This window comes from Cavia porcellus, unplaced genomic scaffold, assembly GCF_034190915.1.
Source record: "Cavia porcellus strain 051 isolate PalLab524CR breed Dunkin Hartley unplaced genomic scaffold, mCavPor4.1 scaffold_8, whole genome shotgun sequence".
NCBI lineage: Eukaryota > Metazoa > Chordata > Mammalia > Rodentia > Caviidae > Cavia > Cavia porcellus.
Genome location: NW_026947491.1, coordinates 56436612 through 56580790, shown reverse-complemented (window position 1 = coordinate 56580790; position 144179 = coordinate 56436612). Strand labels below are relative to the sequence as shown.

Here is a 144179-nt window from a genome sequence, read left to right as displayed (position 1 = left end):
AGTCACTGGGAGAATACACTGGAAGGGTGTATCTCCTTATCTGATTCTTCTCTTTATTCTTTGCTTCCTGACCTTTAGTGAAGCTTTCCTTCACTGTGGGCCCTTCTACCATGTCATTTCTGTGTTTAAGCCTGCCGACTATAGACTGAGGCAGAATAACCCTCTCCTTTTTCAAAAGTTGTAGGTGTCCAGTCTTATGTCCCAGTGACAAAAAAATGACAAAAGACAGATATTGGTATCAAAGAAATAAGGTCATTGCTGTGATACTTACTACCTCACTGTGTAGCTCAGAATCCCTTGGAACTAGTTCATAGGAGGAGTTTGGAAAGATTAGGAGACGTCAGGTAGAAAATCCCTAGAATGCTGTATGTAAAGGCTGCTGGAAGATTCTGGTTAGTGCTTAGAAAACTAGAATGCTAATTCTTATGATTTGTGTCTAGATGTTCCCCCCAAAAGCCTCATGTGGTCATGGGGGAGATTTTTAGAGACGGCTAAAGCTAAAGTTTGTATTGATTCTTGGTCCAGTGCTGGGGCTGTGGGTGTGAGTCCTATAACTGCCCTAGGGCAGATAACCTGCATATAATATAAGGGACAGAAATAGAGAATCTTCTCTCCTCTTTTGCTCATGTTGCTTTTGCTGTCTTCTGCCAAGGAAAGCTTGGCTGCTGAAAAAATTTAATATTAGAAAGAAGCCAAGTACTTTGAATCAGGACACTAAGAAAGATAACTTGGGGGTATCTTAGGAATCAACAAGATCTCACTCTTTTCAGACTCAAAGTGCAAAGTGAAAATCTTTGCTTTGAGAAGAGGGTTCCAGGGCAGCCCGGCCACGTAAGGCATTGAGTCTCTGGGACTGGTTTCACAGTGCGCACCATCCAGCTGCTCAGAAACTTACACAGCTCCAATCCAAAAGGAGTTGGTTACTGCTTGATTTGGCAGCTGATCTTGGCATCAGCATCATTCATGTGGTCCTGGCTTTTGACACATGCAGAATGCAAAGGTTGTGAGGTTGGTAGGGTTCCATTGAGATGTCAGAAGAATTTCTGAAAAGCCAAGCAGGGTGTTTTTGATAGGGAAGTGCATGAAACTTTGTAATAAAGAGAGATATTCATCCTTTTGGAGAATTATGAGCATTAAATGGTTATTTTTTCTTTTTGGCCAATAAGAGACTAATTGCTTATATTCTTGGAGAAATTTTTTCTTTGCTCCACTTTGCTTGACTGAGCACTGTATTCTAGTAATGGCACTGGGGTAGTCATCTCAAGTTTGTCACTGCATAAGTTTTGAAAAGAGAAAGGCCCCTGCCCAACATCCTTTTATATGTTGTTGGTGTTTCCATGACTGCCAAAAAAATAGGATTGTCATTCAGCTTTTGGTAACAGAGAACTGACTACAGTGATTTAAACGCATAAAGATTTGTTTTTCATGTACAGCATTTCAGAAGTAGACACTACAGTGCTAGGGAAGCAATTTTGTGAAGTTCTCAAGGGAGCAGGGGACTTCTTCTTTAAAGTAAATCTGTGAACCAGATGGCTGTAGCTCTCTGGCCATCATATCCATGCCATCTAGGTAACAGGAAGGAAGAGTGGAGCTGTCCCTTGTCCCCTGTCCAAACCTTCCCAGTAACTTCTGCTTACCTATTTGGTCAAATTTCTTTATACAATTAAACATACCTATTAAAGAGCCTGGTAAATGTAGTCTTTAATCTTTTACTGCTTGTCTTGGTTACTTTTCTCTGGTTGTTGTAACAAAATACCTGACACCTAAAGTTAAAGGAGTAAAGGTTTATTTAGCTCACACTTTGTGATTTCAGTCCATAATCAGCTGGTTCCAAGGCAGGATGGCACAGTGAGGGGCAACAGTTCAAGGTGGCAGGAGACAGCAGAAGCAATAATAGGTGAGAGAGAGGAAGCCTGTTTTCCTTCTTTATATCCTAATCAGGCTACCAGGCTACCACTCCTAGGGCAAGCGTAGCACTCAGACTACCTCCGTGCCCTCCTCTTGCCCAGAATGAGGATGTTTACAAAGCGAGGACCCTGGCTGTCTATCGAGTCACTTAGTTAACCTTCTAAACTTCTCAAGTTGATAAAATTTATCAGCCATTACAGTATTTCTGAATAAAACCAGGAAAAAACAAAGAGCAAGATATTGATTAGGTAATTAACATTCTCTGCCACAGAAAGATCCCAAAGTTCAGTAGTTTTTTTAAAATTTTATTTTAAAGAGGATAAAACAGAACAAAATCAATCAAAACAAACCACTGTAGGGATATAGAACTTTAAAACATTATAAAATCAATGATAGTTACCATAATGCCTTTTGATGTCTTTAAAATAGCTGTAGATAACTTTGGACATAGTAAAAATCAAACAATAGAATAGAAACAATAAAAACAAAACAATGAATGCAATAAAAGACTTCAAAACAAGCCAATAGCAAATCCAAAATTGCTACCATAATATATCTTACTATCTTTGAAATAGCTGCTCCTGCCACTGGATTTGACATAATCAAACAAAACAAAAGGGAATAAAACCCAACCCAATAAAACAATGAAAACAATATAAGGCTTCAAAACAAGACAATAGAGAATCAACAATGGCTACAACCCTTAGAAGGGAATCTCCTTTAGAGGCCACACTGTACTGCTGTCCTCTGAACCTATGATCAGACCACTGGCCTGCAAGGTTAATGAAACACCAAAGTACCACAGGGATCCAACTACATTTAACCTTGATAGCTATCATCACAGCATGTGTTTCTCTGGATCAGCCTGTTGCTTATGGAAAGGAAGACAGATTGGTACTTGTTTGTACTGTATGCTAGAAGGGACTGGGGTCTGGCTGTTCCAGTCTGACGATGGCCATGCGTGGTGCTGGTCCCCAGACTGGGCTTGCTTGCCTTTGTGGCCTTGTTGTCTCTACCCCCAGTCTGCAAATGGCTAAGATCAGTAGTCTATAAGGTTAGACATTGATGAATCAGTTACTGAGAGAAACACAGATAATAAAATTTGTAACCTTTTAACAAAATACAGTAATATTTTTTTACATGTGATAATTCCTTTTGTCTGAAAATTTTGTTGTTAACCCAGGATAACAATTCAGGCTCTTTTGATTCATATGCATGGGTGGACCTAGTGAACTTTTTTGAAGTACTTGCAAATGTTTTGGTAATTTTTATGTTTATGAAAATATGTACCCTTTTTAGGGAGCAGATCCATAATGATTCTCAGGCTCTCAAAAGAATCTGTGATCTCTAATATGGTAAGAACTACTGGACATAAACCTAAAATTAAAGCAAGTGCAGAAGCCTCTCTTTTTAAGATTATTTTGTACTAACTTACTTTTTTGTACAATATAATTCAGTCACAAAGAAAATAAGATGTGTCATGATTGTGGCATATAATTATAGTCTTCTGTTCTTCAATGTAAAATTCTTTCCATCAATACTCCATTTAATTAATGCCTATTTATACTCTAAGAAACAGTCAAACTATCATCTCCTTCAAGAAAATCTGCCACAATTCTTTATACAGAATTGTGTCTTTTAAGGGAATTGTGAGCAGCACTGTTACCTAAAATAACAACGTCAGAGATAAGACTGCAACCAGAAAAAGGCAAACGGAGGAGACACAGGGTTACATATAGAGTAGATGAAAATGATATAAAGTTATTGACTTTTCTCATTGCTGAGGCAACATACCCAGCACTCACAATTAATAAAGGAAAGATTTATTTTAGATCACAGTTTGTAGAAGTGTCAGTCTATAATTGCCTAGATCCAAAGCAGGGCAGCATGGAGGCATCATAAAGGAGAAAAGTTTAGGGCATGGCAGGAAGAAGGCAGCAAGCAGCATGTAGGAAGCAGCAGCAGCAACAACAATCCTCCATAGATTCCATCCAGGCTATAAGACTATTGATTGGTGTCACCTATACCCAGGTTGGGTTCCAATATCCACACCCAGAACAATACTAATTCCAATTAATGGATTAATTCAGCACTACATACTCCTAATCCCAGGATCACATGCCCTAGATCCAGCCAGATCTGAAAATCCTCACCTAGGAGTGCCTGAGGCTTTGAGGGGAGCATCTAGATGCAAGCCATAACAATTGGGAAGCTGAGTAAATTTTATCTGTGGGAGTATGGGATTCTGACTTTCCGGTAGCACGAGATTGCATGTAACTTATTGACTGGAATACTAATGGTGAATGTTAGAAATGAGCCCCTAGACTCAAATTGTAGGTGCTAGAAAGAATGCATTCAGACAATAAGCGAGAGAATTTGACAAGGCAAAGTTTAAAGTTTTCTTTTGCAGAAGGGCTCAAAGATGTGTTAGTGGTGGGGAAGCAAGGAGTTTTAAACCCTCATGCATGGACAACAGTTATGCTTTAAATTCATCGACTAGATTCAAAAGCTTACAATCTATTGCAGTTGGTTAGTTTAAATGGATAGAGGAGAGGTTGTTGTGGGGGGTAGGAAGACAGGGAAGCAGACTCCTTAGCTATTGATAAACTATCTAGGTCTGTAGCTTTGTTTAAACCAAGCAGCAAGTGTTTCCCCTAATTTCTGTGTTTGGGAGGGTTGTCTAGCGCGGACTAGAATCTAAAATGGAGGCACTCCTATCGACATCCTTTGATAGAAAACATAGGGCTGCAGTTTCTCACAGGAACGCACGATCCATTCTACCCAATAATAATATTTTATGAATAAGCATTGTTAAATTTTATTAAGTAAAACTATGTTCAAGATTCTCTTTTGCACACCACAGAGAGACAAAGATAATGAAGCATAATATATTATTAAGGAGTGAAATTCAGGAGTGAGATAGGAAATTAGGGTATGGCAAAGTTGACTGGGACGAAGGAATGATCTGTTCATTACAAGGTTCTGGACACATGCACAGAACAGTTTCCAAAGCCCTGCACATAGATGTCTCATGAGAACTCCAGCAGGCTTTTATTTTATTTTATTTATTTTTTTGTCTTTTTGAGATAGAGTTTCACTATACAGTTCAGGCTGATATGGAACTTATTATGTATTCCAGGCTGGCCTTGAACTCACATCAATCCTCCTGTCTCAGCCTCCTGAGTGCTAGGATTACTGGTGTGCATCACCTCACCCAGTTTTTGAGCAGGCTTTTAATAGGATGGCCTAGACCTGATATCAGTCTGAGATGTGAGATCTTACTCCTGCATCTCCGGACCCTATGTAGTTCTCACAGGTTTCTTCAAGATTTAGACAGCATAAAAGGACAGATAGTATCCTGAAATGAAAATCATGAACATTATCATGGAGGAAGTGATAGATAGGCTTTCAAATTATAGGGCTACTGTGCTATTAGGTTTATTTGAATTATCTCCCATAAGTGAAAACAGTAGAATAAAGACTGGGAAAGTTAATCATGTTGTATTTTGGAGCCTGAAAAGTAAGAATAAGGAGTCTATTTGGGAACTCATATATACATATGATTTATAAATAATTTGATGTGTAGTTCAACCTGGCCTTGAACTCACTATGTCCCCCTTATTTCTTAGACAAAGCGTCGCATGGGAATTTTATTATCAGTTGATTCTAACTTAAAACGTTTGTCATGGTTTATGTTTGTGTCCCCCAGGCCTCATGAGTTTGCATTGTTCATTTGTGATGGTTCATTGTATAGTGCTTGGATTGATGGTGTCAGTGCTCCACCCACATGGGGGGGGGAGCCAGGATGTGATGTAATGGCAGGAAGAAGTTGTGTTTCTCTCTTTGCTGGTTCGAGTTTGCTGTTGGCAGCCGCCATGAACTGCAGCCCAGCCATGCCTGCCTGTCTTGGAGCCAATTGAGTGTGGACTGAAACTTCCAAAAACTGTAAGAAATAAATCTTTCCTTTCCCAACTTTGGGCTTCAGGTATTTTGTCTCAGCAATGAGCATAAAGTAACTAAGACAGAAATTTGGTACCGAGGAGTGGGGTCGTTTGCTGTGACTATACCTGGCCATGTTTTTCAAGAGGCTTTGGAAATGGCTTATGGGCGGAGTTTGGAAAGGTTTGGACATATCGCCTGGATGCCTAGAGCTGGAGCAGCTTAGGCTGTTCTGTAGAGGAGATTCTGGTCAGAGCTCAGGAGACCAGAAGGCTTATGATAGAAAGCCTCTTGGTAAAGACAAGGCTTGGGAGGTTTCTGCTGGAAAGGACTGCATTGGTTGTTGGACTCCACATGATGTGTGTTATGGCTTGGCAGAAAGTTTGTCTGCATTTTGCTCCTACCCACAGACTTTGCCTGAGACTGACACAAAGGGCAATGGACTGATTAATCTTGAAAAAGAAATTAAAAAGCAATCGAACATTGAGGCTGTGGCATGGCTATTGTTGGGGGCTTTCAGCCAGCTTTATGTTTCAAATCAGGAGCAAACAGCCCAGCAGGATAATTTCCAATACTGTGAGTTTGGCCTGAAGGAAGATTCCAGGAAGGGTGTGGATTGTAAAGACAGAGTTGAGATTTTGATTCCTGAGGAGAAACAGAGAGATAAGAAAGACGGCCCTGAGGCATCCCAGGAAGCAGGTCACTACCCTGTGCAGCCTCATAGCAAAGATGAAGAGAGCCATGCTCCAGAATGGCGACAGAGGCCACATGAGGTTCCAGAATGGTGACAACACAGAGAAGCTTTTCATCACAATCAGGTAAACAGAGCCCCGCGATCCAGGCAACTGACCCCTACAGCCAAAAGAGAGAAAAACCTGGTCACTGCTTCAGCTAGCAGCAAACCTTGGCAGCATCCACAAGGTGCTGATTTTAGGTGCAAGGAAAATGCACGAATTCTGAGGGTAAGATGGCTTCCATCTCGATTGCAAAGGGCCCAGCTGGCCATGCAGTGTGCCCCTGAGAGGGCAATTTGTGAAGATGTAAGGGTGAAGCCAAAGGTGCAGTGGAGACCCCAGAAGTTTGGAAAAGCCAGGAATGTGGATGATCAAGGAAAGCTGCAAAAAGCGAGTGGAGAAGATTTAAGAGAAAAGCTGCGGGAATTGAAATCGCTGGAAGTGCTCTGGGGGTGGAATCACCCAAGGCTTTTGGAACTTGCAACCAGATTGCTTCAGATGCTGAGCTTGGAACTCTAGGACTTAATGTTCGTCCTGCTGGATGTTGGACTTGCTTTGATTCCAATGCTTTATATTCCCCTGTTTGTAACTTTTGGAATGGTAATGTTTATCTTGTGCCTTTGCATTTCAGAAATGTTTAATTTTGTTTCTTTTGTACAGGGGCTTACAGTTAAGAGTTTGCCATAGATCTTGGAAGAGACTTGGGACTTGGACTTTTCAGCAATGTTGAAGCTGTTAGGACTTTGGCAACTCTTGGAGGTGGACTAAACGTCTTTTGTATAAAGGATGTACATGAGTCCTGGGGGCCAGGGGTGGAATGTCATGGTTTATGTTTGTGTTCCCCAGGCCTCATGAGTTTGCATTGTTCATTTGTGATGGTTCATTGTATAGTGCTTGGATTGATGGTGTCAGTGCTCCACCCACATAGGGGTGGAGCCAGGATGTGATGTAATGGCAGGAAGAAATTGTGTTTCTCTCTTTGCTGGTTCGAGTTTGCTGTTGGCGGCTGCCATGAACTGCAGCCCAGCCATGCCTGCCTGTTTTGGAGCCAACTGAGTGTGGACTGAAACCTCCAAAAACTGTAAGAAATAAATCTTTCCTTTCCCAACTTTGGGCTTCAGGTATTTTGTCTCAGCGACGAGTAAAAAGTAACTAAGACAACGTTTCAAGTCCAAATGCACATTTCTCATTTGCCCAACAACAATTCTCACAAAATATGGAAAAATTGTTATCATGGCGATAAATGCTAGAGCTCCAATCACACAGATCTTTGTAACATATAGTATAATTATGATGGCACAAACGCCATGAGGGTCCATATACACTTTTGCTTGGGTACTTTTGTCTACATTCTGGAATATGTTCAGGGGGATTACCTTTTCCCACTCTAGTTTCACTGCTATTGCAAAATACATACATCATATCTACTCCCCAGTTCCATTCGTAAAGTTTCCATCCCAATCAGAGTATCTTTCTATTAATGTACAATTCTTATTTGTTTTAGAAAAACATAGGGGTAATGGAGCAGACATTCCAGTGTAATTATATATAATAGAGATAGGTTGTATATGAGTGGAAGAAGGAAAACTTAAGACTCGAGTATTATTTACATAAACAGTAACATCATTGTTGTCGCCCCACGGCATAGGGTACAACAAAGGAGGATTAGGTACAAATGCCCAATAATTATCCGCCCACACAGGCATATGAAATGTATGCAAAACCCAAATAATGCTTAGCAATTGAGCCAAAAACAGAAGAGTTTCATCTCTTGTCGCAGGAGGCCTTCTGGTCGTTGTTCTCGTCCTCGAGGTCATGGTTAGTCGAAGCATCGTCCTGCACAATTTTTTTATCTTGCTCTTGGGCATGTCGTACACAACGTTCTGGGATCCACCTGGGTGTATGAGCGTCTGTGGGAAAAACACAAACATATCCTCTTCCCCATATCAATACTGGATCAGGACCATGTAATAGATTAGTTAATGGGTCTTTCCAATAAACTGTTGGCTTGGAGGGCAAATCAGGAGACCAATGTCTCTCAGCTGCAGATCTATTGGAAGCATCAAAAGTTAAAAAATTAAGAATGTAAAGAGCATGATTAAGAAGGGTTTTGGGAGAATACTTATACCATCTCCCCCTTTTTAATTTCTTTAATGTGTTTTTTAGTAAGAGATTAGCACGTTCAACAATTCCTTGTCCTTGAGGATTATAAGGCAATCCAGTAACATGTTTAATATGGAAAGTCTGACAGAATTTGGCAAAGGGTTTACTGACATATGCTGGGCCATTATCAGTTTTAATGGATCGAGGAATGCCCAGGATAGAGAAACAATATAGTAGGTGTTGTATTACATGGGCGGCAGTTTCTCCAGTCATAGGTGAAACAAGCATATAATGAGAAAAGGTGTCTATGGTAACGTGTAGGTATTTTAATGACCCAAAAAAAGGATAACGAGTGACATCCATCTGCCAGATGTCATTTGGACAGAGTCCTCGAGGGTTGACTCCAAAATGCGGTACTGGAAGGAGAGGCTCACATGAGGGACAGTTTTTAACAATTTCTCCTGCCTGCTGCCGTGTTATACCATATTGATAACATAAAACCTGTGCAGCTTGGTGATGAAGAGCATGTAACTGTTGCGCTTGCGAAACAGCAGACAGTCCAATATGCGTGCTCGATCTGCAATTGCATTTCCATGAGTCAAGCGCCTGGAAGTGACTGTGAATATGTCCTACAAAACAAGGTGCAGATCAAGAATGTAAAGATGATTGAATAAGACCAAATAACTGTGCAACAAGGATATTAGCAGTGCTGATAACAGGTACGCATTCTAAAACAGACAAGGCTTGTACTACATATTGGCTGTCTGAAAACAAATTAAAGGGAACATCAAAGAAAAGAATAAAAGCCTGATGAACAGCATAAAGTTCAGTCTCCTGAGCTGAAGTACTCCTCAATTGCCATACATAAGTTTGATTTGGGGATACTAAAGTAGCTTTTCCATTGGAGCTTCCATCTGAAAATAAAGTAATAGCATTAACAAGGGGTTTCAAGCGTATGATTTGAGGAAATGAAAAGGTAACTTTAGAGGCAAATTGAAGAATTTTATCCTTGGAATAATGATGTTGGATTTGACCAGTATAGGACGCTAGAGATAGAGGAAAATAATCAGTCATATTAAGCAACCATTCGAGCTGTTCAGATGTATAAGGGATTATAATAGAGTGAGGGTCTCTTCCCAAATGCATTATAGACAATTTCCTTCCTTGCATAATCCTTTCTGTAACCAAAGAGGCGTAAGGGGGGAGAGCCCTTTTCAGGGAATGCAAACCATGAATCCGTGAGAGAACTCCCTGCTGATATAACACACCGGTAGGAGAAAAGGACATGGGTATGATGATAAGAGACCAGGGAGTGGAATAATCACAACAATGAAGCTGCACACTTTGAAGAGCCTTATTAACCAGTTCAAGAGCTTTGCGAGCTTCTGCCATCATTTGGTGGGGTGAACTTGGGTCAGAATCTCCAGCTAATAAGGAAAACAACAGGTGGAGGTCTTGAGTAGTTAACTTTAGAGACGGCCGGATCCAATTAATTTTGCCTAAGAGTTTTTGAAAATCATGTAAAATCATCAGGCCTATTGTTTATTTTGTTAATTGTGGGGAGGTCGGGCTGCTTGTAACAGGGTGGCTCAGAGAGCGGTGGCAGAGCAGAGGGCAGGGGGGAGATATAAGGAGGATGCCACATTTTCTGAGGATTTGGTTTTTCTTATAAAACTTTCTCGAGTTCTTTTTTCCCATTTACTAGACTCAGAGTCCCCTTTTAAACAGTCCTTAATTAGAGTCCAAATCGGAAACACATCCACAGGAACCTTCTCAGGACCCCAAGCACAATAATAATGTTTAATCTTTTCTCCTACTGTTTTCCAAGTCTCAACATTAACCGTTCCCTGTTCAGGAAACCAGGGGCAAACCTGATGCACAAAATCAACAAACCAATGAATTTGGAGCTTAGCTACAGGAATGCCCCTACTCTTTAACAAGGAGGAAATAACTTGTTCAAAAAGTTCCCATTCTGATGACAGGGAGTTACCCATTCTCAATCCCTGAGTATATGCCACTCCCTGCTACTTTCACTTACCCGGGTCCTTAGTAGCAGCGATCTTCTTGGAACTCCCGATTCTCCTTCCACTGGAAAAATGCTCCGAATGCTTATATTCCAAGCCCCACATTGGGTGCCGGGTGCCTCAGCCAGCGTGGGGAAGGCCTCAGGTGAGAGACTGAAGACACAGGGAGACCAGTTGCTCAGGAGGCAAAAGGCAATTTATTAAAGGACTCCAGAGTTTTTATAGTGTTTCAAAACAAAGAGCAGTACAAGTCACTTCAGGACACTTTCTTGTGCATACAGCAAAGGTAAACATGTTCTTGGGCCCATGAGAAACTTCTATGTTGTGCAGCCCAGGAGGTAAACATGTTCCTGGGCCCATGAGAAACTTCTTTGTTTATGTTATGAAGCTATTCCCAGGTTAATATCAGTGTGATGCTTTGTCTAGAAGGCTGAGGTTACTGCAGGAAAAGGACCTGGTGGAGGTCCAGCTTCAGTGTGTGGTTTTCCACACCCATTCACTGCCGGACCCCTGGTTCCTGCTCCCAACAACTATGCAGCCCAGAATGGCCTTGAACTAGCAGTAGTTCTCCTGTGTGCAGTCATGCACCACCATGCTCAGCTTGGGAAATAATTTTTTTTAAAACACATTGTACTGGGAATCTGTTTGTCATTTTGCCTGCCTTGCATGTAATCCCTTCTCTCTTTGGGGAATGATTCTCCTTCTGAAGCTTTGTGAAGGGCAAAGCTCTGCAGCTAAATATTTGCTTTCCTCCTCCTTCATAGTAAAGGCTCACTTCTGTGGCTGAGGCTGTATCTTATGACATAAGATCTAGACTTGGAAGCTGGAGTCACAGAAGGGTAGAGTCAAAGTTCTCTCTTTCACCTGGCAGGAGCAGTAACAAGGGCTGCAAAGCTAAACTCTCAATACAAACATGGAAGTGAGTGAAGCACAAACTTGCTCCTGGTGCAGAAGCTGGCCCTGGTGTGTAGAGTGACATCCAGGACTCTGGTGGCAGTTATGTTTTCCTTTGTTCGTTCTGTAGAAGGTGGGCATTATTACCAGAAGCTTCACTTCAAATCCCTTGAAGGTTCAATCAACTCACTTATATCTTTTAAAATCGTTTTTATAGGAAATTTTGAATTCACAAAAGTGGATCAGATTGGACTTTGAGTTTTGCTAAGAATTCTTCATAGTCAGTACTTTTGTGATTATAACCAACCAGGAGGCATATGATGGTCAGCTGTTCCTCTCTTTGTGTTTCTTGATTGACCAAGTGGATTTTGATATAATCAAAGTTCCAATCAGATTTTCTTCTGGTAGTGAAATGAAGTTATTCAAAGACAGAAGATTTATGGGAATGACAGCCTGCCTGTGAGCCAGCTCCCTCCACATCTGGATTTATAACTGGTAGATTTTCCTTAGATATCAATGATTTCTCTTGCCAAGATCAGGTGAAACAGCCATTTTAAAAGTTCATAATAGACAAACAACAAGCTACTGAGTATGTCTATATTTGTCAGTGTCAGGCATTTGAAATAGATCTTTTGAATTACATTTCTCTAGGACAAGTTGGGGAATATTGTGGAAATAGAAAAAGGACATAATTGTGTTAGCTGTTCTGAGATCACAAAAACTATGAAAAGAATTGAAAATCTTTCCTCTTTGGGTTGTGTCCTACATTCAAGCCCCCTTGAAGATTCAGTCAACTCATTCATAACTTATTGTTATTTGGAGGACCTGGATTTTCTTTGGAAGAGTCACATTAAAAATAAAAATATTTGGGGCTGGATGTGTGCCTGTAGTCTCAGCACTCAAGATCCTTAGGTAGGAGTATTGTTGCAAGTTCAAGGCCAGCCTGGACTTCATAGTGTTCCAAGTTCAGCCTGAACCACATGATGAGACTTTGTCACAAAACAAAACAAAAGCATAATAAAAGAATGTTTTCCTCATAAGTATATGATATATGCTTATTATATAAATATATTTGAATATAATTTGAAGATTCTGAGGAGCCAAAAGATAAAGTAAAAGTATTAGTAATTTTGGTAAAGGACAAATACCTATAGCTCACATAAATGCTATACTTTTGCTTTCCTAGTTTGACATCCTGAATGCTTCCTAAACTTTTGCTTTCCTAGTTTCCCTTGCAGTGAGGGCTCAGCTCTGTGTTTAGGCTCTGCTCAGAAACCTATATGATTATATCATTCAGAGAAAATTACTTTCTAATTAATATTTTCATTGAATTTCTAGTCTCATTTTTCTACGTATGTTCTCATAGTTAAGACTCTTCCATGTGTAAAGCACTTGAAAAAATATTTAACATGGGGTAGGGATTAAAAGGTGGTAGTTAGACTTCCGGGAGAACATGGTGGAGATAGCAGTGGAGATAGATAGCAGCAGCTTCGGAGGCTCTCTGAGAAACCACACTTAAAATCCAGGAATGGTGCCGGGCGAGAAATCCTAAGCAAGGGGAGATATACTTTGCCAACCCAGGAACAAACTAAACTAAGAGAAACCAACTGGAAACACAATCCTGGTGATATAACAGGAACAAATAAGGTCTCAGCACGGAAGCTGGACCCCGTGCCACTGGAAGCTGCGATTTGAATTTCCTGCAGCCACTGCTGCGTCCCAATCAATGTGGCAAGGAGAGAGGTGCGAAAGCTCTGAGAGTGGGAAGTGGTAAATGGAGTTGAGAGCAGGACTGGCCAGGAGCCCTGCATCGACCTGTGGTGAGTGAGCAGATTGGGGACCCTTCCATAGAGTGGGAGGCTTCAGCAAAGAACATACTGGGACTGGGCAGACTAGCCGGAACAGGTTGTTGCAGTGATTTCAGTCACATATTCCCCTCTTAAGTGGGATTGGTGGGGAGTGCCTGGCCTGCATGATGCTGCTGACTAAGACCCAGTAGGCTAGCCTAAACTAGCCCAAACCAGCACCTGGAGGTGCACCCTAGCAGTGAAGTCTTCGGTAGGTTGACCTGGAGGGGCGGGCCCAGCATAGGCTGCCCAAGTCTCTGTCTCCCTAGTACACTGCAGTGGGCAGGAACACCTAGCCAGTGCAATTCAAACAAACTGTAAATGACAAAGAATGAAACTGGGCCTCCTATATTCGCTTGTATAAAAGGAACAAAAAATATGGGAAGAGGGAGCAACAAGAAAGGGTCCTCGGCCCCCAATCCTGAGAAACATGCAATATCAGACACGGCACCAATAGACATAAAGTGCTATCTCCAGAGCCTCATAGATGAGTTCAGGAATGAAGTTATTAATGACCTGAAGCAAGATATAAGTAGAATAGTTAGAGAAATGCTAAGCACTGCCCAAGAAAAAACAGATGGTGGAATGGAAGAACAGAAAAAAAGGGGAGAATAGTTTGATGGAGAAAATAGAGAAAACATAGAATATGTGAAGGAGGTTCAAAGAGACTACCAGAAAACTAAAAACTCTATCAAAAACTGGCATAACAGCTTGAAAGAAACTGGGATAGATTATCTGAACTGGAGGGCAGATTTGTAATATGGGAGCATGAAATGAAAAATTTCTTAAAAATAACAAAAAACCAAACAGCAACAATACAAAGGCTAGAAGATGATAAAAGGATCTATAACTTAAGAATTAAGAACATAAACGAACAAGTAGGGACACAAACAAATGGATTACAAAAGCTATTCACAGAAAAATCCAAGAGAATTTCTCTAATTTAGCAAAAGGTAAAGATACTCAGATGTATGAGGCATACAGGACCCCAGCCATCTACAACCCAAACAGAGCTACACCCAGGCATATAATAATCAAAATTCCAGAAATCGAATATAAGAACAGAATATTAAAAGCTGTCAGAGACAAGAAACAGGTCGCTTACAAGGGAACACCCATCAGAATTACAGCAGACTTCTTGGCACAAACCATCAAATCATGAAGAGCGTGGGGTGAAATAATTCAAGCTTTTAAAGATAATAACCTCCAGCCAAGATTGATATATCCTGTACAACTATCCCTAGAAATTGATGGAAAACAAGGTGCTTCCAGGATAAAGAGGAACTAGGGGAATTTGCAACCACCAATTCAACTTTACAGAGAGTACTGCAGGATATTCTAAAAAAGGAAAATACCAAGATTCCAGAAATAGTGGCAGAGAGGCCACAATGAATGGAGCAGAAAGCAAAATGAAGAAGACAAACTGACAACAAACGACAGAAAAAGAGCTCAACAGAAATGAGGCAGAGAAGATCAGAAGGTAGGAATAGCTATTTTGGAGAAAACAAGACAACATTATAGCTAGTGTGGATTTAGTATCATTTTGTTTTGAAGTCCCATCAAACTTGTATTCTTCTGTTTCCATCAGTCTTAAAAGGTTGTATCTTATTGGATTTTATTATATATGATAATATAAGTAAAAACTTTTAAAGACAAGGAGATTATACAGAAACCATTGTTCATTTTCTGTTAATTGGTCCTACATACTCTAATAATGTCATTCTCTTGAATGGTTTTATAGTGTCTCGATATGTTTGGTGCTACAGTACACAAAGTTATACTCAAAGATTTCAAGGAAAGAGACACTATAATAACTATTTTTATGTCAGGATATCTTGTGGTGAAACACTATTTTGCTTAAATGGTTATGTTTTGACCTGTGCTGTTCTGTTGTTATGCCCTCTTTTATCTGAATCCCCCCTTTTTAAAATTATTTACTTTTTTCTTTTTATCTTTTTAATTAAGGGAAAAATAAATAAAAATAGCAGGATACATTATAGTAACCTACTTTGATTTCCTATTAACTTGATTTGAAATCCTGTATTGCCCTCACCATCTTGTTTTGACTGATTTTCCCCTATTCTGCTTTGCTTGATAGTACCAAGTTCAAAAGTATAGGCAAAACTGTGAAGACAATAAGATTCATTATGACACCCATTCTCATTGGCTATTATCTTCTTTTAAAGTCCTGTAATGTCTCCAATGCTTTGGTTTTATTCTTTACTGTTTTGTTCAATTATATTATAACTGGCAATTCTTCTTAAAATAGCAAGAGGCAGTATGGTAACCATTGTTGATCACCTTGTATTTTGTTTTTACATTAGCTATTATGTCCATCCTTTTGATTTGACTGACTCTGTTCTGATATGTTGCATTTGGTTTTACTCTCTTCAAAAAAAGTAATAAGAACTGTGGGAATAATAAAACCTAAAATGTGTAATTGTCATTGTACAAACGAAAAGAAAAGAAAGTGCTCTAAAGGTTATAACTGCATATATGTTTAGGTGTAGAAGATAGATAACCATATTACTGAGTTTTTTTGGATCATTGAACAAAACTGTTTACACTCTCACTGCTTGAAAGTCCACTTTATATGCTTCAATTTTGTAACTTGTAGTATTTCTAAGATGAGAATATGTAATCTATTAACTAGTGATTTCTTACTATTTATTTTTTAAATTTTGTATTACTTGTACCCTTTTTCTGCTTTTTTTCTTTTTCTCCTTAAATAAAAAAAAAGGTGGTAGTTACCTATTATTGTCACATTCTATTTAAAATCATTTCCTTAACTCTTTTGGATACTATTTCCTCGTTTATAACTAATGCTAAATAGTTTTATTTAGCTAGCTATCCCTTATCTGGATGTGTTTTATTTAACCTTTATTTTTGCACATTTAAGAAAATCACATTTTCTTCTTTGTAAATCACATCATAACAGCATATTGCTATAATTCAGCTTCCTAACAGAATTCTTTTTCTGGGTAGAGGCGTCTTGCTATGTTGTTCAGGCTGGCCTGGAACTCTTGGTGATCCTCTGCATCAGCCTCTCACTTTGAATTGCAAGCATGTGCTACTACACCTGGCCTTTCCAACCAACAATTCCTATAGTACTGAGCAACCAGGTTCCTATTCTATGCATAAGGTAATGCTTTAGTGAAAAATTCGTTTGGTCGTTCTGCAGTGCATACTAGTGGTAGAAACTAGCCAATACAATTTTTTAACTAATAAAAGTGCATTTACTTAGAAGCACTCAGAATGTCAAAAAACAAAACAGATGCAATCTTTTTTTGTAATTACATAGTGGTATTCAGTTAACAGAACAACAGTTATTTTGTAGAAGTTGCATCAGAGACAACTGAAGATGAGAAACCACCGTCCTCATATATAACTGATTTATGCCATGCACCAACAAGAACTTGCTTTAAATTTCTCTACACAACTCACTCCTTTTGAAGAAAAAAACTGAAGTGTACGGCTGTGTAAGAATTTTTATTTTCTGATCCGGGGGATTGAACTCATAACCTCACACATGCCAGGCAAGAGCCCATGCTGCTGAGCTAAATCCCTGTCCCATGATTTGTTTTTAAATTGTACAGTGTCTTTTTTTTTTAAATAGTTAACACACTACTGAATGTGTCTTTAGAAAGCCCTGTCCTGGTGGTATTTTCAGTAGCCACTAACTTTTCCTGGTTCAGTATGGGGATTGTAAATGGTATGGAAATTTAAAGCAGGTTCTTGTTGGTGCACAACCAGTGCAATTTTTTGAGCTATGCAGGAGGACGGCCTTCAATCCAAATGCCAAAACTATTATATTTAATTGATAAAGCCTGTTTACTTTACATTTATGTGCAGCTCAACGATATTTTTAATCTGGGTTTTATTTTTTTTTTTTTTTGAGACAGGATCTCACTATGTGGATCAGGCTGGCCTTGAAAATTAAAGATGATTTCCTAACTTTAGTAAATAAAAAGTGAGAAATTAGAAAGTAGTTTGAGGAAAGCTACCAGACCCATGCTTTGAAGCTAGAACTTGAGTAGGGCTTGCTGGGAGCAGGTGAGGTCTGTAATCCCCAAGGAGAGAATCATAGTACCCTAATGAGTTTTCAGGAAGGCGCTCTCTGTGCTTTGTTTTCCCCAGGTTTTTCCTTATTTTTTTTCTGACTCCTTTTTAAAAAGCAGTTTGTTTGTTAAGTTACTCTAAATTTAATGGCATCTTTTCATGAACAAATTACTTTTGTAAACAGAACGATTTATTCCCTGGTCACTGAGCCATTAACTAAACCCAATTGATTAATATGGATATTTGGTTTTATTCAGTGTTATTTCAAAAATTAAATTTACAATCTGTTTGTTTTACTATTCTCAGAATTTTTCATAGCAAATAATCTACTACGTTAAGTTCCCTGGTATACGAAAAAGCCAATTAGCATTGTTCATATTTCTTCTCTCATCATATTGGCATTTAATAAATCAATTGTTTCCCTTATCATTTTCAGCTATGAAAAAACAGAGATCTTCTTATTGCCTTTAAAGAAAAACATCTAAATTTGCTTTCTATAGTGTGAGAGTCACTCAAAGGTGAGGTCCTTAACCCATGAACCAAGGAAACTTGTTAAAACAAATCAAGCTTTCTCAGAATACTAAGTAGAACATGACACCAAGACTAGTAAACCCCATACTCATGGTGCCTCAGATGTGTATTATTACCTTGTATAAGTAAGTCTAAGTAGCTCTAAACTGTGATCTTTTCATTTTCTTTTTAAAAAAATTTTATTTAAAGAAAACAAAACAAAACAAAACTAAAAGGATACAAGTAATACAGAATTTCAAAAAAAATAAACAATAAGAAATCACTAGTTAATAGACTACACATTGTCTTTTTAGAAATAGTTGTTCAAGTTACAGGATTAAAGTGTACAATGTGCACATTCAAACGGTGAGACTGCAAATAGTTGTGTTCAGTGATCCAACAAAAACAGTAATATGGTCATCTATCTGACACACCTAAGCATACTTGCAGTTGTGTCCTTTAGAGTGCTTTCTTTTCCTCTCTTTTTTACAATAACATTTACACATTTTGGGTTTTATTACTCCCACAGTTCTTATTACTTTTTTTTTTGGAAGAGAATAAAACCAAATGTGACAAAACAAAGCAGTCAGTCACAACAAAGGATGGACCTAGTACATGATGTAAAAACAGAATACAAGGTAATCAACAGTGGTTACCATAATGGCTCTTGCTTGCTACCTTAAAAAGAATTGCCTATATCATCAGTTATAATAAAATTGAACAAAACAGTAAAGAACAAAACCAGTAAAACCTAAACATTGGAGACATTACTGAACTTCAAAAGAAGATAATAGTCAAACCAGAATGGGCATCATAGTGAATCTTATTGCCTTCAAAGTAGTTGCCTATACCCTCAAACTTGATACTGTCAAACAGAACAGAATAGAGTAAAATTAGTCAAAACAAGATGGTGAGAACTCAAATCGAGTTAATAGGAAATCAAAAAAGTTACTATAAGATACCCTGCTAATTTTTTAAATTTTTTCCCTTAATTAAAAAAATAATAATAAAAAATAAAAAATTTTTTAAAAAAGGGTGAGATTGAGATAAAAGAGGACATAACGACATAACAATACAGGTCAGAACAGAATGATTTAAGCAACTATTATTTCACCACAAGATAACTCAACTTAATAGTAGTTGCCATAGTGTCTCTTTCCTTGAAATATTTGAGTGTAACTTCGTATGCTATAGCATCAAACATATTAAGACAGTGTGAAACCATTCAAGAGGATGAAAGTATTACAAGGTATTTAGAACCAGCTAACAGAAAACGAACAATGGTTTCTATATTATCTCTTTGCCTATAAAAATTTTTGTTTATAATATCACATATAATAAAATCCAATAAAATACAACATGATAAAAGCAATGGAGACAGAAGAACAACAGTTTGATGGGACTTCAAAACAAGATGATACTAAATCAGCGCTAGCTATTATGATGTCTTATTTTCTTCAAAATAGCTGCTCATTTCATCACAGACAATAATATCAAACAACCCAGAATAAAACCATTCTAATTAATGAGTGAAAACTATAAAGCCTTATAAAAGGCTTCAAAGCCATATAATGGGGAATCATGATTACCATACACTTTTATGTATTTGTATCATTTCTTATACTATGGAAACTATTTGGTATTCGTACATGTAAGTTTGATTTATTTCACTTATGAGTATGGTCTCAAGCTGCACCTATTTATTTGTAAATATCTCAAAATGGCAAATAAATACATGAAAAAATGTTCATCATTATTACTCATTAGAGAAATGCAAATTAAAACCACACTGAGATTCCATCTCACTCCTGAAAGAATGGCCAGGATCAAGAAAACCACCAACAACAAATGCTAGAGAGGCTGTGGGGGAAAAGGAACTCTCCTGCACTGTTGGTGAGAATGTAAACTGGTGCAACCATTGTGGAGGTAAGTCTGGAGATTTCTCAAAAAGCTGGGATTAGAAGTCCCATTTGACCCAGCTATTCCACTTCTAGTCATATTCCCAGAAGAACTGAAAGCATCATACCACAGTGATGTATGTGCACCCATGTTTGTAGCAGCACAATTTGTAATAGCCAGATCTTGGAAACAACCTAAATGTCCATCAACTGAGGAATGGATAAAAAGTTGTGGTATTTTTATACAATGGATTCTTTTATTTTAATTCTGTATTGTAGTTTTGAAAACATAATTGTTTAAGTTAATCTGAGATCAAATAATGTACAGTTTGATGCTAAAAATTATTTATTGATGACCAGAACCAACTATTTTAGGTACCCAGGAATGATTTTAATGGAATTTCAAATATGATCAATTCTTTACATCTATGGATTTCACATCAAGATTTTACATCTGTAATCACATCTAGATTATAAATATGGGTCAAAAGTATTTGAGCCAATGTGGTGGCACATGTCTGTTAACCCAGCATTCAAGAGGCTGAGGTAAGGGAAGTAAACTCCATGCTGTCCAACATGACATTCATAAACTATAAAAGCATTTGATTAAGGGTATGTATTGCTAGAACCTCTCTCAGGGTCTTGAAACTGGTTGGTCAAAGTGAGGGGCTCTGAACCTTAATTCCGTTAGCTTCATGGTAAATCTACCTTTACTACCTTGGACAAGAAGTGAATATTCCAATATAGTTAACATAGGACATGAACAGGGGCACACCTGTTCATATGTAGTCCTTTTTATGCTATGTAATAGTTAATTCTTTGTTGCAACAGGTAAGTACCAGCATTCCATGAACACCCACCAAATACATGTGGCTGAACTTCTGCATTATTTTTTTTGCTCACTGCCCAGTTTTCTAACCAAGCCTGGAACCTTCTGTGGAGTTCCAATTTAGTTGGCTAGATTAATATTTGCTACTAACAAATTGTCAAAAAATATTTACTCATGATACTTATTACAGAATGTTAATGCAGATTATACCATTTTGATAGTTGTAGGGAGCACTTCAATGCAATCTTGCAGTGGGAGGATGAGAGAGAAGTCAGTCCCAATTACACCATGAAATGTGAGAATTTATAGCCAGGGGAAAAGGTGGGGATCAATGGATAGAAAATTAATAAAAAGAAACATCAAGAGTAGGGGGATTCTGGCTAAACTGACAGAAGAGCATTCTTGCGGAAGGCAGGCCAAGGTGGTCATGCAGGGGGCTGTGGAAGGGGAACCTGAGCAGATATGGAGGCTGATCAGATACCAAGGAAAGACATAGGAGGCCTAGGTCTGGTCTGCTCTAACAGGGAATCAGAAGAGCCTGACCCAGATTTGGTCAAGGAGAGAATCTATCATAACTGCCCCAAAACTTAGTGGTTTGAAAATAACAGTTTGTAACATTCATTTTTATTTTTTATAAAAGTTGGTTATTTTTTCTCTCCCCTCAGTGACACACAGCTGGAAGAAACAATTCAAAACAAAACTCATAGAAATCATCCCAAACAACATGGAAATGAAAAAGAACAAGACAAAAAAACTGGGCAGGCAGAAATATGGGCTGATAGAGTTCATGAAGAGATTACAGACAATAAGGCAATTAGAAGGCTTATAAGCAGAAACCATGTATTTAGCTTTGTAGAACTAGATTTAAAAATATTACTGCTATAAATGCCACATACTTGAACTTTCACTTCAGAAAACTGGCCCCACTTGTAGAGGTCTTGGTGCACCAGTCTGCACTTTCTGAAAAATGAGGTGTGTGATACACAGAGGAACACTAAATTTGTTTCTCAGTATTGCATTAAAATTTGTGTAAGATTTTTAAAATAAATACACCCCATGTCAACTTCTTCTCTCTAAGAGAATCAAACTATTCCAGTTGAAGACAGACTCTGAGCTCTCTTTTGTCATTCCAGGGATAGTAAAAATTAAGTTAATCATCTATTATCTGCCTTAAATTTATACAGAAGTTGGTTTGTCCTTCAGTTAATGTTTCTGCTTGTTAAAAATTCATCAGTTATGCATGATAAAGAAGTTAAATGAGATTGTAATTGTAGTATAAAACTTCAGATTAGGCCACTGCGAACCAATCTACTTAGACCAATAACTAGCCATGTCCTATCACCTAAGTAGCAAGACTTGTAAAATCATAAGAGCTCAACAGGTAAAGCAGTACTAAAATTGTGAAGCTAACATTCTGGTCTGAAAGACAAACATAGGCTCAGATCACTTTAATCTACCTAGCTATATACATGAATTATGTTATATTACCACCAGCCATCTGTGAATTTGAGTCTTTTTCATGATCATAAAAAATGAGACAATATTAGTATTTGAAAAATTTTTTGACAGAAATTGGTCAGTTAAATTTTAGTTTAATTAAAAGTTATATAAGAACTGTGAAACAATCAGACCAAAAGTTCTTTCTGAGACTGATTTTTCCTCGTCTATTCTAGCAACAGAACTCATTTAAATCTTAGTACACTTGAAAATAGCATATTAAAAAAATATATGTACAGCACCTCCCAATAATCAGCCATATTGGGCCTGGGAGGAGCTAACCAAGAAGCCAAATCACCAGCCTTTCTGGTAAGCCTAGGAAGAAGCCATGCCCGGCCCAGGAAGTCAGAAATCAGATAGCACCCTCTGTGAACTCTCCTGGAGCCCAGGCTGAGAATCAAGAACTCCCTCCACCTCCCCCTGTAAGCTACTAGTTGATTGGAAGGACAGGCTGAGTTGATAGCAACTGAGGTATAAAAGGCAACTGAATGCTCATATTGTTTGGGTGACTTTGCAGGCCTGGGGCTGGCAGTCTGACCATCTGTTGGGAGGATGACCATATGCAGTCAGCAAATATCAGGGATTTTCTTATTTTTGAGGTTCAATATTATTTTCACTGTTTTGTTCCAATTAATTATCTTACTTTATTCAATGTTATATTTTGATTAGTTTAATTCTGTTTTGTTTTGGATTAATTCTGCTGTATCTGATGGGATGGAAAACTATTGTGAAGATAATAAGATATACTATGGTGATCATTGTTGCTTTGCTATTATTCTGCTTTGAAGTTCTGTACCAATTTCACTTTGTTTTGATTGGCTTTATTCTGTTTTGTTGGGTTTTATTATCTTCAAAACAAAAAAAAATGTAAAACTATGAAATATTAAGAATGAAGATCCAAGTTAGAGCTTCTCTGTGTTAGAAAGGTCACAGTTAAATTAAGTCCTAGTGATACTGCTCCATATTGTTACCCATATTTAAAATAAGTAGTTATATCAAACTAGTTGGATGTCTGTACTCAATTATATCCTAGCTGCTCTTAGAGGAGTTCATAGTTGTCTTGTCTCATTGAGTATCTCAGTGACTACCACAAAGTTCTAGAATGATACAATTACTTTGTTGTCAGGGAAAAAAGGTTGATACTGTAATTGTACTTTGTACTTTCTTATCAGCATAAGATATCTTATATCTTATGCTGAAATGAAAAGATCACAAAGGTGAGAATACCTTCCTACACTGTAATCTTTAAAAGCACCCATTTCTGTGTACAAACCCTCTCAGCTTTCTTAAATATTGATGGTACTTCTTTAAATACATGTTCTGGCTGAGCATGGTGGTACCTGCCTGTAATTCCAGTACCTGGGAAGTTGATATAGGAGGATTTCCAGGAGTTCAAGCCAGTCTGGGTTACACAGTGAGTTCAAGGCCAACCTGATACTGTAAGTTCAAGGACAGCAAGATTCTGTCTCTAAAAACCAAAAATTAAAAAAAAATCAAATGCTTGAGACCCTAGTGTTACCCTAAGGCCTGCTACTCATCTATTTTTTACTGAAGACAGTGAGGATAGTGTCTACAACGGCACATCAAAATTATGACCAAGGTCCCACAGCCCATCTAGGATTCTCACACACTTTCAGTTACTGGTAGATCAGCATTGTCATCATACTGGTAAAGGAAAGTTTTCCTGCTGGTTTTGAAGACATTTTTTTTCAATAGTCAATTGAAGTAGCTCAAATAAATAAAAGGGTTTTTTTCCCCCCTGGGAAAGACAAGTTTAAGGCGTGAATTTATGGACTGATACCGTGGCAAGTCCTTCTTACGAGTTCATTCCTTGAGTTCAGTATCATAGGTTAGTTTCACAGGTTCCAGGTCTGTAGATCTTGTATACTAGCCCTGGATTCTAGGGATAGTCATGCAGTCTTTTTGAGACTCCCAGAAGAGGAAAAGATCTCCTTGTAATATGTAGGTCTCCTCATTGTACTCCACAGCATTATGGAATTCCATTGCAACTAGCATTGTGCAAACAACTTTTCATCAATTCTCACTGCTGCTGTAGAACTTCACAGGATTTAGGGAGTTTGTTCTATCAGCGTCAGAAACATGATCTCCAGTTGCATCCATTTTACTACAACTAAATTCAGGTTTGTAACCAAAGGAAGGATGGTTTGGACAGCCATCTGTTGGCTCAAAGACTCATACATTCAAAAACTATTTTTGGGTTTCTGGTCTATGGATACCTCACTGCTGGTGAGCCACTTCCCCCTGTAGTATAAATGTCATTATTCTGGTGATACAAGAATTTCAACTTGGATCACTTAGTGGTTTGCACAGTTTAAACACCCTTCCTGTGACTTTATCTAGACAAAACACTGTATGCTTCCTTCCTATTTGTGGGCAGCAACAAAACATACGATCATTAGGATGCAGTCATATTAAGCTCCTGTGTAGAACCATTGGTAGACTGTCCCTTTTCTACACAGCTTTTGACTGCAGTCTGTGTAAACTCTATAAATACATCTTCCATTAGAGAAAAACAGACACATTTAGCAAAAATTTCTGGAAAGTGTACTTCTCTCTCTTTCTGTTCATGTTCAAACTGTTTACAATGCTTTCATAAGCACACTCTTTTCAGTGTATGCTTATCAGTTAGTCTTTCATCAGTGGGAGAAACTCTTGTTCTCTGATGACACACAGACGCTTTAATAAGTACATTCTTTTGATCCATCTCCAAGTTGCTGATGCCTATAATGGTTATCAAAGATAAGGACCTCAGTAGAATTTGTGGGTCAAAATGTCTGATCATCTACTTAACACAATGATTTTAGATGAGATGAGTCTACAAGATGCTACCTGCAGTGAACAAGTCTTGAACACTGGTCGCTGTCAAAATAACTCTGGAGTTGCAGGCATAATTCAACACCAAATCCATCAATTAGCTTCAAAACTAACTATTCAAACTTCCTCTTTAGTATTTTCTTCAAGGCTGCTAGAACATAGATATTTGTAAACCAAACCAGTAGATCACGTGACATAGTTCAGGTGAGGTCTCAAATTGGCATGTTCTGGAAAGTTTAAGGATACCTAGAGGAAGGGCTGATTGTAGCAAGAATGTTTCTATGACAGGAAAATGTATTGCGATGATCCATTTCCACTAAAACATTTGTCATAGTTCTTTTATTATATAATTGTTTTAAGTTGCTTAAAAATACTCCCAACATGGAAGGGGTCCATGGCTTTGTGGCCTATGTCTGAGACGGCATCCCATTTGGGGAAGATCAAACCTGTTGATGTACTGTTCCTGGATAGCCCCTTGTTTCTGATTATTTAAAGTGAATATGTCATTTCTAAAAAAATTTCACTGCTCACAATTTTGTGGGTTTTAAAATTAGGTCATAGTTCATGGTGTGTGCTCATCTCTCTGATGTTAGGTAGGTGACCTTTATCTGTTGGTTTCCCTGTTTCGACAGTCTTTTTTGTTCTGTCTGGTTTCTCAATTCTTGCCAAAGAAATAATTTCTTGTCTACTTGTCCTTGCTTTACCTCCTACCTCCATTTTATCTCTGAAGCCCATTTATTGACATTCTCTTTCAAGAAGATGCTTAAATTACAGCATGACTCATCTTAGTAGTGTGTTTAATTTGGCCAAAATCATTAAAAGGACATTGTTTACTTAGCAAGAAATAATTAAAGTGACAGATCCTTTTGGTTGTATTAGACACATTTGAGTGGACATTAAATTAAAATTTCACTTTGTTTTCCAGTGTATTGTGCACTTTAAATATGACTACGGTGTAATTACAGTGCACTGTCTTATCTGTTTCTATTGGTTGGATGCATGAGACAGCTTCTTGGTACTTATGCTCCTTTGTAATCCTCTTCTTTGAGTACATGTTGACTAGTGACTTGCTCCTAGTAGGATAAGGAAACAGTGATGGGCTCTCACTTCTGAGATTGGAGCACAAAAACAATCTGGCTTCCATGCTGCTTCCCATGTCTGACCCTCTCACTTGTTTGCTCTGATTCAAGCAAGATATGTTCAAGTCGCCTTAAGGAGAGGCCCATGTAGTTACAACAGAGGGAAGCCTTCAGCAACAGCCACGAGGGACTGAATCCTGCCAGCAGCCATGTGAGTGTAGATTCTTCCTTTTTTAGATTATGTCAGCCACAGCTGACACCCTGATTATAGCCCAGTTGACACCTTGAGCTTAAGACCCAAGCTAGACAATATCAAAATTCTTAAGCCAACGAAACTATTAGTTACTAAATGTTTGTTGGTTTAAACTGCTATATTTTGGAATGATTTATTACAAATCAACAAATAACCAATATGTTGGCTAAATAGTACTTGGAGAGTTGAAGATTATAAGACTAATAAAGTCACAGATAAGTAATTTAATGCTGAAATATTAAAAGTAAGTGAAAAGCATGTTTCTTGAAATTGTTTTTATTGATTAATGCTATAAAAATTGATGTGGTGAGCATCAAGAGTATGATTGTACAATGTGTAACTTGATAGCTTTCAAGTCATGAAGAAGTTGAGACTAGGAAATCTGTGGTGACTTCCTGGATGTGAGCCAAAAGATCTCAAGTTAATAATTTGCTTTCAGTTGACAGATGAGTTTTCCCAATAGGAATTTTTGGTTTTGGGCCACTTACTAGAAATTAGGCCTTATACGGTATTTCAGTTCGAGGGATGAGAAAGTAAGTAGCATATTTTTGGCAGCATGTAAGTTTTGTGACATTGCTGAGCTCATGTCTCACATACACATTAGAGTAAAATATAGCATTTTCTAAGGAGACAAACCAACTTTTTGCCCTTCGTACACTGTATCTGGAAATTGAGATGTTTCACCCCTAATGAACTTGTTAAAAAGCCTATGGCTCATATAACTGACAAACTATGGGAATTCTCTTTCTTCTAGAGACAGTCAGTGAAAGTCTCGGTGAGATGGTCATTAAGTGTATCAATCAGTGTTTTACTAGTGAAACATATATAACACAAGACATACAAATGTATAAGAAATTACAGGATTGGCTTACAATGATCATTGACAGCTTTGGATGCTGAAGAGTAGAGAGGATGTCTGCACACTGAAGGATTCAGTTCAAGGCCTGGGGCTCACTGCAATGTCTTGTGCAAGTCCATATGAGGGTCTGTGATGGAAGGCTGAATCATGTACTATGGAAGCCAAAGACAAAGATTGAAGCTCCTCCAAAAAACTAAAGCAGGTCCATCCTTCCTCATTTGGCCTTTATGCCATCCAGGTGGTGAATTGCTGAGATAATTTCCTTTAGCTTCTCTTAACTAAACTTCTTGATACAATCAATCAACCATTATAGAAAGATTCTGCTACATATCTACAAAGTGAAATTGTTTGGTGTTTTATTTTTAAAATCTTATGCTTCCTAAAAGTCTAGTAAAAGAAGGAGCACTCTATGAAAATGAGTCAGATGAATGTAGTTCAAATACGAGATTTGTTATTTACTAGGTACTTGACCTTCAGCAAGTCACAAAATGTGTTTAGGTTTTATTTTTCTAAATTGTAAAAGGGAAATAATTATATATACCACGTAGGATTGTTGCAAGGTTAACATTCTCTGTCTAGAACAGTACATGATGTATACTAAGCATGCAAAGAATGTTAGCTGATATACAGAGTGACTCACCTCATGTACCGCTGATGGGTAAAATCCACAGCAATAATTGTTGACTAATGTTTTTGGAGTGCCTTCCAGAGTACAGCTTGCTTTCATTTCCATTGTCTCATTCAGATGGTAGAAGAGAAAGGTTAGAGTAATTGAGAAATGTGGCAGAATTAAAATAAAATTAGTAAGTTCCATATATTACCACAACAAAGCACTGCCTTACCAATTGCCTTCTATAGTAATTTCTTTTATGGACCTATGTTCTTTTTCTCCATTGAGTTAGGCATGGGCAGTATGTTTTATGACTCTTTATAGCTTCCACAGTATCCTAGCTTAGTGCCTGCTCTGAGAAAACACTCAATATATTTGCATTAATATATCAGTGGGGATTCTTCGGTTGTAAATAATAAATAAATGATTCTGGCTGGTATAAGCAGGAAGGAACTTATTGAAAGGCTGAGGAGCTGAAGCCTTTCTTAAAATAAAACAAAAGCAAAAACAAATGCAAACAAACCAGCAAAGACCACTGGCATCCACTGGATGTTTAGTCATACACCCTGTTAAGCATTTAAAATGCATTTTTGCTTTTGATGCTCATGACAATTGCATTGGTTTGGAATTTTTAAAACTAACATTTAGCTAAGGTTCCCTTTTTAAAAAATCACCTGAAAAGACAATTCTGTCCAAAGAACACTGAGAAGCATTCAGAACAAAGGGATAAAATCTTGGTTTCCATCAAAGGCACTTTAATGTATTATTCTATATATTTGGTATACTTTTACAACTTAAAAGAGACTAGATAAAAGGAGGAAGAAGTTTATCAAACCCGTTACCAGATATTGGATGTTGTAATGATGCCAAAGGAGAAAAAAACAAACAAAAAAAGACCTAGAACGTGAAAGTTTGTGTTCATGTAGCTACTCTAACCTGAACTCACCTTGAATGTTTTAAACACTCTCATATACCTGCTTAGTATCGTATGTACTGCTTTTTTCCCCATACTCTCACTCCCAATCTATAAAAACATTTTTTGACTATTGCTCTTCTCTGCCATACCTTTAAGTGATTTAGAGAAGTGAATATGGATATTTAGCTTCCCCAAAGGAAAAAAAGCATATGTTCCAATTATGATGATTAATTTGATGTGAGGTCACATAAGTGTCCAGGTACAGTCATGTGCCATTTAACTAAGGAAATAAATTCTGAGCAATGCAGTATTAGGTGATCCTGTCATTCTGCAAACATCACAGATTGCATTTACACCAATGTACTGTGTGTAAGTCAGTCCTTTGATTTTGAAGCAATCAAAAGGTTCAGTAAAGATGAGATGTATAAAGTTGATACCATCATAACACAGCATACTGCTTTATAGTAAACTTTGTAAGTTGTATACTCTAACAGTGATAAAAATCATTCAAAATACATAACCTAGTAGCACAATTATTTAGTGTCATTATCAAACATTATGTACTGTACATAATCATGTTATTTTTTCTATACTCTTATGTATATGAATGGCAGTCCAATAGATTTATGCACACTAACATCACCACAAACACGCAGGACTAATGTATTGCTCTGTGGTTTTATGACAACTACAAAGTCACCAGGTGCTATGAAATTTTTAAACTTAATTTTACGGGACTACTGTTATACATGTGGCCTGTGACTGGTGGAAATGTTAAGAGGTACATAACTGTATTTGGTCAAGTGCTATTCTAGATGTTCATGAGGGAGTTTTGGAAGATATTAACATATGAACTGGTGGACTCTGTATAGCAGACTGTCCTAAGTGTGAGCGGCCCTCATCCAATCAGTTAGATTCCCCAATAGAGCAGAGTAGGATCTTCTTTTTTTATTTTTAAAATTTGTTTATCTTTTATTTTAAAGAGAGTAAAACAAAACAGAGCAAAGCAGATCAAAAGAAAATAATGCAAGTGACACAGGATTTCAAAGCAAGACAATGGGGGATCAACAGTGGCTACCATAATGTCTCTTGTTTTCTTCAAAATAGTTGTACATATCTTGACACACAATGAATTTAAACAAAACAAAATAGTATAAAACTAGTCAAAACAGAAGAATGAAAGCATTACAGATCTTCAAAATCAGACAATAGAAAAACCGACAATGGCTACCATAACGTCTCTTGTTGTCTTCAAAATAGTTGTCCATACCTTTATATATAGTGAAATTAAATAATATAAAATGAACTAAAACCAATCTAAACAAAGAACAAAAGCAGTACTGGACTTCACAACATAGTGATAGGAAATCAGCAATGGCTACTATAATGTCTCTTTCTTCAAAGTAGCTGTTCATATCAACATGCATAATACAATCAATCTTCAAAAACATTTTAGGGTAAGTTGTAGGCATGTATCAGCCTCTACATGTACATCTATCCTTTCTGTATGAAAGGGAAAAACAAAACAAAACAGATTACTAGAAAAAATAAGAAACAAAAAAGACAAATAACAAAGCTCCAAACAGTGAAAATATAGGCTTTCAAAACAAGGTGGTACAAACATAACTAAGGTTGTTATTTTGCATAGTAATCTTCAGAAGAGTTCCTTAGATCACAAAATATAAACATACAGAATTGATCCAATCCTGGGAATGTTAACTGTTTTGTTTCAACAACTAATCTAATTAGTAGCACAATCATCTTAGCAATCTTAAGTGTGTATATACAAATTTATATCTTTTTTCTTTCTCTTCGTTTTTTCTCCTTTTCCCTGAGTTATTTTTCCCCTTTGAGCAGATTTTCACTTTCACAATATTTACTGAAGATTTTGTATTTTATTTACTCTTACAGTTTCTTATACTAGGAAGACAATACAGTATTTATACATGTAAGATTGGTTTATTTCATTCATGAGTATGGTCTTAAGTTGCTTCTATAGACCTATATAAGCTTCAATATGATCCTTCTTTATAGATGAGTAATATACCATTGTATAAAAATACCACATCTTTTTATTCATTCCTCAGTTGATGAGTTTCCAAGATTTAGCTATTACAAATTGTACTGCTATAAATGTGGGTGCACATATATCACTGTGGTATGGTATTTTCAGGTCTTCTGGGAATATCCCCAGAAGTGGAATAGCTGTGTCAAATGGGACCTCCAACCCCAGCTTTTTGAGGAAACTCCACACTGATTTCCATAGTGGTTGCACCAATCTACTCTCCCACTAACAGTGCAGAAGAGTGCCTTTATCCTCACAGTCTTTCTAGCATTTATTATTGGTGTTTTTCTTGATCCTGGCCATTCTTTCTGTAGTAAGATGGAACCTCAGTGTGGTTTTAATTTGCATTTCCTCTAATGACCAATGATGTTGAACATTTTTTCATATATTTATTTGCCATTTGTATTTCTTCATCTGAGAAGTGTGCATTCATCTCAGATGCCCATTTTTGGACTGGGTCTTTGAATTTTGGGGGTCTGATTTTTTAAAATTCTTTGTATGTTCTAGACAGAAGTCCTTTGTCTGAGGGACAGTTGACTAAGATTTTTTTCCCCATTTGTGGGCTTTTAAAATTTTTTTTGTCTTTTTTTTTTTATCGGTACTGGGGATCGAACTCACGACCGCCTGCTTGCAAGGCAGGTGCTTATGCTGCTGAGCTAAATTCCCAGCCCCTGTGGGTTTCTTTTCACTCCGTTGGAGATTTCTTTTGATATACAAAAACTTTTTAGTAGGATGAGACTCCAGTTATTGATTCTGGGAAGTATTTCCTGTGCAGTTTGATTTTTGTTCATAAATTCTCTGCCTATCCCTATGTCTTCAAGATTTCTACCTACTTTGTCTTCCAGAAGATTTATTGTTTCTGTTTTAATATTTAGATCTTTTTAAAAAAATTTATTTAAAGAAAGACTAAGCAAAACAGAAAATAGGTAGACATAATACATACGTTCATAGAAAAAAACCAATAAGATATCACAAGTTGATGTTGGTTTACAAATAGTTGTTCAAGGTACAAGAGTGGACTATGTAAAGTGGGAATTCAAACAGCGAGACTGCAAACATTTTTGTTCAACTGTCCAACAAAAACTTAGTAACACGGTTGTCAATCCTATGCACTTAAACATACATGCAGTTATCCATATCTTCATTTATGTTTAGATTAAACAAACTAAAGCAGGTTAAAATCGTCCTGAACAAAGAATAATAGTATTGCTGGATTTCACATCATGACACCCTGTGATCAGCACTGGGTACTGTAGTGCCTTTTTAAAAAAATTTAATTTAAAGAAAGACTAAACAAAACAGAAAATGGGTAGAAATAATACAGAACTTCAAAGAAAAAATAAACAGTAAGAAATCACTAGTTGATGATTACAGATTGTCTTCTTACAAATAGTTATTCAAGATACTAAAGTGGAGTACATAAAGTGGGGATTCAAATAGTGAGATTGCAACCAGTTCTGTTCAACTATCCAACAAAAACTTAGAAATATGGTTATCAATCCTATACACTTAAATATACATGCAGTTATCCATATCTTCAATTATGTTGACACTGAATAAACCCAAGCAGGTTAATATCACTCTGAACAAAGAATAACACTATTGCTGGGTTTCACATTATGACACTCCAGGATCAGCACTGGGTATTTTAGTGTCTCTTTTTCTTCAAAGTATCTGTTCATTTCATCATGGGTCATAAGATCTGTTCTCATAAACTGTTTATAGATTCTACACATGCATGAGTCTTAACATGTATTTCTATCCTTTCTATATTAGAGGGAGAAACAAAACAAAGCATGGCAAAACAAAACATATTCCTATACACATATGAAACAAAATAAACATATAAGACCATTGTACAAAGAGTCCTACCATGGTTCCTGTGTTGTCTCTTGTTATCTCCAATAGAATTGGCTATATCATCAGACATAGTATAATTGAATATATCAGTACATAACAGTATTAATAAAAACACAACTTTGTATACAGTATAAAACTTCAAAAACCAGCAGTTATCAAACCAGAATGTGTATTGTAGAGCCTTGTCATCTTCAGTGTAGTTGCCTATACTCTCAGACTTGGTATATAAATCATATCGGTTTTGAATAAAATTTTCTCTGCCTCATTTCTATTATGCTCTTGTTTGCCATCAGTTGTTTGCTTATCTTTTTCATTCTGTTTCCTGCTCCATTCATTGAGGCCTCTCTGCCACTATTCCTAGAATCCTAGTACGGTTCTCTCTCTAGAATGCCTTGCAGTATTCTCTGTAGATGTGGATTGGTGGTTGTAAATTTCCCAAGTTCCTCTTTGTCTTTGAAGCATCTTGTTTATCCATTAATTTCTAGAGACAGTTTATCAGGGTATATCAATCTGGGCTGGAGGTTATTTTCTTTCAGGGCTTGGAAAATTTTGCTCCAGGCTCTTCTTGACTTAATGGTTTGTGTTGAGAAGTCTGCCATTATTCTGATGGGAATTCCTCTAAAGGTTATCTGTTTCTTGTCTCTAACAGCTTTTAATATTTTGTTCTTATATTGAATTTCTGGGATCCTGATTATTATATGCCTGGACGTAGCTCTGTTTTGGTTGTAGGTGACTGGAGTTCTGTATGTCTCATATATCAGAATATCATTTTCTTTTCCTGTGTTTGGGAAGTTTTCCTTAATTATTTCTGCAAATAACCTTTGTAGTTCCTTTGTTTGTATCCCAGCTTCTTCACTCACATTCATTATTCTCAAGTTATTGATCCTTTTTTCATCCTCTAGCCTTTGTATTATTACTGCTTATTTCCTTGTTATTTTTAAAAAGTTTTCCCTTTCATACTCTTGCATTGCAATATTGTCCTTCAGTTTGGATAATCTATGCTTACTTTCTTTCAAGCAGATTTGCCATCTTTCCATACAGTTTTTAATTTCCTGGTGATCTCTTTGAATCTGCTTCATGTATTTTATATATATTTTTAATATTCTTCATCAAATGATTCTCTCCTTTGTTTGAGTTCCTCCCTTCTTCCATCTGTGTCTGCTTGAGGGGTGCTTAGTATCTCTTTTTAATTTTCTTATCTTTTGCTTTATTTGGCTAAATACTTCACTTTTGAACTTGTCTATGAGGTCCCAAATACATCTCTTTATGTCCACTGGCACTGTGTCTGATATTGCTGTTTGCTGTTCTCATTCTCCTTTGTATTTACCTGTCCTGGGTCAATGTTCTCAGGGTTGGGACCTGAGAATTTTTGTTGTTGCTTCCTCTTCCCATGTTTTTTTGCTTCTTCTAGGAGGCCCCAGTTTCTTTCTTTGTTGGTTACAATTCCTCTGAAGTGCACTGGCTAGATGACCCTTCCCACTGCAGTGTGCTAGTGAGTTGCAGACAGGGACAGCATATGCTGGCCCCTCTCCTCCGGATCAGTCAAGCCCTGTGGCCTGCACTGTATTACTTTGCATTACCTCCCCTCCAGGTCGTGGTGGCTGGAGCATAGCGGCAGCAGCAGTGGTGGCGGTAGCAGTGGTGGTGGTGGTGGCAGTGGCATTGAACTTTGCACCACCTACCCACTGGGACAGTGGCCATGGTGGGGTCAGGGGCAGGAGTGGGCCCAGTCACTCCCGGATCCATGGCTACAGGTCTTGCTGGTGGCCCAGGGGCACCACCTGGAGTGGGGCAGCTCGGGGATCAATCAAGTTGTTGTGATGTGCACTGCATTTCTTTGCACTGCCTCCCCTCTGGGTCAGTCAAGCTGCTGTGGCCTGCACTTTCAGTCAAACTTCTGAGATTTCACTGGGTTAGTGTGGTTAGTGTGCTCCACCACTGTTGAGACTTGATTTTTGATAACCTATTGGGTCTTGGCCAGGTCACGTGACCCAGGCCTAGCTCACTCCACCAATCCCATTTGGGAAAGGAGCAATTGACTGAAGTCACTGCTGCCCCTTGTACTTGCCAGAGTGTCATCCACTGGAGCCCCCCTATTTATGTAGTGGCTCCACTCCCGTCACTCACCACAGGTCAATGTAGGCACCCTGCCAACCTAGCTCTCCCTTTGGCTCACTGGCCCCTGAATTCAGTGTTGAGGCAGTGGGACCTTGGGCAGCTTGGCAAGTCACAGAGGGACCACAGCAAACCATGGCGGGACCTCATCAAGTCATGGGGGGACCTCGGCAAGCTGTGGCGGGACCTCGGCAAGTGGCAGCGGGACTGCGTTGGGACCTTCGATGGTTGGCAAGTCACCTTAATTTCTTCTTGGGATGAGAGAATTCATCTCCCTCTGTTTCGGGCTCCCCACTCTGTATTATGTTGAATTCTAAGTTGACTATCTCAGAGAGCCTCTGTAGCCAATTGTTATCTATCTGCCATCTTGCTCCTCCCCCACAATATTAAGATCTTTGATCTATTTTTACTTTAGTGTAGTGCATGGCGATTGATATGGACCCAGTTTTAGTTTTCTGCATATGGAAAGCCTGTTTTTCCAGCACTATTTATTAAAAAGGCTATCTTTCTTCTAGTGAATGTGTTTGGCCCCTTTGCCAAAGATAAGATGGCTGAGTGTGCTTACAGTGATAGCTGTATCTTCTATTCTATTGATCTTCAGGTCTGTTTTTATTCCAGTACCATGCTGATTTTATCACAGTAGCTTTGTAGTATAACTTCAAGTCAGACATTGTGATGCCTCCTGCCTTGCCTTTGTTGCCCATAATTGCCTTTGCTATTCTAGATCTCTTCTGGTTCCAGATGAATTTTAGGAATGATTTCTCTAGATCTGAGAGGTATGCTAATGGTATTTTGATTGGAATTGCATTAAATCTGTATAACAATTTTGAGAAAATGGCCATTTTCACAATGTTTGTTCTTCCTATCCATGAATGAGGACTGTCTTTCCATTTTCTGAGATTTTTTTCTATTTCTTTCTTTAGAGTACTGTAATTTTCACTGAATGCATCTTTTACTTCCTTTGTTAGATTGATTCCTAAATATTTCATTTTTTGTATGCTATAATGAAGGATATGATTTCCCTTATTTCTCTTTCAGTGAGTTTGTTGTGTACAGGAATGTTATTGATTTTTGTATGTCAACTTTGAATACATCTACATTCCTGAATTTAGTTATCATACCTAGAAGTCCTTCAATGGAGTTTCAGGGTCTTCTATGCAGTATATCATGTCATATTGAAATAATGATAATTTAACTTCTTTTTTTCCTATCCTTATTCTTTTTATTTCTCTCTTTTGTCTAATTGCTCTGGTTAATATTTCCAGCGTTATATTGAATAGGAGTGGTGATAGTGAACAGGGTTGTCTTGTTCCTGATTTTAGAGTAAAAATTTTCAGTTTTTGACCATTTAATAAGATGCTGTCTATTAGTTTTTTTTTAATTTTATTTAAGGAGGAAAAGAAAAAAAAAGCAGAAAAAGGGTACAAGTTATACAGAATTTCAGAAAAAAAATAAACAGTAGGAAATCACTAGTTAATGGATTACATATTGTCATCTTAGAAATGTTTGTTCAAGTTACAAAATTAAAGCTTATATAGTGGACATTCAGTGAGACCAAACAGTTCCGTTCAATGATCCAACAAAACTCAGTAATATCATTGTCTATCTTATACACTTAAAAATACGTGCAGTTTTATCATTTAGAGCACTTTCTTTTCCTCTCTTTTGTAAAATGACTATTACAAATTTTGGGTTTTATTGCTCCCACAGTTCTTATTACTTTTTTTGGAAGAGAGTAAAACCAAATGTGACATAACAGAACAGAGTCAGTCAAATAAAAAGGGTAGACATAATAGATAATGTAAAAACATAATACAAGGTGATCAACCATGGTTACCATAATGCCTCCCGCTATCTCTAATAGAATTGCCTATATCATCAGTTATAATAAAATTGAACAAAACAGTAAAGAACAAAACCAACAAAACTAAAACATTGGAGACATTACAGGACTTCAAGAGTAGATAATAGTCAACCAGAATGGGCGTCATAATGAATCCCACTATCTTCACAGCTGTTGCCTATACTTTCGAACCTGGTACTATCAAGCAAAACAGAATAGAGGGACATCAGTCAAAACAAGATGGTGAGAGCAATACAGAGCTTCAAATCAAGTTAATAGTAAATCAAAGTGGGTTACTATAATATATCCTACTATTTTTTATTTATTTTTCCCTTAATTAAAAGGATAAAAATAAAAAAGTAAATAATAAAATGGAGATTGAGATAAAAGAGGGCATAACAACAAAAGAGCGCAGATCAAAGCATAACCATTTAAGCAAAATAGTGTTTCACCACAAGATAATACCAACATAAAAGTAGTAACCATATTGTCCATTTCCTTGAAATCTTTGAGTATAACTTCATATACTTTAGCAATATATCAAATATATCAAAACACTCTAAAACCATTCAAGAGAATGACAGTATTACAGGGTATTTAGAATCAACTAACAGAAAATGAACAATGGTTTCTGTATAATCTCCTTGTCTATAAAAGTTTTTGTTTAAACTATCACATATAATAAAATCCAATAAGATACAACATGCTAAGACCAATGGAGACAGAAGAGCAAAAGCTTGATGAGACTTCAAAACAAGATGATTCTAAATCAACATTACCTATTATGATGTCGTTTTCTCCAAAATAGCTGTTCCTATCATCCAATCTTCTCTGCCTGATTTCTGTTGAGCTCTTTTTCTGTCATTAGTTGTCAGTTTTTCTTCTTCATTTTGTTTTCTGCTCCATTCATTGTGGCCTATCTGCCACTATTTCTGGATTCTTTGTATTTTTCTTTTTTAGAATATCCTGCAGTATTCTCTGTAGAGTTGAATTGGTGGTTGCATATTCCCCTAGTTCCTCTTTATCCTGGAAGCACCTTGTTTTTCCATCAATTTCCAGGGATAGTTGTGCAGGATATAACAATCTTGGCTGGAGGTTATTATCTTTCAAAGCTTGAATTATTTCCCCCCACGCTCTTCGTGATTTGATGGTTTGTGCCGAGAAGTCTGCTGTAATTCTGATGGGTGTTCCCTTGTAAATGATCTGTTTCTTGTCTCTGATGGCTTTTAATATTCTGTTCTTATGCTGGATTTCTGGTATTTTGATTATTATATGCCTGGGTGTTGTTCTGTTTGGGTTGTAGGTGACTGGGGTCCTGAATGCTTCATACATCTGAGTATCTTTACCTTTTGCTAAATTAGGAAAATTCTCCTGGATTATTTCTGTGAGTAGCTTTTGTAGTTCATTTGTTTGTGTCCCTACCTCTTCTTTTATGTTCTTAATTCTTAAGTTATAGATCCTCTTATCATGTTGTAGTCTTTGTATTATTGCTGTTTGTTTCTTTGTTATTTTCAAGAAGTTTTTCATTTCATGCTCCCATATTACAAATATGGCCTCCAGTTCAGATAATCTATCCTTAATTTCTTTCAAGCTGTTATGCCAGTTTTTGATAGAGTTTTTAGTTTCCTGGTAATCTCTTTGAACCTGCTTCACGTATTCTATGCTTTCTCTATTTCCTTCATCAAACAATTTTCCCCTCTTTTTCTGTTCTTCCACTCCACCATCTGTTTTTTCTTGAGTGGTGCTTAGCATTTCTCTAACTATTCTGCTTATGTCTAGCTTCAGGTCATTAATAACTTCATTCCTGAACTCGTCTATGAGGCTCTGGAGATAATGCTTTATGTCTATTGGTGCGGTGTCTGCTATTGCCTCTTTCTCAGGATTGGCAGCTGAGGGGCCTTTCTTGTTGCTCTCTCTTCCCATATTCTTTGTTCCTTATATATGCAAGTGTATATAAGAGGCCCAGCTTCCTTCCCTGTCAGCCACAGTCTAATTGAATTGCGCCAGCTAGGTGTTCCCACCCACCGCAGCGCACCAGGGAGTTATGGACTGAGCAGCCTATGCGGGGCCTGCCCCTCCAGGTCACCTTCAGGTGCTGGAACCTGGGCTGTGCTAGCCTATTAGGTCTCAGCCAGCAGCATCAGGTAAGCTAGGCACTTCTCACCAATCCTACTTGATAGGTGGATATGTGACTGAAGTCACTACAGCACCCTGTTCTGGCAAGTCTGCCTAGTCCCAGAATGTCCTCTGTTGGAGCCTCCTAGATTGTGGATGAGTCCCAGTTTCTCTCACTCACTGCAGGTCGATGCACGGCTCCCCGCCCATTCTGCTCTCAACTCTGTTCACCGATTCCCGTTCTCAGAGCTTTCGTGCATCTCTCTCCCTGCTGAGCCGATACAGACGCAGCCACGGTGGCAGGAAACCCAAATCACGGTTTCCAATGGCGCAGGCTCCAGCTTCCACACTGAGGCTTTATCTGTTCCTGTTATAGCACCAGGATTGCATTCCCAGTTGGTTTCTCTCAGCCCAGTTCGTTCTTGTGTCAGCAGGGCATATCTCCTCTCTTGCTTAGGATTCCTCACTTCACACCATTCCTGGATTCTAAGCTGGGTCTTTCAGAGAGCCTCCATAGCTGCTGCTATCTGTCTGCCATGTTCTCCCCAATGCTGTCTATTAGTTTGTCAGATGGCTTTTATCCTATTGATGTAAAGATAATCTATTTTGATCTTCTGTAGGGTTCTAATCATGAATGAGTGTTGGACCTTCTCAAAATCTTTTTCTGCATCTATTGAAATGATCATATGATTCATATCTTTGGCTCTATTGATATGGTAAGTTACATTTATTGATTTGCATATGTATTCATTGTTTATGTTGAGAAATATGCTGTTTTTCTGATGGGCTTTCCTTTATAGGTGATCTGTCTCTTCTCTCTAGTAGCTTTCAATATTCTGTTCTTATGTTACATTTCTGGCATGTTGATCATTACATGTCTAGGTGTTTTAGTTATGGCTAACTGGAGTTCTATGTACTTCACTTATCTGTATGTCCATTTCCTTCCCCATGTTTGGGAAATTTGGGGTTATTACTTCTGTAAATCATCTTTTGATATAATTTGTGTTGTCAACTTGTTTTGTTTATATCTATGAATCTTATGTTGTTTTTCTTTGCCTCATCTTGCAACTGTTGAATTGTTATTTCCTGATTCCTTGGTATTTTTAAACAATCTTTCCTTTCCTGTTCACTAGCTGCAATCTTGTCTTCAAGGTCTGAAAGTCTATCCTCACTTTCAGTGAGGTGATTTTGCCAACTTTTGATGGAAATTTTGATTTCCTATATATCTCTTTGAATCTGCTTCATGCATTCTGTTTCTTTCTTATATTGTTCATTCAAAGTTTCCATCTTTTTGCAGTGTTCCTTAATTTTTTAAACTGTGTCTTCTTTGGATGTGTTCAGCACTTCTTTCATTACATTTATAATTTCTTCTTTTGCCTGCCTTTCTGATCTGAGTTCCTTTATAGCTTCCTGGATTTGTTTCTTTACTTCAGTTGCTATCATTTCAGGAGTTTCAAGTGTATGGCTTATATTTTCTTCTATGTCCATCTCTCCCAGGCTTGTCTGGAATGGGCTGGAGGTTTGTGATTACATTTTGCTCCTTTATTTTGTCATTTTTCTGTATTTCCTGGGCAAGCAGAATGCAGTTGTTTCCTGGGTTGAACACATCTGTCCATCCTGAAGGGAACTTTCTCAGTTGAGTAGAGGTCATTAGTCAGGCTTTGCCAGGTCTCTTGTGGCACATGTAGTCTCCTTAAAGGTGGAGCATATGTTGGATGGACCTTGAGCATGCCCCACGTAGTACTCTGAAGCCCCTTGGCTGCTTTAACTTGCTTGGTGGGACTCTACTAGATTCTGAGTGGTGTACTAAGGCTGAACAGCTAGATGAAGTATGCTATGCAGGCCTTCAACTAATGCTGCATGGCAACCTAATGTTCCACAGCTGTTTGGGGTCATAGGGTGGGGCCCTACCAGGCTCTGAGTGATGTGTTGAAGTTAGGATGCTCTTTCAAGTAAGAAAGAACTGCTATCTGGCCTCTTTGAGATAGGAGACTGATCTTTTTCTCCCTTCAAACTCTGACTGAAACACTAGGTGTTTTTCAGTCTCAAGTCTACTGGCTTCCATGTTAGCTTTCCACAATGGAATTCACCACTGCCTCCCATGGCTCCCATGCTTTGGACTTGGATTAAAACTATACACAGCTTTCCTGGATCAGATTTTGGAATGTCTTATACTTTATAATTGTATGAGTCTATTGCTAATAATGAAAATCTCTCTCTCCATTCTCTTTGTTCTGTTTCTCAAGAGAATTCTGCTTAATACTCCATCCAAGGAAATTATTTACACTCATACATTCACACATGCAGATGTAATGTGTATATGTGTAACACCTACAGCAATGATAGTGAACATTTTAGAGCTTTCAATGATACAAACAGCCTACTGAGGCACATGTGCCATAGATTTGCCATCAATACCCTATAGGACAAAGAGTAACTTTCCATTTCATTTCCTACAGGATTGGGGAAATCCTATTCCCATACAAAATTTGAAAATGTGAGATTTAGCTTATTATTCAAGGATATAGCTAGAAAAGAATCAGCTTCTGATTTGAATCTAGAATCTATGTGATGTGAGAATAGGTCTCTGATGAAGAAGGTTATCCTTATTGGCTTGAACAATGAGGCATTTGTTTATTTCCAAACAGTGGATTAAATACACATGAGAGATAATATATGCAAATGTGGTTCTTTGGGAAATAGCTATTTTGTGCTTAAGATTCATTATTTCCCTAGCACGCACAAACTCCTGGAATTAAACCCAAGCATCATGAAAAACATTACTCTCTCATTATATAAAATATATCCAAAGTCCTTATAATGGAACAAGTGAGTTAAATCTATAAATTTATTCTCAGCAAATGCAAGCTTGGGGATAAATCTGATGCCTATTGGGAGCCTAGCAGTCTTTCAAAAGCTCTAAAAATAAAAGTAGCACAGCACATTCTGTATATTCACTTGTCAAATTCCTCACAAAACTGTAGGAACAATTTTATTTTATGATTTCTAGAAATACTTACTCAGTTATTTTCCTGATTGGCCACTATAAATTATAAGACATCTAGAAAACTTCTAAGAGGATTTGCTTAATGCAAATGTTCTTTTCAAATGAAGATTCCTTATTGACAAAGTAAAGCCTCAGACATGTTGCTTTAATTTAGGTATTATCAGTACTTAGGTATTAGGCAAATTTAGGTGCATTACCCTGGTGAAGAATTAATTTTCTAGTGACAGAGGGTGAAGTTAGCAGCAGATTCTTTCTCCTTACATTTTGAGTCAACTATCATCTTTGGCATCCTATGGAGAAAGGACAAGGAAGTGGAAGCGAGGGAGGCGATGAAAATGATTTCTTTTTACCTCAAGGGAGAATTTAGTTTATAACATTATGGAATAAGAAGTTTGAGTCCTTTTATAAGCCTATTGGTTTCTAAAGGAAACTGAGGTTTTATCATTGGCCCAGGGGAGTCATTTGCATCAGACACAGAAAAACATTGGTTGACAGGAAAGATGTGAGTATGAAGTGGTTCCTTTGGCTTCGGCTCACCTGTGGTGTGGCTCACTGGTATGGAGCTGGTCAGGAAGTGTTCAGACTAGCCAGGCATTTAGGCACTTGTTTGTCCAAGTACTAGCAATCACTAACTGTTTAAAAATTTGTGGTTAAAGCCAGTAATATTCTTATTTCTCAGTCACAGAGTAGATTAAAACAGTTGCATAACTAAGTTACTTTCATCTTGTCATGTGAATAATTGTGATGCTTAGGGAAATAAAGTCTAAGTTATCATTTGTTTAGGGACTCTAAACCAGGCTTGTATGGAGTGGTTCCAGAAACTAGCAAGACACAGGTTTACATTTATATGGTTTTGTGTAAATAAAGGTATTTCATCTAACTGTGTAATCTGCCAATTTTCTTTTTACCTATGTTTTCATTTACATTATTTTCTTTCAAAAAGATTTCTTTTATACTCAAGAAATTTTTGTGGGACTAGGGATATAGCTCAGCAGCACAGTGCCTGCCTGGGAAGCCCAAGGCTCTAAGTTCTATTCCCAATACAAAAAAACACCAAAAAAAAACATTTTTTTTTTGGTGGAAGGCTTATATAGTTTATTCTTTATTTTTCTCAATGTTATATAATAAACATATTAAATATTGGTATAGTTCAAAATATTTTGTTGAGCTACCCTGTATCTATCTATATCTATATCTATGAGGGAGGGAGAGAGAGAGAGAGAGACCAAGGGGAGACCAAGAGATAGAGAGATAGATAGAGAGAGAGAGAGAGAGAGAGAGAGAGAGAGAGAGAGACCAAGGGGAAACCAAGAGAGAGAGAGAGACAGAGAGAGAGAGAGAGAGAGAGAGAGAGAGAGAGAGAGAGTTTTGTAGCCCAGGCTGACCTTGAACTCACTGTAGTCCTGCCTCAGCCTCTGGAGTCCTGGGATTATGGGCATGTGCCCCTATAACCAGCTGAGACATTTTGATTGACACAAATATTACTTTAATTTGGTTTTAAACACCCAACAGAAAGATATAACCAGAAAGAAATCTCTTTCTGTGTAGCACTCACACCCATAAACCCAGCATTACACAATGAATCAATCACAAATTCTGCAAGCCTGCCCCCATGACTGCATGAGGCTTTCAGGGGACATTCAGACATAAATCATAACATGTGTAGATATCACATTGTCTCTCTGGTGTGAGAACTGAAATAGTAAATAAAGTCAAAATATGCAATAGATATTGTGAAATAGGAATAAATTGTTCAAAAGCAAAAGGACCTGAGGGAGAGAAGGAGAAAATGATGAAAGAAGGATAAAGTGGAAACAAAGCTTTATAAATAAGGAGGGATAGAGAAGTTAAAAGGATGGGAAGGAATTGGGAAAGAAAGAGAAATCAAGACATATCACATGTAAGTACAGATTCTCTATGATGAATATGATCATTGTGTATATCTAAGTTGTACCAATAAACTTAACTTAAAAAAAAACAGAATAGGCAATGAACCTGGACTTTGTTCAGGAAAGGAGTTCTTCAAGAGAAGTGGAATGCAACCTCTATCTATAGTCAGGGCTGATGAGTTCTGGGAGAACATGGCAGACAGATAGCAGCAGCTCCGGAAGCTCTCTGAAAGACCCAGCTTAGAATTCAGGAATGGTGGGGAGTAAGGAATCATAGGCAAAAGGAGATATCCCCCGCTGACCCAAGAATGAACTGGGTTGAGAGAAACCAACTGGGAATGCAATCCTGGTGCTATAACAGGAACAGAAAAGCCTCAGTGTGGAAGTTGGAGCCCGCGCCATTGGAAGCTGTGATTTGGGTTTCCCACTGCCGCTGCTGAGTCTACATCAGCTCGGCAGGGAGAGAGACACGCGAAAGTTCTAAAAGTGGGAATCAGTGAACGGAGTTGAAAGCAGGACGGGCGGGGAGATGTGCATTGTCCTGCGGTGAGTGAGAGAAACTGGGACTCTTCCACGGTCTAGGAGACTCCAACAGAGAACATTCTGGGACTGGACAGACTTGCGGAAACAGGGCACTGCAGTGACTTCAGTCATGTATCCCCCTCTCAAGCGGGATTGGTGAGCAGTGCCTAGCCTACGTGATGCTGCTGGCTGAGACCCAGTAGGCTCACTCAGGGTAGGTAGCCTATATACAATATAAGGGACAGAAAGTCTCTTCTCTCCATGTTCCGCCCTTTAGCTGTTGTTGCCTTTGCAGTTTTCCACCACTGTGAACTATTGTTCCACTGCCATGTACCACTCTGCCTTGGAGCCAGGTGAGTATGGACGGAAACCTCCAAAAACTGTGAGCTAAATAAACCTTTCCTCGTTTAATTTTGGGTGATGACTATTTTGACCCAACAATGAGAAAAACATAAGCAAGACAGAATTTCGTCTCAGAGAAGTGAGATCATTGCTGTGACTCTACCTGATCATGTGGTTCGAGGGCCTTTGGGAATGACTTGTAGGAAGAGTTTGAAAAGGTTCCGAGATGTCAACTACAAAAGTAGAGCTGGAACACCCTAAGCTGTTCTGTGTGTGAGATTCTAGTCAGAACTCAAAAAATCCGAAAACTGATAAAATTCAGGCTCAAGAGGTTTCTTCTGGAAAGGGCTGTACTGGTGGTTGGACCCAGATGATGTGTGCTTTGTGGAAAGGTTGTCTGCATCTTGCATGTGTCCAGAGGTTTTGTCTGAGATTGAGATTAAAGGCAGCAGACTAATTAATCTGGTAGAAGAAACTTCAACGTAGTCTTATGTTGGTGCAGTGGCATGGATATTGTTGAGGGCTTTTAGCCAGGTTTATATTGTGAATCAAGAGCAAAGAACCTAAAATGTTGTGAGTTTGTCTAGAAAGGAAGCTCCAGTAAAACTGTGAACTGCAAAGATAGAGCTGAAAAGATCTAAATTGCTGAGAAGAAATAGGAAAATATAAAAGATGGCCTGATGGCTTCACAAGAAGCATCAAGTTTCCATCTTTTACAGCCTCAAAACTGTAAATGGAAAGACTTTGCTTTGAGGAGAAAGCCACAGAGCACCATGTTCCAGAATAGCAGAGATGGTGGCACCAGGTTCCAAAATGACAGCACTATAGAGAATTTGTCCCTCAGAATCAGGTTCAGAGTACCCAGTGATCAGGCACTTGGCCACCACAGCCAAGAAAGAACAAAGCCTGGCTACTGTTCCAGCTGGCAGCAGACCTTGGCAAAACCCACGTAGCACTGGTTTTAGGTGCATGTAGAATGCAAGAGTTTTGGAATTAACAAGGCTTCCATTCCAATTTCAGAAAGTCTTGGAGGCCAGGAAATGTGCCCCTGATGGGGCAATGTATGAAGCTGTGAGGGTGAAACTTAAGGTGCAGCAGAGACACCAGAAGTTTGAAAAAACAAGGAATATGGATCATCTAGGGAAAGCTGAAAGGAAGGAGTCAAGCAGGCCCAAGAGAGAAGCTGTGGGAGCTAAAAATCACTGGGTGTGCTATAGAGTCAGAGCCACACTAACCCTTTGGAGCTCACAACTTACCACAGATTTCTTTGGATGTTGAACATGTAACTTAATGTTTTTCCTGCTGGATTTTGGACTTGCTTTGGTACCATTTCTTTTTATTTTCCTATTTGTAATTTTTGGGTTGGAGATGTCTATCTTGTGCCTTTGGAAGTGTTAGAAGTGTTTAATTTTCTTTTCACTTGTACAGGGGCTCACAGCTAAGAGTTTGCTTTATATCTCAGAAGAGACTTTGGACATGGACTTTTTAAAAAGTCAATGCGGAAACCATTAGGACTTTGGCAACTCTTGGAGATGGATTAAATGTCTTTTGCATAAAGGGATGTGTATGAGTCTTTGGGAAGCCAGGGTTGGAATGCTGTGGTTTGTGTCTGGATGTTCTCCAAAGTCTCATGCAGTCATAGAGGCATGTTTTTCAGAGGCAGCTGAATTTAGAGTTTGTGACTGATTCATTGTTTAGTGCCAGTATTTTGTGTGTGAGTGGTACATCCACTCTGGGTAGTGTGCATACAATATAATGGAGAGAAAGTGGCTTGTGCTCTGCTCCTCTTCTTGTGCTCTTATTGCTTTTGCTGTCTTCTGGCATCTTCAACAGTTGCCCCTCTTTCATGTCCCCCTACCTTGGAGCCAATTGATTATGGACTGAAACCTCCATAAACTGTGAGCTAAACAAATCTTTCTTTGCTTAATTTTAAGAATAAGAGAAAAGTAACCAATACAAAACAAATGTGTCCAATTTATTTCATTTACCTAGAAATGTCTCATTTATCCATTTACCTAGAAATGTCTCACATAACCTTATATATGGATGAGTAGTATTCCATTGTATTAAAAAATCCACATCTTCTCCGGGAGAACATGGCGGACAGACAACAGCAACTACTGAAGGCTCTCTGAAAGGCTCGGCTCAGAGGCCAGGAATGATGTGGACTAAGGAGATACGAACCAGTAGAGATATGCTCTGCTGACTCAGGAACGAACTGGGCTGAGAGAATCCAACTTAGGATACAGTCCTGGCGCTAAAATAGGAACAGAAAAGACTCGGTGTAGAGGCTCGACCCCACACCATTGGAAACCGCGATTTGGGTTTCCCGCCGCCCAGCGGCTGGCTGCCTCCACAGCGGCTCGGCAAGGAGAGACGCGCCGAGCTCTGGGAACGGGAGTCTGCGAACGGAGTCGGAAACAGGACGGACAAGGAGGCGTACACAAAAACTGACTGGTGGCGAGGTGAGCGAGAAACTACCCCCTACAACAGTTTGACTCCAGCGGAGGTTTTTCTGGGCTCAGGCAGTCCTGTAAGAGCAGGGCGCGGTGGCAACTCCAGCCACACATTCCCCTCTCGGACGGGATTGGTGAAAAGTGCCTGGCCTGAGTGACGCTGCTGGCAGACTCCCTAGGCTGGCCTAACCCAGATCCCAGAGCCTGACGGTGGCCCGGAGGAGCGACTGACTCCCGCGTAGGCTGCCTCCTCCGCAACTCCCTGGTGCGCAGCGGTGGGCGGGAACAACTAGCCAGCACAATTTGATCAGGCTGTGGCTGACAGGAAGGGAAGCCGGGCCTCCCATGTAAGCTTGCATTTTATAAGGAACAGAAAATATGGGGAAGGGAAGCAACAAAAAAGGCTCCTCGGCCCCCAATCCTGAGAATCAGGCAATAGTGGACACCGCACCAATATACATTAAGCGCCATATAGAGAGCCTCATAGACCAATTCAGGAATGAAGTTATCAATGACCTGAAGCTAGAAGTATGCAGAATAGTTAGAGAAATGCTAAGCACCACCCAGGAAAAAGCAGATGGTGGAATGGAAGAACAGAAAAAGAGGGGAGAATTGCTTGATGGAGAAAACAGAGAAAGCATTGAGTATGTGAAGCAGGTTCAAAGGGACTATCAAGAAATTAAGAAGTCTATCCAAGACTGGCATAACAGCTTGAAAGAAACTAAGGACAGACTATCTGAACTGGTGGGCAGACTTGAAACATGGGAGAATGAAATGAAAAACTTCTTAAAAATAACAAAGAAACAAACAGCAATAATACAAAGACAAGAAGATGATAAGAGGAGCCATAACTTAAGGATTAAAAACATAAAAGAAGAAGTAGGGACACAAACAAGTGAACTACAAAAGCTACTCACAGAAATAATCCAGGAGAATTTTCCTAATTTAGCAAAAGGTAAAGATACTCAGATGTATGAGGCATACAGGACCCCAGCTACCTACAACCCTAACAGAGAAACACCCAGGCATATAATAATAAAAATTCCAGAGATTCAATACAAGAACAGAATATTAAAAGCTGTAAGAGACAAGAAACAGATCACTTACAAGGGAATACCCATCAGAATTACAGCAGATTTCTCTTCACAAACCATCAAATCACGAAGAGCATGGGGAGAAATAATTCAAGCTTTGAAAGATAATAATCTCCAGCCAAGATTGAGATATCCTGCACAACTGTCCCTGGAAATTGATGGAAAAACGAGGTGCTTCCAGGATAAAGAGGAACTGGGGGAATTTGCAACCACCAATTCAACCCTACAGAAAGTATTGCAGGATATTCTAAAAAAAGAAAAATACAAAGAACCCAGAAATAGTGGCGGGGAGGCCACAACGAATGGAGCAGAGAACAAAATGAAGAAGACAAACTGACAGCTACTGACAGAAAAAGAGCTCAACAGAAATGAGACAGAGAAGATTGGATGATAGGAACAGCTTTTTTTGGAGAAAATGACATCTTAATAGGTAATGCTGATTTAGTACCATCTTGTTTTGAAGTCTCATCTAGCTTTTGTTCTTCTGTCTCCAATGGTCTAAACAGGTTGTATCTTATTGGATTTTGTTATGTACGATAGTATAAGCAAAAACCTTTTAAAGACAAGGAGATTATACAGAGACCATTGTTCATTTTCTGTTAGTCGATTCTAAATACTCTATAATGCTGTCATTCTCTTAAATGGTTTTACATTGTTTTGATATACTTAATGCTACAGTATATGAAGTTGTACTCAAGGACTTCATGGAGGGAGTCAATATGGTAACTATTTTTGGGTCAGGATTATCTGGTGGTGAAACACTATTCTGCTTAAATGGTTATGTTTTGATCTGCCCTGTTTCGCTGTTATGCCCTCTTTTTTCTCAATCTCCACTCCATTATTTACTTTTTTATTTTTATCCATTTAATTAAAGGGAAAAATATAGCAGGATATAATATAGTAACCCACTTTGACTCTCTATTATCTCGATTTGAAGCCCTGTATTACTCTCACCATCTTGTTTTTGACTGAGGTTCCTCTATTCTGTTTTGCTGGATAGTATCAGGTTCGAAAGTTTAGGCATCAGCTGAGAAGATAATGAGATTCATTATAACGCCCATTCTCGTTGACTTTTATCTACTTTTGAAGACCTACAATATCTCCAATGTTTTGATTTTGTCGGTTTTATTCTTTACGGTTTTGTTCAATTGTATTACAACTAATGATATAGGCAATTCTATTAGAAATAGCGGGAGGCATTATGGTAACCATTGTTGATCACCTTGTATTATGTTTTTATATTATCTATTATATCCACCCTTTTGACTTGACCGATTCTGTTCTGTTATGTCACATTTGGTTTTACTCTTTTCCAAAAAAGCAATACGAACCGTGGGAGCAATGAAACCCAAAATGTGTAATAGTCACTGTACAAAAGAGAGGAAAAGAAAGTGCTCTAAACTATATAACTGCATGTATATTTAAATGTATGAGATAGAAAATGATATCACAGAGTTTTATTGGATCATTGAACAGAACTGTTTGCAGTATCATTGTTGGAATGTCCACTCTACAAGCTTTAATTTTGTGACTGGAACAATTATTTCTAAGATGGCAATATGTAATCCATTAACTAGTGATTTCCTACTGTGCATTTTTTTCTTCTGTAAATCTGTATAGCTTGTACCCCTTCACTGTTTTTTTTCTTTGTTTTCTTTTCTCCTTAAATAAAAATTTTAAAAAATCCACATCTTTTATAATCATCCCATGGTTGATAGGAATTAAGGTTGTTTCCAAAATTTAGTTATTACAAATTGTCCTCCTATAAATATGGATATGCACATATCACTGTGATGTTTTTAATTTTTCTAGAAAGATACTCAGGAGGGGAATAGCTGGGTTAAACGAGACCTCTAATCCTAGTTTTTAAAGTAATCTTTACATTGATTTCTACAGTAGTTGAATCAGTGGAGAAGGGTTTCTTTTACCCCACAGTCCTGCCAACATTTTTTATTGATTGATTTCTTGATGATAGCTATTCTTTCTGGAATGAGATAAGATCTCAAAGTTGTCCTAATTTTCATATTATGAATGACTATTGATATTGACCTTTTTTCATACATTTATTTGCCCTTTGTGTTTCTTCATCTGAGAAGTATGTATTCATTTTATTTTATTTTTTTATTTTTTAAAATTTTATTTAAAGAAAGACTAAACAAAACAAAAAATGGGTAGAAATAATACATACTTTCAAAGAAAAAATAAACAGTAAGAAATCACTAGTTGATTTTATGTATTTTCCTCTTATAAATAGTTATTCAAAGATGCAAAAGTGGAGCATATAAAGTGGGATTTCAAACAGCGAGACTGCAACCAGTTCTGTTCAACAAAAATCACTCTAAACAAAGAATAATAGTATTGCTGGGTTCCACATTATGATACTCCTGGATCAGCATTGGGTAACATAGTGTCTTTTTTTCTTCAAAGTATTTGTTCATTTCATCATGTGTTGTAAGATCAGTTCTCATAATCTGTTTATTGGTTCTATGCATGTATGAGTCTTAACACGTATTTCTATCCTTTCTATATTAGAGGGAGGAACAAAACAAAGCAAGACAAAACAAAACATATTCCTATAAACACATGAAGTAAAAAAAAGACATATAAAACTGCTGTACAAGGACAAATTTCTAGAAAAACATGAAATGAAAAAGACATCAGATCACAATATTAGGTGATCTACAGTAGTTACTATGCTTTCTCTTGTAATTTTCAATAGAATAGCATTACATAGCTATTTTAATAAAAACACAACTTTGGAGACATTGTAGGACTTCAAAAGCAGTTAATAATCAAACCAGAATGGGTATCTTTTACATCTTGTCACTTTCAGAAGAGTTGCCTCTACTCTTAGAGGTTTGTCAAGCATACCAAATTCGAATAAAAACAATCAAGGCAAAACAGTGGTCTAACAAACCAATTTCAAATAAAATCAGTCATAGTAAGACAATGTAAGTAATATGGGGCTTCAGTTTAAGTTAATAGGAAATTTAGGATAGTTACTGTGGTATAACCTGCTATTTTTGGGATAGCTGTCTGTGCTCTCAAATCTAATATGAGTAGACAGACCAGAACAAAATAAAATCAAACTAAACAGAGTGATAAGACTACTGTGACTTTTAAATCCTGATACACTATTAACAAAGTCCTCTGCCTTCCTTTATTAGGCAATTTCTCACCTTTCCCCTTCTCAGGATGCTTTTCATATTTTGGGTCCCACTAGCTCCTTTAGTTTTTAGATTAGGGAGCCAACCTGTTATCTATCTGAGTGTTTCTGAACCTTTTTACCCCTGAGCTTGATCTTGAGCTGTACTCCTTTACTTACTAAAGCCACAAGGTTTTCCTTTCTTCCAGTTGTGTAGTTCTACACTGCCCAAAAGTGTCATAACTTTCCAATGTATCTGTGGCTGCAGGACCAGTTGTCCCTATTTCTCTCTGGTTTCCTGTCACTTATAGCATCATCTTCTCATCTTTGACTTTCAGTTTACTAACTCTCTTTCAGGTTGAGTATATTTCCAATCAGAGCATCTTGATGGATCCTGCCTCCTAATCTACTCTGCCTGTGTTTCTTTTTGTTAGTCTATCAAGGCTATCTATATTAAAGACTATAGCTTACCTTCTCTGCCTCATCTCTGCTATTCTATTTTTCTGCTATTATTTGTCCACTTTACTCCTTCATTCCACTATCTGCCCTGTTCATTGCGGTCTCTCTACCATTGTTGCTGGAATCCTGATTTTTTTTTTCTCTCTCTCTGCAATGTCCTTCAGTATTTTTTGTAGGATTGGGTTGGTGGACATGAACTTCCACAGTTCCTCCTTGTCTTGGAAATATATTATTTCTCCATTAATTTTGAGAGAGTTTTGCCAGGTACATCAGCTTGGATTTGAGGTTACTTTCTTTCAGGGTTTGAACTATTTCCACCCAGGCTCTTCTCTATTTGAGAGTTTGTATTGATAAGTCTGTCATTATTTTGATGATTTGTCCTTTGTAGGTGATCTGATTCTTTTCTCTGTTTCTAATATTCTGTTCTTGTAGTGGATTTATGCGATTTTGATTATTATATGTCTGGGGGTAGATCTGTTTTGGTTGTAGGTGGCTGGAGTTCTGTATGCCTCATTTATCTGGATATCATTTCTTTTTCCTATGCTTGGGAAGTTTTCCTTAATTATTTCTGTGAATAGTCTTTGTAATTCATTTGAGGTTACTCCTGCTTATTCACTCACATTTTTCATTCTTAATTTATAGATCCTCTTGTCATCTTCTAGCCTTTGAATTGTTTCTTCCTGGTTCCTTGTTATTTTTAAGAGATCATTTCTTTCACAATCACACATTATAAATCTCTCTTCAAGTTTTGAAAGGTTAACTTTACTTTCTATCAAGGCATTTTGCCAGCTTTCAATGGAGTTTTTAGTTTCCTGGTAATCTCTTTGGATCTTTTTCATGTATTGTAGATTTTGTTTATATTCTTCATCAATGGTTTCTCTTCCTTTTCTGGTTTCCTCCATTCTTCCATCTGTGTTTTCTTGGGAGGGGCTTAGCATGTCTTTAATTCATCTTTTTATATCTTGCCTCACTTGCATTAGAATTTCAGTTTAAAGTTCATCTATGAGGTCATGAAGGTATTTCTTTATGTCCACTGATGTTGTGGCTAATATTGCATGATTGCTGCACTAGTTCTCTTCTGTATTTACCTCTCTGGGTTTATTTTCCCAGGGTCAGCAGCTGGAAGGTTTTTTTTTATTTCTATCTCTTGTCATGTTTCTAGTTTCCTGGCCCTCTCCATATTGCTTATGGTTTTTCTGAAGCATGCTGACTGGGGTTTTGCTGCCCTCTCCAATTTGCTCTTATATGAGGTGCATGCAGTGATGATGCAGGCTAGCCTCTAGTCTCTGAGCCAGTCAACCCACAAGTGCCTTCAGCAACTTAGGCTGTGCTTTGTGGATGTCACAGGTTCAGTTTTGTCCCTAGCTATTGGGTCCCAAATAGGGCCGTGGCTCACCCCAAGCAGATCCCACCAGTCCTCTCTGGTCCAGGGATGGCTGACTGATGCCACAACAGTGCCAGGCTCTGCCCCACTCCAATATTTCCTCCAGCCAGTGATACCCCCCTCCCCCATAGGACCCAAACTCCAGCACTCACCAGGAATTAATGTAGTTCTCCACCTTGGCTCCACTCCTCGCTGCACTGCATCCTCCTGCCAAGGGCCTGGGACTCACCAATTCCCATTATCAGTGGCCATGGTTTCAATGCGACCTTCAGTCACCCAACTCCATGGTGCTCCCAGCAAAGCATGGACCAGTCTCAGTGAGCGCATCTGGCTCCAGTCCTCCACTCGTGTTTTTCCTTCCTCTTCATATTTTTCTTTTCACTTCAGTTTCCTCCTGGGTTCCCAAGAGTCCCTCTCCACTCATCCAGCCCTCTCCATGTTGTCAAATTCCAGCATCTGAGCTGTTTTTCCAGAGAGGCTCTCCACTCAGTGACCTAGCAAGCTGCCCATCTTCTCTCAACTCCTGTGTATTCATTTAGATGTCCATTTTTGGATTAGGTCTTTAAGTTGAGGGGGCTGAGTTTTTCCATTTATTATATATTCTATATATTAATCCTTTGTCTGAGGGACAACAAGCTAACATTTTTTCCCACTCTGTTTGTCACCTTTTCACTTTGTTGATGATTTCTTTTGCTGTGCAAAAGCTTTTTAATATGACAATATCCCAGTTTTTATTTGTAGTAGTTCCCATGCAACTGGGGATTTGTTCTTGAAACCATTTCCTATATGTATATCTTCAAGAGTTCTGCCTATTGTATCTTCCAGAAAATTTATTGTTTCCATTTCAATATTTAGATCTTTGATTATTTCAATTTTAGTTTAATGTATAGTGAGAGAATAGGGTGTAGCATTAGTCTTTTTCACTGCCTATTCTAATTCCTATCAGTTTTGTCTCTTTAATAACTGCTTATTCATAAGCTAAATAGCTAAATTGCCTCTTATACTTTGAGGACCACTTTATTCAGGCAAGAGCAATGGGATAGACATTTTTCAGCTCCTATTATGTTTTATGCTCTCTACCAAGACTATGGTAGAAATAACTATGTGGGTGTGACTGTTAGTCCTGACTTGTTACTGGATTCAGGAATGCCTAGTAGACTGGACCTACTAACCATGTATTGAATCTCCTGAGACCTTGAGCTAAACTGTACTTTGTTCCTTTAAATTATGCATGTAAGGTATTATGTCCAGCAACAGGAAAGCAACAAATACAGAGGGACTATTATCCAACATGGAAGAGTGGGAAACACATTTAGGAGACTGAATTTTGTTTATATTATGATTATGATTATTATTTTTAAAGAATGAAACACTCTGGATCCTTTTGAACCCTATCCTCCTGATTCATAGTTCAGTTTTGCTCCCCAATAGTTTCTAGTCCATAGGTTCACTGTCCAGAGTGTGCTTTACCTTTATAAAGGCTCTACTGCTATTTTCAGTACCATAGTCTTTTAAAATAATAATGAAGTAAATATTACTCTTAAGGTAAATTGTTCTATCTCTCAAGTTTTGTTCATAGTTTTATTTTAAATTTTTAACTGTAATTTTTTTATTTTAAAGGGAATAAAACAAAGCAACAAAACAGAACAAAGTGAAACAGTGAGTACAATATTGGATTTCAAAAATAATAGAGAAATGAATTTCCAATGGTTGCTATACTACTATATGAATGCATTCTGAATCTCTGAAACTGTCACAGGTGCATTGGAAGAGTAAATTCCTAAACAAAAATTAAGCACAAAATGGCCTGGAATTGTAAAATGATATCAGACATTAAAAAAATTCACATGAGTCATAGACAAGTAAAGTAAAAAACCAAAGAGAAAGTACGGTTTTTGTAAAAACACATTTGGTGGTGGATTTCACTGTATATAAGTAGTTTTATTTTCATTTTTGTCAAAACTAAACTCTATCTATCTATCTATCTATCTAAAAGTTGAACTTTTCTATTCAAATTTACATGTAAATTAAAGTTCGGTTTCTCCAAGCATTGATTTTAATTGCTTACCAATTATGTGGAAATACTCTATTTGATATTCTCCAGTTGCTAGGCATTTTAGCTCGCTTCCTTTTTTGCTATGTTATTGTATGCAAAGCAGTATGTGTTCCTGAAAGTAGAACTTAACTCAGGGTATTGTGCAGCCTAGGTAGTAAGAGCATAAATTATATAATTAGTAATGACACAGTTAAAAAATGACAAACTTGTTGACGTGATTTAGCAAGTTAAAATCAAATAGTAACCTCTGCTTATGCTCCTGTTGCCTGTCACATAAATGCACTGCTGAATTCAGTCAGCCTTGACCGTCTGGGTCCAGCTGCTTTTCTTCTGATAATGCACTGGGCCAATTTGGTTACTCTCAGCTTATGTTCTGCTTAATTTAAAAGAAAAACATTTCTTCTAACTGACTTAAAGGGCTTTGGTTCAGGCAAAATAACCCAATCAAAGGTATTTTTTAAAAATCTGCTCCACTTGAACCCCTCTCCCCTCATCCCCGATGTTTTATCCCAAAGATTTTGTAAAAAAAAAATACTAGCTGGGGATTTAGCTCAGCGGCATAAGCACCTGCCTTGCAAGCAGGCAGTCATGAGTTCGATCCCTGGTACCAATAAAAACGAAAAAGACAAAAAAAAAATACTAAAAGTCAAACTCTCACAAATCAATATGAATCTACATCACTTTAAAAGTATGGGAAAAAGACACCAGAACTCTACTCACAGAATTAAAAATTCAAATTCCTAGTATTATTCATAAAGCATATAAATACATGGCATTTTGGAGAGGAAAAGTGTCCAGCTTTCATTTCAACTGTTTCCATTTGAATCCTCTAGAAATACATGGTGGTGTGATGAGGTGAATCAACCATTATCTGTGTGAAGCTGAGAAGCCTTGAAAAGAATTGAGAACTCATTTGAAGGAAGACAAAATAATCAAACATGTTGTCATTAGGGATAGCAGCAAGGAAAGGGAGATTCAGAACATTGTTTGCTGTTCAGATGACTAGGTCTGTCTGTCTGCCTAGGATTTGCTGTCAGATTTCAATAGAATATATCTACATATTCTATCATATATATTATATATATGAATATATACATATTCTATCATATATCATATATATATATACATATGTCATATTATATACACACACACACACACACACACACAGTTGGGAGGAGTTCAACAATATCAATGTTTTACTTAAAAGATTTCATTTATATGGTCAAGACAACTATGAAACACTTTGAAGTTTTTCACCTTTGACCTCAGAGCATCAGTGTCAACCTGGTCATCAGTGTCAACTTGGCCAGCAGAGTTGGTAATGCCATACACAACTGGCAGTAGTAGTAAGGCTCCTCACATAGTCCAAGCACTGCTCTGTACAAGTGACAACAGTAATTAAGGGAGGAAGAAAATTCCTTGGATTGAGAGTAGAGTCCTAGGGCAGTGCTATTCGTTAGTGGGAGGGAGCTTCTTTGTGGTTAACTGAGTTAATGGTGAAAGTCTTCATTTCTCAGGTTGTAGTGACTGTGGGTTTCTCCAAAACAAGTCAGTTTGGGAGAAAGAATAAAATGGCAGATACCAAATTGTAGTCAGCAGGTTTGAGTTCCTTTTCATGTTAGGCATACCTGAGAGCAATTTAAAAGCCTGCAGTCCTACATTGCAAATGAGGACAAGAACCAGTAATACAGCCAGCATTCAAAATCTCTAGGCTAGTGTTATATGAAGAAAGGAAAAAAAAAGAGAGAGAAAAATTTTGAAACTCACTAGTATTCAGAAAAGCTTGAATTTAAACCACAATAAAATATTTTAATCTTCATGTTTTAAATTGGCAGGAACTAAGTAGGATCATATTCAATACATTTGTGGGTAGGCCATTCTTTTATACTTGTTGTTAGGACTATAAATTCCACAACTTTTTTGAATGACAATTTTAGAATACATAAAAATATTATAATAAAATTAATTCTGTTGCTTGGATGCTAAGAAATTAATCAATGAAGTAACACAAAGATTTTTCAGCTAATTTATCTCAACAGTATTTGTAAGAGCAAAAATTAGAAATACTTTATAGATTATAATAATGTATTTTTTTCTTGATGTTTTCCTCATTTTTCTGATTTTTTTTTCAGTAAGCATGCATTACTTTTAGAGAACAAGAATAAGGGATTAAGGTTTTTCATGGGAATGAGTCAGGTCTCCTATGGTTGTATTATTTTCCACCAAAATGAGATGCTATATAAGGAAGGAAGTCTGGATTTTCTCACTGTTTTGCTCCTTTTTCTCATGGCTTTCTCTCTTTCTCCTTCTCCACTATATTTGGCATAACTAGTACATTCTTGCCAGAATGCCAGTGGTATGCCACTCAACTCATTAGGATTTTGGGTCAAATATAATTTTTTACTTCATAAATTACCAGCCTTAGGAATTTTGTTATAGCAACATAAAGGACTAAGGCATTTTTCCTCTGTCACAAGGGCTCATTTTTCTTCATGCTCAGAAGACTCCCTCCAAATAATGTTATCTCTGCCTAAAACCACTAATCATCTAATTTCAGTTCTGGTATTACTTCACACCCCAAACCTTCTTTTATAGCCTGTACACTTTCCATTTTATTCTATTCCTTAGAGTTGCAGCCATTTTATTGTACTTCTTAGAGTACAATAAATTAATGCCTGCCTTTACAGACCAAAAGTTCCATAAGGGAAGACTATTTTCCTATTGTATTTAATTTGTACTGATAAGTCCCACCAGTGTAGCCCACTAATGCTATAGCCAATAAATGCTGTGACCATGAAAAAGTTATTTGATACTGGAAATAGGCTCCTTCCATTTTATCCATTTATTTTTTGGTGGGGTGGGAGCAGAAGACATTATTTCCTGGTCTCCCTTATAATTTGATATAATCATGTGACTGAGTTTTGGCCAATGACACAAGAGTGGAAATGATGTGATTAACAGGCTGTGGGTCTACAGGTTGTCAGTATCATATCATAGAAAGAATTTGAATCCCTGCACGACCACATAGAAAATGGCTCAAATAATATGCCTACATTGTACCATAGTGTCAGTGTCATAGTTATTTTTTGCTCATAGCTAAGATAAAATACCTGATCAAAATTGGGAAAGAAAAGTCTTATTTTTTTTTTACAGTTTTTGGAGGTTTTAGTCTATAGTTAGCTGGCTCCATGGCAGGGTAGCATGGTGGGGCTGCAGTTCATGGTGGCTGCAAACAGCAAGGCAGAAACAGGCAAGAGAGAGTGACACACCTTTTTCCTGCCATTACACCACATCCTGGCTCCAATCCTAGGCCATTGTAGCATTTACACCCCCAATCTAAGCACTAGACAATGAACCAATCACAAATGCATAATGTAAACACATGAGGCCTGGGGACCATCAACATAAACCATGACATTACACCCCTGGTCCCCAGGACTCATGTACATCTTTTATATAAAAGACATTTAGTCCCTCTCCAAGAGTTGCCAAAGTCTTAACAGTTTTAGCATTGCCAAGAAGTCTAAGTCTCAAGTCTCTTTTAAGATCTATGGCAAACTCTTAACTGTAACCCCCTGTACAAATGAAATGAAACAAAGCTAAGCATTTCTGAAATGCAAAGGCACAAGATAAACATTACCATTCCAAAAGTTACAAACAGGGGAATATAAAGCATTGGAAACAAAGCAAGTCCAACATCCAGCAGGGTGAACATTAAGTCCTAGAGTTTTATGCTCAGTATTTGAAGCAATATGGTTGCAAGCTCCAAAAGGCTAGGATGATTCCACCCCCATGGCGCTTTGAGGGGTATCAGCTCCTGCAGCTTCTCTCTTAAACCCTCTCTGCTTACCTTTTGTAGCTTCCCTTGGATCATCCACATTCCTGGCTTTTCCAAACTTTTGGGGTCTCCACTGCATCTGTGGCTTTACCCTTACATCTTTACAAATTGCCCTCTCAGGGGCACACTGCATGGCCTCCCAGGTCTTTTGCAATTGAGGTGGAAGCCATCTTACCCTCAGAATTTGTGCATTTTCCTTGCATCTAAAATCAGCACCATGTGGATGCCGCCAAGATCTGCTGCCAGCTGGAGCAGCATCCAGGGTTTGTTTTTTTGTTCTTATCTATAGGGATCAGTTGCCTGGATCTATGGACTCTGTTTACCTAATTGTGAGGAAAAGCTTTTCTATGTTCTATTTTGGAACCTGGTGTGCTGTCACCATTTTGGAACCTCATGTAGCCTCTGTCACCATTCTGAAACATGGTGCTCTGCAGCTTTCTCCTCTGAGCAAATTCTTTCACTTTTGCAGTTTTGAGGCTGCAAAGGGTGGAGACCTGCTGCTTTCTGGGGTGCCCATGCCTATCCTTTTAATCTCTCTGTTTCTTTTCAGCAATCAAAGTCTCAGTTTTATCTTTATAATCCACAGCTTTAATGGAGTTTTTCTTTTGGCCAAACTCACGCATTTTAAATTGTCCTGTTGGGCTCACTGCTCTTGATTTGCAACATAAAGCTGGCTAAAAGCCCCCAACAGTAGTCATGCCACAGCCTCAGTATTCCACTGCCTTGAAATTTCCTTTGCCAGATTAATCAGTCCATTGCCCTTAGTGTCAGTCTCAGGCAAAGTCTTTGGGCATGAGCAAAATGTAGACAAACTTTCTGCCAAGCCATAACGCACATTGTGGGGAGTCCAACAACCAATGCAGTCCTTCTTCCCAGCAGAAACCTCTCAAACATGGTCTTTACCATCAAGCTTTCTATCAGCCTTCTAGTCTCCTAGGCTCTGATCAGAATCTCCTCTACCAAATGGCCTATTCTGCTCTAGCTCTATGAATGCAGACGACATGTCTGAACCTTTTAAAACTCTGCCCACAAGCCATTTTTAAATACCTCTCAAAAAACATGATCAGGCATAGTCACAGCAGTGACCCCACTCCCAGTACCAAATTCTGTCTTAGTTAATTTTTACTTGTCACTGAGACAAAATACCTGATGCCCAAAGTTGGGAAAGGAAAGGTTTATTTTTTGCAGTTTAGTCTATATTTAGTTGGCTCCAAGGCAGGGTGGAATGGTGGGGCCACAGTTCATAGTGGCTGCAAACAGCAAGGCAGAAACCAGTAAGAGGGAGTGACATGCCTTCTTCCTGCTATTACATTGTATGCTGGATCCATCCCTAGGCCAATATAGCATTTATACCCCCAATCTAAGTGCTAAACAATAAACCAATCACAAATACGTAATGTAAATGCATGAGGCCTAGGGGCCACTGACATAAATCATGACAGTCAGATAGAGAAAAATTTGTGTTAAACTACAGAGATTTTGGGGTTTATCAGACAAGGAGTGTTATTTACCCTAACTAAAACGGTTACTGTATGAGAGTTGATATTTCCTTAAAAAATTAGGACAAATAATGTTTATAATAGTGGAATTGGTTAGGGATTAAAATAAGTGAGGACAATGCTTCACAAGTGGTAATTATTCAGTAGATGTTTTATAAGTGCCACTATTTTATTATTTCTCTATTATATCTGATATTAAGGACAATATATTCACATATCTCTTCTGCTATTGCTCACTCAGTTCTGGTGGAGTTGAAATACTTCTTCTTTGTTCATTAGAATAGTAAACAATATCCATAAGATTTTAAAGAGATTTTTATAAAAGCCTCAGAATTTTTGTAACAGAGATTGTGAAAGAGATGATGGCTAGAGTGGTTTAACTCTTCAATACCTCTCCATCTTGTATAGGTGTTGTTCTCTCTCTGTAGAATTTCTAAATGAATTCTGGTTTAGCATTAAGCATCATATAAGGGTGAGTAGATTATTCTTGGAAACAGTGATTCTTTCTGCAGTGGTATGAGTGCTGAAGACAGCAATAAAGGACCTATTTTATAACAATTAATTCTGGTATGTACTGGGCATGGGCCTTCTTTTCTGCCTAGAGATACAACTTTTTGTATTGTCTTACTGGATGAACACTCCTGAAGCTTCTCTGTGGTTACTGAACTCCATGTTATTTTACTTCTCTCCTAAGCATCATACTTTTCATCAACTCCAAAAATCGATCTGCAATCAAGAGCTTGAATAAAGGCCAAGTGTGGGTAATAAATATTAAATTACTGAATCTCATTACAGATGGTTACTGGCTTTTATGGTTTCAAAACAAACACACCATTCCAAAACTCATTTGGGAAGTTGCTCACTGTTAACAACTCATTCAATAGGAAAGGCAATCCATTGATATGGCAGTTCTGAGTGTTCAGACAAGAAGTTTTTATGGTTATAATAATTAGTGGCTTTTGCTGACTTGTGATTTAAATAACATCTCATATCTTGATAATTTTTATTGAAATACTTTGACTCCAAGACATTTAATGTGTCTTGATGAAGAATGGTGTTAGATTATGGGAAAATTTTAATTTTTTCTTTTTTTTCAGATGTTCAAGCTGCTAGGTTTTAATTATGCTATTTAAATATTAGAATTAGTTTAAGATATATTGCTTTAGTCAGTAATTCTAAACTGACTTGGAAATTTTGCAGCAATTTTAGCCTCATAAATTTTTATGGCATGTATAATTTTAAAAGTGATGATAAGTATAACTGGTTTATTAATCACTTTTATGTGTCATGCACTGTATCACAGTCACAAAATATAATTTTCTGTACCGTGTTATTTTATATGAATGGGCTACAAAATGGCATCCACTCAAATGAACAAAATTAAGTATAATAATCTTTTTTAACACTTAGCTGTTTGCTAGTCATCAGAAAGGAAACAGAAGGTTGCATCCTGCTTCCTGTGCAAATTGGCTCCATGACTGATGACCTTTTCTGATTTTATTCTTCCATTTTCTACATTTGAAGTGAAAAGGCAAGTTCACAGGATAGTCACATGTCCACCTGAAGACTGCATAATTCATAAGAGTCAGAAGTGAAAGAAAAATTCATTTTAGTACACACATTTTCACTTCTATATTCTTATTAAAAGATAAGATCATAGAATAGTTTCTCTTTTATAATTTCAATCTACCATATACTTGCACATCTTTTCATGACAGTAAATATGACCGGAGCCGCGGGAGACAGGAGACCAAACTCGAGCAGGATCAGCTCTCAAACTTTATTGCGTACAGCGAACCGGACCTAACAAGGTCCGCCACCCTCAGTGTTGGTTCCTCTTCTGCCCGTTGAGGGCAGGAACAGCCTCTTATAAGGGGAAGCAGTATCCAATCACAGAGAAGCGCGTCTAACAAGCTGATAGGCTAGCGTCACGGGTAACTGGGCAGACATGACAATTTGGCGGGCTTGTTCAGGCCGGGAAGAACCCGGAAGCAGGAAATGGGCGCCATCATAGGCGGCTTCCCACATCTCCCCCTTTTTTATTTATTAAAATAGGATGGTCTGTGGGTCCCTCCAAGGTGTCTATGACCTTGTTGCTGTTAGACACCTAGGAGTGGACCTACCTTGTAGGCCGAGGCATGAGAGAATGTAGAGGTCTATACCCTGCTGTGCATCACCCTGTTTTGTGCATATCCTTGCGCCAGGACCATGCTCAAGGTGAGTGGTTCATTTTTTCGCAGGGCCAGGCTTTTGTGAACCGAACCTGGATGCATATAGACATTCATTCCTGCCTTCCCCCCAACCTTTGAGGCGGATGGCACTGCAGTACCCTTGGTCTCGCATCTCAATGCCAATAATTTGACTCCGGGAGGGACCCCTGGCCTTATAGGCCATGTATATCTGAGTGGAGCCTGTCTTAGGTTGACCGGGAGGGCTTTTCCCGTCTTACCCGTCATTGGCTTGCCCACTCAGCTCTTATAGCTGATGTTCTGCAATGTGAAAGAGATATGCGGCGGCCTGCTGGCCTGATGGGCCACCTGCTGCCATTTGCATGGCTGCCATGGCTGTGATCTTAACCTGCTGCTGAGTTTGTATGAGGCGATCTAACAAGCATTTAATAACCACAAGCCCCACTAGGATGGCCTCGGCAATCAGAATCCAAGTAGTCAGGTTGGGCCAGGAGAACCAGGAGGTGACGCGTTCCCACAAACTGGCTATAACACTGCCTAAAGTTGATAAATCAAACCTGACTGGACCTAGTTGGATACCGTCCATATTGTCAAGTTCCTGACCGACTATGAGGGACAAATTGTGAAACTTAGGTAGGTAGGTGTCTTGCAGCCAAGCTGTCATATTTTTAACAGTGTTGGTCAAATTTATGCGAACAGGGGTGATTAATAGGAACCTACAGAATAGAAAAAGCTCCAAACCAGACATTTTAGTTTGTAGATGGTCTCGGGCGCTGAGCGTCGGTCCCAGAAGGGTCGAGTTGACTTGTGTCCGCGGGCTTATCCTCCTGTGCTTTATCAGGAACTGGTGGGGAGTTTACTGCTCGCGTCAATCTTTCCGGGACCCACAGCGGTTTGCAGCCTGGTTCCTGTGGGAAGACACAAACCGCACCTCGGGTCCAGCTAACCACTGGATCCGGGCCCATCCATTGTCCTGTAAGGACATCTTTCCATCTAACCAGCCCTTTGTCAGTTGGGGACGGATTGCTATGTTCCATGGCAGGGGAATGATTATTGTGGTTTAAATTGAGAAAATTTATGGTAAAGAGTGCCAATGATATTCTTCCTTTGGGCGTTAGGCCGTGGCCTATCCCCTCTTTTTGCTTTTGTAAGACACCCTTGAGTGTCCGATGTGCCCGTTCAATGATGCCTTGTCCTTGAGGGTTATATGGAATGCCATGCTTAAGGACAACATCCATTTGTTGACAGAATGTTACAAAAGTTTTGCTGGTGTAAGCAGGACCATTGTCTGTTTTTAATATATTGGGCTTTCCCCAAGCAGCCCAGGCTGCAAGACAATGATTAGTAGCATGGGTGGCCCTTTCTCCAGGTTCTGCCGAAGCAAACATAACCTGAGAAGCGGTGTCAACCGAAACATGTACATATTTTTCCGAATTCTGGGATGTGTGTTTGCCAAATATGATTGGGGCGCAGTCCTCTCGGGTTAACACCAATAGATTGTTGAGGTGAAGAGATCACACAGGCCTGCCAATGCCTCTAAAAGCGCCATGGTAAATGGCGCATTGGGCCCATAAGCTGAAACTGCGTCCTTGATAGCTTTAAGTTGTTTAATTTCTAAGGGCTCATAATATCCTCCTCCTCCCCTGCCTCCTACTTGTACCGGGAATGCATGGAGACCGGAACACTCAAAGGGAAGCCGTGACCATACCCTCTGGTGGAAGGAACGTCCTCCTCCCTCCCCAGATGGGGGCGCAGAAGGCAACCCAGGAAGTACTCTCCCTCTAACCAGGGCGGTGCCATAGGTTGTGGGCGCCCTCTGGCGGCCACGGGTGGAGGTGGCAGCCCAGGGAGCAACTCCTCTTCCGGCCACGGCGGTGCAGTAGGGCCTGGCGCCCTGAAGGGGGCGATCGTGGGTTGCGAACTTGCCAAGGAGCGGAAGGACCTAAGTTCCTCCCGCAAAGCGGAGTAGCTCGGGCAGGGTGGTGTTTGGTTCCCCTTTTTATCTTCCCGAGCCCTAAGTTCCTCTTTTAACGGTGTAGGAGGGTCATGCTTAGCAAAGACGACCTCCTCTTCTGAGCCTTCCGAAATCCAAATCAGAATCGGAGCCCTTGTGTTTCTCTGGATGCCCAAAGTCAGGTGTGACTTCGGGCTCCTCCGAGCACTCGGATCGAGCTTTGTCAAGAGCCTGTCGGGCTGAGCAAAGCCCAGGGGTTTGTTTGTCCATCAGACAAGCCCTAATCAGTTCCCACAGGGGTAAAACCATGGGATCCAAGCGTCCCTCTTCTCGGGCGCATCTAAGATCCCCTCCTAACTTCTCCCATGACGGGAGGGTTAGAGAGCCCGTGGGCCAAAACCAGGCCAGAAATCTCAAAAGGGTGACCCGGTTTATGTAGATGCCTCGGGTCCGCAGCAGGACTCTTAGGGAGTCAGCGAGGGGTTTGCGAGCAGCGTTGCCCACAATGGTGAAGCGAAAGCGAAACAAATGCAAAGAAAAAAAAAGGACCGGCGTCCACCCGTGTGGCGCTCAAAATCTGTTAGGTGCGTCCACCCAACCCAGGCGATCCAGTACTCACCTGTCCCGGGAACCGCTGTATCTCACGTAGCTGATCAGGGTGAAGAGAAGAGGCGCTCGGGGCCTTCCGTTGTTATTGGGCCAGGTCCTCTGTCGTACCGCAGGCGACAGCAATCGCACCTCCCGGCCGAAGAGGCACGTCGCTGAGTCTTTTACCTTTTCCCCCGTACAGGCCACCAGATGACCGGAGCCGCGGGAGACAGGAGACCAAACTCGAGCAGGATCAGCTCTCAAACTTTATTGCGTACAGCGAACCGGACCTAACAAGGTCCGCCACCCTCAGTGTTGGTTCCTCTTCCGCCCGTTGGGGGCAGGAACAGCCTCTTATAAGGGGAAGCAGTATCCAATCACAGAGAAGTGCGTCTAACAAGCTGATAGGCTAGCGTCACGGGTAACTGGGCAGACATGACAATTTGGTGGGCTTGTTCAGGCTGGGAAGAACCCGGAAGCAGGAAATGGGCGCCATCATAGGCGGCTTCCCACATAAATATGCTTTGACAAATATGTGAATGCCTTATATTTTATAATAGCCTTTGAGGTTTCAGGTGAGGTTTCTGCATTGTGAAAGCCAAAAAACTTACTGGGAATCATGGGACTGATGTTTTCTTTCTACTTGTACATTATCTAATGGAAATATACTTTCTAAAATGGAAAAGCTGGTATGAACTTTTCAGAAGACATTTGATTCACTTTCTCAGTATAAGGGCAGGTTGTTGCTGTGCTTTGTGGCTCTAGGAGTTCTAAACTTTTCAAGGTCTAATGTTCAAGGTCTAATGTGCCACTAAATTAAAACCAGAAGTTACTGCTGTATTAAAACATGAACACAGTTTATCATCAGTGGCTGAACCAAAATGTTATGAAATATCTAAAAGACAACTTGGAAAACCCCAGTTATATTAAGTGGAATAAAGGTACCTGCGGGAAGATAAGTGTTATAAAAGAAAGGTAAATTCTTGATTGCTTTCCATAGGCAGTGCCTTTAAATATACTTTCCCTCAAAACTATACAATTTGAAAAAACTATTATATTCCTTGGTTTATTGTATTTTGATTATATTATACTTTGGAATTTAAAAGACAATTTTTTAAAACTCTGTATGATAATAACTTTGAGAAACATAAATGTATAAATATACACTTTTAATTTTTTTTAAAAAATAAGGAAAGTGGTATCTATGGTCTGCATCCTCCTAAAATGCAGTTTTGGCATTAGGCATGATCTTCTACTATTTCTTTATGTTTAACCTCTAGGCTGTGGGGCAGTCACACTTTTAGCCTGCCTTAATCATTTTTATCATTCCAGAGTTCAATTCCTCTTTTAAAACTTAGTACTAAGTCAGAAAAAGAGAATCATTAGTTAATTCATATAATTTTCAGCTTCATATACATATTAACATTATATATTTCTGGAAATATTCAAGCACAAATCCCTTTCAAGTAATTAACATATGCAAAAAACTTTCTCAATTCAACACAATTGAAAAATTATTTTGGATAAAGGTATCACTTTTCCATGAATCATTTTAGAAATTGGGGAACACATTTCCAAAGACTAGTACTATTGGGACCTATGACTTCTCAATGAGAGTCTTCTTCAATAAACATGTCAGACAGCTGTTAAAATACGCATCCCAAAGACTTTTTGGAGAGAATAATGCCTGAAAGGTGTGAAACAAATAACTTAACCATGTGCAAGATTTTCTTGCAGAGACACACATTCATAGTACCAGTGTATCGGTCGACTTTCCTTTTCATGGGGCAAAATCCCTGAAAGCCACAACTTAAAGGAAAGGTTTATTTTAGTTCTGTTGCAGAGTTTTCAGTCTGTAGTGAAGTGGTTCAAATGCAGAAACTTCATGGTGGAAAGGAATGGAAGAAAAAAACTGCTCCACTAAGAAGCAGAGAATAAAGGAAGAAAAAGCCCCAGAGGAACAAATTAGGAACCTACAGTGCCCAAAGTCATGCCTCCCTGATTTACCTAGTCCTACCTAGAAATGTGCTTTACTAATCTCCTTTAATTGTCTCTCATAAGTCAGTCAAATTGATAATCAATTAACCATCACATACTAGTCTTCACATATTACCTCCTGCTGCAAGGTGATTATTTTAATATTGACAACACTCTGCACTCTGGCCTGTAGCAAGGGAGTTTTTCTCAGAGGGGAAATTCACACCACTTTGTTGGATTTCAAATTACTGAAGTTAAGTTTTGATCAGCAGAGGATTTACTTTGAGTGAAACAGGCTTCCTCTGGGAAAGAGTTTTGGCCCCTTGTTGGAGTAACAATGTTCATTCACCCAAGAAGGAAACTTCTTCTTTTTTTTTGTCTTTTTTGAAACGGGGTCTTGCTATGCGGTTCAGGCTGGGCTTGGGCTCACTTTGTAGCCCAGGCTGGTCTCAAACTCGCAACGATCCTCCCACCTCAGCCTCCCTAGTGCTGGGATTACAGGGGTGAGCCACCACACCCGGCTTCTTTTGAACTTCTTTTCTGTATTTTAAACCCATCGCATATGATGTGTCTTCTTGAAGATTCAAGGACTTAGCAATTCTTGCACAGGAGTAATATAGTGAAAGAATTCCTAAAACCCCATGGATGGATGATGTGTGTGGTTCAAGAGTATTAGATAAGGGCATTATATCTCAACAATGAGAAAATGATGAAGACAAGGATGGAATTATTACACTCTGGCTAAATGTTAGGTAATAATTAGATATTAGTATAGATATATTGAGTATTATAATTTAGGTTAACTAGATATTAGTATCGGTATTAGGTATTATCAGTAGTAAGAATTTTGCTATGGTTTAGAATGAGAATTAGGTATATCAGTATTAGGTATTAGGTATATCAGTAGTAAGAATTTTGCTATGGTTTAGAATGAGAATGTCCCCCAAAGTTTTCATAGGCAGGGCTTTTGGAAGGTGATTGAATCATTGGGGCAATATAGCTGACTTGTTGAAATGCACAGTGTAGTCAGAAAGCATAGGTCACTGGAAGTGTGAACTAAAAGGGTGTATCTGCCTTCCTAGGCCTTCCATTCTCTCTCTGCTTCCTAATTGACATGCATGAGCAGCTCCCCTCTGTTCCTTTCATCACGTCATTCCTGCCGTGGAACTAACCTATCATGTACTGAAACCTCTAAACCTCTCAGCCTTTTTCTTTTCAAGAAGGGAAGTCTGGATGGCTTGGTAGCAGGTCTCTGAGAGGACAGTTCATGGAACTGCTGTGAGAGTGAATCTGAAAGTGGAGATACTAGGAAGTTTGACAAGCCAGGAATGTGTAATCCCTGAAGAATGTCACAAGGAGTGAGAAAAACTAGATCAAGAGAGAAGCGATGAGGGCTGCAATCAGGCAGTGCCAGAGGGGTGGGCTCCCCAAGCCCTTTACAGTTCACCGCTCACTATGGCTTGTCCTGGGTGTTGGATATGGAGCTGCAGTATTTCATGTTTGATTTTCTGGGTTTCAGACTTAACGTTGGTTCCACAGGTTTCTATCCTTCTATTTTTCCCTTTTGGAATGTGAATACTTTTCCTGTACCATTGTGTGTCAGTAGTGTTTAACTTTCGTTTTGCTTTTTATAGGGGCTTAGGTAAGAGTTTGCCTTGAAACTAATAAACTTTGGACTTGAGCTTTTTAGCAATACTGGAACTGTTAAAACGTTGGTGACTCAGAGATGGATTATTAAGTGCATTTTGCAATGAGAGGGGTGCATGAGTCTTTTGGGGAACAAGGACAGAATGTTATGGCTTATATCTAGATGTCCCCCCAAAACTTCATATAATCACAGGTGAAGTTTGGGAGTAACTGCTTGCATCACAGGGACACTGTACTCATGGGCAGATTAGTCAATTGATGATGTTATAGCTTGAATGTGCTGCTAGGATGTGTGACATATTTGAAAGATATGGATTATTAGGAATGTGGCTTGGGTATAGCTCACTGCATGCCATCTCCTTTTGTTTTCTGCTTTCTATCCAACGTGCTTTGAGTAGCTGTCCTTCCTTATGTCCCTGAGCCATGTCATTTAGCCTTAGCTGACCGTGAACTAAACTGTTAGCCAAAATAAACTTCACAAGGAGGAGTTGTCCATGTCACGTGTTTTGTCCCAGAGACAAGGAAAGTGATTAAGACTGTTGGGAATAGGTTTTGTTTCTAATAGTATTCTCTCAATAGTATTTAGGACAATGGGAAAAACCAAATGTATTATCATTTTTGTTATGTGCCTATGTAAGGGACCAGCATACAACAGTTGCAGAGGTTTATTTGGTGATTAAAGGACTACTTGTTTAAAATATCATCTATTTTTAGTTTATATATATATATATATATATATATATATATATATATGGTACACAGGGATCGAATGCCATAATTCCTCTAATGTTTGAGGTTTATTCTTTTATTTCTGAAGATTCTTTTAATCTTTCATTTAAAAAGTCAAATGTATTTACATTTGTCCAAAACCAAATTAACTGATGAATCTTAGTAGAAGTTACAGATTTCTGAATGCAAAAGCATCAGGGACTACTCATATAAACTGAATTAAATGATACATGTCTCAGCCCATCAAGGGAGATCTTTTTTTTTTTTACTGCTTAAAATTTGAAACCTATGATGTAGCAGCATATGAAGCACAGAATGTAGTGACTTCTATTAGGGTCATAGCCAGTAATCTCATTAGTGTCTTGATCTAAGTCTCTCATTATTTGTATCTTCAAGTATGTTGAAATGGTCGCTCTGAAGTATTTTAGATGACTTCTCAGTTTTCTTCGTTGGTGATGAGAAGAATTGCTTTGGAGCCTGCAGCACTTGTTTTCTTGCAAAACTTTGAAGTAAGTAACTTTAATTAACTATTTGAAAGCATTTTCATTAGCTATATATGTCCTTACCTGTGGAGATGAAGTAGGATTAAAAAACAAAGATATATCAAACAGAGACAGGAGAATTATAATTAAAAATTATACTTTAAATAAAAACTGGGGAAAACAGCAGCTTTAAAATTCAAGTTACTCAAGCTTTTCACTCCAAAAAGAAAAAAATTCTAAGGACCTTAAAGATACAGTAAAGCTAGGTCTGTGCTCTCTGCCTATAAATTGTGCCCCCTTCCATTAACCTCTATCCTCAGGAAGATGCAGTATTAAGAAGGCAGGATGTCTCAGCTCCAAATGCATGTAAATGGTTTGCATTCTAACCTAGCTCACGACATGGATAGCCAGACAGAAATATAATCCTAAATCACCTATTTTATCCAGACAAAAATATACCGAGCTCTAGGCTATAATGTATTTTACCCTGAGGGTTCATATTCTGTTCTCTTTGAATTCTGAAATTCTACATAGTAAACTTCTTTCTGGCTCTCACTGATGCATCTTATTTTTTTTCTGTGACAAAAGTCAGCAAGCCTACAACCTACCCCATAAACGACTGAATGAGTGGAAGCTTTGGTCTCTTCCTCTGAAGATTTCCATGGACCCTGTCCCATGACAGGAATATTTGTTACTAAATGTGAAGAGGCTAAAACAATAAAAGATTGTTCATATCTTGCAATTTTATAAATTTTATACAGTGTTTGCCATCTAGTAGACTATACAAGTGTTTGCTATTGCCATTATTACTTGTCATGTGTAAGATAATTGCATTAAATACAGTAAGCACTGTGGTTCTAGTTTGATGTATCCAATGAATTGACTGAGATTCATGATGTTAAATAGAAATCTCACTAAATTTCTGATTAATAGAAAAGTAAACAGGGTTAGATTTAATTTATTAGAAGTTTGATGTTAGGTGTATTAATATTTAGTAGTTATGAATAAATATTATTTATTTATAATAAATATTTATTGTTTATTTATGATAAATAAATATTTAATAGTTATGAGAGATTTAGTTGATGAGCAAAATAGTTAAGAGGGAAATCAAATTAATAAAAGTACTTTATAACATCGTAATGTTTTTAATTAGCTTTACAGATAGGACCAATGCAAACAGTTTTAAAATAGGATCATAACAAGCATGTACAGGTTTCTTGAGAGTAATTTTAAAAATTTATTAGTCGGTCAAAGAATATATTTTGTTAGCTAAATTTCAATTGGATGAAAGTCTCTAAATTTTCACTTGTTTGTCGCCGCATCAGTCCTGAGGGGAGAGGACTTTTCCATTGGCATCTGCAGAGATTCAGCAAACTCACAGGGGGCCTAATGGAGAATTTCATGGAGATTCTTCCAAGTAAACTTCAGACTTCTGTTATGGAGTGAGAAAATTCTAAGGAAGTAGCTTCTCTTGTTTCTGCCTCTCACATTTCTTTTGTTATGATGATGAACATTAAAAGACTGGGCAAAGCAAGACCAGTCCATGAACACACAGATATTCATGAAACCAACCCTAACACTCTCTTAATGGAAAAACTATTAGACCCGACACAGCCTGCCAGCTAAATAAACAAAACAAGTTTCAACAAATAGATCCTTGCTGAATGGATATGATTGCTCTTTGCAATACCATTATCTTCTTAAAATGAGTTTCTTTTCTTCCCCTTAGTGCAATGCGTGTCCCCTTCCCTTTGTAAAAGGAAGTTTCTTTGTACCACAGAAATACAGCAAGACTCACCTTTACAGGAAGAGCCACTTTGAGGCAGTTTTCATAGGGGGTGCTATTTTTTTTCTACCTAACAAGAGAACACCTATAATTTTGAGGTTTTATGACCCTGGATATAGTAGCTACCGAGTTAATGTCTGGTGCTTTCTTTCACCAATTTCTTTGTGCTATATCATTCTCAATTAAATGAGAAAGGTTTATTTTGGGTTCTGAGTCTGTGGTAGAGGATAATATAAAGTTATGCAATCATTTGTGATGGGGGAGGAAAAACTACTAATTTTTAAAAAGTATATATATTTTTATTTCTGTTGTGAATATTTCTCAGTTTTACTGATTTTTTTGGTTAAAAAGATTTGCTGATTTTGTCGCTATATAGTTTTACTGCTTAGTTTGTAGGTTATTATAGTTATTTTGAAACTATCTGCTTTAAGATCACTGACTCCATAAGTGTTGTTCTCTTAAAACTAATCAAGCATAAAATTTGATGTTAGATACATTTCAGCCTCTCTTCTTTGAGTTACTACAGTTTAAATAAAACTTCATCTGTTAAAACATGAGTTTTAAAAATGAAATCCTTGAATTAATACATATTTAAGTCTATTTAAAATTTTAATGCTGTAATCACTGAATTATAGTTGGTCAAATTATGGTATAATTTAAACAGTTATTTGACAGCTTTTCAAAACAAATTCAGAATAGTTGGTTGCTAAATTATAAGTAAAGAAGCAACTGAAATATGTAACCTAATGGATGTTTTGAAATTTAATCCAAAACTTCCATATGTTCTACCATATGTAGCAAATTTGTATCAATATGACATTGCAGTTATTTTTCCTTCTCATTATTATTTATTCATTGTGTCTTCTCTTTAGATACACTGTCCTTGTCATAAAATATTTCTTTCCAACTGTTTCAATGACATATTACTGGATACTAAAGTAAACAGAATTTTAAAGTTTGAAAGCATCTGCATTTCACTCAGGATTCATAGGTACAGTGTGGGGCAAAAATTTTTTTTTGCTCTTTTGGGTGCCATTTGCAGACTGTGGGAAAGGAGAACAAGAAACTAACAAGAAGCCAAATCCTCCCTGTGAGTCAGCACCATGCATGGGCCACTGAAGGGAGAACCAGACACCTTGTGCCACATGGGCTGGGAGACAAGAGGAGCCAACCCCTCCTCCACAAAAGTGACCAGCCGATCTGGAGAAACACAGGCTGTGATGACCGTTAATGAGATAAAACAACTTAATGCTTTTATTGTTTAGTGTTTCACTGACTTTACAGGCCTAAAGCTGATTGTCTGATCATCTATTCAGAAGATAACAATACACAATGTAGCATCTATGGGGGATCTCCTTCTGAAAGTAGTAGCCATTGTTAATTCCCTATTATTTTGTTTTAAAATCCTGTATCATTCTCACTGCTTTGTTAGGTTGGATTTTATTCTGTTTTGTATTGTTTGATTTTATTATATCTGACAGCATTGGCAACTATTTCAAAGATAATGAAATATATTATGGTAGCCATTTTGGGTTTACTATTATCTTTTTTTGATGTCCTTTATTGTGTTCACTGTTTTGTGTATTTTGTCTGAGTCCTTTTTTTTTTTTTTGTTATCAGGGATCAAACTCATAACCTTGCACTTGCTGGACAGGTGCTTATGCTGCTGATCTAAACCCCCAGCTTATATTCACTGTATTGTTTTGATTCATTCTATTCTGTTTTGCTTGATTTTTATTACATCTGAAGGTATGGGCAGCTATTTTGAAGACAACAAGAGGCATTATAGTAACCATTGTTGATTTCCTATTATCTTGTTCTGTGTTGCTTACACTGGTTTGCTTTGATTAGCTTTATTTTGTTTTATTTTGCTTGTTTTATTATTTTAAAATAAAAACTACAAAAATTTGTTTTCCTAATTCTTTACTCTTCCCAGTACTTATGCCTTCATTCTTGAATCTAAGTCATATGGCTTACATTGATAAACAAGTTGTTAGCTAATACAATGCAAGGAGAGCATCAAAAAGCACTTGTCTTCTTCAGGTTCCTGACTTTTGCCCTAAGCCATTGCCATAACAGCATGCATGCCAACTCACTTGAGTTACCACATGTATGCCACCATCCTAGATTATTTGTGTCATAGATAGCTGACTCCTAGACTTATAGGTGAACCCACGTGATCTGTAAGGACCACTAGGCTGAGTTCAACGCATATAACCAACTTGTATGACAATGAGATAAATAATCCTTATTGTTTCAAGGCTCTGTTTTGGGGTGTGTATTAGTTACCTTTCTCTATTGAGACAAAATACCCAACATCCAGTGTTAAAGGAGTAAAGGTTTATTGTTATCCTCTGAACAGGTAGATGATCATACAACCGGCTTTAGGCCTGTACACTAAACAATACAATCATTAAGTTGTATTTTATCTCATTAACTATCATCATAGCCTGTATTTCTACCAATCAGCAATAGCTTGTAGTTGGCTCTTCTTGTCTCTCTGCCTAAGCAACAGAATGGGCTGGTGTCTGGCTCTCCCCCAGTCAGTCTGCACATGATGCTGAATCACAGGAGATCTTAGCTTTTTCTTGGCTTCTTCTGGTCCTCCTGTGCAGTCCACAAATAGTGCAGACTCACAGGAGAGGGCTGGCATCTGGCTCTACCTCATCAGCATGGTGTCATCTTACGTTTTTAATCCTCTCTCCTTTTCTTTGATATCCTTTCCTATCCAAAAAAGACCATATTTATTTTATGCTAGATTTATATCTAATTGCATTTTTCATATAAGAGAAATCATGCAATATTATTTTCCAGTGTCTCACTTATTTCACTTAATAGTATGGTCTCAAGATCCACCCATATTCCTACAAATGATTTGAGTTAATTCTTTTTGATGCTGAACAAAATTACATTATCTACATATGCCACATTTCCTTTTTCTATTAATCTGCTGATTAATGCAGATCTAGGCTATTTCCAGACCTCAGCTATTGTGAACGGTGGCATTACAAATATGGCTATGAATGAACCACCATAATATGATGTCTTTAAATCTTCTAAAATATACTCAGAAGTGGTATAACTGAACCAAATGGAATTTTAATTTTTATAGTGGTCTGATTTATGTAGTTGTCGGGTCCTGACCTGGATCCCCAATCTCCCAAATGAGTGTACAGGAAAGACTTCAATAAAATTAGACAAATGGTGTGATTTTAGGGCTCCATGAGGGTCAAAACCATTTAGTTGAGTTTGAGACTCTGAGGGCTAAGACAGAGACTTCTCTGGACAGCCCATTTCTATTAGGTTCAAAACAAAGAGTGAGGAAATGGAGGAAAGTGCAGGCAAATGAGCAGGTTCTTCGGGGTCACTTCAAGGATGTCTTCAAGTAATAAGTCATGTCAATTTAGGAGAACCATCTTATCATGAAGACATGGTAGAAGTGAGACTGTAAGAGTAATTCCAGGGGCTGGGGATTTAGCTCAGCGGCATAAGCACCTGCGTTGCAAGTAGGTGGTCGTGAGTTCAATCCCCGGTACCAATAAAAAAAAAAAAAAAAAAAAGAGTAATTCCTACAGCTGTAGTCTCTATCTACTTAACTGATGTTTGAGCCAAGTGTCTAAAGGTGTGGCCTTGTCTTGCCTTTTGTGGTATGTCTGGCCTTACAGGCCACTACAAGTGTCAGCCAGGACCAGTGATTCATAGAGGTTCACTTACTATGAACCAGCTCTTGTTACCAGGTAAGGGGCCTAGGCCTACACAGACTCGCAGATAAACAAAGAAAGCCAATTAGTTAATTTTAAATCCTGCTCAGAGCCGATTCAGTGGTCTCCAACATATGGTGACTGTATTAGTTTACATTCTCTCCAACAGTGCAGGATTCCCTTTCTCCTGCACATCTTTGTCAGTATTTGTTATTATGAGTTTCAATGATAGCCATTCTGACTTGAGGAAGATGAAATCTCAGAGTTATTTCAGTTTAATTTTCCCAGCTAAATCACCACCAATTACCAGCTAAAGATGATGAACACTTTTTATGTACTTTTTAGGCTTTGTACTTCTTTTGAGAAGCGTGATTTAGGGTCTTGAGATATAGTTGAAGCTGGCCTCAAACTTCCTATTTAATCTAGAATGGGTTCAAATTTTTGATTGTCCTACCTCTGCTCCATAAATACTGAGATTGTAGGCATGTGTCATTGCACCTGGATAATGTTTTATTGTTGAGAAACATAAAGAGTTAAAATTACGCTGAGAATTTCTTCTCAAAGAAATCCTGGACCTCATTCCACTTTTCCATTATAGATTTTATCACATCACTGCTAACCTCCTCCCTGTCTTCCTCTTCCTTAGTGGGATGCTTCTCAATAAACACCTCAATTAGCAATATGCTCACTATGGAGTTCAGCAAGTTCTTCTTTCATTAGCTCTTCTTAATGGTACTCAACAAGATCCTCTGTCTGCATCACTGAAGTCCAGACCTATACTTTTTCCCATGCCCACAATCTCCTTCACTACCTATGAACCAGATCCTTCGAGTCACCTTCAGTGACACATTCTGGCCACAGTTTCCTCCAGGATGAGTTTATGGTCTAGTATGTGACATCTTCCCAGGCTTTGGCTGTCAGATTGACGCAGTGGGGAGCATTAAAATGTTTCTTCTAGAACTCTTGCAGCATCAATGACATCTTTTCAGTGATATTAAAACTCTTGGTGAAGAACACCTTTCTATATAGTTTCTTGAAGTTACAGATCACTTGCTGGCACACGGCTGAAGTAGAGGTCTCATGGTGGGGCACTGTCCATAATAAAAAGGCACCTTTCCAGCAGTTGGTTGTCTGAAAGATATTTATTAATGGTGGGTACAAACACCTCATGCAATCATTCCATGAATTATTGCCTTTTGACCCAAGCTTTTGCACAGACCCTCCAGTGACAAGCAGTCTGTCTTTGTTCACATTCTGTTTCTTGAATGCACGAGGGGTCTGGAAATGACATAGCAGTAGTGTCTTAGTCTTCAGATCAGCACTAATGTTTATACGCAGCACAGGGGTCAATCTCTTCTTCAGCTGCTTGTGTCCTGCAAGTGCCTTTTCCTCCCAAGTGATGTAGGCTCTATTTCGTATTTTCTTACAAAAGAGTCCTGTTACATTGCAGTTGAGCACTTGTTGAATAATGTATCATTCTCCTTTCATGAATTCCACAGATTCTTTCTGATAGTCTTCTGCAGCAGCCTTGTGAGAACTGGAGACATTAGTATGTCTTATCACACTGTTTTCTGCTGTTTATCAGACCACCCAGGATTGGATTTAAAGTCATCACTTGTTGCACTTGGTAAAGGAGTTTTCTTGTAGTAAATCCCTACAGAATTTTCTGACTTTTTCACAGATCATAGCTTCACTGATGCTATCACCTACCAGTTGTTTCTCATCCAAGCACATCAACAGAAGTTTTTCCACGTCTTCTAGAAATTGTGTCCTCATTACTATCGTACTCCTTTTGCCATATCAGCTTATTTGGAAGTGGTCTCTGGCAGAGACCACTATGAAGCAGCTCTGAGTAGGATTTAAAATTAATTAATTGACCTTCTATGTTTATTTATGAGTCTATCCCATGCCTACGCCCTTGTCTGGAGATTGGGAGTGGCTTTTATAGTAAAAGAACCTCTGTGAGTCCCTGTTCCTGGCTGCAGTGGCCTGTGATGCTGTGATGCCTCAAAGGAAAAGATATGGCCACAGCTGAAGGTGTCTGGCTCCAACCCCAATTAACCTCAGGCATCCCCTGCCATGTCAACTTGGAGATAAGATAGTGCTCATAATTAGCATAATTTACTACTTGGGAAAGTATTTGTATTGGCTCCCAAGGTCCTGCTGTTTACTGTGCTTTCCTCAGTATTTCCTTCCTTTGTTTGAAAAAAAAATATGGACACCCAGAGAAATTATTTTTCTCAATTCCCAGAGAATCTAAAATTATACTATAGGGTTTTAATCCACTTGTAGCCCTAAAATCATACCACCTGTCTCTTGTATAAAACTTTGCTGTCCACTTACTTGGGAGGTTGTGAGGCTGATCAGTCTGTGATAGATGGCATCTTTATCCTTCAAACTAGTTGAGATTGTTGAGTTTTGCATTTTGAACTCCAGGGAAAATCAGTTACATGAATTTATGCAATACTTTTCTATGATTCTACAATTCAGTGACTATTTTCTTCAAAATTTCTTGCCATTCTTCCTCTGCACATTCCCATCACCTTCATTATTGCGCTGCACTTTCTTGGAGTCATGTTGGATTAAATAATACTGTACGGTGCTAAAAAGCACACAAAAAAGCTCCACAAAAAAGCTCCAGAGTGCAGAAGATGGCCTCGGTTGTGTTCAGCACACATGTGGAGATTGTAAATGAAAGAAAAATTTTTGTAAAAGCTATTTATGAAGTGAATTGTTCATGAACAGAAGTGTTTGTGAACCAAAGCATTATGGTAAGTTGGTTTCGGGTTTTGTGTTTGCGCATTTAGCTTCTAAATGGCTTGCCATCTCTGCTTTCAACTGTAGGAACTGTCCAAGCTGATGTGTGTCCTTGCTCAGGTGGCAAATGGAACAAAAGAAAAAAGGCACTTTCTACCTGATTCCCACAATCCTTTCCCACATGATTGTGATTTCCATCACTTATGGCAGCTGTATCTTCAACTGTGTTAAATCTTGAGCAAGACTCAGTGGCTATTAATAGGGTTTGACAGTCCTGACTAAACTGTCATTGCTCCTACACTAAACCCTTTCATTTACATGCTGAGGAAGAAGTAAGTAAAACAGGTCTTTAAAGATTCAATAAAAAGAATTCCACTGACCTTAAAGAAGTACTCCATTTGCTAATGTGGAGGAATCAAGTTATTTATAAAGACTGAGACTGATGGATCTAGCTAGAATATTCTTTTATTTTGTTTTCTTTCTTTGTACTGGAAATTGAACTCAAGATCTTGTGCTCGTCAGTCAGGCATTTATGTTGTTGAGCTCTATCCCTGACTATTGACTGCCCTTTATTTATACTGCACATTCCATATAAACTGATTTGAAACAATCAAATTACATTAAATTTCACAATAAAAATTTGGATGTGGAATCAATTTTGTAGGGACATTTATATAAGTTTGTAAGGATATTTATATAGGTTATAAATTTGCAACAACTCCTCAAGGAACAAGATTCTTAGCTTATGGGTATTTCTAATAACTAAGAATCTTGCTCCTTGAGGAGTTGTTGCAAACTCATTTGAGTCAGTTGTATGCCTTGAGGTAGGTATCATTATTCTCATCTTGTTTCTGGAGGAATTGAAGCCTAGAGCATTGACATTGGTAGCTTAATCACAAATAATGTGACAGAGGGAAAAGTTTGAATTGATGGTCGTATAGGGCACTACAATTTTTCTTTCAGCAAAACATGCAGATCCTTTTTGTGGTCCACCTTAGATTAGAAATAAAGATAAATAGCAAATAATTTTAGTTAAACACTGATGTATCTCTCTTTTTTCTTGAAATTTTTGTAGTCAGTGTATCATAATTCATTTCTCTTTCTCTCTCTCTCTCTTTTCCTTCTCTCTCTCTTCTCTTTCTCTCTTTTTAGATCAAAGAGGAACATATACCCATTAGTGGAATTATGTCATTAACAATGAGAATTTTATAATTTCCTATCTCTTCCCAATACTTATCTAGTAGCTAGAAGAATAAGAACAAGATGACCTCTATTTTAGATGTGCTGACACAACTGCTTCCATCCCTCTATCATTCTCTTGGGTAGGACTTCCATAACTAGATACAAACATGTACAGTTTAATAGTTCTGTACACTTTAATATATATGTGTTTTAATAGAAAGTAACAGGATAGTTATAAAAATAAATTTATAGTCTTATTCTTCATATATTTCTTTGCAAATCCATTGATAAGAAGATATATAATTTTAATGTGTAACTTCATTTTTGTTTACTCCTCTAAAATAGAAAAGTTCATCAACAAATAAAATATTGAGGGATGAAGTAATACAGAGTTTGACTAAATACTCACAAATGAAATCTACTTGAATTTCAGTTTCATTATGTATCATACAACTCTTAAGAAACTTAAAAGTCTTGATTCATTAAGCACTATCTTCTAGTGGCCTGGAAACTTACATGTGGCAATAATTTTTATAATTGTTTTGGTCTGAAATGATCAGGGCCCAAATCAAGTCACTAACATCCTTGTGAGATGTTTTTACAAATGCTAAGATTAACAAACTGGTATAATGGAGAATTTCATATTACCATAGTAAACCAACATTTAGTATTAAATATGACCATCTCAAAGCCTATTGATACCCAAAGCCATTCCCACAAAACCTATCTCAAGTATTCTGTTCACATTTTGATTTTGGTAAGTATCTTGGTTACTTGTTGCTGGAACAAAATACCCAACATCCATTAGTTAAAAGAGGAAAGGTTTACTTCAGTTCACAGTTTGTAGAGGTTTCAGCTTTACGTAGGTTAGCCCCAAGGCAGAACAGTGTAACAGAGGGGCATCACAGAGGACGTACACTCCATGACATGGTAGGCAGAAGGCAGCAAGCAGCAGTTAGCAACTAGCTTGCTTTTATTCCATCCAGGTTCCAAGCCTTTTGGATGGTGCCACCTACAGCCAGGGGTGGAGCCTGTTTTGAGTAAATCCATTCAGTCACATCCAGAAGTATGATAGCTCCAGTCAATGGCCTAATTTAGTATCACACAACCTTAATTTTAGTAACACACCTGAGATCCAGCAAGATCCAAAAAGCCCCACCTATAAACACATGAGGCTTGGGGAGGGGGCGTTTAGAAGCAAGCCATAACAAATAGGCTTCAAGAATGTTACTTATTGCTGTCATAGAATGTTTTAAGCTTAGTCACTGGTGTAGCTTAGTAATGTATATCTCAGTGGAGAACCTAAGCTAACCCAGTATTTCTATGGTCAACAGATATTCTCTATACTAGCACACTGGGAGGTCTAAATGTCTATTTTATCACCAATTCTGGCAAATTAGTGCTCCTGTTTAGTTCTGGGCTAATCAAGAGATCATTTTTTTTTTGTCTTTTTCTTTTTTTATAGGTACCGGGGATCGAACTCACGACTGCCTGCTTACAAGGCAGATGCTTATGCCACTGAGCTAAATCCCCAACCCCTCAAGAGATCATTTTAAACGAGGTTTACATGTTGAAATATTTTTAAATCATTAAAGACAGTGGGTATGTTTTAAAATTCAAAGAGTTGTCAAGTCTGAGATGCATAGCTTTTGTTCATCAGAAATAAAGACAAAGATCTCTTAAATTGTTTTTTTATTGGTTTTGAGTTATAAATTGTAAATTATATGTGTTAAAATATTTTCTCCAACTCTGGAGGTGATTTTTTCACTCTGTTGGTGGCTTCCTTTGCCATGCAAAAGCTTTTTAATTTAATGTAATCTCATTTGTTTGTTTTTGCTTTTGCTTTTGGGGTCAAATCCAAAACAGTCATTTGCTGAACAAATGTCATTAAACTTTCCTCCAATTATTTTGATCAGTAGTTTTATAGTTTAAAAATGGCCAAAGGATTTGAGTCTTAAAAGAGATACACAGATGGGCTACAGATATATATTAAAAATGTTTAATATCACTAATCATCAGGAAAATGCAAATCAAAACCACAATGAGATATCACTTTACTCCAGTTAAAATGGCTATAATCAAAAGATAAAATTGTGGTTGATGATGTGGGGAGAAGAAATGTTATATGAATGCAAATTAGCACAGTCATTATAGAAAATAATATGTTGGTTCCAGGGAAAGCTGAAAATAAAAATACCATATGATTCAGTAATCCTACTACTGCATATATGTCCAATGAAAGTGAAGTTGAAGTGTTACCTGTACTCTAATATTTATTGCAGTGTTATTCACAGTAGTCATGGTATGGAATCAATCCATGTGTCCATCAATTGGTGGGTGAAACTGTAGTACATATGTACAATGAAATATTATTCAAACTTTATGAGAGAAAATTGTGCTAGTTGCAACAATTTGGATGAATCTAGAAGATATTATGCTAAATAAGATAATCTAGGAACAAAAAGACAAGTGCATTATCTTTCTTGAGTTCAGAATCTAAAATTAGTTGAAGTCTCAGAAGTTGAGTTGGCTAGTACCTACCAGGGGCTGGAGGTAGGGAGACTGAGGAAATAGTGATCAAAGGTCACAAAATTTTAATTAGAAATGAGAAATAAGTTCAAGATATATACTGTACTTGGTGATTAGAGTTGTTAATAATGCATTGTATACATGAAAATTATTAACATTTTTTGTGTTCTCATCACAATAAATGAAAGGTTAAGAAAAAAAGAAATGAAGGTCAAACTATTGCCTTCTGCACTGATGAGAACTTCTTTTGAGAGAAGTCTATGAATTGAGTATGTAGTCATATTTGTTCTTTTGGAGATCTTTTTTGGGGGGAAGGTATCAAGAATTCAACTCAAAACTTTGCACTTTCCAGGCAGCATACTTGTTCTTTGGGATGTTATCTTTTCTGAAAAGTTTATCAAACACATCTTTTTATTGGGTCATGTAAAACTGGTTCAATTAAATGCATGAGTTATCCTCAGCTCAGTTTTTTCTACCCAGTGAAAATGCCCTCTTCCTTTAGAAGCCTACACATGATTAAAGAATACTCTACTCCTACTGTTTCTAAAGATTTTATGTAAATGTGATGTTTCCCTTATTTTGTTTTGCAACCATTGCCACAATATTCTGAATTTCATGTTACTAAAAATCGAAGAATATTCTATTAATTTACCTATCTCCCCTATTGCAGTAATGATTCATGTTCTTCCTGGTGGTGTACATTCAGAGATATCAAAGTAGAAAAGATTAATCAAATTTCTGGTTTAGTTCACTGTCAGGTACATTATCACTATTTCCATTCAAGTTCTGACAAAGCTAAAGATGTTCCAAAGCCAGATGCAAACCAGAAAGAACCCACACATACATAGCTTTCTAGAAGAGCAGTACTCTTTTCAGGATATCTGGTTCCTGGTCTAAATGTCTTCAATGAGAAGCCAAAACATCTATAGTATAACAGTTGACATCTATTGCTACATGGCTGATATTGAAACCTTGAGACCTTGAGCTTAGTACTCTGTGGTATATTAAATATATTATTTATGACAGTCCTATCAAGTGCAGGCACTCGTGATCTCAATATTTTGAACCCTTCTAATCAAATTTGCTACTTTTTTGATGGACAGTTTTGCTTATAACCATGAATGTGTGGTGGAGAAAGCTCTGATCAGAGTTGCTTGTTGATTGTTGCTATTTTTCAAAGCATTCTCCAGGCTCTTCTGCTTTTTTCCTAAATCTTAATTTAACAGTCCAGTGAAATTTCATCAGAGGTATTTATAGTGTACTCCTTTTCTTATTCAATTTACACTAATAAAATATAACGGGTAAATTCTTCAAAGCAACATCATATTGCAAAACATGAATTCTAAAATATCACGTTACTTAGCTGACTTAATTAGATGTTTTGAAGCAATGTATTACTTGCTGCCAGGTGGACAGAGGTTTTTAACATACTTTAAAAGCAGAGCCACAGTCCATATTTTATTTATTTAGGAAAATAATATTGTTATTCCTCTGCTTTACCTCATACAAAGCTCCATCTCTAAGATAAGGTCTTCTTTCAACATAATTATGAGGACATTAAAGTTGGTTTAGAATGGATATTTCTGAGATTAGTAGTGGTAAATCAAGGGAAATTATTTTTCCTTGGTAATAAGTCTTATAATTTGGTGCTTATGAGATATTTCTCTTTTATTTGGAATTTTATTTGTACATAGCTTTGCTCTTCTACATGTCAACTTCAAACAGTGATGTAAATTAAGCCTCTGAGGATACTGTTTTACTTAGACACAAAAATTATTCCTTGTATTGACTGTAAATTGTAGAAAAATTCAATGATGTTTCTCTGCAAAAATGTCTCTAAAATTATTTTTAAGTGAAAAGCTAGTGCATAACCTCTTTAAATTTATTGTACTAAAAATAAAACCTTTTTTATGATGATATTTTCACAGTAAATACAATTTTATAGGTTATTGAATTTTAAATCCTTATTTACTCTTTAGGCTTATTTCTAAGCATTATTTACTCTAAAATTGAAAATTTCCATCAATCAATAGCATAATTAGCTAATTGTGTTTAAAACTTTTCATACATTTTCACAATTTTTATTCAACAAATGTTTCTTGATTATCCCCTTTATATAAAGTACTAAATGAAATGCTGGAACTTATTGACATCACAAAAAAGTTTTGACCTCTATGACATTTTGGTATTTGTACAATTTTTTTATTTTGGTAGGTTGGAATTCCTTTCTTCATACTTCAAATGGGAGTATTTTGAAGAAAAATATTGTCTTCACTTTTATTTTTCTTGTGTGAAATTTGAGTAGAAGTAGTATGGCGATATCAGTAATAGATTAATTTCTGGAACCTGTAAATGTAACTTCATTTGGAAAAGGTGACTTTGCAGTTGTGATTTAAATAAGAATGTTGAGACAAATGAAATTTCTAGTTTTACTCTTTTGAGGAATCTTCACATTGATTTCCTTTTTTTTATTATTTAAGAGGAAAAAAGATATAGAAAAGAAAAAGAGACAAACAACAACAAACCCAATGCTATAACACTATAGGTTTATAAAAAAAAGATGATAGGAATTTGACAATGGTTGTAATATTGAATATTGTTACCTTCAAAAGGGTTGCTTAGAATAACAGGTATAGACATGTAAAATTGATCTAATCATATAAATATTAATTATTCTTTTCCAATAACTAATATAATTAGTAGTATAATCATTTTAGTTATCATACATTATATATATATATGTATTTATACACACACACACAAATTTATGTCTTTTCCTTTTCCTTTCCTTCTTTCCTCTTTTCCTCTATCCCAACTACTTTTCCTCTTTGAGCAATTTCTTACCCTTACACAGTATTTATTGTAGATTTTGGATCATATGTACTTTTTCAGTTTCTTACACTAGAGAGACCATAGGTATTTACACATGTGAGTTTGATTATTATACTTATGACTATGGTCTCAAAGTCATATCCATCTACTTATAAAAGTCTTGATGCAATCTTTCTTTATAGATGGGTAGTACTCCATTGTATAAAAATACCACATATTTTTTATCCATTCCTTAATTGTTTGGAACATGGGTTGTTTCTAAGATTTGGCTATTACAAAGTATATTGCTATAAACATGAGTCACATATACTGCTGTGATGTGATGTTTTCAGTTTTTCTAGGAATATGCCCAGAAGTGGGATAGCTAGGTCAAATGAGAACTCTAATCCCAGATTTTTGAGGAATCTGCACACTGATTTCCACAGTGGTTGCACCAGCCTACATGCCACCCAACAGTGGAGAAGAGTTTTTTTCCCCACATCCTCTCCAGCATATGTTGTTGGTTGATTTCTTGACTAGTCCATTCTTTCTGTGGTGAGATGGAATCTAAGTGTTGTTTTAAATTTCATTTCCTGATGACCATTGATGTTGAATATTTTTTAATATATTTATTTACCATCTGTATTTCTTCATCTCAGAAGTATGTATTCATTTCAGATGCCCATTTTTGTATTGGGTCCTTGCATTTTGGGGTTCTGATTTTTTAAAGTTCTTTATATGTTCTAGATAGAATCCTCTCTCTGAGGGATCGTTGACTAAGATTTTCCCAATTCATGGATTTTGTTTCCACTCTGTTGGAGATTTCTTTTGACATGCAAAATTTTTTAATAAGTTAAGATTCCAGTTGATTCTAGGAAATATTTCCTGTGCAGTTTGATTTTTGTTCCTGAAATCTCTACCTACCCCTATGTCTTCAAGATTTCTACATACTTTGTCTTCCTGCAGATTTAGTGTTTCAGTTTTAATGTTTAGATCTTTGATTCATTTTGACTTTGGTTTGGTGCATAGTGATAGACATGGATCTAGCTTTAGTTTTCAGCACATGGAAAGCTATTTTTCTAGCACCACTTATTAGGGAGGCTATCTTTCTTCCAGTGTACATGTTTGGCCCCTTTTTCAAAGATGAGGTGGCTGAGTGTGTTGTGGTTGTAGTTGCATCTTCTAGTCTATTCCATTGATCTTCAGGTCTGTTTTTATTCCAGTACCATGCTGATTTTATCACAGTAGTTTTATAATATAATTTCAAGTTTGGAAATGTGATGCCTTCTGATTTGCCTTTGTTGCCCAGAATTGTCTATGCTATTCTAGGTCTCTTCTGGTTCCAGATGAATTTTGCGAATGATTTATCCAGATTTGTGAGTATACTAATGCTATTTAGATCAGAATTACATTAAATGTTTTTTTTTTTTTTTTTTTTTTGTCTTTTTCCCTTTTATCGGTACCGGGAAAACTGCATTAAATCTGTATAACAACTTTGGGAGATGACCATTTTCATAATGTTTGTTCTTTCTCTATGTGAACATGGAATGTCTTTCCATTTCTGAAATCCTTCAATTTCCTTTTTCAGAGTAATGTAATTTTCACTGACTAGATCTTTTACTTCCTTTTCCACAGGGTCTGTGGTGGTTTCACTCTTTTCATTTCTTATTGTGTGGATTTGAAGTTTTTCTTTCCTCTTTTTGATAAGGTTGGCTAGGAATTTATCAATTTTATTTATTCTTTTAAAGAATGGACTCTTCAACTTATGAATTTCTTGCATTGTTTTCTTAGTTTCAATTGCATTAATTTCTGCTTTGATCTTTATAATTTCCTCCCTTCTTTGGTCATTGGGCTTGACTTGCTCTCCTTTTTGTAGAAGTCTGAGGTACAACATTCGGTTGTTTATTTGTTTTCTTTCCACTTTCCTGATGTGGGAGTTTAGTGAAATAAATTTTCCTCTGAGGACTTCTTTCATTGTGTCCCACACATTCCAATAATTTGTATTTGCATTTTTTGATTGTAGATATTGTTTAATTTCTTCTGTGACCCATCAGTTGTTTAGGAGAGTGTTATTTAATTTCCATGTGTTTATGGGATTCTTGTGGGTTTTTTGTCATTAATTTCCAAGTTTATTTACTGTTGTCATATAATATGCATGGAATTAAATTCCTTTGTATTTACTTAAACATGTTCTGTGGACAAGGATATGATCTATTTTAGAGAATGACCTATGTGCATCTAAGAAGAATGTGTATTCTGATGTTGTTAGCTGGAACACTTGGTAAATATCTACTAGGTCCATTTGTTCAAGAGTTTGATTCAGTTCTGTTATTTCTTTGCTTTTTTTTTTGCTTGGTTGGTCTGTCTCTTTGTGACAATGGGGTGCTAAGAGCCCCATTATAACTCTATTATTGCTTATTTGATTTTTCTAGTCTATTAAGATTTTTCTTACATAGTTGGGTGCTCTTATATTTGTTGCTGGGGTGCTGGACTGGGCAGAGTTTGCATCCTCCATGCAGCTAGCAGGGATGCATCCCTGGAGTGTGGTTTCCATATTAATTTCTATAGTGGTTGTACAGGTTACATTCCCTCCAAAAATGAAGAAGGGTGACATTTTCCTCCTCACAATTTTTCTGGCATTTATTATTATTGTTATTACTTTTTAATAGGCTTTCTTTCTGGAGTAAGATAGAATCTTAATGCTAAGAAATGAGATTATTCAGGATTATCCGTGTTTACTCCACATATATTCTTATAAAAGAGAGCAAATGGGAAATTTGAATCACATACACATTCAGAAGAGAAGGTAAGGGAAACACTAAAAAAGAGATTGGAATGATAAAGTCATAAGTCAAAGAACTGAAGATGCCACCAGAAGCTGGAAGGCAAAAGGAGAGTGTGGTAAGGAGAAGATTCCCCCATGAGCCTCTGGAGTGTGTCAATAGTGATTCCTTGATTTCAACAAAATAATACTGGTTGAACTTCTGGTTTGCAAAAATGTGAGAGACCAAATTTCTCTGTTAAATCATGCAACATGTAGCAATTGAGTTTTGCACCTACTTAATGACATAAAAACAATTTGAATATTTGACTCTCAACACCTGAGTTTGTCTTTGGGCTCTGCCATTTTGTAGAGTAATATAGTTAAGCTATATACTTAAACTTTTTGAAAGCCCTTATTTGTGAAAATGGGAACAGTAAGATCTCTGTATGTGATTATATGACTTCAAATTCTTAGAAGAAGCCTCTTGAATTGAGTAAATGTTCAGCAGATTTTAATTGCTATGATTGTGATTGTATTAGTTGGTTTTGCTATTGTTGGGAGGAAATTCCTGGTAGCTGCAGTGTAATTAGAGTTAAAATGTCTATTTTTCTGTTCTAGTCTTTATTTCATTGTCATTTTGTCTTTAAAAAAGTTTTTATTAGTAATTGTTTACCATACATAATGTTACATTCATTAGGGGAAATTTGTACTTGTACCTAATATATCTTATATTTTTCTGTTCCCTTTCTCCTTTCCTTGAACACTTCTCCTTCTCCCCATTTACAACACTTTGTTTCCATTTTCCCTTCCATGTTCTTTTTTAAAATCTTTTTTCTTTCTTCCCTTACCCCATGCTTTCTCATGTTCCTCTTTCCATTTGAACATTTTCTTCCAACTTCCCAGTATCTGTCCTCCATTATGCTCCTTATTTGCACCTTGGTTTTCTCACAAATAGAAATAATGTGATATTTAAACATGTATGCTTGATTTATTTCACTTAAAATTATGTCCTCAAGGTGTATCCAATTTCCTACAAATTACTTAGGTTTATCCTCCACGATAGAGTAGCAAACATTGTATATAAAAACCATATTTCTTTATCAATTCATCTGTTGATGGATCTATAGGCTGTTTCCAAAATTTAGCTATAATAAATTGTGCTGCTATAAATATAAGTGTGTATATATCACTGCTGTATGGTGCTTTTAACCCCTTTGGAAAGAAACCTACAAGATGAATAGCTAGCTAAGATGGGACCTCTACTTTTAGTTTTTAGAGGAATCCTCATACTGATTTCTACAGTGGTTCTACAAATTTACACTCCCACCAGCAATGGAAAAGAGATTCTTTTGCCTCATAGCCTTGCTAGCTTTTATTAAAGGTTGATTTCTTGATGATAACCATTTTTTTCTGGACTGAGGTTCTCAGTATTGTTTTAATCTGTGTTTTTCAAATGATCAGTGATGTTGAAATTTTCTCATACATTTATTTGCTTATTTGTACATATTCACCTGAGAAGTGTCTATTCATTTCGTGTACCTGTTTTTGGATTAGGTCTTTATACTTGGGAAGGTCTGATTTTTTTGTGTGTGTTCTCTATACATTCTAGGTAGTAGTTGTCTGTCTGAGGAATACGTGGTAAGAAAAATTTCCCATTCTGTGGGTTGTCTCTTCACTTTGATGATCACTTCTTTTGATGTGTGAAAGATTTTTTTTTTGTCTTTTTTTTGAGACGGGGTCTCACTATGCAGTTCAGGCTGGCCTTGAGCTCACTTGGTAGCCCAGGCTGGTCTTGAACCTGCAAGGATCCTCCCACCTCATCCTCCTGAGTGCTGGGATTACAGACATGAGCCACCATGCCTGGCTTGCTGTGTGAAAGCTTTTAATTTGATGCAATCTAATGTTGATTCTTTGTAGTATTTTGTGTGTAATTAGGGTTTTTTTTTCATAAAGTCTTTGCTTACACTTTTATCTTCAAGAGTTTTACCTATTCTGTCTTTCAGAAAATGAACTGTTTTTGTTTTTGTTTATATCTTTCTCCATTTTAATTTTAGTACAGTGTATGGTGATATTTTTGGGTTGGTCACTGGGAGTTAATACAAGAAAATGCAGGAAATCTATCCATAACACTAAGGACGTAGAATATTTAGCCAAGGGCCTGAATCCCACAGCAAAGTCCCACATGAGTCCAGATGAAGACCCAGAACTCATGACAATGCCTCCCATGAGTCCAACTGGAGGTCTAGTGCCCACAAGAAGGACTCATGCCAGTCTCATGCAAAGAAAGATATCTCAAAAATAGCAAGAGAACATGAGAAATCAATCCAACGGCTACAAGACAAAGCAAAAAAGAATAGCACAAGATTGATTGGGGTCAACGAGAAAGCTCGAGGCAGCACAAATGCCACAACAATCAGAAAGATATATCAGAAACCTAATACAGAATCACCCAACTATAAAAGATAGTTATTGGTAGATATGGAAAAATTAAATAAGCAGAAACAAAATTGTAACAGAAGACCACAATACTCCATTGTCACAGAGAGACATATCAACTAGACAGAAAATCAGCAAAGAAATATCAGAACTGAACCAAACCTGTGAACAAATGGAGTTAATAGGAAGAAGCCACTCCCCAAGGTTAAGCTCCAGTGCATGGAGACATCCAGCAGCCCAGCACTAGCCCACAGAAGAAGCTACGCCCTGAGGAGCCTGCCACCATTGGAGGAGCATAGGTGAACCACCACTCCATGCCTCTTTACTGCTCCAGAAGCCCTAGATTAGAGGAACCCATGTGCTTAGTCCAATCCACTATGCCAAGGTGCTGGCAGCCAGTACAGGAAGTATTCAGGATGCAGGAACTGGCTAATTCAAAGAACACAGGAAAATGTCAAGATGAAGGAGCAAAATACAATCTCAGACCTCTAGCTCATACATAACAAGTTCAGGAGACACAGATGTAGTAGAAATTAGAATTCACACACCTGAAATTTCTGAAAAGATAACAACTGAAGTAAAGAAGCAACTTAATTCTTGTACTGTTTGGTAAATTTTATATGTGTACATCTGATGATCTGGACAACTATTTTGAAGATAAAAAGTATTATGATAGCCATTGTTAATTTCTTATTATCTTGTTTTAAAATCCTATATCAATTTTATCATTTTATTTTGTTTGGTTTTACTGTTTTTTTGGTTTTGTTTGATTTTATTATGTCTGATGGTATAGACAGCTCTTTTGAAGATAACAAGACATAGTGTGGTAGCCATTGTTGATTTTATATTATCTTGTTTTGAAGCCTTGTATCGCTTTCATTGTTTTGTTTTCATTGGCTCTATTCTATTCTATTTTGTTTAGTTTTATTATCCTTAAAATGAAATTAAATGAAAATTAATTAAAGCTTCCATTGCTTTGGGAGTTTAAAATATTCTCTCCATCTTGATAATATAGTATTTTGGTTCTTTTTTCCAGCAGCACTAAAAAGGTCTTATACTTAACAAATGAAAACTAGATGATGCTTACTGGTCTCAGAAAAGAGGAGTTTCTAAAAAGATGATTGTGGTAGAGAATATCATGCTCTTTCATTATCTGTTTTCTTGGTTTTTCTTTTGTAAGAGACTCTCCAAATTTTAGCTAGATACATGACCATATAATTATCAGCTTCTATTGAGGCTATGCTTCCATTGAGGCTAGTCATAGTGATCTAAATTTTGACAGTAGATCATGAGCATGAGTGATATATGCAAATGTATTTTCTCCTTTGTTCATTCTGTGTCCTTGTGAGTTACAATGCTCCTCAAAAGTGACAGAGCAAACAGGAAGATGGTGCCTCAGGAGTAACACTGTATTACTTTCCATCCCCAGTTGCTCATTCTCAAATATTTTCATAAAGTAGAAAAAACTTCTAGTTGCTGTTATTAGGAGCTCCAAGAGTTAATACAACAGAACAAACACAAAATTAGTAGAATATACACTCTAATACAATAGAATTAATACAGTACTGTACTAGTTAGTATAGTACTAGAGTAGAAAAGGAAAATAATCTTAAAATTTTCAGATTTTAAGGGATTTTTGTCTTTTTGAGGCAGGTTTCACTATGGGGTTCAAGCTGGCTTTGAACTCACTTTGTAGCCCAGGCTGATCTCAAACTCATAGCAGTCCTCATGTCTCAGTCTCCCAAGTTCTGGCATTACAGATGTGCACCACCACACCCAGGTCAGATTTTAAAATGTATCTATTCATTGTTTTTTTAAAAGCACCTTATGAAAGAAGATAATTTCATGTAATACAGTTTTCCAATGTAAATGTCTATTTACTCTTCTATCAAGGTTAATAGGTCCTTTTTATGATATTATATACTAACCAAGTTTTTTATAGTTTAATAAGGTACTTTGAAACTCATTATTTTAGTTAGTTTTGGCATAAATTCGATGAGAATATCATTTCCTTTACAGATGAGGAAAAAAGACTCAGAGAAATCAAGCAACTTGATTGATTACAAAGTGTACGTACATAAACAGGAAAAGGCATGGCTGAGACTCAAGCTCAGAAATGAAACATATTAATGATTCTAACTACCTTGTGATTACATTTGCCTTTATACTGATAGAGTCATGATAGTAGATTACAGCTGTTATTTCTGATTAGAAAAATAGGGAACTGTCTAATGTGGGGATCATGGTTTTTATTCTGATAATGTTTCAGAAAATGTTCTTTGGAGCAATAGAGACTGTCAGTTATTTGGTGAATGCTGTAGACTCCATTCTTGCACTGAGGTTACACAATTTGCATTTGTATAATAAATACACCTGACATCCCACTGAAAAGAGGATCTTTTAACTTGGACTTGCTTAGCCAAACTCATTCACTACTGAGCCACCTTTTATGTACATGTCAAAGCAGAACATCCTTTAGTCATTCTTACCTTATTCTATTCAGTTCATTTTCTGTTGATATATAACAGTAGTCTAAAAACATGGGAGGTATTTTTCACACAATAATTTAGTGAGTTTTTTAAGCCTCAAAGTAATATACCCACAAAGATGCTTAGGGATTTAAGGTACGTGCAAAATATACAGCTCATTTATTCTTGTACTTTATGGATGTCTCTTCTTGGGAAGCTCCTTTTATGGCATAATGTTATTCCTCAGGGAAATTGGGCCTGCTATATATCCTATTCTAGATTACTCTCATTGAGCAAATACGTTTCAGGCTCCTCGAGGAGAAAATCTTTTATAATTATATGAATACCATTTAGGGCTATGAGAAAGCACATTACAATGACCTTGGTAAATTACAAAATATTGTAAAAAATCTTCCCAGTTATATATTGCTGAAGTAAAATAATGATTCTGATTTAAAACAAATAGGAAATACATTATTTTTAGTCTATTATCAGTAATTATGGCATAGAAATATAGATTTGAGTTATCCTAAATAAGATGTCTTGCTATAAAAGAGGATTCATAGACTTTTGTAGCTAAAGTACAAAAAAATATAAATCAACGCATTCAATAAGTATATTAGTTGGAGCTTAGTTTAGTGGGCTTTAGTGAAGTGTGGAATTCTTTTCCATAGATTTCAAATAAAGTTAGGAAATCTTCCCTATAGATTTCAGATGTTATTTTACAGCATTCTTAGCTTTAGGGTTAGTAGAGTCTGGAGGTCTGCTAAGCTCACTACAGTCCAAGATAGAGATGAGAAAATCAAACACAAAGATTAAAAATGAGTGGATACATTCTCCTTTTAGTTTTAAAATGTTTATTAGTACTTGTTTGTAGTATGTGATTATATTCATCATGGAAAGTTGGCTCATATACATATGCACCTTAATTAATTTTACTTCTTTCTCCTCCCACTTCAATCTCTTGGGTCCCTTCTCATTTGAAAATGATTCACTTCTTTCCCTTTATCTATCTTTTATTTTTATATTTAAATTATTTATACTTAGGGTTTTTATTATGAGACACTATACAATATTTAAACTTTCATATCTGATTTATTTCACTTAAAATAATGATCTCAAAGTGCATGCATTTACTTAAAAATTGATTCAAAATGATCCTTCCTGATGGCAGTGTTCAATTGGGTATAAATACCTCATTTTATTCTATCTTAATTTATTTTTATTTTTAAAAATGCATCATTTTATTTATCTACTCATCTGTTGATGTATATAAGGCCACTTCCAAGATTTAGCTATTATGAGTTTTGCTGTAATAAACATGGAAATGCATGCAAAGTATCACTGTAATATGCTGTAATCGATGTCTTTAGCTTTGGGAAAGACATTTAGGAGACTAGCAAGGCCTAATGGAATTCTTGTTTTAGTTTCTTGGGAATCTCCATACTGATTTCCATATTGGTCGTACTATTTTACATTTGTACTGACAATGTAGAAGGACTCCTTTTTCCCCTTCAGCCTTGCTAGCATTTGTTAATTGATTTCCTGATGATAGTCATTTTTTTCAGGAAAAAGGTAGAATCTTAGTATTGTTTTGGTCTGCATCTAATGACCAGAGATATTGAATATTTTTCATATATTTATTGGTTATTTTTATGTGTATTCATTTCAGTTGCTCATTTTTTGGGGCTTTGTATTTTGGGGTCTAATTTTTTTAGTTCTTTATATTTTCTAAATTAAGTCTTCTGCCTGAGTAGTAGCTGGAAAAAATTTTTACATTCTGTAGGTTATCTCTTCACTTTGATGGTTGTGTCCTTGGCTGTGCAGAGGCTTCTTGCATGACTATTTTCTAAAGGACAAACAAAAGTCAAGGATAATTTTGGCTATAAATTCCATCTCTCCCCAGTTGAGGTATTCAGCTTGAAGAGAACTTTAGCTTCATAAGTTGTAGGAAAAAAAAGCCAAAAGAACTCTAGTTCCTTTCAAAATTCTCCACTCTTGGAAATAATGATTAGAATTTAGACTTTTTATCTACTTGATCTGTTGCTTATATGTTAGATTCTTTGTCACAAAAAAGATGGACTTCTTTTGCTCTCTCTCCCTCTCTCTTTCACTCCTCAACCCCCACAGTACTGAAGATTGAACTTCAGGACTTTGCATTGAGCTAATTCACCAGCCTTTTAAATTTGAGATAGAGTCTTGCTGATTCACTACGTTGCTCAGACTAATTTCCATCCTTCTGCACCTCCCACCCACAGTGCTGAGATTACAGGTATGTTCCTCCACAGTCAGCCCCTTGCCTTTTAATGTTAGGTGGAATATATTGAAGCTAATCTCAATGATAAAAGAAAATAATATGGCTAAATGTTTGTTGTAACTATCACTATTTTTTGCTGCAATAATAGGTATATAGTAATACTTAGGTGTACTAGGACTAAAAACAGGATTGAGACATATCCTCTTGGAAGTTTTATTTTAAACTTGTAGATCAATAAAAACAGTTCTGAAATGGAATAGGATGACTTAGGGTTTCATACAACTAAGGATGCCCTAGTCAAGTATTTTAAGAATGTAGTTTTCAGCAAAATAATTTGTATAATAATTAGTATAATCCTAAAGCAAATCTTGATTGATTTTCTTTTAATGTTTTGCATAATCATTTCAAAAATCATCTGGAAAAACAAATGGGAGGTAATGTCTAAGAATATTTTGAAAGAAAGGTTTATATAGAAACTTTTACTAACAAATACTAAAACATATTGTAAAACTTTAATAACGAGTATACCATGGTAGCAACAAAAGAATAAGTCATATGCATAGAATACAAAGATAAAAAATAAAAATGAATATATATAGAATTATACCGAGGGAAAGTGTCATTTAAGCCTGGTGGTGAATGGCATGATTTCTTAAGCAACAAAACAGGGAAAGTAGTAGGGTCCCACTTGTGTCTTGTAAAATTAAAATTTTAGCAATTTTTCACTGAGTAGCAATTTTCCACTTCTCTCTTCCCTCACAAACCCTGATAGCTATCAATGCATTCTGTCATTCTATAAATTTGGCTATTTTAAATATGTATAGCAAGCAGAGTCATACAATATTTGTTCTTCTGTAACTGGCTTATTTTGTTTAGTATAATACATTTAATATAATCCATATTATTCTGTATTGTGGGATTTCTTTAATTTTTAAGGCACAATATTTCATTATATGCATACACCACATTGTCTTTATTTACTAATCTTTTAATGGACTTTTAGGCTTTACCACATGTTGGCTATTGTTAATGGAAAGGATCATTGGAATTCAAATCTTTCTTTGAGATCTTGACTTCAATTCTTTATTTAAAAAATTTTTTTGGTACTAGGGGTCAAACTCATGACCTCATATTTGCCAGGCAGGTACTTATTGTCACTGAGCTAAATACCTGGCCCACTGATTTGAATTGTTTTGGATAACTTATATTTTTAATTTTTGAGGAAGGTCTACACTATTTTTCACACTGGTGGCACCACTTTGCATTCCCACTAATAAAATATAAGGAATTCAATTTCCCTACATCCTTGTCAACACATCTTTTCAAAAGTTACTCGTTTTCATAATTTTAAGAAAAATGTCCACACTTGTTCATCTGTATGTAAGGATGGATATTTTATTCTATCACATCATATTTATCACTTTGGGATCGTTCAATATCAGGACATAAGAAATAAGGAAAGATAAATTTTAAAATTAATTATTGTACAGAAAATAGTTGAAGATATATCAATGTATCTCAGGATTAATCAAGTTACACAGCGATAACAAATATCTCTCAATAATTCAGTGAATTAAAACAAAAATGGTTAATTTATTTTGGTCCTTACTACATGATCAAAGAAAATGAACAGAAGTCTTCTTATAAGTCATTCAAATAATCAGGCCATTAGGGGGCTTCTAGTCTTACAAAATAAGGTAAAAAATAAAGTGGAATATGAGCACCATCTGTTAAATACTTCTACATACAGCAATATATATATATATATATATATATATATATATATATATATAATTGTCTTCAAATTCATTACTAAAGTAAGTCACTTGGCCACGGTCAGGAAAGTGTAATTTTCTTGGGTGAGCAAAGGAGAGGAGAATCTTATGTAGTATGGTGTAATATTACTGTCTCTTTTAAAATGAATTCTAATCTCAACATCACATGGGGAAAAGGTGGTTAGTGGAAGACAACAATAGACTGCTTTGGTACATTCTTGTCAACTTGAAAATGAAATATTATTTTGAGATGTGTGAAATCAAATTCAATTACCATGCATTCCAAAATTAACAAAAAGTTGTGGATATTTTTACATTCTAAAAGGAAGGCTATCTATGATGTTGGAAGAGATGTTTTAAGTATTTAATTTAAGCATCAAGAGAAAAGCCTATGAATATACAATGCAGAAGGAGAAGAAATTTTTCCCTCTGTGAGTTTCATGCTTGTCTTTAAGACAGGAGATGGAGTCACACAACTGGAGACATTCCAGCACCCAGTTTCTCTTGGTGTTTCTGAACAAACTCTTCCTACTTTTGAAAATTAACATTTCATTGAAAAGTTTCAAAAGGAAAAGAAGCTTATTCTCATGTCTCATTTTATTTACATGGAGACTAATTTATGATAGATATAAAACTGAGTCATTATGTGTAGGAGTTATTTTGCAATAACAGTTAATTTTTTCCAGTGGTTCTGCAGACGTGTGGTTGGTAATATCTATTTCATATTGATTTTGTTCTATTTGGTTTCATGGAAAGTGTGTGTCAATTTATGGTAAGCATCACAGCATCTATAGCTGAATCATAATCAAAACTGATACTTATATCAAGATTTAAGTCAAAAGAGACTCTTTTACATGCCAGCAAGGGCCAGGAGTGGGCAGTGTTGACTGAGGTGGGCTAGATGGGAACTGAGCAAATGAGAAACTGTGTGAGCATCTGTAATGATGGGGACTACTAACTGTACTTAGCCAATTATGGCTAAGAGAAAAAGTGAATTAATTACTGCCAAATTTTATTTTGTAAAGGAACCCAAATCCCATATTTTATATGAAATATTTTGATTTTTAAAATTTGAATTTTTTAAATTTACAGAACCTATGCACACTAAATACTTTGAGCCTACTATTTTATGATCTCGATTTAAAGAAACACATTTTTACATTTGTCATCTCGTTAAATTCTAGTAAGAATTGTATGGAATACTTTTTACTATTTTATAATTGTGGATAATGAGGCAAAGGGCAATCCAGTGATTTGTCTGAAGTCACAAGCTAGGATATGGTTCTCTTACCCAAGACATATCTAGCTTTCTTTCTACTTTTAAGAGCTATTCTAAAAAGATGTTTTGTGAGTATTGAAATGGGCAGGGGTGCAAAATTTGAATATCTCTGTTTCAGGCCCAGTTTCTGCTGTGTCCATGTGAATTTGAGTTTGATTTCTCTTATTTCAGTTTTCCATCTGCCAGATGTGGGCACCAGCAGATGCCATGGTTTCTATGGCCCCTCCAGCTGTGAAACTGATTGTTTCTTGGCAATAAACTTGTCACAGAGGCTTGGCTCACCAAATTATATTATGACCATGATAGTCTTGGTTGTAACAATTAGTTAGCAGATGCAGAATATCTTTCTTGCTCATACTGTTTACATTTTTGGCAATTTCTTTATTGTTACCATAAACTCTAAAGACACCAGATCTAAGCTCTGTAAGTTAATCAGGTACTTTTAAACTAAAAAAGATGAAAGTAGTCTTTTACTTTTTTCTAGACAAGCTTTTTATAATATTTAACTATAAATTTCCATGAGTCAAGCAGCGATAAAGGCAGTTCGTTATTCTTTAATTATAAGCTCTAGCTTACGCCTCTTTAACTGTTAAAATGAGTTCTTCTGATGCTTAGTGAAACACAATGCTATTTAATCAGTAACTTAAGTATTATTAGCTCTTCATAATGTTTTAAAGTGCAAACTATTTTTCCTGTCTCTTGGGAAAGTCCCTTGAATAGTCCCTTATTGCCTCATTTGCTCATAGGTGGGGCTTTGGAAAGTACTTGGGTAATAGGGGCATGATACGTGGACAGATTAGTCCATGGGTGAGCTTATAGCTAAATATGACATTGAGAGGGAAATCCTGGTTAAGGGAGGTGAGTCACTGGAGGAGTGGTGTGGAAGGAGCCATTTTTTCCCTTGATACCTCTCTGCTTTCAGCTGTGATACCATGAGCTGTTTCTCTTCTATGATATCCCTTTGCCTTGCTACCCTGCTTGGAGGTAGTCTACTATGGACTGAACACTCTACAAATTGTTAGCCAAAATAAACCTTTCCTTCTTTAGGTTATGGGTGTTACCAGCAGTGTGTACCAGCAGTGAGGAAGTATCAAAGACGGAGACACAGTTGGAATTCTCTTGAACTAAACTCTGCTGTTTGGATCACATACAAGGTGTTGCCATAGAATTTTACTTGCTGGTTGCTCATGCTGCCATCTTGGCTATCATCACGTTTTAAGGACTCAAGAGGTCCATGTCATAGAATTATGCTTCAGAGTGACTGGAAAAAGTCCATTAAATAGGAGCCTGGGTAACATACCTTTAAATATGGGCCTAACACTATGTTCATGTATATAGTATCATCTCATAAACTCTCCCAACATCCAGGTTACATGCATTTCAGGAATTTAGGTTTAGAAAGATGAACTAATCTTCCCAATGTCACATCACTACTTAGCAATGACGCTTGAATCAGGACTCAGAACATGTTCTAATTTCTTTCCCCTTCGTGATAATTAATGTTTTGTCAACTTTGCTAGGCCATGGATTGTCCAAATCAACTTTGTCAGCTCCTCAGCTTTTTGATTTAAGATCATGGAGCTTCTCAGCTTCCATGACTGTGTGAGCCAATTCCTTGTGTTGGAATTAAGCCCCAAGACTCAGTTTGTTGGTACAGGTAATGAAGCACTCAGACACCAAGAAATCTCAACAAGGCTTTATACTTTTGCAAAAGGGCATGAGCTTGAGGCAGCAGATGTGCAGGATAAAGGAGGATTGCCCCTTTATTCCTGTTGCAGGAGGAGAAGTTGATCTCTTTCTCATTGGCTGGTTTGGAGGTTTATAATCTATTGCAATTAGCTAACTCAGTCAGTACAAGGGGAAATCTGAGGAGTTGCTGAGGAGAGGGCAGAGCAGAGTGAAGGGGAATGTGGAGAACAGAAAATCCTTGGCCCATGATAAGCTATCTTTGGTTCGTAACTGTGTTCTCAGGACTGGAACTGAGCAGGCATTTTCTGTAATGTAGTATGTTCAGGAAGGGCTATCCAGGATGGAGTCATTATTGTTTAATAGAAAAGACAGAACTCATTGTTTCCCACACTTACAAGAATTCTCTCTTCCTCTTTCCAAATATATGTATTTGTTGTATTTATCTGGAAAACTAACAAAATACTCCTTTATGGTTTACTGCTATATTATTTTCCTCATTTTAAATTTGATTGTTTGTCAAATTTTTGCTCATTTTTCCATTTATAAGTTATTTGGGTGTCGTCATGAATGTAAATTAATTGTAGTAACAAGTTCTGAGATTGCAAGTAAGTTAATTAATTTATGTAAAGCCCTGAATGCTACCAAAAACACACCAATAAGCAAGAATTGGTTTTAAAGTTATTATTATTTTCCTTGTTTTTAAATCTAGTAAACTACATTGTTGAGAAATCCTACTTGATTATATATTTAAGTATCACCTTTTAATGACACCAATGTTTATGTAACAGATTCTAAGAATGCTTCTGTATAGTATGCATGGCATATAATCAGCTATTTTGCTATCATTATCACTATCGTTCTTAAAAAACCTACTTCATGTGGTCAGTCTTCTATGCATTTTAAACATGATGTATACATGAGTAAGAGTCATTTGCTAACACCAATGCTAGAGTAAATCTAAGTGGTAAAACATGTGCTTAGCATGTACAAAGCCCTTGGTTTAACCCACAGGAAAAAATTTAATGATGATAGATCTCAAATGGTTCAAAAATTATAGCATTTTTCAATAAATTCCATCTTGTATTTTCACATGATATTTTGCATTTTTCTCTTCTCCACTCACGGCTCTAATTTCTCTCTCTCCTCTCCTTCTGTTTCTTTCCCTCTCTCTCTGAAAATGAGTTCAACTCATGATTCACAAACAAAAGAAAGTCAGAAGAGAAGCACATTGCCTTTCCAGTGGCAAATTTATTAACCTACTAGTATCTGTACCTATTTTTTGAAACTTTCCTCTTACAGTAGAAAATTGTCTCTGCTCTTCCCTAAACTCCATTTTGATTCCATCTTGTCTTGTTACAATAACATTATGGTCAGAAATTAAATTTTCTGTCTCTTCTCATGAACTTCTTCTATTCTCTGATTCTCATTTCTTTCCCATTTTGACATGAGTGATGTGCATAACTACATAAACAGCCATGGTACACAGAAACACAATACATGTGATAATTTATTTGAATAAATAATTATCTATGTAGTATCCTTTAGTATGAATGAGATTGACAGTTGAAGAAGTTCTAAAATGCCCAGCCCTTCGATTTCAGAAGCACCAACTGATGCTGACAAATAAAATTCTGAATTTGATGCAATGAAAGAAACCATAGATAGAAACATGGAATGTAATACTTATGATGGCATATAAATGATGAATAATGGAAACAATAAAGAAATAAAACAATATAAATCATTATTACAAAAGCAGAAAGAGGGCCAGGGATTTCGCTCAGTGGCATAAGTGCTTGCCTGGCAAGCACATGGTCATGAGTTTGGTCTCCGATATAAGAAAAAAGTAGAAAGAATACAAAATGTAGAGAACATATAAAAAGACATAAAACAGGATTAATAAGTAAACTGTCTCAGTCCGTATCTCAAAAATCTAATTAGGATGAGGTTGAACTCAGGTCTATCAGACTGAAAAATGAGCTCTCAACCATCTGAAATCTCTACTTGAATATAGAAGATGGGCAACCTTAATTTTTAAAAAAATTTTTTATTCAGAATGAGGTAAAAATACAGCAGAACAAGATAAAACAAAGCCAATTGAGACAAATGAAAGTGGTACAGAACTTCAAAGCAGGATACTGGGACAGTAGTAATAGGTATTATAGTGTATCTCATTATCTTCACAATAGTTGTCCAGTCAATTAGGTATAGCAAAATCAAACCAATGAAGACCATTGTAAAACCAGTTGAAGAAGAATACTGAATAGAGCATAACAATCATTACAAAACATAACAGTGAAAATAACCTTTGCCTTCAAACAGAACATAGAAGGAAATCCCCCTTATTTGCTATATTGCATATGATCATTCTCCCAAGAGATGCTCAGAATTCTGTCTCCAGTTGCTGACGGAGTGGAGGGATGTTTGATTCTCAACTCTCATGCTGGTAGGCTCACGGGAACAGCAGACTGGTTCTCCTCCTGGCTGGCGCCAGGGGTGCTTATCAAGAGGACCAGCAAATTGCTTTCTTGTGCAGCTGCCTAAGTCCCAATATGGCCAGGTCTCGGTAGCAGCTTAGCAACCTTAATTTTGAGGAGAATTAAGGTAGTGTTTGTGATGCTGCTGCTACTTCCAGGTGTTTAACTCATGTTAGTAGTAGTCTATCTTCTTTCTTAAGAAATCATGTTGTGGGAATGAGTGGCAATTAGATTACATCATGTTTGGTGTTTATTTAATTTTTATTGATACATTATAGATATATATCATGGTCATGATAATCATTGGGAATTTGTATGTGTACATGATTTATTCTGCTTTTTTCCCCCCCATTCTTCTTTCCTCCCTTAAATATTCTCTTTCCCTCCTTACTTACAAAACTTTTGTTTTCAGTTTTCTTTTTATTTTTTTTGTCTTGTCCCTTCCTTACTTTCTCCCTCTCCCTTGTCTGTATTCCTTCTCATTTGAATATTTACAATATCTAATATAAATTTTAAGCCTTATTTATACTTGACAATTTGGTATGTAAATGTGCGTCCAATTTATTTCACTTAAGAACATGTTCTCAAAGTGTATCCATTTAGATAAAAATGTCTCAAACTTATCCTTCTTTATAGTAGCCCTTTGAGAAACAGTTGGAAATTTTTTTTCTTCATTCTGTCGGTACTTTCTTTTGCTGTGCCAAACCTTTTTAATAAGATGAGATTTCATTTGTTGATTCTTTGTGTTCCTGTGTGATTAGGAATTTGTTCATAAAGTCTTCACTACACCAATGTCTTCAAGAGTTCTACATACTTTATCTTCCAGTAGATTTAGTGTTTCTATTTTAATATTTAGATCTTTGATCCATTTTGACTTTTTAGTTTAGTGCATGATGATAGTCATGGATCTAGTTTTAGTTTTTGGCATGTGGAAAAACAATTTTTCCAGCACCACTTATTAAAGAGGCTGTTTTTCTTTTTTTTTCATTTTATTTAAGGAGGAAAAAACAGAGAAAGGGTACAAGTTATACAGATTTACAGAAAAAAATAAACAGTAGGAAATCACTAGTTAATGGATTACATATTGTCATCTTAGAAATAATTGTTCAAGTCACAAAATTAAAGCTTGTAAAGTGGACATTCCAACAGTGAGACTGCAAACAGTTCTGTTCAATGATCCAACAAAACTCAGTGATATCATTATCTATCTTATACACTTAAATATACATGCAGTTATATCATTTAGAGCACTTTGTTTTCCTCTCTTTTGTACAATGACAATTACACATTTTGGGTTTTGTTGCTCCCACAGTTCTTATTACTTTTTTGGAAGGGGGTAGAACCAAATGTGACATAACAGAACAGAGTCAATCAAATCAAAAGGGTGGACATAATAGATAATATAAAAGCATAATACAAGGTGATCAACAATGGTTACCATAATGCCTCCCGCTATCTCTAATAGAATTGCCTATATCATCAGTTATAATAAAATTGAACAAAGCAGTAAAGAACAAAACCAACAAAACCAAAACATTGGAGACATTATAGGTCTTCAAAAGTAGATAATAGTCAACCAGAATGGGCGTCATAATGAATCTCACTATCTTCACAGCTGTTGCCTAAACTTTCGAACCTGGTACTATCAAGCAAAACAGAATAGGGGGACATCAGTCAAAAACAAGATGGTGAGAGTAATACAGGGCTTTAAATCAAGATAATGGAAAGTCATAGTGGGTTACTATAATATATCCTGCTATTTTTATTTATTTTTCCCTTAATTAAAAGGGTAAAAATAAAAAAGTAAATAATGAAGTAGAGATTGAGATAAAAGAGGGCATAACAGCAAAACAGCGCAGATCAAAACATAACCATTTAAGCAGAATAGTGTTTCACCACAAGATAATCCTGACATAAAAGTAGTTACCATATTGTCTCTTTCCTTGAAATCTTTGAGTATAACTTCGTATACTGTAGCATCAACTATATCAAAACAATGTAAAACCATTTAAGAGAATGACAGCATTACAGGGTATTTAGAATCAACTAACAGAAAATGAACAATGGTTTCTGTATAATCTCCTTGTCTTTAAAAGTTTTTGCTTATACTATCATACATAATAAAATCCAGTAAGATACAACCTGTTTAGACCAATGGAGACAGAAGAACAAAAGCTTGATGAGACTTCAAAACAAGATGATACTAAATCAGTATTACCTATTAAGATGTCATTTTCTCCAAAAAAAGCTGTTCCTATCATCCAATCTTCTCTGCCTCATTTCTGTTGAGCTCTTTTTCTGTCACTAGTTGTCAGTTTGTCTTCTTCATTTTGTTTTCTGCTCCATTCATTGTGGCCTCTCTGTCACTATTTCTGGATTCTTTGTTATTTTTCTTTTTTAGAATATCCTGCAGTATTCTCTGTAGAGTTGAATTGGTGGTTGCATATTCCCCTAGTTCCTCTTTATCCTGGAAGCACCTTGTTTTTCCATCAATTTCCAGGGATAGATGTGCAGGATATATCAGTCTTGGCTGGAGATTATTATCTTTCAAAGCTTGAATTATTTCCCCCCACGCTCTTCGTGATTTGATGGTTTGTGCAGAGAAATCTGCTGTAATTCTGATGGGTGTTCCCTTGTAAGTGGTCTGTTTCTTGTCTCTGACAGCTTTTAATATTCTGTTCTTGTGTTGATTTTCTGGAATTTTTATTATTATATTCCTGGGTGTTGCTCTGTTTGGGTTGTAGGTGGCTGGGGTCCTGTATGCTTCATACAACTGAGTATCTTTACCTTTTGCTAAATTAGGAAAATTCTCCTGGATTATTTCTGTGAGTAGTTTTGTAGTTCATTTGTTTGTGTCCCTACTTCTTCTTTTATGTTCTTCATTCTTAAGTTATGGATCCTCTTATCATCTTCTAGTCTTTGTATTATTGCTGTTTATTTCTTTGTTACTTTTAAGAAGTTTTTCATTTCATTCTCCCATATTACAAATCTGCCCTCCAGGTCAGATAGTCTGTCCTTAGTTTCTTTCAAGCTGTTATGCCAGTTTTTGATAGAGTTTTTAGTTTCCTGGTAGTCTGTTTGAACCTGCTTCACGTATTCTATGCTTTCTCTGTTTTCTCCATCAAACAATTCTCCCCTCTTTTTCTGTTCTTCCATTCCACCATCTGTTTTTTCTTGGGTGGTGCTTAGCATTTCTCTAACTATTCTGCTTATGTCTAGCTTCAGGTCATTAATAACTTCATTCCTGAACTGATCTATGAGGCTCTCTAGATGGTGCTTTATGTCTATTGGTGTGGTGACCACTATTGCCTGTTTCTCAGGATTGGGGGTGGAAGGGCCTTTCTTGTTGCTGCCTCTTCCCATATTCTTTGTTCCTTATATATGCAAGCATATATAGGAGGCCCAGCTTTCCTCCCTGTCAGCCACAGCCTGATCAAATTGCACCGGCTAGGTGTTCCCGCCTACCGCAGCACACCAGGAAGTTGCAGACCAGGCAGCCTATGCACCCCCCCCCAGCCTCCATCAGGCTCTGGGATCTGGGTTGTGCTAGCCTACTGGGTCTCAGCCATCAGTGTCACGTAGGCAAGGCACTTCTCACCAATCCCACTTGAGAGGGGGATACGTGGCTGAAGTCGCTGCAGTGCCCCACTCCCACAAGTCTGCCCAGTCCCAGAATGTCCTCCGCTGGAGTCTCCTAAACTGTGGAAGAGTGTCAGTTTCTCTCACTCACCTCACTGCAAGTCAATGCACAGCTCCCCGCCCGTCCTGTTTTCAACTCTGTTCACCGATTCCCGTTGTCAGAGCTTCCGCACGTCTCCCTGCCGAGCCGATGTAGACGCAGCAGCTGTGTGGTGGGAAACCCAAATTGCGGCTTCCAATGGCGCGGACTCCAGCTTCCACACTGAGGCTTTTCTGTTCCTGTTATAGCACCAGGATTGCATTCCAAGTTGGTTTCTCTTAGACCAGTTTGTTCTTGGGTCACCGGGGCATATCTCCTCCTGCTTATGATTCCTTACTCAGCACCATTCCTGAATTCTAAGCTGAGTCTTTCAGAGGGCCTCTGTAGCTGCTACTATCTGTCTGCTATCAAGAGGCTGTCTTTCTTCCAGTGAACAGATTTGTCTCCCTTTCAAAAATAAGGTGGCTGAGTGTGTTTGGAATTTCTTCTGCATCTTTTAATCTGTTTCATTTATTCTCAGGTCTGGTTTTTTCAGTACCATGATGTTTTATCATAGTATCTCTGTAGTATAATTTCAAGTCAGGGTTTGTGGTGCTTCTTTCTTTGTTTTTGTTGCCCAGAATTGCTTTTACTATTCTAGGTCACTTCTGATTCCAAATAATTTTAGGATTGCTTTCTATAATACTATGGAATATGCTGTTGGTATTTTGACCAGGATAGCATTAAACTAGCATAACATTTTGGAAGTATGGTTATTTTTACTGTATTGGTTTTTCCTACTCAGTAATAAGGGAAATCTTTCCATTTCTGCTATTCTCTTTGATCTCATTTTTAGAGTACTGTAGAGGTCTTTTCAATGTAGAGGTCTTTTACTTCCTCCATTAGATTGATTTCTAGGTATTTTATTATTTTGTTGCTATAGTTAAAGGTGTTTTCCTAATTTCTCTCTTAGTGAGTTTATTATTTGTGTATAAGAATGTTATTGATTTTAAGTGTTGCCTTTGTATGCATTTTCATTACTGAATTTAGTTTGGTACAAGTTTTGGGATTTTCTATGTAGAATATCATGTCACCTGAAAATAATGATAATTTAACTTCTTTCTTTCCTATACTTATTTCTTTCTCTCATCTAATTACTGTGGCTAATGTTTTCAGAACTATGCTGAGTAAGAGCTCTAATAGTGGACATCCTTGTCCTGTTCCTGACTGTAGGATGAAAGTTTTGTCTGAATCTTCTACTTAGTTCTATTGATCCTCAGGTCTGTTTTTTTGCAAGCACCATGCTAATTTTATCACTGTAGCTTCTGAGTGTAATTTCAAGTCAGGAATTGTGAGGCCTCCTGCCTTGCCTTTGTTGCTCAGGATTACCTTTGCTATGGAAGGTCTCTTTTGTTTACAGATGAATTTTACTAATATTTTCTCTAGATCTGCAAGGTATTTTGGGATTGCTTTAAATCTGTACTACAGTTTTGAGAGTATGGCCATTTTCCTAATGTTTGTTGTTCCTAACCAAGAACAAGGAATATCTTTCTATTTTCTGATTCCCTCTTCAATCTCCCTTTTTAGTGTACTATAGTTCTCAATGTATAGGTCTTTTACATCCTTTGTTAGGTTGATTCCTGAGTATTTCATTGTTTTGAATACTATTGTGAAAGGTGTCATTTCCATAGTTTCTCTCTCAGTGAATTTGTTGTTTGTGTACAGGAATGTTATTGATTTTTGAGTGTTGACTTTGTATCAAGCTACACTACGGAATATGCTTATGTGTGTGATGGATCTTTTCGGGTCTTTTATGCAGAGTATCAAGTCATCTGCAAATAGTGATAACTTAACCTCTTCCTTTCTTATCCTTATTCTTTTTATTTCTCTCTCTTGTCTAATTGCTCTGGCTAATGTTTCCAGAACAATATTTAATATTTAATAGGAGTGGTAATATTGGACATCCTTGTTTTGTTCCTGATTTTAGGCTGAAGGTTTTCAGTTTTTGTCCATTTAGTATAATGTTGGTTGTTGGTTTGTCATAGATGGCTTTTTATAAAATTGAGGAAGATATTATCTATCTATTTCAAAGTTTCTATAAGATTTTTATCTTAAACAAGTGTTGGACTTTATCAAAAGCTTTTTCTGTGTCTATTGAGATGACTCTGTCATTTTTGGTTTTGGCTCTGTTGATGTGTTGATTTATATTTATTGATTTGCATATGTTATACCATCCTTGCATTCTTGGAATGAATCCCAAGAATGGTGTCATGATGTATAATCTTCTTGATGATATGTTGCATTCTATTTGCAGTATTTTATTGAGGATCTTTGCCTCAATACTTATTAGTGAGATTGGCTACAGTTCTCCTTTTTGGTTGAGTCTTTCTCTGGTTTTGGTATCAGAGCAATACTTGCCTCCAGGAATCATTTAGGGAGGATTGCTTCCTTTTCAATTTCATTGAAGAGTTTTAGGAGTATTGACATCAAATCTTTTCTAAATTTCTTGTAGAATTCAGCCGTGAATCCATTAGGACATGGGCTTTTCTTTGTTGATAAGTTTTAATTACATTTTCAATTTCAATAGCTGATATTGGGTTATTCAAAATTGCTGTATCTTCATAGTTGAGCTTTGGTAGTTTATATGTTTCTACAAATCTGTCCATTTGCTCTGTGTTTTCCACTCTATGTGAGTAGAGATTTTCAAAGTAGGTTTCAGGAGCTTTTTAATTTCCATGGGATCTGTAGTAATTTCCCTCTTTTCAGTCCTTATGGTGTGAATTTGGGTTTTTTCTTGGTAAGGTTAGCTAGAGGTTTGTCAATTTTGTTTATTCTCTCAAAAAACTAGCTTTTTTTGATTCATTAATTCTTTGTATATTTTTAGTTTCAATTGCATTAATTTCTGCTCTGATCTTTACAATTTCCTCTCTTCTATGTCCTTGGGTTTTACTTACTCTTCTCTTTCTTTTATAAAAAATTTATTTAAAGAGAAAAAAACAGAAAAAGGGTACAAGTTATACAGAATTTCAGAAAAAAATGAACAGTAGAAAATCACTAGTTAATGGATTACATATTATCTTAGAAATAGTTGTTCAAGTTATAAAATTAAAGCATATAAAGTAGACATTCAAACAGTGAGACTGCAAACAATTCTGTTCAGTGATCCAACAGAATTCAGTAATATGGTTATCTTTCTTATACACTTAAATATACATGCAGTTATGTCCTTTAGAGCACTTTCTTTTCCTCTCTTTTGTACAATGACAATTACACATTTTGGGTTTTATTACTCCCGCAGTTCTTGTTACTTTTTTTTGAAGAGAGTAAAGCCCAAATGTGACATAACAGAACAGAGTCAGTCAAATCAAAAGGATGGACATAATATATAATGTAAAAATAAAATACAAGGTGATCAACAATGGTTACCATAATTCCTCTTGCTATCTTAAAAAGAATTGCCTATATCATCAGTTATAATAAAATTGAACAAAACAGTAAAGAACAAAACCAATAAAATAAAAACATTGGAGACATTACAAGACTTCAAAAGAAGATAATAGTCAACCAGAATGGTTGACTATTGAATCTTATTGTCTTCACAGTTGTTGCCTATACTTTCGAACTTGGTACTATCAAGCAAAACAGAATAGAGGAAAATCAGTCAAAACAAGATGGTGAGAGTAATACAGGGTTTCAAATCAAGTAAATAGGAAATCAAAGTGGGTTAATATAATATATCTTGCTATTTTTAATTTATTTTTCCCTTAATTAAAAGGATAAAAATGAAAAAGTAAATAATAAAAAAAGGAGATTGAGATAAAAGAGGGCATAACAACAAAACAGTGCAGGTCAAAACATAACAATTTAAGCAGAATAGTGTTTCACCACAAGATAATCCCAACATAAAAGTAGTTACCATAGTGTCTCTTTCCTGAAATCTTTGAGTATAACTTCGTATACTGTAGCATCAAACATATCAAGACAACGTAAAACCATTCAAGAGAATGACAGTATTACAGGGTATTTAGAACCAACTATCAGAAAATGAACAATGGTTTCTGTATAATCTCCTTGTCTATAAATTTTTTGTTTATATTATCACATATAAAATCCAATAACATACAAACATGTTCAGAGCTATGGGAGACAGAAGAATAAAAACTTTATGGGACTTCAAAACAAGATGATATTAAGTCAGCACTAGCTATTAGGACGTCTTGTTTTCTCCAAAATAGCTGTTCCTGCCATCCAACCTTCTCTGCCTCACTTCTGTTGAACTCTTTTTCTGTCATAAGTTGTCAGTTTGTCTTCTTCATTTTGCTTTCTGCTCCATTCATTGTGGCCTCTCTGCCACTGTTTCTGGAATCTTGGTATTTTTCTTTTTTAGAATATTCTCTGTAGAGTTGAATTGGTGGTTGCATATTCCCCTAGTTCCTCTTTATCCTGGAAGCACCTTGTTTTTCCATCAATTTCTAGGGACAGTTGTGTAGGATATATCAATCTTGGCTGGAGGTTATTATCTTTCAAAGCTTGAATTATTTCCCCCCATGCTCTTCGTGATTTGATGTTTTGTGCTGAGAAATCTGCTGTAATTCTGATGGGTGTTCCCTTGTAAGTGGTCTGTTTCTTATCTCTGACAGCTTTTAATAGTCTGTTCTTATATTGGATTTCTGGAACTTTGATTATTATATGCCTGGGTGTAGCTCTGTTTGGGTTGTAGGTGGCTGGGGTCCTGTATGCCTCATACAACTGAATATCTTTACCTTTTGCTCAATTAGGGAAATTATGGATTATATCTGTGAATAGCCTTTGTGGTTCAATTGTTTGTGTCCCTACTTCTTCTTTTTTACACTTTTTTTTTCCTTTTTATCGGTACCAGGGATCGAACTCACGACTGCCTGTTTGCAAGGAAGGCGCTTATGCCACTGAGCTAAATCCCAGCCCCTCCTACTTCTTCTTTTACATTCTTAATTCTTAAGTTATAGACTCTCTTATCATCTTCTAGCCTTTGTATTATTGCTGTTTGTTTCCTTCTTATTTTTAAGAAGTTTTTCATTTCATGCTCCCACCTTACAAATCTGTCCTTCAGTTCTGATAATCTATCCTTAGTTTCTTTCAAGCTGTTATGCCAGGTTTCAATAGTTTTTAGTTTCCTGGTAATCTCTTTGAACCTGCTTCACGTATTCTATGTTTTCTCTATTTTCTCCATCAAACAATTCTCCCCTTTTTTTTCTCTTCTTCCATTCCACCATCTGTTTTTTCTTGGGCGGTGCTTAGCATTTCTCTAAGTATTCTACTTATATCTTGCTTTATTTCATTAAATATTTCACTTTTGACCTCGTCTATGAGGCTCTGGAGATATCGCTTTATGTCTATCGGTGCCATCTCTGATAGTGGATGTTTTCTATTCTCATTCTTCTTTGTATTTACCTTTCCTGGATCAGTGTTCTCAGGATTGGAGACTGAGGACCCTTTCGTGTTGCTCCCTCTTCCCATACTTTTTGTTCCTTCCATACAAATGTATATAAGAGGCCCAGTTTTTTTTTTCTCTTTTTCTGTCACAGTTTGTTTGAATCCACTAGCTAGGTGTTCCCGCCCACTGCAGTGTACTAGGGAGACACAGACCTGGGTAGTCTCTGCTGGACCCGCTCCTCCAGGTCAACCTACTGAAGGCTTCACTGCTAGGGTGCACTGCCAGGTGCAGGGACCTGGTTTGGGCTAGCCTCCTGGGTCTTAGTCCACAGCGTCACCCAGGCCAACCACTCCCTATGAATCACGCTTGAGAGGGGAACATATGATTAAAGTCACTGCAGCATCCTGTTACGGCTAGTCTGCCTGGTCCCAGAATGTCCTCTGTTGGAGCCTCCTAGTCTATGAAAGGGTCCCCATTCCTCTCACTCACCACAGGTCGATTCAGGGCTCCCCACCAGTCCTGATCTCAACACCGTTTGGTTTGGCTGATTCCTGCTTCAGAGCTTTCGCACATCTCTCTCCCTGCTGTGCCGACTGGGATGCAGCAGTGGCAGCAGGAAATTCAAATCATGGCTTCCAGAGGCATGGGTTTCAGCTTCCATGCTGAGATTTTATCTGTTCCTCTTATAGCACCAGGATTGCATTTCCAGTTGGTTTCTCTCAGCTTAGTTCATTCTTGAGTTAGGAGGGTATATCTCCCCTTGCTTAGGACTCCTCACACTGTATCATTCCTGGATTCTAAGCTGGCAATCTCAGAGGGCCTCTGTGACTGCTGTTATCTCTCCACCATGTTCCCTGGAAGTCACTCTTCTCTTTCTAGAAGCTTGAGATGTAGCAATAATTTATTTGTGCTCATTCTACTTTCTTGATGTGACAATTTATTTCTATATATTTCCCTCCTAGGATCACTTTCATTGCATCTCCCAGGTTTTGGTATGTTGTATCTGAATTTTATTGAATTGTAGATATTGTCTGATTTCTTCTTTAATTTCACTTATAGCCCATTGATTGTTCAACAGGTTGTTGTTTGATTTCCATGTATTTATGCAGGTTTTGCAATTTCTTTTGCAGTTAATTTTCAGTTTCAGTGCACTATGATCAAATAATATGTATGAGATAATTTCAGTACATTTGCATTTACTTAAGACTGTTGAATGGGTTAATAGATGGTCTATTTTGGAGAATGTTCTGTGTGCAGCTAAGAAGAATGTGCATTCTGATGTGGCTGGGTGTAACACTCTGTAAACATCTACTAAGTCCATTTGTTCACAAGTTTGATTCAGTTCTGCTATTTATTTTCAGACTTTTGTCTAGCTGCTCTATCTCTGTGACAATGGGGTATGAAGGTCCCTTGTTACAATTATGTTATTGTGCATTTGGTTTTCATGTCTATTAGTATTTGTCTTACATAGTTGGGTGCTTCTATATTTGGTGCATATATATTTATGTGTTAGCTCTTCCTCTTGAATTAGTCCCCTGACAAATACGTAATGACCTTCTTTATCTCTTTTGATCATTTTTGGTTTGAAGTTCATATTGTCTGGAAACAGAATAGCTATCCCTACTTTTTTCTGAGTTCTTTTTGCATGGAATATTGTTTTCCATCCTTTAACTTTTAGTCTATGAATTTCCTTTTTAGTTAAATGTGTTTCTTGTACACAGCATGTTGTTGGATTTTGATTCTTAATCCACTCGGTCAGTCTGTTTCTTTTTATTGGTGAGTGAGACTATTTACATGGATGGACATAACTGATGTGTACTGATTTATCACTGTTATATTATCCTTCTGTTGTTGGGTTTCTACTTTTTCTCTTAATTGTTTGCCCTGCTTAATAGTTTCTTTCTGCTGTTGTTGTTGGGATTGTGGTTATTTTTGTTTTTTTCTAGAGTTTCTTTCAGTACTATTTGTTGTGTTATTTAGTGATCATGAATTTCTTTAGCTGTTCTTTGTCATGGAAGAATCATATTTCTCCATAAAATTTCAAAGAAAGTTTTGCAGAGTACATCAATCTGGGTTGAGGATTGTTTTCATTTAGGGCTTGATCCACTTCACTCCAAGCTTGTCTTGGAACCTGTTTTGTTCAAATTGCAACTCTTGGTGTGTCTCCTGCCTGCTTGAACTTTCCCCCTTCCAGTTTAAATTTGGTTCCTTGACTTTTTACTTGGTTCTGTCTCACTCTGGCACTGGGAGCTGCTAGGTAGAACCAGCCCACAGCTGCTATGAACCCCAAGCTCAGGTGATCCCTCTGCAAGATGGTTATTGGACAATCATCCTCTCCTGGAGGAATATCTGACCCTCAAAATCTCACCCACCACTGCAGTCTGCTGCATCTACTGCCTGTTTCCACTGATTTATTTCTCTGTGGAGGCCTCTGGGGTCACCAGTATTCAATGAGTGTCTGCAGGTTTGAGCCACATCTCCCATATAGTTAGTCAGGAATCTGGGAGAAAGTGCCATTTGCCATCTTTTCACCGCCTCCTCCTCCTCCCATCCCCCCTTTTTATTCCTTTTCCTCCTTGAGTGCTCTCTTGGCTCTCCTCTGGGCTTCAATTCTCACTTCAGATCCTTGTTGGGTGCTGGAGACCTGCTTCTTTTCTTCTTTTCCTCTTGTCACTATAATCCAGTGTGTGAGCACTCAATATTGGAGAGGCTATTTCTCTGCTGCTCACTATTCCACCACCATTTTGGAAGTTATCTACACTGTGCTTCTTTGTACAAATTATTTCTACAAAAAATTAGACTCATTTAATTCTGTAATTTTTTAATAATAAAGAATTTCAGCAAAATGAAGGATGACTTTGTGACTGTAGAAAAGATAGCAGTGAAATTCTGAACACATAGAAACATATTCACATAGTGGTATGGTGTTCTAGATATAGCCTTACAGTTCAGTCCCAAGTTTTTGTATCCTTATCAAAACTTGCTCCTGTTATTAAAAAATGCCAGACCTGGTATGATACAATCTTTAGCAGCTATCAAAGTAGTAGAATGACAAGAAAAGACCATGACACTAGTATACAATATTACACTTATGGTATAAATGGAATTATAGATAGGAGCAAACAGGTGGGGAAAGCATTTGAAGAGGTTCCTCTATCATGTCCCATCACAAGGCCTTTGAAACTATGATATCTAAACTCCTTTTCAAAAAAGTTTGACCTTAGGTTGGTTGACTTGATTATATTCACCCCCAATGATATCTCAAGATGCAGGGTGATGCAAAGACCAAATTTGAAGTGCAAAGAAAGGCAGGCATGAATGTTGTAAAGAATGAGAAAATCCTGGGTCCTAGTATGAACTATTAACAGAAATTGGCATAGAAGAGTTGAAGAGGAATAAGAACTGCAATCTTTGTTCCTAGAGTTCAGCCCTTAGAGTTTCTTTGGAAAGGAAATCATGAGTGGCTTCAAGTGACCTAAGACACATACCACCAAAGTAAAGAGTCTTGTAAAGAGTGTAAAATGAGTTGAAACTTTTAGGTGAGTGTGGAAGGACACACAACAAATCATTGTAATATGAAGATCTTGTCAAATGAACTAACAGAAGTGTTTGCAATTTGCTTTTGGAAAAATAAGCCAGTACTCAGAAAAAATGCAAATATGAAAACAGTAGTAATGAGATTTTTGGGTGCTGAAGCAAAACATTTTCAGAACCCATTTTGCTGTCAGTATATTTTTAATGAGTTAGTTACATTGTGTTTTCATGTCAGAGTTATGATTTTCAGGTTTATGTTTCATTTTACAGCTGGGACTATTTAAATGTTTCCTTGTCCCGTGTGGTAACACACATTTGTAATCCAGTACTCTGGAGGCTGAGGCAGAAGGATTATCACAGATTTAAGGTCATCCTGGGCTGCAAATTGAGTTCAGAGTTAGCCTGAACTATGTAGCAAGACTATGCTTCAATTTTTTTCTGGTTGTATTACGTTATTTTATAGCCACAGCTTTTTTTTGGTTCAAATTGTTTATAGTTAGTGTACATTTTCCTTTTTTATGTAGAAGCTTAAAAATTGGAATTCTCTATTCATCTTTATCATGTATAGTTATTACTTATGTGTATGTGTATATGACCTTTAATTAAATACTAAAAGAATATCTGTGTATATATTTCAGATGATTAATTACACTAAAGAGGCCAGAAAATGTTGAATGATTGTTGTATTCAAAATTTACAAAGGGAAAGATTTAATACAAGACACATAATTTATAGTATTGTTTTATAATATTAATTCACCCAAAAAATCAAATGCAGAAGAATGCAGGAGATCTGCCTACATACTAGAGGCACAAAGAATCTAGCTCAGAGACTTGATTCCATGGGAATATACTGCACAAGTCCGTATGAAGACTTTGAGTTCATAGCCATGTCCTCTACAAGTCCAGTTGGAGGCCCAGAGCCCACAACAATGTCAAATACAAGTCTGTATCAAGGACCTTCACTGAGAAGGTCAGTGGTGAAAGCTAGAAAGTCTGTACCAGAGGGATGAAGGTTCTGTGCCAGCAGGCTGGGGGCTCTGCATTGGAGTAAGGAAGTGACGCTCAAGGTAATGAGTAGACCTTCTCTGGAAAGAACCACACCCATCCTCAATGACCCAAGCTCCTCTGATGATGAGAATGATTGAGTTCATATCAGAAGAACCAGCATGACATGCTTTTCCAGGAGAATAAACAGCACATCATCTTCACCTCCATTTCTCTTTTTATGCTGTTGGTAACAACCCTCAGGTGGGACTTCTACACCCAGCACCATGCTGATTCAGTTTAACTGGCTGTTACAAGTTGACCATTAGTTAATCCATCACCATAGTAAAAGCCTGAAGTCTGGAAGGCTGGGAGAAGAGTAAAGTACTGCCAGAAAATGTGCTTCAGTTCCTTTGACAATTCCATTTTCAACCAGGCCATCAAAGTAGATATTACCTTTCTACTAAGAGGTTTGAGCTATTACCTTCTCATCAAGAAAGTACAATACAGAAGAATAGGAAATTAGTAGGTAGAATTTTCTAAGACGTAGGAGAAAATAAAATTCTTCAAAAACACAGTGGAAGAAGACTGTCCTTACCATAAAAGGTTAGTAAATATATAAGCAGAAACAGAGAGAAAACACTCTGAATGCAGAAACAATGCAAACACACACAAGGAATTATCAGGGTGCAGGACTATAAAAACAGGAAAGACTGCATCAGAGCAGACTGATTTTTTTGGGGGGGGTTCTTCGCTCTGTAAATTCAGAGTAGAATTAATAATCACCTACTGAGAGCAGTCAGTGGCCCTAGTAAATTTTAGAACAATATGTAAGAATCACAAATGATTGAAGAAATAAGTGAAATAAGTCATATACACAAGCTCAAATATCACATTATTTCTCTTATGTGAGAAACACAAGATATATGCAAATATACAAATCAACAGCAGAATAGAAAAGATAGAAATAGGAAGTAGGGAGAAGTTCAAAAATTTCCCCCAAATATATTTATTTAAGTATTTTTTACAATACAAATATAATTATGCCACTATCTCACCTTAGTTTTCCTCTTTCCTTTTTACATGATTAATCAAACTTCATTTTTATAAAAACCATGATCTATGCTAGCCACTCATGATTCCTATTTTCTGTTTCTTCAGGAGTAGATATGTATTTGATTTATGTTTTATTTTATTGCATGTTTTTCTTCTGCAAACAATAAAGACCACATAACCCATATATATTTAAGTTTATGGAACCCATAAATATATATTTGAAGGTTTTTTCTGAGAATTTCAAATTATAGAAATCATACTTCACTAGAATCTTAAAAATGTATATTTTCAAACGTGATAATTGAGAGTGGTAGAAGAAAGGAAGAATATGTCAAGCAACTTGGAGCTTCTAGAGTTTCCCATTAGTCTTCTGCACTGGGCCTAGCTACACCAGTGAGATTTTAACTTCAGTACCTAAAAACTCCTCAGTTCATTTGTGAAGTCATAACCAATTATCTACACTTGGTCAAGTTAATCAAATGCTCATAAGCTTTGATTATCTAGGTGGGAGTGTGTGGGTGGTTTCAACTATTCATACTATTCATTTCCTTAAACCTTTGTTCAAACCCAAAGACTAAAAAACAAGTCATTTTCTTGGTAAAAGTCATATTAATTGTACAAGGGGCTGCCATTATGAGGGGTTAATTGCACATGCATTTTTATATAAATTGAAGTTATAATTGGGCAATTTATGTCTTTAGGGTTACTTTTAATGCTTCTGTGGCTGTATTCTGTTCTCCAAATTATGTCAGTGCTATGTACAGATGTAGGTGTGAGCTTGCAAGAAACAGACATTGTTTCTTTAATGTATGAGTTGGTATTAAAAGTTTTAAAACAACAAAGATCATCTCTCAGTATCAAGTTCTATGCCCAATTAAAGGACCTCTTTGGTTCCTAATGAACTATGTGTAGTCATGACTTTTTACTTTTCTGAATTTTTATTAAGCATCTTGGGGAATGCAGAATTCTGTGGAAATGTCTATTTAGACCATTGTGGTGGATTACCTGATGGTCAGCTTGTAATACCCAGCTAAAATGAATCATCATGGTGCTGGGCAAGGAAGGTTCACTTAAGAATTGTTGCCAGAAGCATAAAAAAGAGAACTGGGGAGGAAAATGGTATGCTACTGATTCTCCTGGAAGCTTGTCACACGTTTTCCTTACACGAACTCAGTCATGACATCAGAGGAGCTTGGGTCCTTGTCACTAAGGTAGGATGGCTGTGGTTCTTTTTGGAAGAGTGCTGTCCCTTACCTTGAGCATTGCTTCCTAGCTCTAGAGCAGACCCCTCAGCCTTCTGGCACAGATCTTTTATCCTGTTGGTACAGATTTTCTAGCTTCCACCACTGACCTTTGAACCTTCCCAGTGTAGATCCTTGATACGGATGTGTATGATCCATTGTTGTGGACTCTAGGCCTCCAGCTGGACTCATGAAGTACATTGCCATAGGCTCTGGGTCTTCTACTGGGCTTGTGCAGGATATTTTCATGCTTATTTTTATGTTAACTTATTTAGTGTCCTTTTTTATCACTAGCAACTAAAATCTACAAGACCAACATTTCTCTCCTTCACTCCTACATCCCAGTACCTACAATATTTTCTAGCACACAACAGAAACTTAAATTATTTTTAATAAACACATGGAATCAGAATAAGAAAAATCAATCAATGGTTCAGATGGATTAAAGTAACATTAAGAAATTACTTTAGCACTGTTTTCATTTCAGAAGGATGCACAGCAATTGTCACATATATAGAATAGAAATAGAGAACATCCAAGTGACAGAGAAAGTCCCAATACACTTGAAATGTAGTAAAATGTGTTAAATGTGTTTTAATGAGAGAAAGAAGAACTTCAAAAGGGAAAGCAACTTTGGTTATGCTTAAATATGAAATACTGTGAGTTCTCAAAACAGAATTTTGAATTATGAGAAACTCTACTGCTGGTGGAATATTCTAATATAGTCAAAAGAGGCAATAGAACTATAGCCCTGATCAGAGGAAGTGATGCACGTGAACATTGTCTTATCCATGTACAAAATTGTTAAGAACAGATCCTTTTAAATTATGAAAGAATAGCAAAAACAAAAAATTGAAGTTAGATTTAGTGGATAGGAGTAAGAATCCCTGGGGCAGTCTTGAATCCTGTACTCAAGAAATTGTTAGAAAATATCAGGAAAGTGAAAAACAAATTATCGCTTTGATTAATGACAGTTTGCCAAAAGGGGCTGTTAAATGGAGACTAACTTTAACTTTTAGGGTATTAGCCTACAATCAAAGTTAGAGGAACGGGGACAGATGAAGGGAGCAAAAATAATTATAAACAGAAAAGGAAATGAAAATATACTGAACACATATGCTAGATTTGTTGCTTAGTATAATCATATTTAAAGTTTTATAATCCAAACTACTATTATTGTCATTTGACAGAGGAAGAAATTGAGCGTCAAAAATGTTAAACAATTTCCTGGAGTCACAACTTGTGCCTCACTTTAGAGCCTGTGTTCATTTCAGTTTTAATGAACATGTCAGTAAATTTCATTATACCTGATATAGTACTTTTGCAGAACACCTGAACGTGAAGGGGAAATAAATGGTAGGACAAATCAAAATCAGTACTACTACTTTTCATGCCTAGCAGGAAAATAAGATTTTTTAATAAATGGGTCAAAGATGGTAATTGTACTCTGGTTATTATTCCTCCAATGAAAATTGAGTAACAGAACAAAAACTCAAAATTTTACACATCCAGTTGTCTCAAACAATATCAATGTAAGTACATTTTAGTTACTTTGAGCCTGCATTGAATACTCTAAAATTGACCCCTGGCTGCATGTGATGATGCTTGTAATCCTAGCAGTATAATCACAGGAAGCTGAGGCAGGAGGATAGCTATAAATTCAAGGCCAGTTAAGGATACATAGTGAGTGCAAAGCCAGAGAGAGATCCTGTCTCATAAAACCAAAAATAAATATGTAAATAAAATATTATAACTGCACTCAACATTGGTTGCAAAACTTAAGCCAGTACATTAAATACTACCAGATACCACTACTTTTAAAATTTATTATCTCTCTCCCTTCCTCTCCCTGTCTCTTTGTCTGTCTTATTTTCTCTAATTCTCTGTCTCTGTGTCTTTGTGTCTGTGTCTGTGTCTCTGTCTCTCTCTTTCTTGGGATTGAACCTAGGACCTTCACACGGAGATACATCCTCAGCTTATTTATTTATTTATTTATTTGAAGCAGATTGGTTTTGAATTTGTAATCCTCCTACCACAGCTTCCCAGAGTGTTGGGATTATAGTTATGGGCTACCACATCCAGCTCAGAACTCTGTAATCAGGGATTCTCTGTTGTGCCTGTCATCTGAAGTCCTGTTAAATTTTCTTTTTCTCAGAAACTCCTGAGTAGTGATCTAATGGTAGCCTGCAGACAAACTTGTTCTGTGAGAAGCTTCATCTGCATGCAAACCTGTCAAAACGTTTCCCAGATAAAATATGTGTCCTACCTGTGGGCATACCTTTTCTCTTGATCAGCCTAGACCCCAAATGTCTAGAATTCCCATGAGACTGACAATGTTTTTAATAAAATTATATATTGATTCATGGGTATCTGAGCCATAACGTGATTAAGGAAAATCAGAGTTTGGAATGTTTCTTTAGCTTGTGGAATTATTGTTAAGGAGATTAATTATATTCTTTTTTTTTTTTTGTCTTTTTCATTTTTACCAGTACCAGGGATCGAACTCACGACCGCCTGCATACAAGGCAGGTGCTTATGCCGCTGAGCTATATCCCCAACCCCTTAATTATATCCTTTAAAACAGCCTTTTCTAAACTATGTTTCATAAAGGAAACTTTTGCAAGATTTTAATAAGGACTGTGTCTTTTTTATTTTTTATTTTAAAGAGATTAAGATAAAAGGGGACATAACAAAGCAGATCAGAACAGAACAATTTAAGCAACATAGTATTTCACCAGAAGACAACCCAATATATCAGTAGCTACCATCATGTCTCTTTCCTTGAAATAGTGGAGTAAAGCTTCATACACAATACTATCAACCATAACAAAATAGTATAAAACCAAAGAGAATGAAAGTATTACAGTGCATTCAAAACCAAATAATAAAAAACAAAGATGGTTACTATATTATTTCATTGTCCATGAAAGATTTGTTTATACTATCACACATAATAAAATCCAATAAGATACAACATGATAGAACCAATGGGAAACAGAAGAACAAAAACATGATAGGACTTCAAAACAAGATGATATTAAATCATCACTGGCTATTATAATCTTGTTTTCTTCAAAATAGTTGTTCATACCATCACAGATAATAAAATCTAACAACCCAGGATAAAACCATTCCAGCTAATGAATGGGAACATTATAAGCCTCCAAAACAATGTAATAGGGAATCATGATTACCATAAACTCTTACGTACTTTTACCATTTCTTACAATAAGGTCTATGTCTTAGAAAAAGAGTCCAATACTGTAATCAAGTAAGTTTGGAACATGTAAACTAAAAGTTCCCTAATCTGGGACTTCCTTGAGGAATTAATTACTGTAATCTTTCAAAGCTGTAACTTTCAATAGCTCTCTGAACACTTTTAAAAGTATATTCTCTACAATAATGTACACCTCATTGTTATTATCAGACAAGTGATCCTGATTTTGAAGATCAGAAGATGCCACCCTGATTTTGAAGACCAGAAGATGGTCTTTTGGCATAAAGATTATTCTGAATTGATAATTTTGAGAAATTTCAGACATGAAAGTTCTCACAGAGTAGAAAGGACAATTTTTTATAAGGGAAATTTACATCTGTAAATGAACACTCCATGGATAAGGTGTTTATGTTCTGCAATCTGGAGGAAAAGGAAGGCTCTGCGTTACTGGACATTCTTCACAGGGAAGATGCCATCAACTTAACTCTTCTTAATAAATTGTCTTTATTTATCATAAGTTCTCTGGTTGCTACCTCATAGCCAGTTTATTAAATACCATCTTTTTTCGTTTCAGATGAAGATAAGGCTGAATGAATGAATGAATGTTTAAGGCTGAATGAAAAACCACTACTTTGAGATTTACTCATTTCTCCCACTGTCTTCTACATATCCATTGTTATTCTGTCCTAATCTTGCATTGCCAAATATCAGGTCAAATAGATCCTATATCTGAGGTGCCATTTTCAATGGTACAGGCTACTGAGATCCCTGGAGTTTTATATTAATGCACTCCAGTTGTAAGCACAGATGATATAAATGCAGGAAAATCTTCAAAGACAAGGAAAGCTCTGAAAAAAGACAGTAAAATCTAGAGCACTTTGCAATTTAAATAGACACATCATACAGTATTTGTGGTTCTACTGCATCCTCTATAAAAATAACTAATAGTTCTTTGAAGTGCTTAAACTACCCTGGTTGAGCTTACTGGGAATGGGTTCTTTTTTGAGAAATGGCTCAATCTTTTTATTTAGGTCAAATGGTTTTTTTCCCCATAAAAACCAAGAGCTTGTGCGAGCTGTGACGGAGTACTGACTGTAGAGACATATGGTTTCTTATTTAAAGACATTGCACTCAGTCATTTAAATATTTTTTTAACAATTATATTCAGAAGCTGCATTGGACATAAAGGATACCATGATAGATGAGATCACAGATAAACACACATTTCTCATTCCTCATGAATAATAGTAAAAGTGTCTGGAGAGGGCTAGAATTCTAGACAACTGGTTGGTGAGGGCAAAGTTCATGAGAATCAGGTATTCTGATTTAACTCCAATATTTGTTACACACTAAGAAATGACCATTGTTTTAATGTAGGTGATCTACTATTTTTAATATCAAAAATTCCCTCAAGTATTTTTTGCCTCACTTACGCACAAGGGAATGACATTTTACTATGAACCTCCTCTGATTCTTGCTAGCTCTACTCTTCAATTATTTAACACAACTTTTGGCCCAGCCGATAAATCATATAACATCAATGTCTTCAAAATCATTATTGCTTATACTTAGGGATCTTCTAAAAGAGAATCCAGGCAGCTGATAATCATTTATATTAAAGATTGAAATATACATCTATATTTTTCTGCAATAACAAAATACCACAGACTAAGTGGCTTAAATAGTAGAAGATTAGTTTATAATACTTCTGGAGATGAGAAGTTCAAGTTCAAGATGTAAATAGGTTTGCTTAGTTGGTTGTTTCTCTTTCTGTGTCTCTGTGTCTGTGTCCATGTCCGTGTCTGTGTCCGTGTTTGTGTCTGTGTCCAGGTCTGGGTCCATGTCCGTGTCCGAGTCCATGTCCATGACTGTGAGATTGTGTGTGTCTGTGTCTCTGTCTATTTGTCTGTCTCTCTGGCTTACAGATGGCTGGCTGGATCTTAATGTGTTTTTTCTTTTTTAAAATTTTATTTAAAGAAAATGGGTAGATATAATACATACATTCAGAGAAAAAATAAACAGTAACAAATCACTAGTAAATGTTTACATACTGTCTTATTACAAATTTTTGTTCAAGATACAAAAGTGGAACATACAAAGTGGAGATTCAAACAGCAAGAGAGCAAGTAGTTATGTTCAGCTATCTAAAAAAACCTTAATCACATGGTTGTCAATTCTATACACTTAAACATACATGCAATTATCCATATCTTCATTTATGTTGGGATTAAACAAACTAACGCAGGCTAAAATCTCTCTGAATAAAGAATAATAGTTTTGCTGGATTTCACATCATGACACTCCAGGATCAGCATTGGGTACTGTAGTGTTTTTTTTTTTATTTTAATTAAAGAAAAACTAAACAAAACAGAAAACAGAAATAATACATACTTTCAAGGAAAAAAATAAACAGTAAGAAATCACTACTTGATTCAGATTGTCCTCTTACAAATAGTTATTCAAGACACTAAAGTGGAGTACATAAAGTGGGGATTCAAATAGTGAGATTGCAACCAGTTCTGTTCAACTATTCAACAAAAACTTAGAAATATGGTTATCAATCCTATACACTTAAACATACATGCACTTATCCATATCTTCAATTACATTGAGATTGAACAAACCCAAGCAGTCTAATATCACTCTGAACAAAGAATAATACTATTGATGGGTTTCACCTTATGACACTCGAGGATCAGCACTGGGTACTTTAGTGTCTCATTTTCTTCAAAGTATCTGTTGATTTCATCATGTGTCATAAACTGTTTATAGATTCTACACATGCATAAGTCTTCACATGTATTTCTATCCTTTCTATATTAGAGGGAGAAACAAAACAAAGCAAGAAAAAACAAAACAAAACATATTCCTATAAATACGTGAAATGAAAAAGACATATAAGACAGTTGTACAAGGAGTTCTACCATAATTCCTGTGTTGTGTCTTGTTATCTTCAATAGAATTGGCTATATCGTCAGACATAGTATAATTTATTATATCAGTACATAACAGTATTAATAAAAACACAACTTTGTATATAGTATAAAACTTCAAAGGCAGGCAGTTATCAAACCAGAATGTGTATTGTAGTCTTGTCATCTTTAGTGTAGTTGCCAATACTCTCAGACTTGATAGTATCAATCATATCAGTTTTGAATAAAATTTGTTGATACCAAACAGCTATCAAACAAACCAGATTTAACTAAGATCAGTCATGATAAAACAGTATAAGACATACAGGGCTCCAGATTAAGATAATAGGAAATTAAAGATGATTACTGTGCTATATCCTGATGTTTTTGGGATAGCTGTCTGTGCCCTCAAATCTAATGCAAGTAGACAAACTGAGACAGAATAAAATCTACCAAAAAATAATAAAATCTATCTAAGCAGAGTGGTGTGAGAAATGTGGGTTTTAAATCCTGATACACTATTAACAATATCTTCTGCCATCTTTTTACAGACTCTCCTTCCCCTTTCTCTTTCCCAGGGTACACTGTGCATTTTTGGATCTCACCAAGACACTTGGTTTTAAATTGAGAGGAGTGGGGAGCAACGTGCTATTTACCTAAGTGGTTCTGAACCTTCTCTATCCTGGACTTGATCTCTAATTGTATTCCTTTACCTGTTAAAGCCTGTGTTTCCAACCTATCTACAAATACTGGTCTAGTTGCCCCTATTACTCTTTGGTTCTCTGTCACATATAAGCATGTTTTCTCATATTGAATTTTTCAGTCTATGTACTCTTTTTCATGTTAATTATATTTCCTATATATAGCAGCTTGGTGGACCCTGCCTCCTGATCTACTCCACGTGTGGTTCTTGTTTTAAAATTTAGTGTATCAAGGCCATCTACATTAGAGATTATAATGTTTTCTCTGCCTCATTTCTGTTATGCTCTTTCTTTGCCATCAATTGTATGCTTATCTTCTTCATTCTGTTTTCTGCTCCATTCACTGAGCCTTCTCTGCCACTGTTCCTGAAATCCGAGTACTTTTCTCTCTCTCTAGAATGCCCTGAAGTATTCTCTGTAGAGTTGGATTGGTGATTGCGAATTTCTCAAGTTCCTCTTTGTCTTGATAGCATCTTGTTTCTCCATTAATTTCTAGAGACAGTTTAGCAGGGTATATCAATCTGGATTTGAGGTTATTTTCTTTCAGGGCTTGGAATATTTCACTCGAGGCTCTTCTTGACTTGATGGTTTGTGTCAAGAAGTCTGCTATTATTCTGATGGGCCTTCCTTTATAGGTTATCTGTTTTTGGTCTCTAATAGCTTTTAATATTCTGTTCTTATATTGAATTTATGGGATCTTGATTATTATATGCCTGGGTCTAGCTCTGTTTTGGTTGTAGGTGGCTGGATTCTGTATGCCTCATACATCTGAGTATCATTTCCTTTTCCTATGTTTGGGAAGTTTTCCTTAATTATTTCTGTGAATAGCCTTTGTAATTCCTTTGTTTGTATGCCTGCTTCTTCATTCACATTCTTTATTCTTAAGTTATAAATCCTCTTGTCATCTTCTAGCTTTTATATTATTACTGCTTGTTTCCTTGTTATTTTTAAGAAAATTTTCCTTTCATTATCCCACATTGCAAACCTGTCTTCCAGTTTTGATAATCTGTCCTTAGTTCCTTCCAAGTAGTTTTGCCAACTTTCAATGGAGTTTTTAATTTTCTAGTAATCTCTTTGAATCTGCTTCATATATTCTGTGTTTTCTTTATATTCTTCATGAAATGATTCTCCCCATTTTTTGTTTTCCTCCATTCTTCCAACTGTGTCCTCTTGAGGGGTGCTTAGCATTTCTTTTATTAACCTGTTTATATCTTGCTTTACTTGTTTGAATATTCCACTTTTGAATTCGTCTATGAGGTCTCAAAGATATCACTTTATATCCACTGGTGCCGTGTCTGATACTGCATGTTTGCACTAAGAAAAATATTTCACTTCCCAAGAGATTTTGAATATTTTAGGAGATCTGGTGGTTGAACATGTTCAACCAACTTTTGGCTTTGTAATGAAAAAAAAAACCTTATGTGTCATTATGATGTGGAAATCATGTTTGTGGTTCTGTGTATTTTCTTCCTTTTGATTTCTCAAAAGAAAACCTTGAAAATTTGAATCTAATCATTATTTTCCATCTTTGTGTATCTTTTTTCCCTTTAATTTCACTTATGAGTATGTTCTCAAGTTACATCCATTTACCTATGAAAGCTTCGTTCATCCTTCTTTATACCTAAGTAGTACTCCATTGTATAAAAGTACATCTTTATCATCCATTCCATAGTTGATGGTCATTTGGGCTGTTTCCAAGATTTAGTGATTACAAGTTGTGCTGAAATACACATGTGTGCACATCTATCCCTGTTGTATGAGGTTCTCTGTTCTTATAGGAGAATACCCAGATGGGGAATATATGGTCAAATAGGACCTCCAATTTTAGTTTCTTTTTTTTTTTTTTTTTTTGTCTTTTTCCTTTTTATCAGTACTGGGGATCAAACTCATGACTGCCTGCTTGCAAGGCAGGCGCTTATGCTGCTGAGCTAAATTCCCAGCCCCAAATTTTAGTTTCTTGAGGAAACTCCACACTGATATCCACAGTACTTGTATCAGTCTACACTCTCATCAACAGTGGAGAAATTTCAATTTTTCCCCACAGCCCCACCAGCATTTGTTATTGGTAAATTTCTTGATAATAGCCATTCTTTCCAAAGTCAGATGAAATCTCAGTGCTGTTTTACCTTGCATTTCTCAAATGACCAATGATGTCAAACTTTTTTTTCATGTATTTATTTGCCATTTGTGTTTCTTTATCTGAGAAGTGTGTTTTCATCTAAGATGTCCATTTTTTATTGAGTTTTTGAATTTGGAAGACCTGATATTTTTCTTTATATGTTCTAGATAGAAGTCCTTTGTCTGAGGGACAGCTGTCTAAAAATATTTTCCATTTTGTTGGATTGCCTTTTCATCCAGTTGGTGATTTCTTTTGAAGTGCCAAATCTTTTTAATAAAAAGAGATCCCAGTTGTTGATTCTTTGAAGTACTTCCCATACAAATTGTGTTTTGTTCATGAACTCTCTGCTAATCCCTGTGTCTTCAGGATTTCTACCTACTTTGTCTTCCAGTAGATTTAGTGTTTCTATTTTGATATCTAGACCTTTTATCCATTGTGACCTTAGTTTAATGTGTGGTGATAGACATGAGTCTAGTTTTATTCTTAAGCATGTGGAAAGTCAGTTTTTTCAGCACAATTTAATAAAGAGGCTCTCTTACTTCCAGTGAGCATATTTGGACCCTGTGTCAAACATAAAGTGGCTTAGGGTGGTTGTAGTTGTATTTGAATGTTCTAACTGGTTCCACTGATCCTCACATCTGGTTTTTGCCAGTACTATGCTTATTTTATCACAATATCTTTGTAGTACAATTTCAAGTCAGGAATTTTGATGTCTCTTGTCATGGAAGTATCTTATTTCTCCATTAATTTTGAAATATAGTTTTTGCAAGATACATTAATTTGGCTTGGAAGCTATATTCCTGCAGGATTAGAAATACCTCACTCCAAGTTCTTCTTGACTTGTTTGTGTTGAGAAGTCAACTATGATTATAATAGGTTTTCCTTTACAGATGATCTGTTTACTTTGTCTAATAGCTTTTATTATTTTGTTTTTGTTTTGAATTTCTGGAATCTTGATTATTATATGTCTGAATGTAGATTTATTTTTCATGTTAAGTAAATCTGCCTACAAATCCTGGATGACATTTTAGTGTTTCTATTTGCCACTGCACAAGCACCTGCCATATTCCCTGGTAAGACTCCTCATTTAAATGTCCATCTCTTTTCTATAGTGTAAATTTCTAGAGGCAGAATTTGAGATTTGTGCACTCTTGCATAGCGCCTACTATGGAGTAACAATAGTGAAAGTTATTAGTGCTCAGTGCTAAATAGTTTATCCCAACAACAACAATATATCCGAGACTTCTGGGAGAACATGGCAGACAAATAACAGTAGCCACAGAGGCTCTCTGAGATTACCAGCTTAGAATCCAGGAGCAGTGCTGTGTGAGGAGTCCTAAGTGAGGGGAGATGTACCCTGCAGACCCAGGAATAAACTAAGCTGAGAGAAACTAACTGGAAATGCAATCCTGATGCTATAACAGGAACAGATAAAATTCCAGTCTGGAAGCTGCAATTGGAAGCTTTGGAAGCTGCCATTGGAAGCCGCAATTTGAATTTCTTGCTGCCGCTGCTGCATCCCAATCAGGCACAGCAGGGAGAGAGATGTGAAACCTCTGAGAGTAGGAATTGGTGAACCAAGGGCATTGAGAGCAGGACTGGCAGGGAGCCCTGCATCGACCTGTGGTGAGTGAGAGAAATGGGGACCCTTTCATAGACTAGGAGGCTCCAACATAGGACATTCTGGGAATGGGCAGACTAGCTGGAACAGGGCCCTGCAGTGACTTTAGTCGCATATTCTCCTCTCAAGTGGATTGGTGGGGAGCGCTTGGCCTGGTGATGCTGCGGACTAAGATCCAGTAGGCTAGCCCAAATCAGGTCCCTGCACCTGGCGGTGCAACCTAGCAGTGAAGCCTTCACTAGGTTGATCTGGAGGGATGGGCCCAGCAGAGGCTGCCCAGGTCTGTGTCTCCCTAGCACACTGCAGGGGGTGGGAACACCTAGCCAGCAGATTCAAACAAACTGTAACTGACAAAGAGAAAAAAAAAAACTGGGCCTCCTACATATGCTTGTATGGAAGGAACAAAAAGTATGGGAAAAGGGAGCAATAAGAAAGGGTCCTCAGTCCCCAATCCTTAGAACACTGATCCAGGGAAGGTTAAACACAAAAGAGAATGAAGACAGAAAACATGCAATATCAGTCACAGCACCAATAGACAGAAAGTGGTATCTCCAAAGCCTCATAGACAAGTTCAAAAATGAAGTATTTAATGAAATAAAGCAAGAAATAAATAGAATAGAGAATAAATAAATAGAGAAATGCTAAGCACCACCCAAGAAAAAACTGATGGTGGAATGGAAGAACAGAAAAAAGGGGAGAATTGTTTGATGGAGAAAATAGATAAAACATAGAATACATGAAGCAGGTTCAAAGAGATTACCAGGAAACTAAAAAGTGTATTGAAAGCTGGCATAACAGCTTGAAAGAAACTAAGGATAGATTATCAGAACTGGAGGACAGATTTGTAAGGTGGGAGCATGAAATGAAAAACTTCTTAAAAATAACAAGAAAACAAACAGGAATAATACAAATACTAGAAGATGATAAGAGGATCTATAACTTAAGAATTAAGAACATAAAAGAAGAAGTAGGGACTCAAACAAATGAACTACAAAAGCTATTCACAGAAATAATCCAGGAGAATTTCCCTAATTTAGCAAAGATAAAGATACTCACATGTATGAGGCATACAGGACACCAACCACCTACAACCCAAACAGAGCTACACCCAGGCATATAATAATCAAAATACCAGAAATCCAATATAAGAACAAAATATTAAAAGCCATCAGAGACAAGAAACAGATCACTTACAAGGGAACACCCATTAGAATTACACCAGACTTCTCAGCACAAACCATCAAATCACGAAGAGCATGGGGGGAAATAATTCAAACTTTGAAAGATAATAACCTCCAGCCAAGATTGATATATCCTGCACAACTGTCCCTAGAAATTGATGGAAAAACAAGGTGCTTCCAGGATAAAAAGCAACTAGGGGAATTTGCAACCACCAATTCAACTCTACAGAGAATACTGCAGGATATTCTAAAAATGAAAAATACCAAGATTCCAGAAACAGTGGCAGCGAGGCCACAATGAATGGAACAGAAAGCAAAATGAAGAAGACAAACTGACAACTAATGACAGAAAAAGAGCTCAACAGAAATGAGGCAGAGAAGGATGGATGGTAGGAACAGCCATTTTGGAGAAAACATCATAATAGTAGTACTGAGATGATAATATGCTCTTACAAGAGATAATATGCTCTTGTTTTGAAGTCCCATCAAGCTTTTATTCTTCTGTCTCCATCAGTTTTAACCTGTTGTATCTTATTGGATTTTATTATATGTGATAATATAAACAAAAACTTTTATAGACAAGGAGATTATACAGAAACCATTGTTCATTTTCTGTTAGTTGATTCTAAATACCCTGTAATACTGTCATTCTCTTGAACGGTTTTACATTGTCTTGATATGTTTGATGCTACAGTATACGAAGTCACACCCAAAGATTTTAAGGGGAGAGACACTATGATGACTACTGTTATGTTGAGATTATCTTGTGGTGAAACACTATTTTGCTTAAATGGTTATGTTTTGACCTGAGCTGTTTTGTTGTTATGCCCTCTTTTTTTTTTTAATCTCAATCTCCTTTTTATTATCTACTTTTTCATTTTTATCCTTTTAATTAAGGGAAAAATAAATAAAAAATAGCACAATGTATTATAGTAACCCACTTTGATTTCCTATTAACTTGATTTGAAACCCTGTATTGCTCTCACCATCTTGTTTTCACTGATTTTCCTCTATTCTGTTATGCCTGATAGTACCAAGTTTGAAAGTATCGGCAACAACTATGAAGACAATAAGATTCATTATGATGCCCATTCTGGTTGACTATTATCTTCTTTTGAAGTCCTCTAATGTCTCCAATGTTTTGGTTATATTGGTCTTATTTTTTTACTGTTTTGTTCAATTTTATTATAACTGATGACATAGGCAATTCTTTTTAAGATAACAAGAGGCATTATGGTAACCATTGTTGATCACCTTGTATTTTGTTTTTACATTATGTATTATGTCCATCCTTTTGATTTGACTGACTCTGTCCTGGTATGTCACATTTGGTTTTACTTTCTTCAAAAAAAAAGTAATAAGAACTGTGGGAGTAATAAAACCCAAAATTTGTAATTGTCATTGCATAAAAGAGAGGAAAAGAAAGTGCTCTAAAAGTTATAACTGCATATATATTTAAGTGTATAAGATAGATAACCATATTACTGAGTTTTGTTGGATCACTGAACAGAACTGTTTGCAGTCTCACTGTTTGAAAGTCCCCTCTATATGCTTTAATTTTATAACTTGAACAACTATTTCTAAGATGACAATATGTAATTAAGTAGTGATTTCCTACTGTTTATTTTTTCTGAAATTCTGTATAACTTGTACCCTTTTTCTGCTTTTTTCTTTTTTCTCCTTAAATAAAATTAAAAAAAAACAAAAACAACAATATATTCTCAAGATATGTTAGTATTCTCAAATTACAAATAGAAAGGTGAAGCTTAGGAAGAGTTAATAGTTTTCTCAAAACTACATGACCAGAACTAATATTGAAAATTAAACCTTTATGTATCAAAAAAAAAACTGTGAAATGAATGAATGATGAGCTGGGATGCAAACAAGTAAGGGAGTTGGTAAAAGTTAACATTGACATTAAAGATTTAACAGCTTCTACAAGTGTCTTGAACTTTTATTTTAATCCCTTTATTTATATTCATAAATACAGAGTATATAACCTTGATAACTCATTTTCCTTTTAAAATTATTTTTCCTTATTTTCTGATAAAATAACTGCATTTTTTAGTTAAAATATCTTATTAACTTAGGTGCGTGTAGTAGCACATGCCTGTAATTCTAAGCACTCTGGCAGGCTGAGGCATGAGAATTGATACGTCAAGCATAGCCAGGACAACTTAACAACTTAGAGAGCTCTTGTCTCAAAACAAAAAATAAAAAATACTTGGGCTGTAGCTTGGTAGAAGATCCTGGCTTAGTTTCCAGGGCTGTAAAAATAGTGACTCCATATGATAATGTTAATAATAATAGCTACTACTTATTGAACCCCTACCATATGGGATCTTTTAGTTTGATTTTGTTATGTTCATTACTTTCAACATTTGTCTTTTAGAAAAGAAACCATGTTTTTCTTATTATACCTATTTTTCCTCCTCAGCTAATCAAATCTGACAATATTGGTAAATGTGCAATAATTATTTGTTGAAAGTAGAAAGTATAGAGAAAAAGCAATCTCCATTTGAGAAGGGTGAACTTAAAATGTTATCCTCATAGAACAGTTAAGAAGATAAAAGTAATAATGGGGCAAAGTTTTTTTAATAATAATAAAACTAACAAGAAAAGGCAGAAAAATTAGTAGGGAGAAAGGTTTCAAAATTGAATCAGATTAGTGGTATACAATGATCCGGTCTCTTAGGCATGACCTAGACACATTGAGTTCAGAAACATGAAAGGAATTAAATATTCTCACACACATTTCATAGTAGACTGGTTCTCCTTGTGTAAAGCCAAGGGCCAGTTTATGTGCCTAGTGTGTGAAAAAATCCTCAAAATATATACTTTCCTCTGTGTTTATGGATATAAATTAGATACTTCCTCAGTAGTTTATAGAATAAACAAACAAAAACTAGCATGACTACAAACCAGGATTTTATGTACTCAAATTGAGATTAAAATAGGAATTTTCCATGGAGCAAGATCTTTGAATCTCAATATTAGAGTTAGCTTTGAGCTTTGGATACTGCTGTGACTGAGGCTTTTATAAAATCATACCATGCCTAACAGATTGTACAACAAAGATGAATGTGCAAAACCAATATTAAAAAGCACAACTATATAATTTTCCCCCAAAACTAGATATTTTAAAATCCAACAAAACCCAATAAGGAGGAGTATTTGTTCTCAAGGAAAGAGTAAAAGATAGACCAATCTGAAAAGGATGTAAAAGTTAATATATATAAAGTCCTCATAGATAACAGAAAGAAGTACAATCATGAAATAAGAAAAATAGATTATAGAGACTAAGTAGGAATTCTTGAGTGAGAAGAGTTTTATTTATGGAATAAGTAATAGATTTAAACATAGAAAGTGAAAAGAAAAATAAAGTCACTAAAACTAAAACAACTCATGGCTAATGTAATAGTGTTTGGGAAAAAATCTGAAAGCTTTCTAGGACCCAGAATATGACAAGGGGATTCAGTTTCATCACTTTTATATAACATAGTACTGAAAATTCTAGCCAGAGCAACTAGGCAAGAGAAAAAAGGAAAAATCATTCAAACTGGAAAAGTGAAAGTGGAATTTTCACTGTTTTCTGATAACATGATTTTGCATATAGGAAACTCCAAAGCCTCCACCAAAAGTCTAAGACTAAGGCACAAATTCAGTAAAGTTGTAGGATACAAAACTAATGCACAAAAATAAATATTATTGCTATACATCAATAGTGAATTGTCTGAAAAAGAAATTAAGAAAGTAATTCTATTTACAATGGCTGCCAGAAATACAATAATTGGAATAACTGTAATGAATGAGATGAAAAAACACTATAATAAAAACTATAAATATTAATAAAAGGAATTAAAGAAGATATAAATACATGGAATGATACCCTATGATCATTGATTGGATGAATTAATATTGATAAAGTGTCCTGGCCCATGGGTGAGTCAATGTAGACGCTAGAGGGGGAGTGGGGATGAGAAGGGACAAGAGATGCAAAGAATGGAGACAAGACAGGATTCTGATCAACTCTCATTTATTCAAAGAAAGAGTAACAAATATATAGGGTATTGGGGGAGGAGGAAGAGGGGTTCTGAGACGTCAGCAGGTAACTTAGCAACAGTGGCAAGACTGAGGGTTATAGGGTAATTCAAATCTCCTGCATGTGGGCTCATAAGGTGGGCTGATTAATATAATCCCTGAATGGGCCAAACAGGCTAGGCAAGGAGAGAAGCCTAACTACCAAACTTAACTCCTAGAGGGGGTTAAGGTGGCTGCTGCCTGCAGATATAAGGTGGCAGCCAATTATAGGGCTTCCCACAGGTCCCCCTTTACTTTAAAATATAAGAGACATGTAAGAGGCTGCATCCTTGAGGAGACTGTGCCTGTCTTGGGTCAGGGTGCTTCCTCAGGAGGCCAACTAGCCTTACTCATCATTGGAAGGCAGGGCAATGAGAGGCCCAGTTTCTGCCTTAGGTGGAGGTTGGTGTCCCGTGTGAGGCCCAGTTGCCTGTCTGGTAAGAGAAATGGAACGGGCAGCATGTTTTCACAAAGCATTATCGTAATACAGTTTTGCAGGCTCCTCGTAATTTTCTCTATCAGCCATTCTAAGCCTGTGGTAATGGACCGGTATAGGTTGCATTTTTATGTCATCCACCTGTTGTTTGACAAAAGTCATCGACTTATTAAAAAGAAAAGGGCCTAATGAGAGTAAAACCAACAGTCCAAGCTATGGTCCAACTAATTATAGAACTGCAGTTAGTGAGGGTGACAAACCCAACATCAATGTCAGAGGTATCTTTATGAGAACTTCCGTGGAGGTAGGGAGAATCTCTGACTCCTATAGGCTGCATTCCCAAGCAACCTGACTCCGGGAAGACCTGGACTGGCGTGCTGGGGCTGCTACTGGCCTCACAATGTCCAAGGGCTGGCCCTTGATCAGAAGGACTTGGGTCCCCCACTAGCAACACTGGGACGCTGCCAAGTTGAATCTTCCAGGCAGACTGTGCGGACCCCACCTGTTTACATCTTAACGGTTTCATGCCCTCTTGAACTCTCTCTTCAAAGTTCTTTTCAACTTTCCCATACGGTACTTGTACTTGTTGACTATTGGTCTTGTGCCAGTATTTAGCCTTAGATGGAGTTTACCACCCACTTTGGGCTGCATTCCCAAGCAACCCAACTCCGGGAAGATCTGGACCCAGTGCTCTGGGGGCTGCTACCAGCCTCACACTGTCCACGGGTCTTGAACTCTCTCTTCAAAATCCTTTTTTTTTTGCCTTTTTGAGACAGGGTCTCTCGATGCAGTTCAGGCTGGCCCTTAGCTCACTTTGTAGTCCAGGCTGGTCTCAAACTCGAAATGGTCCTCCTGCCTCAGCCTCCCAAGTTCTGGGATTACAGGCGTGAGCCACCATGCCCAGCTCCAGGCCAGCGAGCTGGACTTCTTACCCATTTAAAGTTTGAGAATAGGTTGAGATAGTTTTCGCCCCAAGACCTCTAATCATTCGATTTACTGGATAAAACTGCATTATGAGCATCGGCATCGGGTGCCTTAACCCGGTGTTCAGTTCATCCCACAGTGCCAGTTCTGCTTACCAAAAGTGGCCTGTGGGAAGCCCTATAATTGGCTGCCACCATAAAGTACCCACACTACTTGTCTTAGTCTCTTTTTTGTTGTGGAAGCACAATACCCAATACCGAGAGCTTAAAGGAGGAGATGTTTATAAATTGGCTCATAGTTTTTTGTCACCGTCAGCTGTCTCCAAGACAAAAACAATATGATAAAGGGGAATGGCAGACAAAATTCTGTTTATCTGATGGCAGCCAGAAATCAGAGAGAGAAGAGACTAATGGAAGCAGGGAGATATACTTTTCCAGGTCATGCTCTCAATTGCACCTTTCCCAACCAGCACAAATAGACCCTGAATTCATGAGTGAACTAGTTCACCAGTAAGTGCAGTGCCCATATGATCTAACCACCTTCCAACATTCCCATTCTGAGCACATGAGAATTCTGGGTGACCTCTTAAATCTTAAACCATAGTACCACTCAAAGAAATTTACTGATTCAATGCACTGTCTATAAAGTAGTGTGATGTACTTCATAGAACTAGTAAAAACAAACCTAAAATTCATATGGAACAATAAAAAAGACTCCAAATGGCCAAACTAATCTTGAACAAAAGGTACAAAGTTTAATGCATCACAATGCCTGACTTTATAATATGCTCAAAAACTGTAACAGCATATAGAACTTGTATAAAAATGGATTCACAGACCAACAGAACAGAACAGAGAATAGATAAACTGATATATCTATAGTAAATTGATTTTTTTCAATGCTAGAAACATATATTGAAGAGATGACTTCTATAAATGATGCTGGAAATATAGGGTAAAAGTGAGTCAGCTTAGGTAGATAAGTTCATATAATATTAATGATGATATTTTCATCTACTCAACACCTGCCTTGCTCCAGATACTTTTAAGCAATATGCAACTATTGTTTATAACACACAAAACAGTGTAAACTAGGTATTTGAATCACTTTTTTTTTCCAATGAGAAAATGGTCTAACATCATCTGCTTGTAAACTAGAATTTGAGCTCAGATAGATTAGATATACTGCACTATAAGTTAGTATTCAGCTAATCAGTACATTTCCTGAGATGCACTATGTTGAAAGTACACTTGAAAATCATACATATACTGGAAGCATTTCAGTGCATGGTAAGCATTGCTTGCTCACTGGTTTACAATCTTCTTTGGATCTGTGGGTCCTCAGAATCTAGGGCTGTGTTTGCAGCTGAGCCAACTCATATTCAAATTTACTTCCATCATTTCCTCCCCTGTCTGTATCCCATACAGGGAAAGAATGCTGTGCATTCTACTTTTAGCGAAAGCATATAGATGATACCTACATTGTGTTTACAACATAAGGCAGGAAAGGGGGCTTATTCCCCCACCTCTTTTGCTCTTGTTGCTTTTGCTGTCTTCCACTGCCTTGAAGTGTTGCCCCTGTGCCATGTCACCGTGCTTTGAAGCCAGCTGATTATGGACTGAAATCTCCAAACTGTGAGTTAAATAAACCTTTCATTCCTTGATTTTGGACATTGTGTATTTTGTTTCAGCATTGAGAGAAAAGTAAACAAGATAGAATTTAGTACCAGGAGTGGGGCTGTTACTATGACTGTACTTGATCATGAGGTTCAAGAGTCTTTGAGTCTGGCTTGTGGGAAGAGTTTCGAAAGAGAAGTACTGTATGGGAGATTCTAGTCAGAGCTCAGAAGACCAGAAAACCAATAAAGATCAGGTTTGTAAAGTTTCTGCTGAGAGGAAATATTGCATAGGTTGTTGGATTCCAGGTAATGTGTGCTATGGCTCACCAGAAAGCTTGTCTACATTTTGCTCATGTTCAGGAACTTTGCCTGAGACTAAGATTAGGAGTGGTGGACTAATAAACCTAGCAGAAGAAATTTCAAGGTGGTTGAGTGCTGAGGTTGTGGCATGTCTGTTTGGTGCTTTTAGCCATTTCTATATTGAGAATCAAGAGCAAAGAACCCAGCATTATGATTTAATTTAAATTGTGAGTTTGGATGGAAAGGAAGCTACAGTAAAACTGTGGACTACAAAGATAGAGCTGAGGAGATCTCAATTGCAGAGAAGGTACAGGAGGATATAAAAGATCGCCTGAGGGCATCACAAGAAGCAGCCAGTCCCTATCCTCTGCAGCCTCAAAACTGCAATAGCAAATGACTTTGCTTTGAGGAGAAAGCCACAGAGTATCATGTTTCACAATGGCAGCAGTTGAACCAGGTTCCAAAATGGCAGCAGTGTAGAAAATTCGTTCCTCAAAATTGGATTCAAAGTTCCTAGTTATCCAGGCACTTGACCCCTACATCCAAGAGAAAAGAAAGCCTGGCCACTGCACCGGATAGCAGCAAAACCCTCTGTTTGTAACTTTTGGAATGAAAATGTTAATCTTGTGCCATTGTATATTGGAAGTGTTTAACTTGTTTAAGTTTGTACAGGGACTTGCAGCTAAAAATGTTTTCAAGTTTCAGAGCAGACTTGAGAATTAGACTTTTCAGCAATACTAAATCTATTAGGACTTTGACAACTCTTCAGATGCTTTTTGCATAAAGGAATTTGCACAATTCTTTGGAGGATCAAAAGCAAAATGTTATAGTTCTAATGTAATATAATGTTGATAGACTTAATACTGGTTATTAGGGATTGTTAAACCTGTGTTATAATGTTCAAGTTGTGAAATGATAAAAATAATCATATTTTTGTATACAGAAATCCACTTTAAATACACATCTGTTTGTCAGTTCAACAAAGTGTGGCTTGTAATGTTGGACATATTGTGTCAACTAGAGAAGTTTAGAAGCTTGACTAAGCAACTCAGCAGGGAGTCAGGGTCCTTACTTTGTAAACATCCCATCCTGTGCAAGAGGAGGGCACAGAGATGGTGTGAGTGCTGCACAAACCCTAGAGAGTGGTAGGCTGCTTATAATAAAAGCAGGAAAAGAGGCTTGCTTTCTACTGCTTTTCCTCTTGCTGCTTTTTTTTTTTGTCTTCTGTTGCCTCAAACTGTTGCCCTAGTGTTATGCCACCCTGCCTCGAAGGCAACTGATTATGCACTGAAACCTCCACAAACTGTGTGCTAAATAAACCTTTCCTTGATTAATTTTTGGCATCCAATATTTTGTCTCAGCAATGAGAAAAAAATAACCAAGATGGAATTAACTGTGAAAACTAACGTTGTTTGCCACTTGTTAGTATTTTTCCAAGGATTTTACATTTTATCTTGTCAAGAACTTCATGTGATAGGTATTACTATTTCCCCCCATTTTCACATAGGACACTAAAGTACAAAAAGGCTGAATATCTGGACTAAGATTATATATCTTGTAGTAGAACAGTGCTTCAGTCAATACACTAGTTTCAGAGATTCATCATAATTCACTCTGCTCTATTTTTCACAGCAAAACAGGTTGAAGATAGCACAGTTTCTGTATGATGAATTCATCATTCAGGAGGCCAGATGAATCCTGCTCTGACATTTTGAGGCTTAAGACACACAGAAGCCTTCCTTTGTCTTCCTTTTCCCCTTCTCTCTTTTTCTGTTTAATATCTTTCTCAAACTTAGAAACCATACAAATAACACACCAATACTTCTTTGGAAAAGAAGTATGCAAAAACTAAAGGACATAGGTAGAGCTCCATTTAGAACTTTCAGCAATACACATCTGTACTTTCCAAATATATGTTTTGTTTTCTCTTTTGGTGTGTTTATTTTAACATAAGTGTAATTATACTTGATCAGTACACTTTAGTAATCTATGTAGGTATATATCCATCTTCCTCAGTCCTGTTGTCTATCTTGCCTAGCAACATATACATATGGAGCAGTTTTATCTAAGTACATTTTATAAATATTTATTAATGTTCTTATTTAGTATAAATACTGCACATATGATTTTATACTTTTTCTGCTATTTCAGAGAAGGCTGAAATAAATAAATAGTATTTGTATAATTTTCTTCATATGTGTACAAAAATTTTTTTTGAGTTAAGGGTACTTGGAAATAGAATAGCTGAGTTTAAGAATTGTAAATTTAATTCAGCCTACTAGCTACATACCAAATAGGCAGTAACAATTTAATAGACACCTACCATGTATGAAAACTCAATTTCCCATTTGCTAACACTTTTAATTTTGGTGATGCTTGAGGGTCAAATCCATGGTCTCTAGTATGCTAAGCTTATCTCATGTTTCTTACATTCAGCCTTCATCCCCAGTCCCATAAGAGATATATATATATATATATTAAAAATTATATTAAATATAAGTCAAATAATTAAATAATTATATAAAATATATTCTAAATAATTTTAATAGCTAAACATAATGTACCTAAGCAATTTAAATAATTATATATAATGTTACTAAATTTAATATCTTTTCAGATGATGATGTTGGTTTTTTTGTTTTTCCATCATGTTTTTTCTTCGTATCTTTTGCCTATTTTTTTTCTATTGGTTTATCCATAAAATTCACTACGTTTTCTAGATATTGTCTATTTATAAAAAGGTTGCCAATATTTCCTGCTATTTGTTGCTTGTCTATCTATCTATCTATCTATCTATCTATCTATCTATCTAGAGATACATGTGTACACACACATTTGTGTATATGTGCACAGAAGCTTTTGTAGGATTAAATTTCTTAATCTACTGTTTTAAAATATTGAGACTCTTCCTTCATTAGAAGACTTTCATTTCCCCACAATTATTAAAAATCAAATTTAGATATTTTCTCTTAATATTTGTTGATTCCATATCTTTTCCCCATTTGCAGGAAAGTTTTTATTTGTTTGTTTTCCTGAGATCAGGAGGGGTCTAATCTAACTTTATGGCCTGCCAAAAACAATGTAAGCATTTTCCTTTCTGACCTTATCACTTGATAGTTTGTCATGGTGTTAATTTCTTTAATATTAACTTATGTGTCCTATTTTGCTATAGGTTAATTTATTTAATGTTAATTTATGTGCCCTTTTTTGCTATAGGTATAGAGTTCTAACTCTTCTAAAGTCAGCCAGTGAAAACTAAGAGTATGTGGATTAGTTTTTCTCATGGTATTCAAGCATTACAGTATATTAATAACTGCTTTCTGGAATAGTAGCCAGAAATACTTTCCAGAGGACATTGTACTCTTTTGATCTGGGAGCCATGGGAAGTATCATGTCTTAGCGAAGTGGTCACGGTTATAAATTGATCTGAGGATTCAGATCACAGATCCAAGGATATGAGTCAATTAATAGTGTTAAGGGGGAAACAACCTCAAATACCATGCTGGTGAGGATATTTTACCAATTGTTAGTACAGGAAAGAGTCTTATCATCTGGTCTATTGTCCACAAGTATAAATGAAGAAACTGAGGTAAGGGAGTGACATTTGCCTAAGATCATCCAGCTGGAAGGACAATGATAAAACTGATATTTGACAGATGATATGATAAAAAAAAGTTGGCTTAGCAACAAAACCTGTGGTTTGCTGTGCTGACCTTTCAGCCTTCTGACATTTGGGAAATATTTAAACCTTTGAGAAGACTTGGAATTGCATTCCAAAATACAACACTGTGAATGCAACCTTTCATTCATTTATGTCCTCATTTTCCCCAAACCCCAAGGAAGCACAGATTTTTGATGTTTGACCTCATATTAACATTGTAGTACTTTTCTCATGTTTAGAATACTTTCTGTGTGCTCTCATTTGATTCTCTCTTGAAATTGCCTCAAAGTAAAACAAATAGTAACTTTCCAGGTTTCAGAGATCACTAGAACTTACTATGAATACTACAAAAAAAGCTTTTTTCCCCCATCATGTCACTACTTTAGACTTTCATTGAAGCAATGTTTCCTTTCTTAGAGCAGTTTGTTGAGTTTTTAAGTAAAATCCTAAGATCACTCACATTGTGGGCAATTAAAATTTGCATGCAAAAGGAATTAATTCTAGTTTTCTATAGCTCAATAGGATTCAACTTGTTATGAATTTCAGTGTAAGTGGAGAAGCATTTGAAGGTTCTCAATGGATAGAAATGATTTTTGAGACAAATGATGATTACTCTAATTTGATCTCTACATATTATGTAAACACATTAAATTTTATTGTACTCTAAAATAAGTACAAATATTATATGCCAATAAAAATTAACTTAAAATGTTTGCATTTTGAGAAATGTTTATTCTGCATATGTTTACTATGAGTAATACTTTTAATAATATGTCTTTCTCTTTCTGAGACAGAGTTTTGCTATGTAGTCCAGGTTGGTTCTGAATTTATGTTGCCCAGGCTAGTTATGAATTTGTGATTTTCCTGGCTTGGACTGTTCAGTGCAGGGATTTCACATTTGTGCCACCACACTTGGCTATGAATAGGTGATTTTCTTTTTCAAAAGGATATGTTTATTGTAAAACATCACCCTTCTGAGGGCCTCTCACAAGGCTGATCCTAGACTAGCAGCTAACAGCTGTTATAGGAGAACTATCTGGCTGTTTTCCATCTTCCCATACAGGAAACTGTCAGAAACATTGCACCTTGTAGCTTGGGCCAAAGGGAGATAATCAATGTTAAACTGAGTGCTTTTCAAACTTAAAAAAAAATAGCCCACAAGACCATATTTTAATAAAATACATACAGACTGCTTGAGGAAATAATATTTAAATTTGCTGTATGTGTAAGATATGCCCTAATATTTTAATTTCTATCTGATATTTAAGCTATGAAATATATGCATACATACTTCATCTTCTCAATTCAAGAATATTTAAATTTTTTTTTGTTGTTGTTAAAATTACATGGTTCAAGTGAACATTTAGTTTGGAACTTCCTTGAATCTTGCTTCCTCTCTCGCACTGTTTTAAAGAGCATTTTATATTTTTCAAACAAAAAGGGCCAAAAATACAAGGCACAGAGGGAAAAAATAGCAACATTTTTAAAGCCAGAACAGTTGATGGGCAAGTGATAACAAATTTAGCTGAACTTTCTCCCTGGGAAAAGCTTAGAAGTCACCTGTTTCTTGTTACAGAAGCAGAAAGACTCTGTTGGGTCCTCGTGCCCTGGAAAGAGCTAAATCCAGTGTGAGCTCCTGAACTACAGGGCTGGAGCTCCAAAACTGCACTTATCACACTGTGTGACTTTTCAATCCTGGAATTTTTTGCTCTAGCTCAGAGACACAAATGAAGTAGGTACAGAGATATCTAAAGAATCTATTCAATTCCATTTCTTATTCCTGCCTCTACTGCCCTGAAAGTTTCCCTGTCTCCATGGAGTCCGTGGATCAAATAATGTGTCCTAGATTTCTGCCCTTCACAAGTTTTGCACTACAACTTCTCCTGTTAGGCTTCACTAGTAACATTCTGTACCCATTTTCTTTTTTAAAAAGTTTTATTTATTAGTTTATTTATATTTTTGGTACTGGGTATCGAACTCACAACTGCACGCTTGCAAGGCACGCTTTTATGCCACTGAGCTAAATCCCCAGCCCCTGTACCCATTTTCTTTGAGAAAAGAGTATGTAGCTTTTGTTAGGTCATGGCTCTTCTGCTTTGTAGGTGTGTATTTAATCCTTGTTTTATTATTATTTCCAACGTTTTAAATTTAATAGGTAGTTGATTCAGTGAAAAGTAAAAACATGAGCTTGTATTGAACTAGGATTCTCAGATAAATGTTTCATCTATTAATTTATATAAATAAATGCATATAGCCATACAGATGCAAATTACATAGCAAAATGGTAACAAATTTTTAAGTATTAGACCATTGACAATTTTGAAGAGATTCTCTAATGACCCTCTCCACAAGAAGCTCCATCCCTCACCCAGAAGTAACCACTGTCCTTGATAGGGTATTTATGACTGTCTCACATACACACATATATATTTGTTTGGCTAGTTTGGAGACTTTATGCATGTTGGATGATATACAATCTTTTGTGACTTTTTTCCATTTAATATTTTATTTCTAAAATCATGTCTGTTGATTTGAGGAATTTTAGCCTTTTGTTTTCACTGGTGTGTGGTGTGGATCTGCTGCCATTTATTCATTTTCCTGGTATTGGGTCATGCCAATGTTTTTTTATTTGTCTTTAGTTTTAAAAATCCATAAACAGGTAGTTACTGTTAATTATAGGTTGTGTTGTGGTAAAATGCTGTGTTGCTTGCATTGTTCGGATCTGATCTGCTTTGTTATGTCCCCTTTTGTCTTGATCTCTCTAAAATAAAAAATAAAAATAAATAAAAGTCCATAAATAATTTTTGCAAGTGCATTCTTCTACATAATTTCTGGCACACATAATATAAAAAATTTTCTGACAGAAATGGAATTACTGAGTTGTAGAATACAAACATGTTCATTCTTGCAGATAGTGATAAATTGTTTTCCAAATATTTTTTTAAAAATTTGCATTTCTAAGGACAATGAGTTCTCACTTTATAATATTCTTATTGGCATTTGCATTATTAGACTTTAGAAATTTTCCTATCTTCTGGTTTCCCATGGTGATAATAATTTTTAACTTTCCATTCCAGATTGCATCAGAAAGAAAAGTACACAGATTATGAATTTATAGCTTAACAAAATTTCATAAAATAAATATATAGATCAAGCAACAGAGCTTTACATATACCTCCAAAATTTCTTTATGCACCTTTTAATTGATTTTATGTCTAAAAAATCAGTTTTGTGATGTCTAACAGCACACATTAGCTTTTCTCTGTTTCTGTGTGAATTTTTTTATATCTGCCTATTTGCTTTTATATTATGCCTTCAGATTCATGAATACTGTAGTGTGTGATATTAATTCTGCAGTCCTGTTAACGCACCATAGTTCTACCTTCTTTCCTTTTCCTTCTGTGACTCAGCACATTGGGACACAAAGGTTTAGAAGAGCTGTACTAAGTAGTTTGGAAATCTGGCTTCTGTTGTTCTGTCCAAACACAGAATAGTAATTGAGACTTAAAACCAGAGAATTTGGAAGCCTGAAAGACACTGGTCCAGAACAAAACAGGT

At 36.7% G+C, this 144179-nt stretch overlaps 1 pseudogene; it reads right to left on the bottom strand.

Annotated features, from left to right (window-relative positions):
• Nucleotides 1-23865: 23865 nt before the first annotated feature.
• Nucleotides 23866-122934, bottom strand: LOC100733061 (kelch repeat and BTB domain-containing protein 8-like; annotated as a pseudogene).
• Between the last annotated feature and the right edge of the window lie 21245 nt (nucleotides 122935-144179).